This window comes from Durio zibethinus, chromosome 2 (genome assembly GCF_047325235.1).
Source record: "Durio zibethinus cultivar Kanyao isolate XHJ-2024 chromosome 2, ASM4732523v1, whole genome shotgun sequence".
Lineage (NCBI taxonomy): Eukaryota > Viridiplantae > Streptophyta > Magnoliopsida > Malvales > Malvaceae > Durio > Durio zibethinus.
The window spans coordinates 1,129,111-1,256,619 of NC_143163.1; the positions used below are offsets into that span (position 1 = coordinate 1,129,111).

Genomic DNA, 127,509 nt, shown 5'->3' on the forward strand with positions numbered 1-127,509 from the left:
TAAAAAGAAAAAAAATTATGAAGCCTCATTCCTCTGCATATAATGTTTTATGACCCATAAACAATTTTCTTTTTTTTTGCTATATCAAAAAATTTAATTAGAAACAAGGCCGGTACATAAGATTAAGCCAACAGCAGGTTTAAATACAAACCATCTGCTTTGTATCTCACTTTTTTTTTTAGAAAATGCTTTTGTTTGTTTTTTAAATATTAGTATACTGTTTAATTAGTATTGTTTAAGAGTTACATCTATCAGATGCGCCTTTGAAGAAAGTACTAAATTCTTGTCTGTTGACCTTTACCTCTTGTCTCGAACAGCAGTAATTAAGCTTTCATAATAAAACGGTACTGCTCTATTCACACATGCCCCACTTTGCTTTGATTGCAAGCCTGATTGCAAGCCTGATGTTGCGGGTTCAAAATTTAGTATAATACAAATACTTAATAATAAAAATTGAAGAATTTGAGTCATAAAATATTGTCAAGCGAGTTCGGTGCTGCTTGCAATGAAAGTTCAATAATTTCTTCCTATTACATAATTATGTTAGAAAATATCAAGTGTCAAGAAATGTGTAGTTGCCAATACATATTACCGACCTTTTATTAAATGAAGTGGGTCATGATCGAATTGTTTATTTTCAACTAACAAAATTAATTGTTTAGTTAATTAATTAAAAGATTTGCTGAAATGACAGTTACGGTAATGACATTAATATTCTATGTAGCCCCCCCCCCGCCCCCCCCCCCCCCCCCCCCCCCTTAGCGCTTTGACCATTATGCGGTTTCCTAGGGAAACCGCTGGCTTTACTCGCTCTTTCACTCAATCGCTTTGAGTGAGTGAGTTTGAACATAGCCACAAAAGAATTTTATCTCAATTGATTTTTTGTTTAAATCCATAGCTAGCTAATATGGATTGTATTAGTTTTATTGTTTTATTGACTATATTATTTCTATATGATTTTAGGACTGAGTTTAGAGAATATATTACATTTAAAATCAATACAAATATTTGATCAATCATTTTTTTTTATTAAACAAGATTTTCTATGAACAATATTATTTATATTGGATTATTCTAAAAAAAATGACAGTGATGATTTTTATTTTTTCTCAATAACTATATTAATGGACCATGCATGACATTTAAATGAATGTCATAAAATAATACATTAAAAATTGTAATATTCCAAACTTTTTTTTTTTTTTTTGTGATTCAATATTTCATGGGATCAGTCGAAAATTTTATCTCAATGAATTACAAAATGATATGAATAAACAAGCTTTATGATTTACTCTAGCTCGGTGATTTTCTTCATTTGATATACAAATTTATCTCATGAATTGATTTATAAACTGTAAATAATTTGCAAAAAGTAGTCAATTGAGTTGCCAATAAATTACTAGAACGAATTATAAAATTGACACCGAATTACACTCACTCTTGTTGATGTTTCAAATTATATGTCATCTTATTTTAGTCTATGATTGGAACAAGATGAAGCTGTTGTTATTTTGAGTTCACAATAATGTGATGATGATTGACTATTTCACCTTTTTTTTGGAACACATAACTTCATTCAAAGTATATACTAAGATTTATTTCTTAGCCTTTGTTCCAAAGTAATTAATATTTCAATTATGATAACAAATCAAACTTTTGTCACATAATACATTTTTATTAGTCTAACGATGCAGGAAAGGTACTTTATATATAGTGGACATGACTGCATGCGTGAATTCGGATTAAAGGAACAAATGGAGTGAAAGAAAATATTACTCAATCATTAATTGGCTGGAAAATTAATTTAAAAAAAAAAAAGAAAACCCCTGACAGCAAAGCTACTTTATCATAAACTCGCAAGTAAAATATATTATAATAAAAATACAAAAACATTTTCACAAAGCAGATAGAAACTTAATTCCATGAATATATACTCGATCTTGCGGCTTTATTTATAATTTCTGGAGTTTTATGAGGCTCACTGCCTCACTCTAATTCTGTAGAAACTCTCACCCTCTTCTTTCTAAAGAGTGACCCTAGCATTAATCCTGGATTTAACAAAACCCTTCCACTCAAAACCGCTGATGGAGAACCAGTTGCCTCCTTCACTCTTGCAGTTAAACTTCCAAGATCCTCCCGATCCATCTCTAACTCTCAATTTGCTTAAATCATCTGCAGGGAGTTCGTTGCCATTACAATAAAACAACAACCTTTTTTTTTTGTGGGTGCTTTTTGTTAGAAAAAATAAATAAGAGAAGAAAATTAATATAAAATAATTTTGGTTTTAGGGTATGAAAAACACTTTCTTAAAAGCAATTATATTTTTAGGATACAACAAAATCTCAAACTCTCCAATCAGAAGTAGTGAAAATGATTATATTGAAAGATTTATTTATAATGAATGAATCGACATAAATTTATATTCAAATTATTATGACCTTCTGTATAATCATGACTTTTATGAATAATAATCGATTGATATTCAAATAGTTATGATAATTGTTTCTTTTCAAATATAATTATTTAAAATATGTATAAAATTAATACAAAAATTAATTTTATTCATCAATTATTAAATCTTTTTATCTAATGTGAGATACACTATATTTTAAACCACCAACAATCCCCCACTAGTTTAGAATGTTGGTGTTTAATTTTTAACTTTTCACACAAATAAATATTATGAATATAATAAGATATCTCTTAATTTGAACCTTTAATTAGCATATATATCTTAGAATTCTAACAAAGTTGATTGTATCCGCAAATTAGACTTTAACTCCTAGTATTAGAATTAAAGATATAACATATATAATAATTATTTATTTTTCTATCAGAAGTTTATAATTGCTTTTAGCACTATTATGGTTATGTGCTTATCCTATTCATAAACATTTATAAGAGATCTCAATTTTTCGTGTTAAAATAGCACCACTTCTATATTTATGTGGGTATAGTTTCTATTATTTCTCTATTGCTTTAGACATTTGAAACTCCATTAAGCGTATAAAAACTCATCATTTCCATACAATGGATCAAATTAGTTTCTAAAATTTAAATGGATTTTACTAATGCTTAACAGACACATAACAATAATTTATTTTTACCTAATAAACTTTGTATTTAGAGGTTACTAGTTCAAAGTTGGGTTTCCATTATTGGTGTCTAATAGTCAAGGTTTAAATCCATTCTACTTGTAGTACTACTAACCAAATATCTTGAAATTCAATTTTCTTTTATGGTAATTACCCCTATTTTAGATTGGATCTCTAATAGAAATCACTTTAGGCTAATATATCCAAACCTTTTTATTTTATATATCATTTATATGGTCTAGATATTATTGCCTCATTCTTATCATTTTAAGAAATAGTTGGTTTTAGTTGTAGCCACAACTCTATAATCGTAAATTTCAACCATTCTATTTTCATACTTTTATACATATTTAATACAATTATAATTCTAATGCAATTGCATAAAATCAATGAATAAACCAAACCATTTTTGTCCTTTTAAGATTTTTAAGGACCTTTTTATAATTTTACTTTAATAAGTGTACTAAACCTATTAGTTTATATAATTTGCTCATAAAATTATACTAAAATCTTATAATATTATTGTGGTAATTTTTATTTCTTTCAATTCTTATCACCGCCATCATATGCAAGTATGTATTCTTTTATTAAAGAATATCTCATTCAATTATCAAGATATCATATATAATTAATCAAGTTGCCATTTTCATTTATCCTTTTACTAATTGGTTTTTTTTTTTTTTAGTAAGAGGCCTCTAAATCCTCCATTAGTGAAAAATAACTAGCAAATATTCTATATCTTAATATTTATTTTTTCATAAAAGTTTCAAAACTTTTATATTTTAACTCCATATAAGAATTTACATCAATAAGCATATTTCAAATATAATCATGCTTTTATAGTATTTTTTAAGACTTTTTATGTCAATTCATAAATACTTATATGAATCTATTTCATCATGGACACTATTTTTTTTTTACCATGAACAAAACCATTTCCATCACCCAAATGGATTAAATAGCATTCCTTTTGCTATTATAAAAGTTTTCATATTCACAATATCTTTGAATCACTCAGTTTCAAAAGTAAATATACTTTAAAATTTTCACTATATTTCAAAACTTTTAATAAAACCATAAATGATAAATCATCTGTACAATCTATGAATCAAACCATATACATAATAACAAATTACTACATTGCTATCAAGATTTTAGCATCAATTTTAGCTTATGACTATTCTAAGCCAACCATAAGAATCCATATCATACCTATAAATTATGTAGATTTAGCTATTGAAATTATCTCATTTATAGTGATGGCTTTCAGTAAAACCCAACTATCACCAATGTTATCATAAGTTTCCAATGCATATATTAATTGTCCAACAGCCAATTTCAAGTTCATGACTAGTGAAACCTCTAAACTTGATTTTAAAGTTTTATAAGAATTTTATTTCTCCACCATTGTGCAACCTATAGATATCTCTATTATTTACCACTTTTAATTAGTCATAACATTTTTGAATATACAATAAATTCTAACTTTATTCATAGGATCAATATGTCTATGTATAATAAGAGTTTATAGTATATTTAACTCAAATTTAAAATACTTTCATAATCATTTTGTGATCAATATGTTCATATCTAGATTATCTAATCAACATAAGTCATGAAACATGAATCCAGAGAATCATTTTCATAAAATAGTATAAACAATAATTACAATATGAGTTTCACTAATATTTCAAGCAAAAACTCATAATGGTTAAATCATTGATTGGCTAACTCCAAAGCTTATGACTTTCACAAACCAATATTATTATCTAAGCTTATATGTTAATATGGTGTATAACCAGCCATATTCTTGCCATTGTTATAAAACTATTGAAAACCTCATAAACTTGTGCACTTTTCATTTTAATAGCTTGTAAAAGGTCATTTTTCTAGGTACAAGAAGTAAAAATATCTTCATTGTCTTTAACCAATAATGTATTAATTAAATGATGACATTCTATTACCATAATCCATATCTTTCTTACATGTATAAGAAAAAAATTTCATCCCATTCATTTCATTGTTGTAATATATGACAAACTATATCAATGTTCTCCATGCCATCATAAAATAGAATTAAATATATACATGTACTAGTACTTTTGGAACATTTAATTTGCATGTTCTTTTCTAATTTATAAATATGGCTAATTATGTTGGAAGATTTACCATACTTGGGCCCCACGAAAACATATCAAAGAACTCATACATACATATTGGATACCACTTAAGTCCAAAAGTTTAAGCTATTGGATTTTTGGGTCCTTTATGTATATGTAGGACATCTTATTCAGATTTTTTTATTGATGTGAGATTCTTTACTCACATATGAACTATCCCAACAATCTCTTCAATTCACTTTTGAGTTTTTATCAAGTCCTACCTTGGCTTCCTTGTGTGAATAAATTTTATCAACACTTCTGTTGGAATAAGCAACCTCATATTTCTAGTGTGCTTTTAGGCTAGGCCATTGCACTCAACCTTGCCACCTAGGTTGTCTTAAGCCCCCTTAAACTTGTACTTCAAGTTGACTCAATACATCACCCACTTAGTTATTTCGCTTTTGCACACTTGTTGTATCGAAGTCAAACATTTTTTACTCTGATACTAGTGTTTAAACACAATATAGTTGATGGATGTAGCCAACCTTCTATCTATCAACAATCTCCCTTCCAACAACACTATTGGGATTTGAACCCGTAACCTTAGCTCTAATACCACTTATTGGGAGATTTATTATACTTAAGTTTTTTAGCTCAAATGGTGTCCAATATGTATATATGAGCTTTCTGGTGTGCTCCCGTGAGCTCCAAGTATGACAAATCTCTCAATAAAGTAGACATTGATGAGTATTCTTCAAAATGCTAGTAACCAACAAATGCTTCAATATTTTTTAATGACATGCCTTTTATTTTAATCAATATCCCATATGTGCAAAGCAACAATGCTTTTGTGACACCATTAATTAACTATTTTATAGCTATTTATGATTTTTTACTTTGTGATTGTTCATAAGAAAATTTTATTTTATAAAATCACTTCTAGTATAATACACCTAATAGGCAAAATACATGTCATATTGCCCATATTTCTAATAATAACAATTATTTGATTTATTATTTACCAATTAATCCATGAAACACTATATCTTAATAATTTTTTTACATACATCAATTTTATTTTAATTGGTTTTCATGAAAATTGAACACTAGTCAAAATTTGAACCAATAATAAATTTTAAAAAAATATATATCAACCTTTGATTTATAAACAACCAATAAAAATAAAATCATACAAATAGCTTGACTCAACTTATTATCTCGATTTTGGTGCCATGACTTAAATATAAAATTAATTTTGTAGCCAAATCTTATTCTCTAGATTTATTCTCCACTTATATCTAATTTTTCATGGTAAATTTCTTTACCCATTTTCGATTGTTTTTATAGAAACTATCGGATAATTTACATATTCTATATATAACCAAGACATGATAATTAAACAATTGACTATTCCATTAGAATCAAATTTAATCCATTACTTGATAATAAGTGATAATTCTTTTGGTTGTAGATTAATTCATGTCTTTCTCTTTTATGTTTTTATGTTATTTTCCATCCCAGTCTTTATAAGTATCGATTTTTCAAATAGATATAATACAATTTATTAAACCCAATTGTGGAGCGAATTTTAGTACATGCATAAACTTATGCTATGTAATCAATATTTTGTATATTGTGTTTTAACTTTACACACTAATTAAATTAATTGTTAACATGATTATCTCTTTCAATCAATCTTTTTACCAGCAATTATACAAAAATAAAATATGTACCTCTAATGAAGATCTTTTGAAAATTAACATTTTGGTCCATGAAAACACTAATATTTTGACACCTTAAGCCTATTTTAATATTGATCTCTAAATCATGTCAATTTTTTTCTTTGTATCTTCTTTATGCGAAATATAAATTTCTCATAGTTGCTTTTAAATTGTTAAAAAGAATAAATAAGAGAAGAAAAATAATAAAAAAAAATTTTGGCTGAGGCTTCAAAAATATTTTATTAAAGATAATTATACCTTTAGAATATAACAAAGCCATAAACTCTCCAATCAAAATTAGTGAAAATTATTTTACAAAAAGATTATTTATAATGAATAAACTGACATAAAATTTTATTTAAATGTTATAATTTTTTGTATAATCATGACATTTATAAATAATAATTTATTTATATTCAAATAGTTATAACCATTTATCATATGATAATTATTTCTGTTCAAATATAATTGTTTAAAATATATATAAAATTAATGCAAAAGTTAATTTTATTCATCAATAATTAATTCTTTTTATTCAATATAAGATACACCACATTCTAAACTACCAACACTTTCAAGATTCTCTTCAAAGATCTTCCCCATTTCAGCTCTACCAAAGAGAATATATAGGAACGCTTCACAAACTTGTTAGCTAGTCCTTTTGGAGATTGTAATTTGACTGCACTTATCAAGCTCTATATCTGTCCGTGAAGTTTTTCTCTCAATCAGTGGGGTTTATATAGATGAAGCAGCAGCTTTTATTACTCGAGCAAACCAAGAAAAAGATATATTTAAAAATATAATATTATCGCGAGCCAAGGCTTATATCTTCCGACATTTTTCGAAGTCGAATGTTTTCCAACATGTTTCGCAAGTTATCGGAAGAAAACTTGATTCACAGCCTTAAAAGTTTCCATGCATATCTGGCATGATCGTAAACTAGGTCAAATTAACAACAAGAGAGTTCATCAAATTTGGTTGACGATTTCGCAACTTATAGTTGTTTTGCCTCAATTAAAGTTGCGCATGCAGCTTTTAGTTTTAAACTGACAAGCACATGAAAAAGAAAAATCCCAGACATAAGTTCAATTTTGTTATTAAAAATAAGGAGATTTTTAAACGTGTTTTATAAGACTATAATACATGCATGTGCTAATATTAACCATAAATGGCTTGTTGTTTTCTTCTAAACTGATTAGCTAGCCCACAACCACGTGCTTTGCTTGATCTTTCACTCAATCGCAATTGGAATGAGTGAGAGTGATAGTGAGTTTGACTATAGTCACAATAGCATTATATTTCTTAAATTTTGTTCTAATTGATGGATCCACGATTTCATTTCTTAATCTTAATGAAACATAAATGTGGAAGAATGGCTACAATTTCTTTTGCTCGTGTGTGCCTTGCACGTGAGCATACGCACGATTGCTTCTCGTTATCTTGAGAGAGAGAGAGAGAGAGTTTGAGCTTGAGCTTGAGCGTTTGACTATATACAGCCTTTACAAATTAAAATTTGCTAGCCAACCAAGTAACCCACATGTTTTTGTTTTGCGCCACCACATAACAACTTGTTTTATACAAGTTAAAATTTCACTATTTTTTGGGGTCGGAGACGAGTCAGCTAACCAGTTTGAATATCAATGAACAAATATATATTTGTGTCTCAATGGAGCAATTTATTACAGACATTAACTTACAAAATTTTGCTCGAGTTATAAGACTTCAAGCTTTAAAATTAAACATTAATTTTTAGATATGGCTTAACCATTCATTTTTTTCTAAATATGTTAATAATCACACAAAACGAAAAGAAAAAAAAATTATGAAACCTCATTCCTATGCACATGATGTTTTATGACCCATAAACATTTTTTTTTTTTTACGACGTCAAAGAATTTAATTAGAAACAAGGTCAGTACTTAAGATTAAGCCACAACAGGCTTACACAGACCTAAGAAACAAAGAAAAAAAGGAGAGCCCTGCTTTGGTCATAACAAAACATAAAAAATGCCATCTATACAAATATCAGTAAAGATCCAAACCCCCCAAAAAACATCAACTCAACTAACCCAAATGCACACATGGTAAGACATAGAAACCTACCTTAAAATACTTTAACCAAACCAAACACTGTATTGGATTTTTTTTTTCTGTTTTTAACCAAAGAAATCTTGAATTTTTTTCTTTTTATTTTCCTAACTTATTGATCTCGTACTTTGAGATGATTAGCATCAACTAGACCTGAATATTTGTGCAATAGCTTCCTCAAAAATAAAATTACTTGATACTTTCAATTTTGAAGCCTGAATTAGTTGAAAATATATAGCATAAGAGTATAATATATAAACTCTTGATTCAAATTTTTGTTTTTAATTATGAGCTCAATGATATAAATTATAAAGCACAAAAATATAATCTTAATACATTTTGATCTTGGCCAAACAATAAATTATCATACAAGCAACATATCTGATAACAAATTTATAAAAAAAAAACTAAAAGAATTCACAAATAATAATAATATTATTAATATTAAATGCTATAATAGTCTAGTACATAGAGAATGAGTTAAGAAAATACAAATAGCAACAAATAACAACACCCAATTAGACACATCTTTGCTAACAAATTATTCAAGCAATAGCTTATCTAAGATAGAGCAATTATGCTGACAATTATGACAATTATGAAAAAAGATATCAGTAACTCTAAAATGGTGATGACAATCTTGCAATTGATCTAATTTGTTGAAGAACCTCATCTCACTTCAATTTTGTAGTATGTTCCGTCAATTTTGTGAATATTGACTGTATCACCCACATTAACCCTATTGCTTTCAAGGAATTTCACCCAGTCAGGACCTGAAAAGACCCGTTTGGTATTTGATTTAACCTTGTAGTTGAAATTCCATGACGAACCGTGATCATCTTTCACCTGCATTCTACCAGCAACTGCAGCGGAGGGGAATGGCTCTTATGTCACAGTAAATGTCTGTCCCTTAAGATAACCTGCTTCAAGTCTGAAAGTAGCCATAGCTCTAGCTTTGATAATTAAGGTGGTAAATTTGAGAATTTTTGTGTGGGAGATAAGTAGATAACTGAACGCCGAGAACTCCATTTTTATAGACACAAACTGATACACTTACTGGAATAAAAAATTACGAAGGTTATTTTCTCAAGCAACATTCTCTCTATTTGTCAGGCAATATCGGTTTTGTTCGAAAGGTTTCGTGCTAGTATTTTGTTTGTAGACACCCAATTGGGTCCAGGCCCAGACCAATTGGGCCTGGCCCAAAGGGGTAAGCCCGATGCAATTTTTTCTTGTATTATTATTATTTTTTTTTCTTTTCTTCTTTTGTGTTTTATTTATTTTATTATTATCATTATTATGTACTAACATATGTATATATTGATTTATTTAGTTATTTATTTTTTTTGTTAATATTTATATGTAATTTATTTATATAGTTATATATGTATTATTATTATTATTATTTTTAATATATTTTTAGGTTTATCTTATTTTATTTTTTAAATTATCTATTAATTTTATCTGATCCTTTTTTATTATCTGATTTTTTTTTCCTATCTTTTCTAATTATCTATCTTTTTATTTTATTTGATTTTGGAGGGCTGGGATTGAAAGTTGAAGAGTCCCACTGAGAGTGAGAATTCAATCAGAAGAATCCAGACTGGATTCAAAGATTGAATTTCCGTCCAAAGGAGAATTGGGATTGATCAGAAACTCCTGATCAATCCCTATATAAAGCACCTCCTGGAACAGAATGAAACACACAGAAAACAGTAAGCAAAGCTACTGATTTGAGAGAAAAGGAGGCGTATAGGAAGCTAAGAAAAGTTTATGAGTGTTCTGGGAGGGAGAAAAATTTTTTAGAAATTTTTGGCGAAAAATTTTTCTGGAAATTTCTGGGAAATTTCCAGATCCGGCGAAAATTCTGGCGAGAGTTGAATTTTCCGGCAGAATTTCAGGCAAATTTGAAGTTTCCGGCGAGATACCCAGTTTTCGGCAAGGAATCCAGAAACCGACCAACTTTTCGGCCAACTTCCGACGAAATTTCCAGATTTCGGCGATATTTTCCAGAATTCGGCACCGGTGTTCTTCAGCGTTTAGAGAGAAGGGAGAGGAAAAGGGAAGAAGAGAGAGAGAGGGGAGGAGCGTTCTGTCGAAAAACGAAGGGGATTGCCTTTTATACCCGCCCAAAACGACGTCGTTTTGGCCTTAAGTAACCAGAGGATCCGCGCGTTTTGCCGAACCCGACCCGACCCGAGCGTCGACCCGCTTTCCTGACCCGCACATGCTGCCCCTCCTCCAAGCCGAGCCGAGCCGAGCTTCCAAGCAGCTCCCCCGAGCCGTTTCTCTTCCTTGAGCCGAGCCGAGCCGAGCCGCGATCCGAGCCGATCCAAGTTTTTTTTTTTTTTGAATTTTTTATTTATTTGTTTTATCTTTATTTATTTTTATGTATTAGATTAGATTTATTTAATATTTTTTTTCTTTCTCTTATTTTTATTTTTTTTTTACTTTTCTTTATTTTTTATTATTTATTTATATTTTTTATTATTCTATTTTCTTTAAATAAAAATCAAATTTTCCAAAAAAAAAATATTTTTAAGGAAAAGTTGAAAGTATCAATTTTCCTTAGAAATACATTTTCAAAAAAGAGATTTTTGAGGAAAAGTTGAAAGTATCAATTTTCCTTAAGATCAAAGTTTCAAAAAAAAAATATTTTTGAGGAAAAGTTGAAAGTATCAATTTTCCTCAGAAATAAATTTCAAAAAAAAAATATTTTTAGGGAAAAGTTGAAAGTATCAATTTTCCTTATAAATAAATTTCCAAAAAATATTTTTGGGGAAAAGTTGAAAGTATCAATTTTCCCTACACAAAAATAATCATTCTTTTCTTCCTTTCTATTTTGATTTTTCTTTAACTAATCCGACGACGGAGTCTCTGTAAGTGAAACAGTAGTTTTTCTTGCATACTCTTGAGGTGAGGGAATTTTTTCAATTTTTTGCTAAAAGTATTAGAGTCAATTGAGAATAATTTTCAATAATTAACTACTTGGTAAAATTTTAAGGTTTTTTGGATAACATAAATTTAAGCTGGTACCATCTTTTGATGGGCGTTGTGAGGGTGCTATAACCTTCCTCACACGTAACCGAACTCCCGAATCCTGTTCTGGTTAGTAGACCTGAACCTATTCTTTTAGGGCCCTTAAACTTAGGTGTTCCCTAAAAGGACAGATTCCATAGGTGGCCAATAACACCTAAACAAAAAAGATTGGTGGCGACTCCCTAAAGTCAATGTCTAACGATAGATCCTCGGATCTAGACGTTATGACACTGTTGTTATCGTTTCTTCTTATAAACCAAATGCACGTCTACATTCAATTTTATAGTTTAGCAATTGGACAGTCATTTTCATCTTTTAGGTTTAAATTGCGCGAGATTGTTTTATAGTGTTTGAAAGTGGTAAGTGGATAAGCGAAAGAAAATCATAGAAAAACGTGCTTCTTTAAAAACAAAACATGTTTGAAGTTATGTTTAAGACGAATCTAGTTGTTCACGTGTTTTTTTATTCAATTTCACTTTTTATTTGGAAATTAAAATGTTGATTAGAGTCTTAGACCCGAGCAACTATCCTCGTGTGAATTAGAAAACAATGAACTTTAAAACAGCTGGAACAACATTTTCAATAGTAAGATGGTTATGATTAATTTAATTTAGTTTCTTGTTGTCGTACGAATTAAGATTTAAACTTTTAATACATTAAAATGTTTTCTTTGACGAATTCAACACATGTATATTCCTTAAAATTATGGATGAATGAAATTTATTTCATTTTATTAGATTTTTATGTGTATTAAAAGTTTTATTATATTTAAATTAGAATTTATAATAATATTTATATAAAAAAAAAGGTTAATAGCTACTCTGACTATTCGTTCATAGACCTATTATTGTATCATTAAGGGTGAATTCCCTCGGTTTACAAACTATAAAGTTTACCGTCAGAATTTTATGAGAACATTGGTAGTAAAAAAGATTATGAATTATGATTAACAATGCTGAGCGAAGAATCTGACGTTTGTTGGTTGTGACAATGGGGTGATGTTATGAGTCGCACGTCATAACTTTTTGTCGTAGCCAAATATTTTAAGAGGTAGATAAAATATTTTATTCCCACGTTGGATAAAAAAAAATTGAATATATAAATTTTGAGGTAGAATCTTCGATTATCCAGCTGGCGATTTCATTTGTTGTAGAGAGAATATTGAAAAGTCAACCGAAGGCCTTGCAAGTACTTTCTTAGTAGTTCTTTATTTTCTTCTCTCTCTCTCTCTCTTTTTTTTTTTAAAGAAAAATAAATAAAGGGTAAACAAGTTCTTATTACTTCACCACCGACATTTATTAGGAAAATATTCATAAGTTCTTTACCTTTTAGTAAATAATCATTTTGATGCCTAACTTTTTAATTGTTTCACTTATAGTTTAAAAGTATTTAAATTGTTTTAATAATGTCTAACAATGAAATAATTCCAGTACTTAGAAACTATCCACATCTCAAAGTAAGTGAAGTGGTTGCTAATATGAGCACTTTTTTCACCCATTTAACCAAACAATCTAATGGAAAAAAAAAAAGATTGAATTCTAACTGGATAAAAGGATTGGAATTGAAATAAAATAATTAAAAGGTTAAGGGGTCAAACCACGTCTAGGTTGTTTATATGCTCTACATTTCTCCATGACATAATACCATTAATTTTATGTAAAGAAAATCATAAAATCAATTAGTCAATTTATAAAAGTTAGTAAGTATATTCATTAAATGTGACTCCAAAGTTTCACTCATAACAATTGTTAAGTTGAGACTCTTAATTTATTCAATCTCAAACTTTAATTTGAAATTACTAGTAGCTAAATGAAATTTCATACCACCATATATATATATATATATAAATAGTATTTAATAATAAGTACAGAGTGTTTTTTTCAATTGAAGATGACTAATTTTCTTCGTATATTATGAAACAAATAGTAATTTATAACTTTTATTTGTTTAGAAGGCAACTTCATCAGAACAAATAAATAAACCAAGCAAATGTAGTTGTAGTACTTGTCCTTAAGATTTTAATTTATGCTTTGTTTATATAGTTGAAGAATCTTAATACAATCCAAGATCTTTAGCTTTTTGCATAAGAAGTACATCGTTAAAATTGTTTCAAAACAAAATTAAATTTATGGAATAAATTTTGAAAATAACAATGAATGGATAATATAAACTCTTGATTCAAAATTTTGTCAGTTAATTATGTGGTCAATGATATAAATTATGAAGCACAACAACATAATCTTAATACATTTTGATCTTGGCTGAAAAATAAATATATCATACAAGCAACATATATGATAAAAATTTTTAAAAAAAAAACTAAAAGCCAATTCACTAATAATAATAATATTAAATGCTACAATAGTCTAGTACATAGAGAATAATTTAACAAAATACAAATAGCAGCAAATAACAACACCCTATTACATACAACTTTCATAACAAATTATACATGCTATATAGTTTAACTAAGACAGAGTAATTCTACCAACAATGGTGTAATCTGTCCGTAGAATATTAGATTTTAAAATTTAATAATTAAAATTTAATTTATAACAATTTCAACTTCAAATATTAAAAAAATCAACCCATTCTAAAAGACTGATGATAATCTTGCAATTGATCTGAATTGTTTAAAAGCCTCGTTTGATCACTTCAATTTTGTAGTCAGCTTCAGAGCACCAGCTGTCATTGAAGTGAATAGCGACCATATCACCAACTTGAACGCCATTGTTTTCAAGGAATTGCTTCCAATGATGACCTGACAAGACCCGTTTGTTTCTTGACTTAACCTTGTAGTTGAACTTCCATAATGACCCCTGCTCGTCTTTGACCTGCATTGCACCACCACCTGCGGCGGACGAGAATGGTTCGGAATTGAATGTCTCAGTAATTGTCAATTGCTTCAAATCATCTCCGTCAAGTGTCTTAGACAAAATAGCCATAGCTCTTGCTTTGATAAATAAGGTTGTAAATTCGACAAGTTTTTGGTACAAATGATACAGAAGAGCAAGTCCTCAATTTATACAAGCGGAATTGATACATTTTTTAGTCGAATAAAAATATACTAACATTATTTTCTCAAGCAACATTAATCTTTCGGTCGACAATCTCGGTCTAGTACGAAAGGTTTCGTGCTAGTCTTCTGTTGTTATCGTTTCTTCTGATAAATCAGACGCACATGCTTTCAACATTTAATACTATAGTTTCTTAATTGGACTGTCATTTTCATCATTTAAGTTTAAATTGCGCGAGGTTGTTTTATAATGTTTGAAAGTGGTTCTATGAAAAAAATGTTTTGAGAATGGCACGTGGCCAATTTGCCAAAGAAAATCACACAAAAATTTGTTTCCATAAAAATAAAACATATTTGAAGTTATGTTTAAGATGAATCAATTTCACTTTTTTTATTTCAAAATTAAAATGTCGAATAGTGTTGGACGCAAACGATTATCCTCATTTGAATTAGAATTATTCTTCAGACATTAAAAAGATAAAAGAACAAATTCAATTGAATTTATCATGTGAACTTTAAAACAGTTGTAGCCTAGAGTAGCATCATCGGTCTTGATAAAAACTTGAAATATTCTAAGAAAGATTTATTTCATTCGTTATGATTCTTATGAATATTTATTTGACCACTTCTTTCACGTTTCAACTTTTTCTTGAAATTGGAAGTGTTTCCATTGTTATAATTAATTTAAATTCCATTTCGTAAAACGACAATATTAGTAATTAAACAATTAGTACTTTTAGGACTTCTAAAATTATTATGATTAATTTAATTTGGTTTCTTTATTTTTGTCACTGTTTGTTTCTCCTTTTAGTTAAAATATTAAGAAACTGATCTATGAGTACAAATTATGGTTTAAACTATTAATATATTAAAATATTTTCCTTGACCAATTCAATTCATTTATCAAAATAAGAGTGTAAATAATATATTAATATTCACAAGTTACTTAGATTCTACTCGAATAAAATTCGAATTCGACTCAGTTATTATCGAGTCAAGTTTAAGCTAGAATAACTTGATTTATCGATCAAGTCGAGTTTAAATATTCTTATATTTAATCCAAGTAACTTACATACTTAATTAAGTTTTTAAATTTTAAAATATTATAATTATTTTAATTAATAAATTATCTTGAACTCAAGCTCGAGTTCGAATACAAATAATCGAGTTTTTATTGAATATAAGAATCGAACTTATTTTTACATGTTATTTGAGCATAATTGAGTTTGCTCAAATAACTTGAATTTTTATCTTGAGTCGAGTTCAAGCTAAAAAAATAAAACTTGATCGAGTTCAAAACTTGTGTTGCAATATGTTGGGAAAGCATTTAGAGATTTTAAAAGCATATTGACAACCCAATATATTTTATCATTTATTGATCAATGTGATGTATTGACTATTCTACTAACGTCATATGCATATGTTATAAGTGTTGAAAAATGGAGAAATTTTGTTCGAGATTGACTATAAAAAGATTTTTCAGTACATAAACCCATTACCAAATAATTGTTTATAAGATTTTATGTAATATATTCGATGTCTTCATATGTGATTTATGTAATTTCTTTCTTTAGTAGAAAATCAAAGAAAACCAAAAGAACATTTGAGCCAAACAAATATATCATTATCAGACAGCGAGAAAGGGATATGCAAATGTCAAGTATAAGCTTGTAAGTATTTACACACTTATTTTATACTCATAAATGAATATTTATGAACATTCATTTCATAGATTCTGATTCTTATATTACAGTAATTTATTAAAAATCAGTGAGATCTGGCACTGAAGTTTTCATATGGGATGTTTGAAAATAAGAACATCTGCGAAAGGATGGATCTTTTATAGATAAAGAAACTAAAGAATTGGCTAAAAAGATTGTATGTATAACTGCTCATTAAATCATGTATTATGGTTATATGTATGACTTTATACTAGCTTATATAGATTTGTTGTTACAGCCCATCTTATTATTATCTTTCAGGATGATTGTGCTGCCAAAGTTAAATCCGGTGAACTGGCAACCCAGTACAGCGAAAATCCATTGTCTTTAGCATTAAAAGCTAAAGAAAGGCATGATCGAGTTCATAGGGTTGGTAAATTTATGTTGTCATCAAAGTTTTTTAGTAATCAACCAAAAACCCCTCGAATGACAAATACATAATATGAAGCAATCATTGAGCAACAACAGCAATGACTTGATGACCAAGAGCAACGCCTTAATGAGCAATAACAAAGACTCACTACTTTGGAGTCCATGTTGGCAGCATAGCATGCTTGTAGAACAGTCAGATAATATCATCCACCTAGGATAAGCTTTTGTTATAAGTCAAGCAGGGAACCCCACCTCCACTACCAGCCATGAAGTATGATTTTATTTATAAGTTTAATATTTATTTGTTTATTATATTTATTAATTTGGTTTTAATACTTATATTTCATTATATATTGTAGCAAGATGCCGAAACTCCGAGTATAACCCTTGTTCAAGCTATCATGGATGAGTTATCTAATTATTCATTTGATCATTTATCTGAAAGAAATTGCATAACTATTAAGTCTGAAGATGGGTTATTTGATAAACCACATTGGTGTGGATGAGGTTAAAGAAATTTATGAATTGGATGAAATATCAATTGTTGATATTGTTGCTTATATGAAGTTAGCTTATAAATACAAATATGCAAACTCAATATATATTAATCTATATTATGGTGTATTACTAACTAGTATTATTGATTGTTATCATGTAACTTCCTATATAGAGAGATCAAGGTGAGACAAATGACTTATAGATTTAAATTCGTTGACCCCAATTTCATTAGTAAATAGAGTGGCACAATTGCTTTTCATGCTTGTCATAACGTCTAGATCCGGGGATCTATCGCTAGACATTGACTTTTTTGGAGTCGCCACCAATCTTTTTTATCTAGGTGCGATTGGCCACCTAAAGAATCTGTCCCTTCAGGGAACACCTAAGTTTAAGGGTCCCTAAAAGAATAGGTTCAGGTCTATAAACCAGAACAGGGTTCGGGAGTTCGGTTACGTGTGAGGAAGGTTATAGCACCCTCACAACGCCCATCAAAAGATGGTACCAGCTTAAATTTGTATTATCCAAAAAGCCTTAAAATTTTATCAAGTAATTAATTATTGAAAATTATTCTCAATTGACTCTAATACTTTTAGCAAAAAATTGAGAAAATTCTCTCACCTCAAGAGTATGCAAGAAAAACTACTGTTTCACTTGCAGAGGCTCCGTCGTCGAATTAGTTAAAGAAAAATCAAAATCAAAATCAAAATAGGAAGGAAGGAAAGAATGATTGTTCTTGTGTAGGAAAAATTGATACTTTCAACTTTTCCCTAAAAATATTTTTTTTTAAATTTATTTTTAAGGAAAATTGATACTTTCAACTTTTTCCCAAAAATATTTTTTTGAAAATTTATTTCTAAGGAAAATTGATACTTTCAACTTTTCCTCAAAAATCTCTTTTTGAAAATTTATTTCTAAGGAAAATTGATACTTTCAACTTTTCCCTAAAAATATTTTTTTGGAAATTTATTTTTAAGGAAAATTGATACTTTCAACTTTTCCCCAAAAATATTTTTTGAAATTTTTTATTTTTATTTAAAGAAAATAGAATAAAGAAAAAATAAAGAAAAATGAAATAAAAAAATAAAAAAAAATAAAAAATAAAATAAAGATAAAAAGAATATTAAATAAACCTAATCTAATAAATAAATAAATAAATAAATAAATTTTAAAAAAAAAAACCTGGAGCGGCTCGGCTATCGGCTCGGCTAAAGGCAGGGAAACGGCTCGGGGGAAGCGGCTTGGCTGCTTGGCTCGGCTCGGCTCAGCTCGACTCGGAGGGGGGCTGGCACGCGCGAGTCAGGAAGCGGGTCGACGCTCGGGTCGGATCGGGTTTCGACAAAACGCGCGGATCCTCGGATTAACTTAAAGCCAAAACGACGTCGTTTTGGGAGGGTATAAAAGACACTGACCTCTTTTTTTCGATAAAACGCTCCCCTCCTCTCTCTCTCTCTGCTTCCTTTTTCCTCTTCCTTCTCTCTAAAAGCTGAAGAACACCGGTGGAATTTTCACCGGATTCTGGAAATTTTCGTCGAAATGTGGTCGAAAAGTTGGTCGGTTTCTAGATCCCTGTCGAAAACTAGGCACCACGCCGGAAACTTCAAATTTGGCCAGAATTTTGGTCGAAAAATTCAACCCTCATCGGAAAAGTCACCGGAATCTGGAAATTTCTCAGAAATTTCCAGAAAATTTTTTCGTCAAAAATTTCTAAAAATTTTTTCTCACTCCTGTCATAACGTCTAGATCCGGGGATCTATCGCTAGACATTGACTTTAGGGAGTCGCCACCAATCTTTTTTATCTAGGTGTGATTGGCCACCTAAGGAATCTGTCCTTTCAGGGAACACCTAAGCTTAAGGGTCCCTAAAAGAATAGGTTCAGGTCTACTAACCAGAACAGGGTTCGGGAGTTCGGTTACGTGTGAGGAAGGTTATAGCACCCTCACAACGCCCATCAAAAGATGGTACCAGCTTAAATTTGTGTTATCCAAAAGCTTTAAAATTTTACCAAGTAATTAGTTATTGGAAATTATTCTCAATTGACTCTAATACTTTTAGCAGAAAATTGAGAAAATTCCCTCACCTCAGGAGTATGCAAGAAAACTACTGTTTCACTTACAGAGGCTCCGTCGTCGGATTATTTAAAGAAAAAAACAAAATCAAAATTAAGATAGAAAGGAAGGAAAGAATTTTTTTTTTTTGTAGGGAAAATTGATACTTTCAACTTTTCCCTAAAAATATTTTTTGGAAATTTCGATTTTCAAGGAAAATTGATACTTACAACTTTTCCTCAAAAACCCTTTTTTTGAAAATTTATTTCTAAGGAAAATTGATACTTTCAACTTTTCCCCAAAAATATTTTTTTTTGAAATTTTGATTTTTAAGGAAAATTGATACTTTCAACTTTTCCCTAAAAATATTTTTTTTCGAAATTTATGTCTGAGGAAAATTGATACTTTCAACTTTTCCCCAAAAATATTTTTTTTTGAAATTTATTTCTGAGGAAAATTGATACTTTCAACTTTTTCCTAAAAATATATTTTTTTTTGGAATTTTTTATTTTTATTTAAAGAAAATAAAATAATAAAAAATAAATAAAAAGAATATTACATAAACCTAATCTAATAAATAAAAATTAAAATAAACAAAGAAATAAATAAAATAAAAAAATTCAAAGAAAAAAAAAAAAAAAAAAACCTGGAGCGGCTCGGATCGCGGCTCGGCTCGGCTCGGCTCAAGGCAGGAAAACGGCTCGGGGGGAGCGGCTTGGCGGCTTGGCTCGGCTCGGCTCGGCTCGACTCGGAGGGGGCTGGCACGCGCGGGTCAGAAAGCGGGTCGACGCCCGGGTCGGGTCGGGTTGCGGCAAAACGCGCGGATCCTCTGGGTTACTTAAGGCCAAAACGACGTCGTTTTGGGAGGGTATAAAAGGCACCTTCGTCCGTTTTTCGGCAGAACGCTCCTCCCCCTCTCTCTCTCTTCTTCCTTTTTCTCTCCCTTCTCTCTAGAAACCGAAGAACACCGGTGCCGGATTCTGAAAAATTTCGCCGGAATCTGGAAATTTCACCGGAAGTTGGCCGGAAAGTAGCCGGTTTCTGGGATTCTTCGTCGAAAACTGGGCAGGTCGCCGGAAACTTCAATGTTGGCCGGAATTTTCGCCGGAAAATTCAAACTTCGCCGGAATTTTCGTCGGAATCTGGAAATTTCCAGAAAAAATTTTCGCCAAAAATTTCTAAAAACTTTTTTCTCACTCCCAGAACACTCCTAAACTTTTCCTAGCTTCCTATACGCCTCCTTTTCTCTTAAATCAGTAGCTTTGCTTACTGTTTTCTGTGTGTTTCTGAACTGTTCCAGGAGGTGCTTTATATAGGGATTGATCAGGAGTTTCTGATCAATCCCAATTCCTCCTTGGACGGGAATTCAATCTTTGAATCCCACTGGACTCTTCTGATTGAATTCCCACTTCCAATGGGATTCTTCAGCCTTCAATCTCAGCCCTCCAAAATCAAAATAAAAAAAAAACTAGATAATTAGAAAAGAAAATCAAAAATTAAAAATTAAAAATAATATCAGATAATTCGGGAAAAAGAAGATAGAATTAACAGATGATTAAAAAAAAATAATAACAAATAAAATAAGATAAACCCAAAAATATATTACACAAAAAAAAATAATAATAATATATAACTGTATAAATAAAATACATATAAATCTAATCTGAATAAAAATAAATAAATAAATAAAGATATACATAATAATAATAATAATAATAATAGAATACATAAAATACAAAAGAAGAAAAAAAATATACAGGATTGAAATGGGCCTTACCCATTTGGGTCAGGCCCAATTGATCTGGGCCCGGACCCAATTGGGTGTCTACAACTCCCAGAACACTCTTAAACTTTTCTTAGCTTCCTATACGCCTCCTTTTCTCTCAAATCAGTAGCTTTGCTTACTGTTTTCTCTGTGTCCTTCATCTATTCCAGGAGGTGCTTTTTATAGGGGTTGATTAGGAGTTTCTGATCAATCCCAATTCATCCTTGGACGGGGATTCAATCTTTGAATCCAATTGGACTCTTCTGATTGAATTCCCCTCCACAGTGGGATTCTTCAACTTTTAATCTTAGCCCTCCAAAATAAAAATCAAAATAAAAAAAATACTAGATAATTAGAAAAGATAAATCAAAAGATATTATATATAAAAAAATAAAAAATAATATCTGATAATCGAGAAAAAATCAGATAAAATTGACAGATAATTTAAAAAATAATAATAACAAATAAAATAAGATAAACCCAAAAATATATTACAAAAAATATATATATATATAATATAATAATAAATATATAACTATATAAATAAAATACATATAAATCTAATCTAATGAATAAATAAATAAATAAATATATACATATATTAATACATAATAATAATAAATAATAATAAAATACATAAAATACAAAAGAAAAAAAATAATAATACATGATAAAATTGAATTGGGCCTTACCCATTTGGGCCAGGCCCAATTGATCTGGGCTTGGACTCAATTGGGTGTCTACAGCTGCCCCTCTTTGCACATTTTCTGTGAAACAGAAATTGCGCAAAGACGTAGACACCCAATTAAGACTCAACCCAACATTGTCATTTTTTGTTTTTTTGTTTTGTTTTATTTTTTTTTGTTTTTGACCAAAGCTCCTCTAAACAGAGGCTCAACGACTTTAACAAAGGTACCACGACTTTGGAAAGTAAATTGCTCCTCTAAATAGAGGCACCACGACTTTGGAAAGTAAATTGCTCTTCTAAACAGAGGCAACGGAACTTTGGAAAAGTAAATTGCTCCTTTAAACAAAGGCACCACGACTTTGAAAAGTAAATTGCTCTTCTAAATAGAGGCACCACGACTTTTGAAAATAAATTGCTTCTCTAAACAGAGGCACCACGACTTTGAAAAAGTAAATTGCTCCTTGACAATCATGTCCAAAGGAGTTTGAAAGTTGTGTTTGAAGGAATTTCAGGAGATTATGCCCAAAGGTCTTATAAATCAACCCTGATACCAGAAGACATTCTATTTCAAGGACTTACCTGACAAGCTTTTTCTTTTTCAATTTTGTAAAATATCTTCATATCTATCTTCTTCATATGGGATGTTGGAATACCCTTACTTCTTGAATTTGTACATTATATTTTCCTGAAAATAGTGTATGCTATGCAATGTGCATGAATTTCAATGCATGCTATGCAAATGTTGGCCAATTAATTCCTGTTCAATGTATGGTACTCAAGTTTCTCAAGCTCTTTTCTTAGGCATCAAGCCCTTTGATTCTTCAGAGATCTAATTACACTGCTCTTCTAAGATCGAACCAGTGTAGCTCTCAATTGTCTTTTCCACTCACATTCTTCTTTGTTCAGTTTCTCGATACTTTAGAATAAGCTTTATCAATCGATCATCACTTGACCATCATTCAATGAATTTCTCAGCACTAACAAATTTCAAAACAAGTTTCATCCATCATCACTGGGTCATTACTCATAGATGTCCCAGCATTAACCATTCCAAAATAAACTCTGTCTACTGATTGTCTTCATCATTCAATCATAACTTGCAAGTCATATCGATCAATTCATCACTTTTCAAGATTTGCCCCATTATATTCTTTATTTGGTCACATCATATATCCTTCCAAATCGTCTCTTTTAGGTCTCTATCATTTCTTCATTTTGTCTCCACCATCATCTTAGATTCCTTTTCAAATGAATACAAGACTCTTTTAAACACATATTCATTCATTCATTATCATTTCAAATCCTGACAAATACAATGCAATCAAGCATTTTCTCAATTCATTCTAGGGGTGAAACAATAAGAGAACACAAGGTGAATGAAGATCTATTTTGGTACAAAATAAATGAGAGAGGAAATAAATTGGATACATGTCAGTGGGATGAATGGTATGTCCAAATGATGAATATTAAAACAATTTTCAACATTAATCTAGGATTCTTTTTCAAAAACTCATTCCATTTACTGTTGAAGTCATCTTGAGCTTGACGAACTTTGCCCCAGTCTTTGAGGGATTTTCAAATGTTTTCGATCTTCTATTTCATGTGAGCCATTTGACCTGGATCTTTTTCTACCAAAATCACATTTTCAGGTTTTCAATTTGAAACTCTTTTTTCATTTTTTTTCATTTTTTTTCATTTTTTCTTCTTTCTTTCTTTTTTTTCATCATCTTCTTTTTTTTCTCATTATTCACCTATTGTTGACATCCTTCATACATCAAACTTTTAGAGTAATGTAGCATAATTCCATTGCTTCATCATGAGCATGCCTTCGCTCAACATATGATCATTCAAGTTGAGTATTCACACTTGATCCAAATAGACTTTTCAAGGTTGTAATGTAGGTCAAGGTGAAGGGTCATAAAAAAAATAGATATAATAGGCTCAAAACATATATTAAAAAGGTTCAAGACCGAAGGATCATTTGATGCAGCTTGGCATTTTGTCCCACATTGTTTCACTACTTTTTCTTTCCTCACACAAAAGATTCTCATTACTTTGCCCCAAGTCATGTGTGACATTTATTTTTTCTTTTTCTTTTCTTTTTTTCATTTTTGAGACCTTTTGTGAAAATTTTTTCAAAAATTACCCCCCAGTATAGAGGGTGATCCTTGGTTGGGATTCTTCAAGAGAAAAAAAAATCATGATTGGCTCAAAGGGGTAGCAAATAAATGATTTTTCCAATGGTAAAAGAAAGATGACCACTTTTCATCTCAATTGTGAACACTTTTCTTGAACATCATCTATTGAACAAAGCTCATGATCCTGTATAAAAGATTATGTATCTTCAATAGATATCTCTTTCACCTCCAGTAACAGCTTACTTTTTGCTCGAATCATCTTCTCATATTAAATGTGGATGAGTTCTCAAAATTGAATCCCAGAATTACTGTTATCATTGTCTAAATATTCATCATCCAAAATTTGAGAATGTGAGTATAAAGTTATGAAAGGTAACAGAGCATGGAGTAATGGTCAAGTGAAAGAGAAAAATGTAATGAAATGCATTGACTTGCCTTTATTAAAATGATAACAAGTGAAGTCATATTGCAAAAAGAAATCTAACATTATTTGAAAAGAAATCCTAAAATGATAGAAGAAACCTTCAACCAGCCTTATCTCCATTTTTTAAAATTGTCCCCCTATGCGATCAGGTGAAGAATCTCTATTGACATCTTGCCCCTCAATTCATTGTGACTCTTCAGCCCCTTTCTGTTCTTGACTTTCACTCAGAGTGCTAACATTAGGTGTTGTTGCTTTTCCCTGATCAAAACTTACCATTCCATCATTGATCAACCGTTGCACCTTATACTTTAAAGCAGTGCAATTTTCAGTAGAATGGCCAGTAATTCTATAGTAGTAGTCGCAGTGGGCTATAGGATCATACCACTTTGGATAAAGTGGCTTAAACGGCTCCACATAGATGGGGGTAATCAAATGGCTATTATAGAGTTCTCGATATAACTCTGTATAAGTCATAGGAATTGGATCAAATACAGGTTTTTCTCGAGTAGTTCGTTGTTCTCGTGAGCCACTTGTTGGGTTAGTAGGGCGAATTTGGGTTCTTACAGGAGCTTGAATGTTAAAGCTATATGTAAGATCTTGAGGGCTAAAATAAGGTGGTTGTGGAGCTAGCTGGTATGGGTAGGATGAGGCATTATTCACAGCAGGATAGTATGGGGAGTAACCTTGGGATAGATAGGGTTGATAACCCCTGAATTGTTATTTATCAAAGCTCACAGCTTGAGCTTTAGCTTTTTTTTTTTCTGATGTCTTTTTGGTTTCTTCTCCTCTCAACTTGCCATTTTTTATGGCACTTTCAATAATTTCTCCAGAGATTACCATGTCAGCAAAATTCTTTGTTGCATTTCCTATCATCTTTTCATAATAGGGAGGTTTTAAAGTGCTAACAAATAACACTGTGATCTCTTTTTCTGTCAGTAAAGGTTGTACCTATGAAGCTATATCTTTCCATCTCTGGGCATACTCTTTGAAAGACTCGTTTGACTTTTTCTTCAGATTCTGCAAAGACAAACGATCTGGGGCCAAATCGATAATATGTCGATACTGACCGATGAAGTTATGTGCCATATCGCTCCAAGAGCGAATGCGAGTCCTATCCAGCTGAACATACCATTTGGTTGCAGAGCCAGTAAGACTGTCTTGAAAAACATGCATCAAGAGTTTTTCATCATGTGCATGAGCTGCCATCTTTCTGCAATACATGGTGATGTGGGTTTTGGGGTACTTTGTACCATCATATTTTTTAAATTTCGGTACATTGAACTTATGAGGGATAACCATATCAGGAACCAAGCAGAGCCCAGCAGCATCAACTGACCCATAAAAACTAAATCCTTCCACAGCCCTTAACCTTTGCTCTAGCATGCTAATCTTGGAACTTTCTTCAGCTTCCACTTTCATCTTTTCCTTCTCCTTTTCTTTTAAATCATCTAGATCAAGAATCGGTTCTGCTGTCTTTTCAGTGAAGACAAGATTTATATAGCTATTATACTGCCCTAGGTTGAAAGCTGATGGCATTCCAGGACATGTTGGATATGCAAAATGTTGTGGTAGGACCTCTTGGGTAGACTGGGCCTGAGGTGGGCCAAAACCTGGAGGGTATAAAGGGTCAATCACTTCTTACTGGCTTGTACTTCCTTCAACTCTTTTTTCTTTTTTCATGTTATTAAGGGCCTCCAGAATCTTGCTTAGTTCACTTTCAATCTTCTCCTGAGCTTTTTCTAGCTTTTCAAATCTATGAGAACTTTTTTCTTCCATTTGCCTTGCTCTGGATCTTGTGTTGTATGGATGAGCAGGGTTTTCGCTAGATGGAGTTATCCTCGGACCTTGAGTACCATACTTATGATTAGAAATGTTATGCTGTGCCTTATGTATGATGCTTTGATACACAGATGAAATGTACATTTTTTTGAAGAAAATCTAGTATGAAATGAATGCAAATGATTGTGTTAAAACATGATCATGAAAATAATACAGATGCATACAATCAGACAAACAACATAGTTAGTTCCATGGATGAGATGAAAGTGATGCTGGTGCATAATGTTACATATGATAAAAATAATACACAAAGTTAAACAATCAAAATGATTAGACAAACACCCTTTTTGTGTCCTAATTTCAGGGTATATCTATCATTGGGTAGAAATGGCTCTATCTTAGGTGTAGGCACTCTTAAGGTTCACTACATGCGGTTTTAAGGTCAGAGTCTAAAGGTCCTCAAATTGCTCCTTACATCCCTGTCCATCACAGACTAGTAAGGCACCATAATCCTCACCCATTATAGGCTACAAGTGGAAAAAGTTCAATTTGAGTGGGAGTATTTCGCTAGCCACTGCGGAGGTATTAGACCTCACGAAAGCAATTGGTACTTTACTCCCTCCTAGAGGGACGGAGCTCGGGTGTAGAGCTCATGTTATGCACATGCATATGAATGACATAACTAACAAGATACATAAACATGAATGAATAATAACACATATATACAAAAAGGTTCAATTTTATTAGGCTTTTTGGATAACACAAATTATTTGCTGGCCTGACTCTCAAAGTCCCCAGTGGAGTCCCCAAGCTGTCATAACGTCTAGATCCGGGGATCTATCGCTAGACATTGACTTTTTCGGAGTCGCCACCAATCTTTTTTATCTAAGTGCGATTGGCCACCTAAAGAATCTATCCCTTCAAGGAACACCTAAGTTTAAGGGTCCCTAAAAGAATAGGTTCAGGTCTACAAACCAGAACAGGGTTCGGGAGTTCGATTACGTGTGAGGAAGGTTATAACACCTTCACAACGCCCATCAAAAGATGGTACCAGCTTAAATTTGTGTTATCCAAAAGCCTTAAAATTTTACCAAGTAATTAATTATTGAAAATTTTCTCAATTGACTCTAATACTTTTAGCAGAAAATTGAGAAAATTCCCTCACCTCAAGAGTATACAAGAAAAACTACTGTTTCACTTGCAGAGGCTCCGTCGTCGGATTAGTTAAAGAAAAATCAAAATCAAAATCAAAATAGGAAAGAAGGAAAGAATGATTGTTCTTGTGTAGGAAAAATTGATACTTTCAACTTTTCTCCAAAAATATTTTTTTGGAAATTTATTTTTAAAGAAAATTGATACTTTCAACTTTTCCCTAAAAATATTTTTTTTTAATTTATTTTTAAGGAAAATTGATACTTTCAACTTTTCCTCAAAAATATTTTTTTTGAAATTTTGATTTTCAAGAAAAATTGATACTTTCAACTTTTCCCTAAAAATATTTTTTTTTAATTTATTTTTAAGGAAAATTGATACTTTCAACTTTTCCCCAAAAATATTTTTTGAAATTTTTTATTTTTATTTAAAGAAAATAGAATAAATAAAAAATAAAAAAATAAAGAAAAGTATAAAAAATAAAAAATAAAATAAAGATAAAAAGAATATTAAATAAACCTAATCTAATAAATAAATAAATAAATAAATAAATTTAAAAAAAAAAAAACCTGGAGCGGCTCGGCTAAAGGCAGGGAAACGGCTCGGGGGGAGTGGCTTGGCTGCTTGGCTTGGCTCAGCTCGGCTCGGAGGGGGGCTGGCACGCGCAGGTCAGAAAGCGGGTCAACGTTCGGGTCGGGTCGAATTTCGACAAAACGTGCGGATCCTCGGATTAACTTAAAGCCAGAATGACGTCGTTTTGGGAGGGTATAAAAGACACTGACCTCTTCTTTTCGATAGAACGCTCCCCTCCTCTCTCTCTTTTCTTCCTTTTTCCTCTCCCTTCTCTCTAAAAGTTGAAGAACACTGGTGGAATTTTCGTCGGATTCTGGAAATTTTTGTCGAAATCTGGGTTTTTTCGTCAGATTCTGGAAATTTTCGCTGGAATGTGGTCGGAAAGTTGGTCAGTTTCTAGATCCCTGTCGGAAACTGGGCACCACGCCGGAAACTTCAAATTTGGTCGAAATTTTGGCCGAAAAATTCAACCCTCGCCGGAAAAGTCACCGGAATCTGGAAATTTCCCAGAAATTTCCAGAAAATTTTTTCGCCAAAAATTTTTAAAAATTTTTTCTTACTCCCAGAACACTCCTAAACTTCTTAGTTTCCTATACGCCTCCTTTTCTCTCAAATCAGTAGCTTTGCTTACTGTTTTCTCTGTGTCCTTCATCTGTTCTAGGAGGTGCTTTTTATAGGGGTTGATCAAGAGTTTCTGATCAATCCCAATTCCTCCTTGGACAGGGATTCAATCTTTGAATCCAATTGGACTTTTCTGATTGAATTCCCCTCCACAGTGGGATTCTTCAACTTTTAATCTTAGCCCTCCAAAATAAAAATCAAAATAAAAAAAAATACTAGATAATTAGAAAAGATAAATCAAAAGATATTATATATAAAAAAATAAAAAATAATATCTGATAATCGAGAAAAAATTAGATAAAATTGACAGATAATTTAAAAAATAATAATAACAAATAAAATAAGATAAACTCAAAAATATATTACAAAAAATATATATATAATATAATAATAAATATATAACTATATAAATAAAATACATATAAATCTAATCTAATGAATAAATAAATAAATAAATATATACATATATTAATACATAATAATAATAAATAATAAAATACATAAAATACAAAAGAAAGAAAAAAAATAATAATACATGATAAAATTGAATTGGGCCTTACCCATTTTGGCCAAGCCCAATTGATCTGGGCCTGGACCCAATTGGGTGTCTACAATGCTAATCATATGATTGAATGCATGAAAAAATAGATTGATTATTATTTGTTCCCGTATAATGTGCAGTAAGTTATATTTATACAAATAATTATTCAAACCTTATTCGAATCCGATATGATGCCTAATCTGAGTATATCATTCTTATTATTTTGTAATCATCATTGGCAGCTTATTATAATTTATACCAATTCCTTAATGCCATACTTACTTAATTTCACTCAACCAATGATGATGCCTAACCCCAAAATTAAAATTTTTATAAAAAGGTATTACATGTTATTATATTATATATCTTCTATTTCTTCATAAGTAATTTTATTTATGTATTAAGTAATTTTTTTTCTTTTTAATTTAGGATAATATCTACATTTGATAGAAAGGCAAAGATAAAATAGGTGTCATTATAGGTAAATATAAAATTTATTCTTTTGTGCTAAGTTTGTGTAGATAAATATTTCATAAACCCACTAAATTTAATTTTTAGGTACTTTATCAACCTGGATATACTGAATGTGGATATTATGTCCTTTGTTTTATACGAGAGATAGTTTTATATGATTTTATGACCACACCATTCAAGGTTAGTGTAAATTTCATAAAATCGTTATATTTTAAAAAAAGAAAAACTAAATTATGTTTCATTTATTAACATTTACTTTTGTTTTTTTTAAGTGGAAGAGTAAAGAAAACTTCACAGTAGATGAACTTGATGAAGTCCGTCAAAAATGGTGTGAGTATGTATCATCATTTATTGCTAAACCTTGAGGTTGGATATTGTTGGTTGAGTGTAAATATATAAGGATCATTTGTTATAATGTTTTTAATATGCTATGTTGAATGGATAATTTAAGTTTGTAGATTGGGATATTGGTTTAATATTATTGGTATATATTTATTTTATATGAATACATATATATTAAGTATGATTATTTGAAAAAAAAATTTATATGGCAACGTTATCAGTTTTAAATTTGGATGTGTAGTTAATTTATTGAAACACAACAATGTTTATAATATAAATTTCAAAATGTAATTCGTAGTATCATATATATAAACCAAATATTTTTTAGTAAAACCTACAATTGACTTTAAATGTTTTCTGGGCTTAAACCTACAACTAACTTCATATATAATTAAACCAAAATTTTTTAATGGGATTACTAAAGGCGTTTTCAGCTAAAACTTGAATAATCTCTAACAAAATGTTAATGAATGTGTTTTTTACCAAAACTTCCTTTAATAATCCCTCATAAAAATTTACTAAATTGATTATTAAAGGCGTTTTGGGCAAAAAATGTCTTTAAGAATCCATTTCAATTTTTTTGTATGGATTATTGAATGTGTTTTTTTGACTAAAATCGTCTTTAATAATCCTATATAAAATTTCATTGAGTGGATTATTGAAAGCGTTTTCAACCAAAAATGCTTTTAAGAATCTGTTTTAAATTTTTTCTATAGATTATTAAAGGCGTTTTTTTGCTAAAAATGCCTTCAATATTCTCACCCTAAAATCTTATAAATGGATTATTAAAGGCGTTTTTTACCAAAAAAGCGTCTTGAATAATCTTCTCAAAAACTCAAAAAATGCTAAAGGGAGGGATCTATTCTAGATCTTATGGTTAACAATGGTACGATATTTAAATTTTGATAGGATATTTATTGAAGGCATTTTTTTATAAAAAAACGCCTTCAATATTCCTCTCCAAAATTTTAGTGAAACTATTGAAGGCGTTTCTTGTAGAAAATGCCTTCAATAATCGCCTATATTTTTTTATGAATAGATTATTTAAGGTGTTGTCTGCAAAAAAAAAAAAAAAACCTTCAATAATTCCCTAATCCATTTATATAACGGGATTATTTAATGCAATTTATGCGTAAACGTCTTTAGTAATCACTCCAATTTTTTAAAGAAGATTATTGTAATTTTTGTCTTGGGTGACATTTATAAGTAAAAACGTCGCTATTTAAATATTTAGTGGCGTTTTGATAAAAAATACCTTAAATTTTATAAAAACATGAAAGCTAACAGCGTTTGTAAATAAAATACTACTACAAAATTGACACTAATCTTCCATTTTCTTGTAGTGATTGTTGAGTTGAGATTCTCTTAATTTGTTCAATCCCAAACTTTAATTTGAAACGATTAGTAGCTAAATGAAATTTCATACCACCAATATATAAATAGTACTTAATAATAAATACAGAGTATTTTATCAATTGAAGATGACTAATTTTCTTCGTATATATTATGAAACAAATAGTAATATATACCTTTTATTTATTTAGAAGGCATTGATCATGACCTCATCAAAACAAAAAAATAAACCAAGCAAATGTAATAGTAATACTTATCCTTAGGATTTTAACTTAGGCTTTGTTTATATAGTTGAAAAATCCTAATCCAATCCAAGATGTTTAGCTTTTTTAGCTTTTTGCATAGAAAATGCATCGTTAAAAGTCGTTTCAAAATGAGATTAAATTCATCAAATAAATTTTGAAAAAAAACATTAACTGTAATGTTTGAAAAAAAAATCAAATAAAAAACGTTTCTTGCACACATTTATTGTCAAACAATATAACCGACAATCCATTAATTAATTTGAATTGCTAGATCGCACAAAGTTTGCTCCAAATATTTGGTGTTGAACGGACAAAAATACTACTAGATAAATCTATAATAACAAGACAAAAACGAAATTGAAAACTTGAATTTGTTTTGAATCGAGCGTAGGTAAATGGCCAATCCAGTTAAGTCTTTGCAAAAAAAGAGGCGTTGCCTAAATGAATTTAAGCTTTCAACTCGTTTTAATTACGTGAAAAATTGTTGATAGTGTCCATGATTGTCTTCCGACAACAAAGTATAGCCGACCTTTCTAATTAAGGAAGTGGATGACGATTGAATTGTTAATTTTCCAACGAACAAAACTATAATTGTTTAACAGAAGGATTTTGTGACAAGCCGACAACGACGGTTATGAGAATCTAAAGTGGCCCATGTCCGATTATGAGTTGCTGCTGCCTCAAAGCAGGTGTGATTTGCTGGCCATTGAGTAAGCGAGTGAGTTTGACCATAATCGCAAGAGACTTTTATTCCTTTAATTTTTTTTTTTTTTTTTTTTTTTTACGGTTTAAATAGACAAGTCGATCGATAATTTTGTTTCTTAATTTTAATTAAAATTATGTTGAAGAGTAAGCATAAGGTATAAAAAGTTTGAATTAGCCATGCTGAAGAAATTAATTAAAGAAAATTTTTGTCTACTTAGTTTTAAAAAAACTCAAAGTATGATACACCACCTAAAACGATTTTCTTTCTTTTGTGCTTGTGTGTTTTTTAGTGATTTATCCTTTTGAGAGAAATATAGTGGTGATAAAGGCCTTCTCTAAAATTTGGAAATTTGAGAGAAATTGTTAAGTATTTACGATTTTCATTTTGTAAGGCCAGATCATTAAGCAAGATCAAGTTCAGAAAGCAATCTTGCACACCAAGAAAAAGGATAAACAAACACAATGCATGCCTCAATTAATTTGGATATTGGATTAAAAATAACTCCATATAGATTATCTTTCTTTATGTTTTTAAATAGTACTACAACCGAAGGTATTCCTAAACTTTGTCTTAACCAAATATGAAATATCTCTTTAATTAAATAACCCTTAACACTTGCACTAAACTTATCATTGTTTGCCTCAATTAAAGTTGCGCATGCTGCTTTTAGTTTTGAACTGACAAGCACATGACAAAAGAAATCCCAGACATAAGTACTTCAATTTTGTTATTAAAAATAAGGGATTTTTATAACGTGTTTTACAAGACTATAACACATGCATTTGCTAAAATTAATCATAAATGGCTTGTCCTTTTCTCCTAAACTGATTAGTTAGGATCATTATCTTCATTTTGTACGCGATATGCAGAGACCATTTTCTTTCTAAACGTGATCACTCGTTCGCTCGCTTGCTTGATTGAGAGATCATTAGTTTGACAAAAGCCATTGAATTTTCATTTTTGGTTAAGAGGTGGAACGTTGGGTGATACGTTCGACTACTAAGTCTAGAAACCTGATTCATGTGTCTCATGCTAAAATTTCTTTTGCTTGTCTCTAGAAGCCTTGCGGGTGATCATAGGCACGATTGCTTCTCGCTTTCTTGAGATAGAGTTTGAGGTTGACTGTTTGACAACACACAGCCTTTAGGAATTAAAATTTGCTTGCCAACCAAGTAATCCACAACAAGTTTATTTTTGGCCTTCAGCCAGAGATCACTAGCCTGCACGTGCGATTTAAAATTTCACTACTTTTTTTTTTTGGGCCAGAGTCCTAGAGACCAATTGAATCAGCTAATCAATTCGATTGCCTTAGGTGTGTCGTGTTGATATTGGATTGAATATCAATGAACTAGAAATATTGGATCGAACAAATATTTTTCACTCAATGGAAGAATTAATTAAACAAGCTTACAATTTTCGCTTAAGCAATCCTTTTCTAAATATGTTAATAATTACACAAAACAAAAAAAAGAAAAAACTTATGAAACCTCATTCCTTAGCATGAAGTTTTATGACCAACAATTGTTTTTTTTTTTGCTAAGTCAAAGAATTTAATTAGAGACAAGGTTATTACATAAGTTTAGGCCAACATCAGGCTTACACAGACCCAACAAACAGAGAAAAACAGGGAAGCCCTGCTTTAGTCATAACAAAACATAATAAAATTTTATTAGTCTAACAATTCAGGGTAGGTACATGACTGCATGCATGAATTCAGATTAAAAGAACAAAGGGCATGAAAGAGAATATTGCTCAGTCTTTAACTTGCTGGAAAATTAATAAAAAAATGAAAAATAGAAAGCCCCTGACAGCAAAGCTACTTTATCATAAACTCGCAGTTAAAATATAATAAAAATACAAAAACATTTACACAAAGCAGATAGAAAATTAATTCCATACATATATACTTGATCTTGCGGCTTTATTCATAATTTCTAGAGTTTTATGAAGCTCACTGCCTCACTCTAATTCTGTAGAAACTCTCATCCTCTTCTTTGGAGAGAGTGACCATAGCATGAATCCTGGATTTAACAAAACCCTTCCACTCAGAACCGCTGATATAGAACCAGTTGCCTCCTTCACTCTTGCAGTTAAACTTCCACGATCCTCCCGATCCATCCGTAACCCTCAAAACGCTTGAACCACCAGGAAGTGCGCCGCCACCGTAATAAAACCTCAACTTTGCTTCATGGTTTCTTGCCAGAGTGATCCGGAAGATCTCCGCCATTTCTGCTCCCTCGATAGAATAGAACGCTTTCTCAAAACTTAGCCCTTTGAAGATTGTAATTTGATTGCACTTATCAAGTTCTCTGTCTGTGAAGTTTGACTCTCCATATGAGGGATTATATATAGAGTGAAGCAGCAGCTTTACCGAGCTAACAAAGAAAATATACTATATATTTAAAAAATGATATTATCGCGAGCAAAGGTTTACATCTTTCGACATTCTTCGAAGTCGAATGTTTTCCCAAATGTTTCGTGCAGATATAGATATTAGTCATTGTTAGTTTTTGAGTTTTGCAAGAAACTTGGTGCACAACCTTGAAGCTTTCATGCATATCTGGCATGCTAAACCAAGTCAAGCAAAAGAGGCGTCATCAAGATCGCCCAACTTATCGTTTAATGAGCGAATTGTTGCACAGCTTTTTCACTCCAAAAAATAAAAGTTTTCAACTGGACAAAGACACAAAGAAAACCACAGATATAATAAGTTCAATTTTTTTAAAAAAAAATGGGATTCTACTAAAATGATTAGGATCATAATGTTCATTTTGTGCGCGAGATATCAAGATAAATTCTTTCTAAACGTGACCACTCGACAGCTTGCTTTGAGATATCATGAGTTTGACTTTTGATTTTTTTTTTTTTTTAGAACATTCGATATATATTGTCCAGCTGGCTATTTCGTTTGTTATCGAGCGCAAGTTGAAAAGTCAACAGAAAGCCATGCAACTACTCTCTTATATTAATTCTTTTTCATTCTTCTCTCTCTCTCTCTCTCTCTCTCTCTCTTAAGAAAAATAAAAGGTAAACAAGTTTTTATTAAATCAACACCTACATTTATGAGTAAAATACTCATAATTCCTTTACCTTTTAGTAAAACTTCAATTTGATGCCTAACTTTTTTATTGTTTCACTTAGAGTTTAATATCTTTAAATTGTTTCAATAATGCCTGATTATTAAACAATTCCAGTACTTTGAAAATATCCACATCTCAAAATAAATGAAGTGGTTGCAATATGAGCAATTTTTTCACCCATTTAACCAAACAATCTAGTCGAAAAATATTTAATTCTAACAGTATAAAAGGATTGGGATTAAAATGAAATAATTAAAAGTTTAAGGGGTCAAACCACCTCTGCATTGTTTATATACTCTACTTTTCTCCATGATATAATACCATTACCTTTATGTAAAGAAAATCATAAAATCAAGTAGTTAATTTATAAAAATTAGCGAGTATGTTCACTAAATGTGACTTGAAAGTATCACTTAAAGTAATTGTTGAGTTGAGACTCTCTTAATTTATTTAATCACAAACTTTATTTTGAAAATATTAGTAGTTAAATAAAATTTCATACAACAACATAACCTTAATACATTTTGATCTTGGCCGAAATATAAATTATCATACAAGCAACATATATGATAAAAAAATTAAAAAAAAAAAGCAATAAGAACAATAATAATATTAAATGATATAATAGTCTAGTACATAAAGAATGACTTAAGAAAATACTAACAACAACAAATAACAACACCCTATTACACACATCTTTGCAAACAAATTATTCAAGCTATAGCTTAACTAAGATAGAGCAATTATGCTGACAATTATGATTATTATGAAAAAAAGATATGAGTAACTCTAAAATACTGACGATAATGTTGCAATTGATCTAACTTGTTGAAGAGCCTCATCTAACTTCAATTTTGTAGTATGCTCTGTCATATTTGTGAATAGCGACTGTATCACCAGCTTGAACGCTATTGCTTATAAGGAATCTCACCCAGTCAGGACCTGACAAGACCCGTTCGTTTCGGTTAACCCTGTAGTGGAACTCCCCTGTGAACTCCCGATCATCTTTCACCTTCATTTTACCAGCCTCTGCAGCGGAGGGGAATGGCTCGGATGTCACAGTAAATGTCAGTCCCTTAGAAAAATCCCCTTCAAGTGTCTTTGAGAAAGGAGCCATAGCTCTAGCTTTGATAACTAAGGTCGTAAATTTGAGAATGTTTGAGTGAGTATTAACTGAAAAACAAGTGCTCCATTTTATAGACCGAAACTTATACACTTTCTAGAATAAAAAAATGCTAAGGTTATTTTCTTAAGCAACATTCTCTCTATTTGTCAGACAATATCGGTTTTGTTCGAAAGGTTTCGTGCTAGTATTCTGTTGTTATCGTTTCTTCTTATAAACCAAATGCACGTCTACATTCAATTCTATAGTATTAATTGGACAGTCATTTTCATCTTTTAGGTTTAAATTGCGCGAGATTGTTTTATAGTGTTGGAAAATGGTAAGTGGATAAGCGGAAGAAAATCACAGAAAATTGTGCTTCCATAAAAACAAAACATGTTTGTAGTTATGTTTAAGATGAATTTAGCTATTCACTTGTTTTTTATTCAATTTCACTTTTTATTTGAAAATTACAATGTTGATTAGAGTCTTAGACGCGAGCAACTATCCTCGTGTGAATTAAAAAACAATGAACTTTAAAACGGCTGGAACAATATCTTCAATACTAAAATTATTATGATTAATTTAATTTAGTTTCTTTTTGTTGTACGAGTTAAGGTTACTTCATAATAAGTGCAGGATATTTTATCAATTGAAGATGACTAATTTTCTTTGTATATATTATGAAACAAATAGTAATATATACCTTTTATTTATTTAGAACGCATTGATCACTACTTCATCAAAACAAATAAATAAACCAAGCAAAAGTAATAGTAGTACTTATCCTTAAGATTTTAACTTAAGCTTTGTTTATATAGTTGAAGAATCCTAATACAATCCAAGATTTTTACCTTTTTTAGCTTTTTACACTGGAAGTGCATCATTAAAATCATTTCAAAATGAAATTAAATTCATGGAATAAATTTTGGAAATAACATTGACTATAATGTTTAAAAAAATCAAATAAAAGAAGTTTCTTGCACGCATTTGTCGTCAAACAATATAACCAACAATCCATTAATTAATTTGGATTGTTAGATCGCGCGAGGTTTGCTCCAAGTATTTGGTGAACTGACGAATAAAAAAGTTGAATACTGGAATTTGTTTTAAATTGAACGTAAATGGCCAATCCTATTAAGCCTTTGCAAAAATGATTTTCTTTTTTATAGGGTCAAATCATTTAGCAAGATCAAGTTGGAAAAGCAATCTTGCGCACCAAGAAAAAGAATAAACAAATACAATGCATGCCTCAATTAATTTGGATATTGGGTTAAAAAGAACTCCATATATGCAGTATCTCTTTAATTAAATAACACTTAACACGTGCATTAATTACCTATAATTCAATTATTATTCCCGAATTCGTTAACTTATAAGACATTTGGATATTTTTAAGCTGACTAATTGAGCAGCTGATGAAAATAAGAAAACGTTGGAATTTACAAATGGAGCATTGACAAAGATTGTACTCTTTTTTTCATGTTTTTGTTACAGATTTTGATAAAATTGGATCTAAGTGTGAGAAATTGAGGAAAGAATCTAAGCTCAAAATAAAAAACAATACTAATTAAACGGTATGCTAACATTTAAAAAACAAACAAAAGCATTTTATAAAAAAAAAAAGTAAGACTCAAAGCAGATGGTTTCTTAATTCCTAGCGTAAGACTCAAAGCAGATGGTTTCTTAATTCCTAACACACAAACAAATGCCACTTGATCTTGTGGCTTTATTCATAAATATTAATAAGGTAATGAAAGAAAATAATGACAAACAATTACTAGGACAGTCTATAACTGAAGGGTTTCTGATCAAGCTCACTAATTCACTCCAATTATGTAGCCCGTACTATCTTTGGATAGGGTGACCGTACAATTATTGTATCTATCGAAAAAACTCCGCCACCCAGAACCTTTGATGGAGAACATGTTATCACTTTCTCTCTTGCAACTAAATGTCCACGATCCTCCCGATCTATCTAACTGTCAGATTACCTGTAGAGAGTTCGTTGCCATTATAATAAAACAATAACTTTTCTTTGTTGGCGCTTTTAAGATTCTCTTCGAAGATCTTCCCCATTTCTGCTCTCCCAAAGAGAATATATAGAAACGCTTCACAAACTTGTTAGCCCTTTTGAAGATTGTTATTTGACTGCACTTATCAAGCTCTATATCTGTCTGTGAAGTGTGTCGTTCAAGCGGTGGGCGGGCTTTATATAGGTGAAGCAGCAGCTTTTCTTACTCGAGCAAATAAAGCAAAAGATATATTTAAAAAAATGATATTATCGCGAGCCAGGGCTTATATCTTCCGACATTTTTTGAAGTCGAACGTTTCCAACATGTTTCGCAAGTTATTAGAAGAAAACTTGATTCATAGACTTAAAAGTTTCCATGCATATCTAGCATGATCATAATAAACTACGTCAAATTAACAACAGATTGGTCATCGAATTTGGTTGACCATTTCGCAACTTATCGTTGTTTTGCCTCAATTAAAGTTGCGCATGCAGCTTTTAGTTTGAACTGACAAGCACATGACAAAAGAAAATCCCAGACATAAGTTCAATTTTGTTATTAAAAATAAGGGATTTTTATAACGTGTTTTACAAGACTATAGCACATGCATGTGCTAAAATTAATCATAAATGGCTTGTCCTTTTCTTCTAAACTGATTAGTTAGGATCATTATCTTCATTTTGTACGCGAGAGACGGAGACCATTTTCTTTCTAAACGTGATCACTTGCTCGCCCGCTTGCTTGCTTGAGAGATCATTAGTTTGACAAAAGCCATTGATTTTTCCTTCTTGGTTAAGAGGTGGAACGTTTCGATTGTCCTAGTTGGCAATTTCATTTGTTATCAGGAACCTGTCTAAAATTTAACAAAGCCCGCGCGTGTGCAACAGAGGCCGACGCACCAATGACGAAGGCTTAGGACCAATGACGAAGGTTTAGGCCCTAGGTTCACAACAAAGGCGCAAAATGCATGCACAAGCACCAGAACTGTCTGAACCGTCCGCGCAGGCTCCTCAAGCCATGCTTAACACTTTTATAAGGGCCCTAGATGGACCAGACATTGGTGCAGGTAGACTAGGCCCTGGTGTGGGCACATCAGGCCCCAGCAGACCCAATAGATAGAGCTTTTTAGAATAATCTGGAGACTCCCAAGGATTCCCTACACAATTCAAACTCTTAATGTATATCTCATGTAATCTCTTTGTAATCTTGGATTATTAAATAGCCATTGGATTAAGTTAGTCCTAACCATTGATTCATGGGAGCTTCAAGTATAAATAAAAGGACTCCTCACTCTCATTGGATGTACAAAAACACTTGAGTGAATACAAGTTACAGCATTTTTAAGCATCTCTTACTTTTTACCCTTTTCTAGCTTTAGAGTGCCTTTCAGTGTTCTTTTGAGTGTTCATTTTTAGATAGTGGTTTTAGGTTGACTTAGCCATACAAGGAGGGAGTCTAACCTAAGCTCGCATGAAGCATTGGCATAAAGTCTCAAGCCCACGATAGTTGACATTAGAGCAGGTTCTAGTTCAAAGTCGTATTCAGTTCATACTCAAGGTGTTCAAGGAAATGGCATCTCAAAGTGATGTTGGTAGCCAATAGCCAGAGGTTCAAGAGTTGGCCCATGCAAGGGGAAAGAAAGTTACCTCAAGGGACATGATATTCACCCTAATGTCTATTTAGCCAAGGCGAAGGTGATAGTGTTAGACCTTAAGGATAGGTTTGAGGAGATTGAAAAGAAGATCAAGGAAGGATTCCATGGTGCCCTCAACGAGACCATCAATATATTCACCTAAAAGAATGAAGCTTTGGAGGCCATGGTTGAAGCGATGCGCAAAGAGATGAAAGAGCTTAAAAGGAAGCTCACGGCATTAAGGTAGCCATTGGGAATGATATGTTAGCTATAACAACTAAGGCTCAAGTGGAAATTCCCAAGCCAAAGGAGTACAAAGGAGCTAGGTTTGCAAAGGATGTGTATAACTTTCTGTAGAGAATGGAGCAATACTTCCAAGCCATGGGCATCGATGAGGATGCCACTAAGGTAAGCATAGCCTCCATGTATTTGGTTGACATTGCACTATTGTAGTGAAAAGACAAGTGTAATGATGTGAGCCATAGTGATGCTATTGTCTGGATTTTGGAAAAGTTCAAGACAAAGTTTAAGCAGCAGTTATACCCTAAGTATGCTAATAATGAGGTAAGGGTGAAAATCCACAAACTCAATTAAAGAGGCAAAGTACGAGAGTATATTTGAGAGTTTTTAGAATTGATACTCCAAATTTCAAACCTTAGAGAGGAAAAATGTCTCTTTTGTTTCATGGATGCACTCAAACCATGGGCCAAAAATGAGTTAGAATGAAATGATGTCAAAGATTTGGCCAAAGCTATGACAACTGCTAAGTCTTTGGTGGAGATCTGGCCATAAAAAAAGTTTAAGTCATACAAGCCAAAAAGTAATAGCAAACACTGACAGTCCAAAGAGGTAGACAAAGATTGACAATCCAAGGATAGGGACAAAAGTTAACAGACAGCATTGTCAAAGCAAGCCATCATTTAGGAAATGAAAGCCAAGGCAGTGGAACAACAAGGATCGTGAGCCACTGACTTGTTTCTTTTGTGAAGCTCTGTACATGTTGAAAGATTGCCCTAAGAAAACCAAGCTATTTACCTTCAACAAAGAAGATGGTGAGGGGTCAGAAAAGGAAACCATAAAGCTTGGCTTGACTGTGCTAAATTCAAAGGGTGCCGTAGGCAGAAAGGACTGATGTTTGTAGACATGATGATTGTGGGCAAGAAACTAAATGCACTTATGGACATAAGAACGTCTCACTTATTTATATCTGGAGATGCAGCCTAAAAGCATAACCTAAAGGTATAAAAAATGGTTAATATGATCAAAATAGTTAACTTTAAGGAGGTCTTAACATTTGGCATAGCATATGGAATGGAGCTACAACTTGGTAAATGGAAATGCAAGGAATTAGTCAAAGTAATTCCTTTAAATGATTATGATCTTGTTGTTAGTTTAAAATTCCTTGACCATATCAGTGCACTTATGGTGTCTTTTTTCAATTGTATTGCATACTAGATTGTCGATACCCATGCATTATGCCGATGAGATAAGAATTAGGGTTAGAAAGTAAGATGCTGTCTGCCATACATTTAGGCAAGAGAATGAACAAGAATGAAGACACTTTCTTTATAGCCTTAAAGATGGAAAAATCTTGGTAAAACAGTGTTGACACTCTTTTGAAAGTACTAGAAATGCTAGAGTCATTTAGAGACATGATACTCGCTGAGTTACCTAAGAGGTTGCCACCAAAGAGAGGTGGATCATAAAATTGATTAGTGTCGAACGTTGTTTCACCAACTAGAGCCCTATATTGAATATCACCTATGGAGTTAGAGGAGTTATGAAAATAACTTAAGGAGCTTATTGATACAGGCTACATCAGACCATCAAAAGCCTTATTTGGTGCCCCAATGTTGTTCCAGTAGAAGCATGATGGGTTTTTACAACTATGTATAGATTACAGGGCACTGAACAAGTTGACAGTGAAGAATAAGTACCCAATCCCACTCATTGTAGATTTGTTTGACCAGTTTAGAGATGTTAGGTGGTTTACCAAGCTAGGCTTACAATCAAGGCACTACCAAGTCAAAATTGCTGAGGGAGATGAGTGAAAGATAGTTTGTGTTATTTGTTATAGATCTTATGAGTCCTTAGTGATGCCTTTTGGCTTGACTAATGTGCGAGCAGCATTTTGCACCCTAATGAACAAGGTACTGTGACCAATTTTAGATCATTTTATTATGGTTTATTTTGACGATATTATGATTTACAGTAGGTCATTGAAAGAGCATATGGAGCATTTTAGACAAGTGTTTCAGGTATTGTGAAAAAATGAGTTGTTCATGAAGAAGAAGAAATGTTCTTTTACTTAAAGAAAAATGTCATTCTTAAGCCATATTGTTAGAGGTAGCAAGTGCCAAATGGATGGAAACAAAGTCCAAGCCATATTAGATTAAGAGTCACTAACTAAGGTCATAGAGCGAAGATCATTTTTTAAATTGGTGAACTACTATAGGCACTTCATCAAAAGCCATTTTATTATCACCACACCATTGTTAGACATGCTTAAGAAGGGAAAAAAGTGGGATTAGAATCAAGAGTGCTAGCAAGCCTTTGATTGACTAAAGCATATAGCGACTGAAAAGCATATTCTTACTTTGTTGGATCATACTAAGTTGTATGATGTGCATACAAATGTATTAGACTTTACCATTGGAGAGGTGCTAATGTAAGAAAACCATTCGGTTGCCTTTAAGAGTAGAAAACTTAATAAGATCGAGCGTAGGTAATTAATCCAAAAAAAAGATATGACAATGGTGGTGCACTATTTACGCACATGGAGACATTACTTGATAGGATCCAGATTTATGTTTAAAACCAATAATGTTACGACATGCTACTTTTAGACACAAAAAATGTTGTCTCTTAAGCAAGCTAGATGGTAGGATTTCCTTACAAAATTTTATTTTAACATAGGGTACAAGTCTGGAAAGCCAAACTTAATGGTTAATGCACTCAGTAAGAAAGAGATGCTTGCTACCATCAACTGACCTAATAGTTCTCTAATGTCATACATTAAAGAGGGACTGGCCCATGATCTTACAGCCAAGGTGCTTATAGAGTATGCCTAATAAGGTTAAACCAGATGTTTTTAATTGTAGGATAACTTACTTTTCGTCAAAAGGAACAGGATATTTATGCCACAGCATGGGAAAATCCACAAAAAAGTTATGCAGAAATGCCATGACTCAAGGTAGGATGACCACCATAGAGTACACCGCACCTTAACACTGGTGCAAGATCGATACACCTAGCCTCACATACCATATGACATTAAGGCCTATGTCAAAACTTATCTTATCTGTCAACAAGACAAGGTGAAGCAAAAGTTATTAGCCAGTCTATTAGAGCCATTGCCTATATTAAAGTGCTCATGGGAAAGCCTTTCGTTGGATTTTATAGCCGGACTACCCAAGTCAGATGGGTTTAAGAGCATCACGGTAGTGGTGGATATATTTTCCAAGTATGAAACATTCATTCTAGCAACCATAAAGTGTCTAGCAGAAGAGGCACCTTACTTATTATTGAAAAATGTAGTGAAGTATTAGGGTATACCATAGACCCTCATTAGAGATCGGGATAGGTGTTTTACTAGGCAGTTTTGGACAAAGTTATTCAAGCTGTTGGGGTCAGACTTAAACTTTTTAACTAGCATGTAGCCACAAACTAATGGGCAGACCAAATGAGTTAATAGTTTATTAAAGGTCTACCTCAGGTATTATGTTAGTGGGACACAACAAGATTAGCCCAAGTTATTGAATGTTGCCCAGTTTTTTTATAACTTACAGCAAAGTGAGGCGAAAAACCATAGTCCATTTAAGTTAATGGTAGGCTAGTAGCCACTTACTTTAGGAACTGTTGTGGCAGGTTACACTAGACCTAATTCAGTAGTTTACAAGTTTGCCAAGGCTTAGCAGGATCAAGTAAACCTTACAAGAATCTATCTACACAAAGTAGCCAAGAAAAGCAAGAAGTGGGCAAATCACAAGTGACGAGATATGCAATACTAGGTTGGGGACTTGGTGATGGTGAAGCTGCACTCAATCTTGCACCACAAAGGTGGGTATAAAAAACTAGTCTAAAGATATGAAAGATCTTTTAGAGTTTTAAAGAGAATAGATAAGGTAGCCTACAAGCTAGAAATGCCACCGAAACCTAAGGTACATCCAATTTTTCATGTCAGCATGTTAAAGCCATTTCATGAAGATCAAGTGGATCCAGCGTGGGCAGAGTCACAATGTGCATCCATAGGGATGAAGGCTTCATATGACAAAAAGTTCTAGTGCCTTTTAGCTGACAAGGTTCTGAGCCAATAGAATTACAGGCCAAGATATAAATATTTAGTGCAGTGGAAAGGATTTCCCATTAGTGAGGCAAATTGGGAACTAGCTGAAGATCTTTGGTAGTTTGTGGACCAGATTAGCCAGTTTCATTCAGAACACATGATAAAGGTGTTGTGAAATTAGGTAGGGGATAATGTCACAACTCGTGCATGCAAAATTGAGGTCGGGGCACCAGTAACAAGGGCTTAGGCCGTGGGCTCATAATAGGGGGTAGAATGCACGCGCAAGCACCAGAACCACCCAAACCATCCGTGCCAGACTAAACTTAACACTTTTAAAAAGGCCTTAGATAGACCAAGCCTTGGTGCAGGTAGACCAAGCTCAGGTGTGGGCACACTAGGCCCCAGCAGACCCAATAGTCAAAACTTTCTAAAAGGATTTAGAGGCTCTCAAGGATAGGAAAGTTCCCTACACAATTCAAATTCTTAATGTATATCTCATGTAATCTCTTTATAATCTTGGACTTTGTAATAGCCATTGGATTGAGTCAATCTTGGCCATTGATTCATGGGAGCTTCAACTATAAATAGAGGGCCTCTCCACCCTCATTGGATGTACAAAAATAGTTGAGTGAATCCAAGTTACAATATTTTCAAGCATCTCTTGCTTTTAGCCTTTTCTATTTTTAGAGTGCCTTTCAATGTTATTTTGAGTACTTACTCTTCGAAAGTGTTTTCAGACCGACTTAGGCATACAAGAAGGGAGTCCAGCTTAAGGCTGCAGGCCCACGGCACAATCACTTTCCTTTATTATTATATTTTTTTCTTGTTTGCAATTTATTTGATTTATTTTCGGATGAATTTGTTTATTCTACTTCTTCTCTGTATTAATTTAAATGTTTATAATTTTCAACCAACAAAACCAGTTGTCTAATTCATGGTATCAGTTACGAGAATCTAAGTGGCCCTTTGCTGCTGGCCCGCAACCATTGGCTTTGCTGGCTCTTTCACTGGATCGTAATTGGAGTGAGTGAGATCGTAATTGGAGTGAGTGAGTTTGACCATATATAGCCGCAATATATTTTGTTTTAATTGATGGATCCACAATGTCATTTCTTAATCTTAATGAAACATAAATGTGAAAGAATGAAGATAATGTTACAAAAAAATGTTTCCATTTAGCGAAATAAATGTCTACCAACTTAACTAATTTTCATTTTTGCATTTTGTCTTCTTGAAAAATGGTGGTCAATAAGCAAATAAAGATCTCTAAAATTTACGAAATTAAGCGAAATTGTCTAAAATCCATCTTTTACTGGTATGTTATTGATGATTTTTATTTTTGTATGACCGGATGATATCATAAAAATTGAGTTGGAAAAGCAATCTTGCACACCAAGAAAAAAAAAGTCTCAATTAATTTGGACATTGGGTTAATAATTAAGAATTCCGTGTCCATATGTAGTCTCTCTTCATGGAAATAATCAAGGACAGGAAAGAGCTTTGGGATGTTGAAAACGGAATTAATATATATGGAGGTGATTATACGGGAAGAAAATGGGTATATTGGGAAAAGGCTCATCAGACAAATTATAAAGCAATTGGATCTGAGTGCGAGCAATTGAAGAACTAAAGTAAGTTCATAACCTGCACCCAATTAAAAAAAAAAAAAATTTGCATGGCTCTCATGTTCTGAATATTGATGCAGAGGAATTGTAGCCTTCCTCTTTAAAATTATTGCTGATCATCTTCAGTTTTTGAATTACCAATTTAATTTATTGAAGAACAATATACACGTAAATGATGCATAAAAATAGCCAACATACATATTCTGAAAAGCTATAAGTTTACAGAAATACACTAAAAATACAAAAAAAAAAAAAAAAGAGAGAGAGATAAGTAGGATAGATATAGGGGTGGTTAACAAATCTATTTAAGCAGAATTGAAATCACTAATCCTGCGTATTATTCTTATAATTACTTAAACATGCATATATGTAAAGGACAGTATTCTTTAATCACTCTCTCTTAGATTTTTTACCTGGTTTCAGGCCCTTAATATGTGTAAAGGGTAATGGTAGCACCCTTCTTACAGCGGCCAAAATATTTTCGCCATTCATCCCCTTCACTAATCGGTATTGGTCTATCCGAAACCTTGTACTCGAAATTCACCACTTTACCTGTGCTTTCATCCTTAACGTCCAAAACAGCATCACGTTGGGGAAGCAGATTTGCCCCTTCGCTAATCATCAACCCACTCTTATCCTTGCTCGTAAGGTTCGTCCGAAATACGCGTTCCATGGCTGCAATCTAAAATGTTTAGACAAAAAGAAAGAGTTTGATAGCTTTGAGCACTATTTTTTTTTTTTTTTTGTGGAGAAGGTATACGAATAATGAGCAAGGCCTTGTGTCTATATTTATAGCAATAGCAGAGATAGTCATAGAGCTCTGAGCACGAGCGATTATCATCGTCAGATTTCCCTTGTCGAATTGATTCACGCAACGTCACTCTTTTTTGTTGTTTGTTAGTTATTAAAGATATTAACTTACAAATTTTGGCTTTAGTTATAAGACTTCAAGCTCTTAAATTAAACATTTTTAGATATGGCTTAACCATACCTTTTTCTAAATATGTAAATAATCACACAAAACAAAAGGAAAAAAAATTATGAAACCTCTGCATTTGATGGTTTATGACACAAACAATTTTTTTTTTTTTTGCTTTATCAAAAACTTTAATTAGAGACAAGGCTACGTACATAAGATTAGGCCAACAGCAGGCTTACACAGACACAAGAAACAAAGAAAAACAAGGGAGCCCTGCTTTGGTCATTAACAAAACATAAAAAAAGCTATAAATACAAATATCAGAAAAGGAAAAAAAATCCAGTCAACTAACCCAAATGCACACATGCTAAGACATAGAACGCTACCCTTAATTACTAGTCTTGAACGCAATTAATTATGCTGACAATTATGTGATCTGTAATTAGAGTACTGAACTTTTAGTTCTAATAATTAAGCTCTAAATATTGAAAAAAGATACGAGTAATTCTAAAATACTGATGATAACCTTGTGATTGATCTAATTTGTTTAAAAGCCTGATTTGATCACTTCAATTTTGTAGTCTGATTTGTCATTGTTGTGAATAGCGACCGTATCACCAACTTGAACGTTATTGCTTAGAAGGAATTTCACCCAGTCAGTACCTGACAAGACCCGTTTGTTTCTTGATTTAACCTTGTATTCGAAGTTCCATGCCGACCCCTGATCATCTTTCACCTTCATTGCACCAGCATCTGCAGCGGAGGGGAATGGCTCGAATGTCTTAGTAATTGTCAGTTGCTTAAAATCATCTCTGTCGAGTCTCTTTGATAAAGTAGCCATAGGTCTAGCTTTGATAATTAAGATTGTAAGTTTAACAATTTTTGTGTGGGAGATAAGTAGTTAACTGAACGGCAAGTACTCCATTGGAGGCTACATCGTGGACGGGTGTGAGAAGTTTGTCAAGGGAGCAGGCCAAGACGAAACCAAGGAAGCCTTGTCTTGCGCAACGTCTGGGTGCCACCGCAGCTTTCACCGGAAAGTACTGCTTCCACCTTATCTCCGAAACACCATATACTACAATATTACGAGCTACCTTTGTTACCTACGGTTTCTAACAGTCCTTCAACATCGACCCCCGACACCATGGCTGATGCGATCACCAACACTCGCCAATTATTATGATCTGATTGAAGGTCAAGGCTCATCCTTAAGCCCAGATGAAGGTGAAGAAAAGTTTGAATCTGACAGCGAGGATGCAAGTAATCAGCCCTCAGACATTGACAAGGCCATCTAGAAAGTGGAGAACTAACATACAATAGCTTTAAACGCTCAAAGAAACTAAAAGCCGCCAAAAGCAACACATGACACATACTCAGCCACATTACAAAAGAGAACAACAAAAGACGACCCTGCAACAAACAGACAAGACAGTGAAACAGAAAACCCTAATTTGAAACAAGATCTCATATTATTTTCAACCACCTGCATGCTCGAGCTCAAGCTCATTCTGATCTCATAGAATCAAATCATTATCAAATTTTCATAATTAATCACTCATCATTTGCCTTCATACTGAATTCTGACTTACGGTGCCCCAAGGCCAGTCTGGGTTAATTTAATTGAGACGAAAATCCTAATACATGCCCAGAATCATTGAAGCCACCATTTTTTACTTTATGAAAACAAATACTAGGACAATCTCTTGCATACGAATTTTTAATTTCTTTCTTCTTTATAACTTGATCTTGAATCTAGATGTTGAGGGTGCATTTTTAATTTGAGAATTTCCATGGGGGTCCATTCCCATTGAAATATTGGTGTGGGTTTTACGTGGGTTGTGGGAAATGAGAACATGTATGGCTGCTGCCTTTGAGTTTGCCTACACACTCTATTAGCCCATAAAGTTAACGCTTAACGAAAATTTTTAAATGTTAAAAATATTTACAATGGTGGCTTTTTAAAATGCATCATTTTAAAATGTTAGTATTTTTAATTATTTTATTTGAATAAATACTTTTTTTTAAATTAGTCTATTAAAATTTGATAAAATAAAAAATAATAAAAGAATAATAATATTAAAGAAACAAATACATATATGTATAGAAATATACAATATGTGTATCATTAGATTTGTAAAAATATATAAATTTTATTCACAATATAAAAAATATATATATTAGAGTTAAATAAAATGATTTTTTTTCTTTTTATTGTGCACCATGTGAGTAAAAAGATGAAACGTTTGGAAAATTTTGAAAAACCACATATTTATGTGGAATTTCAAAAGAAAATTTAAGCATCTCAAATTTTTTTTTTAATTTGAAATTCTTACTTTTTTTTTATCTTAAATTCAAATTTAAAATTTTGAAAGCTTTATTTTATTTTGAAAATTAAATTTTATTAAGAAAGAAACGAATTACAGCAATATTATAGCCAAACCACTAAGTGTGAAGTACAATTGACACCCATTTTGACAAGTTAATCGGTAAAGTGATTTACTTCCCTAAGAATATAGACAATAAAGATTTTTTTTTTAACACCCGCATGCAAATTGTTAAAAATGTAATTAAATTTCAATGGATTATCACACACCCTATTTAATTAAAATAAAATTTCTCAACTAAATATTTTATCCAAACATACCCTTAAAACTTAGCAACATTATATATGTCAAATGCAAATTTAACTGCGGGAATTCACGTCACGAGCTAGGCTAGCATAGCTATCAAATGGGGAGATATATATATATATATATTAATTTCTTTTGTGAATTTAGAGTCATAATTGAATCCATAGTAAGATTCAAAAGGTGATTACATTTCATAGAAAAAGAAAGATTTGCCTGTCGATTCACTTCACATAGCCAATTTTCTTAACTAAAAGGGATGTATAGTTCATTGGAAATATGATTCTCCTTAGAAAAATAGAAAACTCACAATTAAGATGTTGTGTTTATTGCTTATACTTTTTATATGTTAAATATATAAGAAAATTTTGTGGAGACTTGAGAGTCCCGGCAGAGATTTGAGAAACTTAATTGAAAAATACGGTTGAAGTTTGGTGGGTTGATTAATTTTACATAATCAAATCCAATACGTTTTTCACAATTTCATGATGATTAGATGCATGTATTGAGGGCAAGAAACAGACGGACAACTTTTAAATTAAATTAAAAAGATTGGCGGAGATTGCCTTTTCATAAAAAGATATGAAGACTAGCAATAACAAGTATATTGATTTTAAACCTCAATTGAAATGACAGAAATACCCTATGATGATTGATTAATGGGTTTGACCCAACACTTTATTATTCAATCTTTACAACTGCTGTTGAAATATTGGAAATGGCTACGGATTTCTACCCAAAAAAAAAATTGTTGGGAGGATGCATGATTCTATTAAAACAAGCTAATCAACTGCAATCACGCCACTATCATCAAAACTTGGTCGTTTAGTTTTTAAAATTTTAGTCGGCACCAACTATATATAAATATATATTGCTTCATTGAATCTTCTACAACGTTCCGTTCTTAATTATTTTCTCATTTCTTTTTACAAGTTTATGAAAAAGACGTACGTAATCGTCTTAACTCTTAATCCCAAAGGAGATGGTTTTGTCACATTTGCATGTTCATTGAACATCAATTTAATTTCTATAAGGGGTGGCTTGGCTTCAAACCTTAATTATCAAAGACTGCACTTGGCAAGTTGAGAACATTGGGCTACCCACAAGATCATTCTCAATATAAATGCCACCAACTCTCTTTATTTCTCATATTTTCTTGTTGCTGTGAATTTCTTGCGTATATAATGTTAAGGATAGAGCACATCAGCCCAAAAATCCTTACCAAATAATGTGATTTTCCTCTGCACTTCAATTTTGTATTGAACTCCATTAACAATATCCCTTTGTTCCTTGCGAACAATGATTTTGTCTCCAATTCTGAGATTTTTATGGCGATTGAATTCGAGCCTGCCTGAAGAAAATACCGGTTTAAGATAGCTTCTCTTTCGGATGGAGCAGCGAAAAGTCCATAGACGATGGCTTTTGTCCTTAACCTTCAAATCAAACGAATGTTTTCCTCTGAAACCTGGAAAATGTATCAAAGTGTTAGTTGGGATAGCTAATCTTTTGTCTATATCGGTTTGAGTTAGTCTTTTGTTAAAGAGTTCCATTGTTTAAATGTTAAACCAAAGTTAGTATTACTAGGTATAGTCTTGCAAATTTATAATGGCTAGCTGACTCATGAACCCGGTCTGAAGAAATTGACGAGGAACCGGTTTCTGTGTAGAAAATTCAACGTAGGGTCCTAACGCAACGGTAGAAAATCCGGAAATTTTCATTTAATTACTATAGCTAGTAGTTTTTTTCTTTCTTAATTCCATAGAAACAAATCTATCGCATAACTTAAAATTCAACATACATGCATACATATACATATATATATATATATAAGAAGGTTATTATCAGGTAACAAATCAAAAGACGAGATTTCTAAGCTTATTATGGGTTGATTATACCATGGCCAATGGATATAATAATTAGTTGAAGGTTCCAACTTCCGAGTCATGTACCTCTCATTAGTTGCTTATATAAATGAAAGATAATATACATGTATTTGCACATTCTTTAAAAAGAAACAAAAATTAAAATGTGATATTTGAATCAAGTTTTCTAAATTAAAAGTATATTTATGTGGAATTAAATATTCAAATATCAATAATTTGTTGTTATTATATAAATTTTCATCTATTTAGGTATGTTCGGATCTTTGCTGCTACTATCCTAGAATAGATATATCTTTGATTGAACTGATAGTTGTTAATTGAGAATTTCCATGTCTTTGTGGGTCCAGTCCATTGAAATATTTGGAGTGAGTTTTTGTTTTTTTTAGCATTATTATGTGGGTTGCGGGAAATGGGAAGGAGAATGGCTGCTGCCTTTAAATTTGCCTACAACCTTTATCCACTTAGAAACTTATAATTAGCGGCCATATATTAGTCAAATACAATTTTGATTCTGGCAAATCACTAAATTCACGTATTCTTTTTTATAAAAAAGATCGTAGCCGAGGAATAGAAAGATTAATTTGGCTGTTGATTCACTTCACAAGTTCACATAGCCAGTTTTCTTAACTAAAAAGGATGTATTAGAAAAACAAGGAAAGATACAAGTAAAAGAGATGTTGTGACATAGGTTATAAATTTGACCCTTACAGTTATGAATTAGAAAGCTCCATTTACATTATTCAATCCCCTTGAAGATGCAAGTTTGTAAAGGGTGCATGCATGAATGTCCTTTTTTTCTTGGCAAAAATGTTCTGATATGAATAAGTTTTCAAATCTCCATCATATGAACCCATTACATCGCAAGATATAGACAGACACCTTAGAGTCTAATTAAATGGCTTAGTTTAAATAAAAGTAAATATCTTTTTTTTTTATTTCTAACCCTAATTGGACGAACACCATTATTTTGACATACATAGGCACATAGCATAACTTAGCCATGGATAAATCTTTTAATCTCATGTTACAACAGAAAAAAAGTATCCAAATATTTAACTACTAAGTGATTGGTGCATATATCTTTGAGCATGTTTGAATTCTTCTCCTTCCAAATCAATGATGAGAAAATAGAAAAGAAACTTCATTTATCTATTCATTTTCATTCTTTTAATTATTCTTTTTACTTAGGACTTTTTTAATTAGAAAATTATAAGAATCTAATTAGTTTTGAAATTATCTTTAATTAGTTTTAAGATTCTCTTCGAAGATCATCCCCACTTCAGCTCTCCCAAAGAGAATATATAGAAACGCTTCACAAACTTATTAGCCCTTTTGAAGATTGTAACATGACTGCACTTATCAAGCTCTATATCTGTCTGTGAAGTTTTCCCTCAATCGGTGGGGTTTTTATAGGTGAAGCAGCAGCTTTTCTTACTCGAGCAAACAAAGAAAAAGATATATTTTAAAATATGATATTATCGTGAGCCGAGGCTTATATCTGCCGACATTTTTCGAAGTCTAATGTTTTCCAACATGTTTCGCAAGTTATTGGAAGAAAACTTGATTCACAGCCTTAAAAGTTTCCATGCATATCTGGCATGATCATGAATTAGGTCAAATTAACAACAGAGAGGTCATTAAAATTGGTTGACAATTTCGCAACTTATCGTTGTTTGCCTTAATTAAAGTTGCGCCTGCAGCTTTAGTTTTGAACTGACAAGCACAAAAGAAATCCCAGACATAAGTACTTCAATTTTGTTATTAAAAATAACGGATTTTTATAACGTGTTTTACAAGACTATAACACATGCATGTGCTAAAATTAATAATAAATGGCTTGTCCCTTTCTCCTAAACTGATTAGTTAGGATCAGTATCTTCATTTTATACGCGAGATGCAGAGACCATTTTCTTTCTAAACGTGAATTACTCGCTCGCTCGCTTGCTTGAGAGATCATTAGATTGACAAAAGCCATTGAATTGTTTTTTTTTTTTTTTTTGGTTAAGAGGTGGAACGTTTCGATTGTCCCAGCTGGCAATTTCATTTGTTATCCAGAACCTGTCTAAAATTTAACAAAGGCTATGAAAGTGCAACCACTTTCCTTTATTATTATTTTTTTTTCTTGTTTGCAATTTGTTTGATTTCGTTTCAGATGAATTTGTTCATTCTTGTTCTTCTGTGTTTTAGTTGAATGTTTATAATTTTAAACCAACAAAATTAGTTGTCTAATTCACGGTATGCGAGAATCCGAGTGGCCATTTGCTGCTGGCCCGCAACCACTGGTTTTGCTGGCTCTTTCACACGATCGCAATTGGAATGAGTATATAGCCACAATATATTTTGGTTTTTCTTTAATTTTATTTTAATTGATGGATCCACAATTTCATTTCTTAATCTTAATTCAGATATAGCTGCCAAAGAAAAAGAAATATTTTACTTTTGAAAATTAACAGTCAAAATAACACATATATGACTTGTGAGAAAATGACTATTTAGAAAGGAAGATTGAATTAAATTTCGAGTAGTATTTTGATTCAAGTATAGTTATTAAAGAAAAAGATATATTTTACTTTTGAAAATTAATAGTCAAATTAACACACATACACTCGTGAGAAAATGACTGTTTATGGAGGGGAGATTGCATTAAATTTAGAGTTCAATTTATATGTATCTTAATTCACATATAGTTAAAAAAAAAAAAGGATATATTTTACTTTTGAAAATTAAGAGTGAGAATAACGCATATATATACTTGTGAGAAAATGACGATTTATGGAAGGGAGCATATTAATTTGTTGATAAGGTGGTTAATTAATTTATGGAGGGGAGCATATTTAGTTTATATATTAGACTTTCTAAGTCAGCATATTCAGAAAACATAGAAGAATCTCATATTTATATTCAGCAAACATATATTTTAATAAGCCTTCAACCCCTATATATTGTAACCATAATAATAAAAAAAAAAAAAGAAAAAAACCCTATCGCTATCACAACATAAAACAAAGATTAATTTAGCCCTTGATTCACTTCACAAGTTCAAATAGCCAAATTTCTTAACTGAAAAGGATGTATTAGAAAGAAATGAAAACATACAAGTTGAAGTGATGCCATAGATTATAAATTTGACCCTTACAATTGTGAATTAGAAGGATCCATTTGCATTATTCAATCCCTTAAAAGGGTGCATGTATGAATGCCCCCATTTTTCTTGCAAAAAAAGTTCTGGCATGAATTAAGTCTCAAATCTCCATCAAATGAACCCATCACATCCCATGATAGAGGCAGTTAGGCACTTTGAATCTAATTAAATTGGTTATTAAATCCCAGACATAAGTACTTCAATTTTGTTATTAAAAAATAAGGGATTTTTATAACGTGTTTTACAAGGCTATAATACATGCATGGGGTAAAATTAATCATAAATGGCGTGTCCTTTTCTCCTAAACTGATGAGTTAGGATCGTTATCTTCATTTTGTACGCGAGATGCGGAGACCATTTTCTTTCTAAACGTGATCACTCGCTCGCTCGCTTGAGAGATCATTAGTTTGACAAAAGCCATTGATTTTTCTCTTTTGGTTGAGAGGTGGAACGTTTCAATTGCCCCAGCTGGCAATTTCATTTGTTTATTCTTCTTCTTCTCTGTTTCAATTGAAACGCATGTTTATAATTTTCAACCAACAAGGCATGCTGTTACGAGAATCTAAGTGGCCCTTCGTCGCTGGCCCTTAACCACTTGCTTTGCTTGATCTTTCACTCGATCGCAAATGGAGTGAGTGATCGTGAGTTTGACCATAGTCGCAATAGCATTTTATTTCTTAAATTTTGTTCTAATTGATAATTGCGGCGCTACCGACCATATCTCATTTTAAAAAACGTATGTATGTAAGTACGGTTCCTACTTTTATTTTTATTTTTATTACTTATAAACAAACAAATTCTTAAAATTAATACAAATACTTAATAATAAAAATTAAAGAATTTGAGTCATAAAATATTGTAAAGCGAGTTCGGTGCTGCTAGCAATGAAAGTTCAATAATGTCTTACTATTACATAATTATGTTAGAAAATATCAAGTGTCAAGAAATGTGTAGTTGCCAATACACTACTTTTCATCCCATTTTAACCAAAGATTCTATTACAAAAGATTGAATTATAGCGATTTAAAAGGCTTATTTGGGATTAAAATCAAATAATTAAAAGATCCTTGAATGTATATTATTTTTGTTTCATCATGTTTTAATTTATTAATGCATATACATACCTTTTTTTGGGAACACATAACTTCATTAAAAGTATGTACTAAGATTTATTTCTTAGCCTTTATTCCAAAGTAATTAATATCTCGATTATGATAACAAATCAAACTTTTGTCACATAATACATTTTAATTAGTCTAACGATGCAGGACAGGTACTTTATATATAGTGGACATGACTGCATGCGTGAATTCGGATTAAAGGAACAAATGGAGTGAAAGAAAATATTACTCAATCATTAATTGGCTGGAAAATTAATTAAAAAAAAAAAAAGAAAACCCCTGACAGCAAAGCTACTTTATCACAAACTCGCAAGTAAAATATATTATAATAAAAATACAAAAACATTTTCACAAAGCAGATAGAAACTTAATTCCATGAATATATACTCGATCTTGCGGCTTTATTTATAATTTCTGGAGTTTTATGAAGCTCACTGCCTCACTCTAATTCTGTAGAAACTCTCACCCTCTTCTTTCGAAAGAGTGACCCTAGCATTAATCCTGGATTTAACAAAACCCTTCCACTCAAAACCGCTGATGGAGAACCAGTTGCCTCCTTCACTCTTGCAGTTAAACTTCCAAGATCCTCCCGATCCATCTCTAACTCTCGATTCGCTTAAATCATCTGCAGGAGTTCGTTGCCATTACAATAAAACAACAACCTTTTTTTGTGGGTGCTTTTTGTTAGAAAAAATAAATAAGAGAAGAAAATTAATATAAAATTTTTTGGTTTTAAGATATGAAAAACATTTTCTTAAAAGCAATTATATTTTTAGAATACAACAAAATCTCAAACTTTCCAATCAGAAGTAGTGAAAATTATTATATTAAAAGATTTATTTATAATGAATGAATAGACATAAATTTATATTCAAATGATTATGACCTTCTGTATAATCATGACCTTTATGAATAATAATCGATTTACATTCAAATAGTTATGATAATTGTTTTCTTTTCAAATATAATTATTTAAAATATGTATAAAATTAATACAAAAATTAATTTTATTCATCAATTATTAAATCTTTTTATTTAATGTGAGATACACTATTTTAAACCACCAACAATTTCCCACTAGTTTAGAATGTTGGTACTTAGTTTTTAACTTTTCACACAAATAAATATTATGAATACAATAAGATATCTCTTAATTTAAACCTTTATTAGCATATATATCGTAGAATTCTAACAAAGTTGATTGTATCCGCAAATTAGACTTTAACTCCTAGTGTCAGAATTAAAGATATAACATATATAATAATCATTTATTTTTCTATAAGAAGTTTATAATGGCTTTTAGCACTATTATGGTTATGTGCTTATCCTATTCATAAACATTTATAAGAGAAATCTCAATTTTTCATGTTAAAATAGCACCACTTCTATATTTATGTGGGTAGAGTTTCTATTATTTTTCTATTGCTTTAGACATTTAAAACTCCATTAAGAGTATAAAAACTCATCATTCCGACACAATAGATCAAATTAGTTTCTAAAATTTAAATGAATTTTACTAATACTTAAAAGACACATAACAATAATTTATTTTTACCTAATACACTTTGTATTTAGAGGTTACTAATTCAAAGTTGGGTTTCCATTATTGGTGTCTAATAATCAAGGTTTAAATCCATTCTACTTGTAGTACTACTAACCAAATATATTGAAATTCAATTTTCTTTTATAGTAATTACCCCTACTTGAGATTGGATCTCTAATAGAAATTACTTCATGCTAATATATCCAAACTTTTTACTTTGTATATCATTTATATGCTCGAGACATTATTGCCTCATTCTTATCATTTTAAGAAATAGTTGGTTTTAGTTGTAGCCACAACTCTATACTCATAAATTTCAACCATTCTATTTTCATACTTTTATACATCTTTAATACAATTATAATTCTAATGCAATTGCATAAAATCAATGAATAAACCAAACCATTTTTGTCCTTTTTAAGATTTTTAAGGACCTTTTTATAATTTTACTTTAATAAGTGTACTAAACCTATTAGTTTATATAATTTGCTCATAAAATTATACTAAAATCTTATAACATTATTGTGGTAATTTTTATTTCTTTCGATTCTTATCACCCCTATCATATGCAAGTATGTATTCTTTTATTAAAGAATGTCTTAATCAATTATCAAGATATCATATATAATTAATCAAGTTGTCATTTTCATTTATCTTTTTATTATTTCAATTTTTTTTTTTTAGTAAGAGGCCTCCAAATCCTCCCTTAGTGAAAAATAACTAATAAATATTCTATATCTTAATATTTATTTTTTCATAAAAGTTTCAAAACTTTTATATTTTAACTCAATATAAGAATTTACATCAATAAGTATATTTCAAATATAATCATGCTTTTATAGTATTTTTTAAGACTTTTTCTGTCAATTCTAAATACTTATATGAATCTATTTCATCATGGACACTATTTTTTTTTACTATGAACAAAACCATTTCCATCACCCAAATGGATTAAATAGCATTCCTTTTGCTATTATAAAAGTTTTCATATTCACAATATCTTTGAATCACCCATAGTTTCAAAAGTAAATATACTTTAAAATTTTCACTATATTTCAAAACTTTTAATAAAACCATTGATGATAAATCATCTGTACAATCTATGAATTAAACCATATACATAATAACAAATTACTACATTGTTATCAAGATTGTAGGATCAATTTTAGCTTATGACTATTCTAAGCCAACCATAAGAATCCATATCATACCTACAAATTATGTAGATTTAGCTATAGAAATTATCTCATTTATAGTGATGGCTTTTAGTAAAAACCAACTATCACCAATGTTATCATAAGTTTCCAATGCATATATTAATTGTCCAATAGCCAATTTCAAGTTCATGACTAGTGAAACCTCTAAACTTGATTTTAAAGTTTTATAAGAATTTTATTTCTCCACCATTGTGTAGCCTATAGATATCTCTATTATTTACCACTTTTAATTAGTCATAACATATTTGAATATATAATAAATTCTAACTTTATTCATAGGATCAATATGTCTATGTACAATAAGAGTTTATAGTATACTTAACTTAAATTTAAAATACTTTCACAATCATTTTGTGATCAATATGTTCATATCTAGATTATCTAATCAACATAAGTCATGAAACATGAATCCAAAGAATCATTTTCATAAAATAGTATAAACAATAATTACAATATGAGTTTCACTAATATTTCAAGCAAAAACTCATAATGGTTAAATCATTGATTGGCTAACTCCAAAGCTTATGACTTTCACAAACCAATATTATTATCTAAGCTTATATGTTAATATGGTGTATAACCAGCCATATTCTTGCCATTGTTATAAAACTATTGAAAACCTCATAAACTTGTGCACTTTTCATTTTAACAGCTTGTAAAAGGTCATTTTTCTAGGTACAAGAAGCAAAAAATATCTTCATTGTCTTTAACCGATAATGTATTAATTAAATGATGACATTCTATTACCATAATCCATATCTTTCTTACATGTACAAGAAAAAAATTTCATCCCATTCATTTCATTGTTGTAATATATGACAAACTATATCAATGTTCTCCATGCCATCACAAAATAGAATTAAATACATACATGTACTAGTACTTTTGAAACATTTAATTTGCATGTTCTTTTCTAATTTATAAATATGGCTAATTATGTTGGAAGATTTACCATACTTGGGGCCCACGAAAACATATCAAAGAACTCATACATATATATTGGATACCACTTAAGTCCAAAAGTTTAAGCTATTGGATTTTTTGGTCCTCTATGTATATGTAGGACATCTTATTCAGATTTTTTAGTGATGTGAGATTCTTTACTCACATGTGAACTATCCCAACAATCTCTTCAATTCACTTTTGAGTTTTTATCAAGTCCTACCTTGGCTTCCCTGTGTAAATAAATCTTATCAACACCTCTTTTGGAATAAGCAACCTCATATTTTTAGTGTGCTTTTAGGCCAGGCCATTACACTCAACCTTGCCACCTAGTTTGTCTTAATGCCCCTTTAAGCTTGTACTTCAAGTTGAGTCAATACATCACCCACTTAGTTATTTCGTTTTTGCACACTTACTGCATCGAAGTCAAACCTTTTTTACTCTGATACTAGTGTTTAACCACAATAGAGTTGATGGATGTAGCCAACCTTCTATCTACCAATAATCTCCCTTCCAACAACACTAATGGGATTCGAACCCGTAACCTTAGCTCTAATATCACTTATTGGGAGATTTATTATACTTAAGTTTTTTAGCTCAAATGGTGTCCAATATGTATGTATGAGCTTTCTGGTGTGCTCCCGTGAGCTCCAAGTATGACAAATCTCTCAATAAATTAGACATTGATGAGTATTCTTCAAAATGCTAGTAACCAACAAATGCTTCAATATTTTTTAATGACATGCCTTTTATTTTAATCAATATCACATATGTGCAAAGAAACAATGCTTTTGTGACACCATTAATTAACTTTTTTATAGCTATTTATGATTTTTTACTTTGTGATTGTTCATAAGAAAATTTTATTTTATAAAATCACTTCTAGTATAATACACCTAATAGGCAAAATACATGTCATATTGCCCATATTTCTAATAATAACAATTATTTGATTTATTATTTACCAATTAATCCATGAAACACTATATCTTAATAATTTTTTTACATACATCAATTTATTTTAATTGATTTTCATGAAAATTGAACACTAGTCAAAATTTGAACCAATAATAAATTTTAAAAATATATATCAATCTTTGATTTATAAACAACCAATAAAAAAAACCATACAAATAGCTTGACTCAACTTATTATCTCAATTTTGGTGCCATAGCTTAAATATAAAATTAATTTTATAGCCAAATCTTATTCTCTAGATTTATTCTCCACTTATATCTAATTTTTCATGGTAAATTTCTTTACCCATTTTTGATTGTTTTTATAGAAAACCATGGGATAATTTACATATTCTATATATAACCAAGACATGATAATTAAATAATTGACCATTCCATTAGAATCAAATTTAATTCATTACTTTATAATAAGTGATAATTCTTTTGGTTGTAGATTAATTCATGTCTTTCTCTTTTATGTTTTTATGTAATTTTTCATCCCAATCTTTATAAGTATCGATTTTTCAAATAGATATAATATAATTTATTAAACCCAATTGTGGAGTCAATTTCAATATATGCATAAATTTATGCTATGTAATAAATATTTTGTATATTGTGTTTTAACTTTACACACTAATTAAATTAATTGTTAACATGATTATCTTTTTCAATCAATCTTTTTACCAGCAATTATACAAAAATAAAATATGTACCTCTAATGAAGATCTTTTGAAAATTAACATTTTGGTCCATGGAACACTAATATTTTGACACCTTAAGCCTATTTTAATATTGATCTCTAAATCATGTCAATTTCTTTTCTTTGTATCTTCTTTATGCGAAATATAAATTTCTAATAATTGCCTTTAAATTGTTAGAAAGAATAAATAAGAGAAGAAAAATAATAAAAAAGAATTTTGGCTTTGAGGCTTGAAAAATATTTTCTTAAAGATAATTATACCTTTAGAATATAACAAAGCTTTAAACTCTCCAATCAAAATTAGTGAAAATTATTTTACAAAAAGATTATTCATAATGAATACACATACATAAAATTTTATTTAAATAGTTATGATTTTTTATATAATCATGACCTTTATAAATAATAATTTATTTATATTCAAATAGTTATAACCGTTTGTTATATGATAATTATTTTTGTTCAAATATAATTATTTAAAATATGTATAAAATTAATGCAAAAATTAATTTTATTCATCAATAATTAATTCTTTTTATTCAATATAAGATACACCACATTCTAAACTACCAACACTTTCAAGATTCTCTTCAAAGATCTTCCCCATTTCAGCTCTACCAAAGAGAATATATAGAAACGCTTCACAAACTTGTTAGCTAGTCATTTTGGAGATTGTAATTTGACTGCACTTATCAAGCTCTATATCTGTCCGTGAGGTTTTTCTCTCAATCAGTGGGGTTTATATAGGTGAAGCAGCAGCTTTTATTACTCGAGCAAACAAAGAAAAAGATATATTTAAAAATATAATATTATCGCGAGCCAAGGCTTATATCTTCCGACTTTTTCCGAAGTCGAATGTTTTCCAACATGTTTCACAAGTTATCGGAAGAAAACTTGATTCACAGCCTTAAAAGTTTCCATGCATATCTGGCATGATCGTAAACTAGGTCAATTAACAACAAGAGAGTTCATCAAATTTGGTTGACGATTTCACAACTTATAGTTGTTTTGCCTCAATTAAAGTTGCGCATGCAGCTTTTAGTTTTAAACTGACAAGCACATGAAAAAGAAAAATCACAGACATAAGTTCAATTTTGTTATTAAAAATAAGGAGATTTTTCAACGTGTTTTATAAGACTATAATACATGCATGTGCTAATATTAACCATAAATGGCTTGTTGTTTTCTTCTAAACTGATTAGCTAGCCCGCAACCACGTGCTTTGCTTGATCTTTCACTCAATCGCAATTGGAGTGAGTGAGAGTGATAGTGAGTTTGACTATAGTCACAATAGCATTATATTTCTTAAATTTTGTTCTAATTGATGGATCCACGATTTCATTTCTTAATCTTAATGAAACATAAATGTGGAAGAATGGCTACAATTTCTTTTGCTCGTGTGTGCCTTGCACATGAGCATACGCACGATTGCTTCTCGCTATCTTGAGAGAGAGAGAGAGAGAGAGAGAGAGTTTGAGCTTGAGCGTTTGACTATATACAGCCTATACGAATTAAAATTTGCTAGCCAACCAAGTAACCCACATGTTTTTGTTTTGTGCCACCTCATAACAACTTGTTTTATATGAGTTAAAATTTCACTACTTTTTGGGGTCAGAGACGGGTCAGCTAATCAGTTTGGATTCAATGAACAAACATATATTTGTGTTTCAATGGAACAATTTATTAGATGTTAACTTAACAAAATTTTGCTGGAATTATAAGACTTCAAGCTCTTAAATTAAACACTAATTTTTAGATATGGCAACCGTTCATTTTTCTAAATATGTTAATAATCACACAAAACAAAATGAAAAAAAAAAATTATGAAACATCATTCCTATAGACACGATGTTTTACGATCCATAAACTTTATTTTTTTTTTTGCTAAGTCAAAGAATTTAATTAGAAACAAGGCCAGTACATAAGATTAGGCCAACAGCAGATTTACACAGAACAGACCCAAGAAATAAAGAAAAACAGGGGAGTCCTTCTTTGGTCATAACAAAACATAAAAATGCCATTTATACAAATATCAGAAAAGATCCAACCCCCCAAAAAACATCAACTCAACTAACCCTAATGCACACATGGTAAGACATAGAAACCTCCCTTAAAATACTTTAACCACACCAATGTCTGTATTAGATTTTTTTTTCCTGTTTTTAACCAAAGAAATCTTGATTTTTTTTTTATTTTCCTAATTTATTGGTCTCGTACTTTGAGATGATTAGCACCAACTTGACTTGAATTTTTGTCCAATAGCTTCCTCAAAATTAAAATTACTTGATACTTTCATTTTTGAAGCCTGAATTAGTTGAAAATATATAGTATAAGAGGATAATATATAAACTCTTTATTAAAATTTTTGTTGTTAATTATGAGCTCAATGATATAAAGTATGAAGCTCAACAACACAATCTTAATACATTTTGATCTTGGCCGAAATATAAATTATCATACAAGCAACATATATGATAAAAAATTAAAAAAAAAAAAAAACTAAAGGAATTCACAAAAAAAAAAACTAATAATAATAAATGCTATAATAGTCTAGTACATAGAGAATGACTTAAGAAAATACAAACAGCAACAAATAACAACACCTTATTACACACATCTTTGCTAACAAATTATTCAAGCTATAGCTTAACTAAGAGCAATTATGCCGACAATTAGGACAATTATGAAAAAAAAAAAAATGAGTAACTCTAAAATAGTGATGATAATCTTGCAATTGATCTAATTTGCTGAAGAGCCTGATCTCACTTCAATTTTGTAGTATTTTCTGTCAAATTTGTGGATATTGACTGTATCACCCTCATTAAAGCTATTGCTTTTAAGGCATTTCAACCAGTCAGGACCTGACAAGACCCGTTGGTTTCCGTTAACGTCGTATTTGAACTCCCATGACCACCCCTGATCATCTTTCACCTGCATTCCACCGGCAGCTGCAGCGGAGGGGAACGGCTCAGATGTCACAGTAAATATCTGTTCCCTAAGATAATCTCCTTCAAGTTTGAAAGTAGCCATAGCTCTAGCTTTGATAATTAAGGTTGTAAATTTGAGAATGTTTGAGTGGGTGATAACTGAAAAACAAGTGCTCCATTTTATAGACCGAAACTGATACACTTTCTAGAAGAAAAAAATGCTAAGGTTATTTTCTCAAGCAACATTCTCTCTAGTTGTCAGACAATATCGGTTTTGTTCGAAAGGTTTCGTGCTAGTATTCTGTTGGTATCGTTTCTTCTTATAAACCAAATGCACGTCTACATTCAATTCTATAGTTTATTAATTGGACAGTCATTTTCATCATTTCGGTTTCAATTGCACGAGCTTGTATAAACCAAATGCACGGCTACATTCAATTCTATAGTTTATTTATCGGACAGTCATTTTCATCATTTCGCTTTCAATTGCACGAGCTTGTTTTATAAAGTTTGAAAATGGTAAGTGGATAAGCCTAAGAAACATGTGTTTTCTTAAAAATAAAACATGTTTGAAGTTACGCTTAAGATTAATCAATTTCACTTTTTATTTGAAAATTAAAATGTCGAATAGATTGCTGGACGCAAGCAATTATTCTCATGTGAACTTTAAAACAGCTCGAGCAACATCATCAATAGTGAGAAAAAATTGAAAAATCTTAAGAAAGATTTTGTTAGTTCATTGATGATGAATTCTTATTTAATCACTTCTTTCAACTTTTAACTTTCTCTTTGAATTTGTAAATGTTTTTATTGATAAAATTAAATTAAATTCTTTTTCGTAACGACAATAGTAGTAATTAAACAATTAACAGCTTTAGGACTTCTAAGATGATTATGATTAATTTAATTTAGTTTCTTTTGTCGTTGCTTGTATTGAAACTGATACATATATACGTATAAATTAAGGTTTAAACTTTTAATATTTTAAAATATTGTCTTTGACCAATTCAACACATTTGTCAAAGGTCTTTGACTGACGCTAGTGCATATGTATCTATATACAAAATTAAAACTGATTGTCTAAATTTAAATTAGAATTATGACCTTTTAAATTTCAATTATATTATGTGTAAATTTGATTATTTAGTTATATATTTTTTAATTTATTTTAATTTATTGATTAATTAATTTTTTTAATAATATATTATATATAAATGTAATAATTAATTACAACTGCAATTTTTTTGTATTTTTAATTTTAAAAAATAAAAAAAAATAAATATTAGAAAAAAATTATGGATGAAAGAAAATTATTTTAATTTTTAATAGATTTTCATATGTATATTAAAAAGGTTTTATTATATTTATATTAGTGTTTATTACATTCATACACCTATTATATTATAAAAGTGTTAATTTCCTTGGTTTACAAATGAAAAAGTGAATTGTCGGAATGTTATGAGAATGTTGAGATTATGATTCATGATTTTATGTCTGAATTTTATGAGAAACTGAGGTTGTCGGTTGTGACAATGGCGTGATGTTGTGAGTCGCGCGTCAAAACTCTTGTCGTAGCCAAAGGGACTATCGACGTCGAAAACGATTTGGCCCCACCCTCACATCTAAACTCTATTGCGGGTCTACCGCTACCAACTAAATCTCACTTTTTACAAAAGTAAGTTGGCACGGTTGCTTTTTTATTGTTATTATTTTTAAAACGCCATAAACCAACAATCGAAGAATAAAATATTGTAAATCGAGCATCACGATATTTATCTTACATCAGATGAAGTTCCGAGTTTTGAACAAAAACAGTAGTGATTTGACTATTGCAAGGCAAGCCATGCATAATCTTTATGAAAAGGGTCAAGCCCAATGGATACCATCTAAATTTGCTTTTGAGTGTTGGGATTAATGTCCGGCCCAAGACTAATGATTTTTAATAGTACCTCGTTTCAACCCCATTCTCTTAACAAATTTTCTTATGGATACCCGGTGTCACCTATTGGGTCCGTATTTGCCTGTTTGGGTTTGGTCCTCAGCAACCTTTTTTTTTATTCCTTCACAGTCGGCCACGTCCGCCGCTGCCTCCAGGCTAACCCAGAAAACTGCCGTTATTTCCTCTCAATTTATTCCTTCTATCTATCAGTTTAGATTTTTTGTTTTTTACAAACCTCTCATTTTTCAAAAAAAAAATCTAAAAACCCATATCCAGAATCTAATTTAGCTCCCTCAGCCGCCGATCTCCGCCAGAAGCACAGTTTTCCTCTTCCTTTCCGCCGTTTGATCTGCTCCAACTGTACCCATTCCACCTTGAGCAGCCACTGTCACCAGTGCCTCTGGTGGCACTTTTTTTTTTCTTCTTGCTCGTATGGACCTAGTAACTTGAGTACTTGGAGATCCTTTTATACATTCGCATATTCCCGAAGTATTGTCATTTTCCCAGCGAACCAGTAATAGGAATTTCGAGCCTATATTGTCTCTTCCTGCGGAGAAAAAATGTCCCACTTTAAAGCGAAGCACTTCTTCAAGGTTTATCTCACAAGGCACAGCTTTCAGTCAATGGTAATTCCCTCGAAGACTCAGTTTTTTTTTTTTTTTTTATCTGGGTTTTCTCTTTTTTCAAGCTTTAACTTGCTTAGTTTCTTGATTTCTTTGAACATTTTGTCTTTTGGCTGTTTCATTAAGCACTTGGATTGTACATCTCAAAAAGGTTGAGGCTTTGCCTTTTTTTGGTTCATGGGTCAAATTTATAGTAACTATTATCAATTTGATTTTTCTTTCCTTTGTTGTATTTAATCTTTAGGTGAATCTAAATGCAATTTTGGCTGGTAGGATTGTGTTAAAGGGCATCAATTTTTTCAGTTCTCTTGTTTATAGAGAATGTGCTTTGCTTGGTTTGGAGTTGCTGCTTTATGTTACTCCTGTGTTAAATCGTAAGGCTAAGAATACACTGGTAATGTTGAATGTGTAAAAAACGTAGGGGTTCAATAATGTGATGGAATATAGTGGATATGTGTTACAATTGTCTATTGGACTCTATTTTGTAGGTGATATCAGAAGATAATAGTAGTGGTTCAGTGGTTTTTTACAATTGTTGCACGTTTACTTTAACCTTTTAGCATTCGGATTGATGATGTTGCTTCTAGGAATGTATAAACTATTTACATTATCATTTTTAGTTTCCTTTTAAAATTGTATACGTGTTGATTAAATGCTTGGCTCTTAGTGTCCAATTGCCAAGAATGCTAATTTCCTTGTCTGAAATATTTTCTACTACCTTCTGGCTATATGTACTGTGTGTGGGTTTCAGTATGTTCCGTTTGATATAGTAAGAGATTATGGTCTGGCTCTAGAGCACAAGGAGAAAATTACCTTTCTTGACCCATACAAACGGAAAAGTATTGGGAAGGTCGTTAAATGGAACGATAAACGAACATGCATAAAGGGATGGAGAAGCTTCTGCAATCGAAACAAATTGGATCAGCAGCGTGACTCTTGCATTTGTGAATTTCTGCTTGAAAAGGTACAGAAAACTAAGTTCATGCAAGTTCACATTATCCGTTCCAGAAAACATTCCGGGTCCCAGAAGCCTAGCATGAAGCAAAACCAAAAGAAAACATAATCAGACACGGCCAGATTTCCCAGGACTTAAAACTTAGTTTGTATTTAAGGTGTTAAGGTTTGCTCAAACAGTTTGACTCTAAGCAGTTTAATTCTCAGTCGTGGATTAAACGGGCCTACATTTAGAGTTTGGTCTCTAAGCTTCCATGCCCATGAGTAGCTGCGTAACTTTTTACTTTCGGCCTTTTGTAGTTTGGACTGTCACATAATGCCACACCCGATAGCTAGGTGGCCTGAATTTTTCTTTTTGAAGGCCATGGGTTGGGTGGGCTGATATATTATTTCTCATCAAACCCATATTTTGTGCATTTAATATGTACGTACTCAAATTGGCCGGAAATGGTTCAACTTATTGGCCAATCTTCATTGGCATCACCTGCGTTTCACATTTCTTCTGGCCAGCATTTAAACCTGCTCATGTAATCTGCTTGCCTACCATCCATCCTTACCGCACCTTATCCATTATCTGTCTCCCATACAAGTTAAACCCATTTTTATTCTCTTCAACATTTGGTTCATAAGTTTTGAACCTTACCTTGTACAACAATATAGCAATGGCAATAGCCTCAGCTACAGTATCTCCACCCATATTGGCTGCCGCTGCTGTCACTGTTGGCAATCCCAGGAGGAGAACTAGCATTAAGGTAAATTACATAACAGGACTGAATTCTTTTGATGGGCTAAAAGCTCACAACAATTTAGTCTCACTAGGCCAACCAGTGTGCATTGAGCAATCTTTTGCAAAGATTGTAAGCTCACTCGAGCTCCATCAAAGGGGGAAGGTAGAGGTGGTGGTGCCCTCTCTTCTATTTGCAGTGCAGTTGGTGAAATATTCAGGATTGCAGCAATCATGAATGGGCTTGTTCTCATTGGAGTTGCTGTGGGATTTGTTCTTCTTCGAATTGAAGCATCTTTGGAAGAGGCTGAGTGAGAATTTAAGAAACTTTAGTTGTTTCATATATATCTACTTTTTCTTTGGCGAATTTTCACTTTAATTTCTTTCATGCTTCATTGATGTGGAACTTGATTGTGTCTTGGGTTGCTATTTTAAACTGTTTCAGATAAAATATCAAAGACAGTTTTATTATATCCTTGTCAATTTTAATTAGGTCGGAGACAAGTAGTTGCCAATAGCGATGCTATGGATGATTAATTTCGCGTATAACTAGGACTAATTGCAACCAATTTTTTCTCTCAACATAGCAAGTCAGCAACATGTGCTATATGATGACTTGAAAACTTAACGAGTATTTTCTCAGGGAAATGACATCAGCTAAAAGAAAGCATTGATCCAAAAAAATGGTCCCGTTGGTAAAGCACCTTGATATAAATGATTCAATTAAACTTTAATAAAAAATTTAAATAGATAGATTAATAGAGTTTAATAAAAAGATTAATATTATATAAAAAATTATTTAAAATGTTATTTATAATTTAAATTTAATCAATATTTATTTAACAGTAAAAATTTTATCAAAATTTTTATTAAAAATAATTATCTAAAAATATATCAATTTTTTTTAAAATTTTTTCAAATTTCATGCACTTGATTTATAAAACTTTTTAATCTATTGGTTTTGATTTTTAATTTTAACTTTTATTAAATTATTTTTAATTAAAAACTTTACGAGTAAAAAAATTTTGATCTAAATTTTTTCCATGAATAGGTAACCATCAAAAGAATTTTTCAACTTGAACTGTCTTATCCTGATATTTTCTAGTTCCCCAGTTAAATTTGTCCATCTTTTCAACTTTAAGAAAATTGCACATTGAATCTTGTATTGGTCCTTCCCACAAATTATAGTAATCAATTGTTCTTTTAAATCTGGTTACCAAGCTATCAAAGGCATAGCAGATTAGTCACATAGTCTTGTAAAAATATAGTGAGAGATTCTTCTTCATCTCACTTCATTGACAGCAACTTTTGAAAAGAGATTTTGGGATTGAAAGTTCCCAAAAAAAAAAAAGAATAATTCATTAATTAGTTACTATTAACAAATAGCAATATGCAGAGGAAAAGGCTATATATGGGCTCATGCTCATTTCCAAAATATTAGCTGTAATGAAGACAGTGAAATGAAATGGTAGATTGAGCATATGAACATTGTCTCTGACGCGACAAAAGGATCAAAGAAAAAAGTTATTTTATGGTCGGCTGTTAGAAATACTGCTTCAGGAAAATAATGTTAAGGTGACGAAGATTGTTAGAACAAGGACCATGGTAGGTGAGTTAGCTTAAATTATGTTCAAATAGGAGAAATCTTGTGTATTTGAGAAATAAACTGTGGCGATGCCTATGATTCAAAGTCGGTTGTGAAAAGTTAATAAAGGAAAGTTATTAGAAAGAAAAGTCGTTAAAGAAAAAGAAAAGATGTATGTATTTCTTTATTTAGATAATTAAAATTAATAAAAAATAAATAAATTCTAACAATCATTATATGATTAAAGAATAGAAAGAAAAGGAAATTATTTATTATAAATTTTTTCAATTATATCTTGAAATATTTTATTTACCGTGTGGATAATTTAAAATTTATTTATTTTAAGTACAAAAAGTTTAATAAAAGAGATTAATGTTCATTAATTTATAAAATAATGTAGGTTTGAAATTACATTACTTTTATATAATTATATTTTTTCAGAATTAATTTTAATGAGAAAATTTAAAAATATAAATTTTTATTACTAAGAATTGAAGGCAATAATTAAGAAGTTGATGAAAGTTATAAGAAAACAATACAAGTAAAGATACAGATTTAGGTTTGATAAAAAAGTAAATATTAACATTCCTTTTCAAGCCTGTAATGTATTTTTAAAAATTAAAAAAATAATAAAAAATATAAATATTATTTTATATTTAAAAAGTTTTTACTCATTCTTTTTTTAGCTTTTTCTTCAATTTAAATAATTAAAAAATGGAATTTTAAAGGAAAAGAGAGGGGTGTTGAACCCCTTTCTTTTTATTTATTTTAATTTAAAATGAAAATCAAGAAAAATATTTTTGTTTCCCTTTGCTTTCTTTTTTTTTTCCTCACTTCCCCTCAATTCAAACATAGTAGGCTATATAGGCCTAAGAAAAGTAGACAGGTAGGAAATGAGAAATTAATAAATGCAGCTGAAGTTAGAAATTGGTATCAGCTTTGAAAAAAAGGTACACTGCTAAATTACCTATTAATTAAGAAATGCTTGAAAAAGTAATCCTTAAATATATAGATGCCGAACTAAAAATTGCAGCATTGGAAAGATTGCTTCCTCTTTTGAGACGTTTAAACTAGCTTAGAGACCAAATTAGCGGTCAAATGTGAATGCATTTGGAAAGGTGGAAATTGAATTTGCATAGCGGTCCAAAAGGGCGTGTGACCTCAAGGGTTAGTCGATAGACCCAATCCCCATCTGGTCAATCCTCTGCGCTGGGCATTTTGATCAGAGATTGACTGGTCATCCTCTTTGATGTTCATTTATATCAGAGATTGGGTTTCATTTTAGTTATTACCATCCCTAAATAATTTCAGCAGTGAATCTCTTGTTCTGGGTTTTTGTTCACTGACTGTAATTTTTGTATGCTCTGAGTCAGCCGCGGTGGAACAAATATAAATGCCTTAACTCATTATATCATCATCTAAACCATCAAAATGCCTTCAACTCCACACTAGGCTCATGGCTTATCCATAGTCAATAAATCATTTAGTAAGACAAGATGCGCCACTTTTCTTTCCAAATTTCCTAGCAGGAACAGATATTAGGTGGGTGATTTCATAGGAAAAATTTTTGAATGTTCGAACCATGGATGCATTTTCACAAATACCAAAACTTTATTGATTAAATAAATGTATTAAAAACTAATGATAATGATATGGAGGCTATAGAAATTGACTATATCAGTAGACTGTTCATTGTTCAACCCTAACAAAAAAGAACTGAAAAATATAGCACTATATATAAATAAAAGAACAACTATACAAATGATCAATGAATTAAGAGCCATATTGCAGTCAAACTTTCATGCAATTTCGTAGATTTTAGTTAATTCTATGCAAATGACGTATGGATTTTTAGGAATTGATCATCATAAAAATTAATATCCATCTTTGGTAGTTTTGTTTTGTAGTGCAGAAAGCAGCCGCCATTCAAAGAACAAATAGCTAAAATGAGAAAATTTCCAACCTATTCAAACTATTATGATATTAAGGTATACTATTCTACAGCCACAATCCCACGTCGTTCGAAAAAGAAACTTCAACCAATGGGATTTCATGATTAGATTCATGTTTTGATCATATCCATATTCAAAGAAAAAAATGTTGAACTAGCTTTTCGCCCCAAATACTGAAAGAGAAAATACTTTTACTTTGTTACATTTATTAGCTTTTTTAATCTGTTATTTTTTATAATTTTAAAAAACGAATTTTGAAATAAATTTTATTTACTTTAAATTGATAAATATATTTCAAATTTCAAAAATAATAAGTGATATTATGTTCAAATTTTAAAGAAGTTTAAAAAATAAAAGATCATGAGGAAATTTATTAAGATAAAAATAGTTTTTGAGATTTCAAAGTCTGAATTTTTTATTTTGTGATTTAATCTTGAATTTGATTCTTCACTTTCTTTAAATTTAAAATATCATCTTTTTAATTTCTTTAATTTATGAATTATAAAATTAGATCAACAGTTGATTTAAAATATAATAGAAATTTAAATAACTAATAATTATTTTAAATATATTTATTAAATTTAATTGATAAATAACATAAAAATAAAAATTATCTTATGTGTCAAATAAATAGGCTGATTAAAATGATATTTTAAAAAATATAAAATAATATTTATATCTTTTATTATTTTTAAAAAATAATTAAATAAATATTGTTTTCAAAATTTAGTAAACTGCAGTGAATTAAATATAAAAAACTATTTATAAAATAATAGTTAAATAATTTTTAATCTTTGCTTACAGATATCTGGAATTTTAAAAAAAAAATTACCGGACAATTTCCCAAATAATTACAAGATTTGCCACTACTTTTCACGGAAAAATATCTCAAGATAAAGCTCAAGATAAAGCATTCTAAATATGCTTTTCCAAGTTTCTTTCTTTTTTTATCTTTTTTTGAAAGCTCAACCCATATAAGGTATATTATTTAAAAATAAAATGATCAAATATCATTCGACTTATCTCAAGGTAAAATATAATAAAAATATATAAATATTTTTAAGAAATAAATAGAAAAAATGATAAAAAAGAAAAAAGAAATTAAAAAATATATATATTTTGACACATAACATATTTTTGATATCATCGAAACAAAAAGATTTTAAAATTTTAAAAGATATTTATCAAATATAAAAATAATAAAATAATAAAATAAAAACAAAAAAATAATGTACTTTTAATACCAAATGAATCTCATAAAAATATATTTTAAATTTAAAAAAATATATAAAAAATTTAAAATTTTGGTATAAAGTAACTCTCACTTTAAAAAATAAGATTTTAAAAAATATAGTTATTAAATATTAAAAAATTTGACAAAAAAATGAAAAAATTGAAAACAAAGAAATAAAAAAAGAACACTTAACTGTATGACCAAAATTTAAATAATGAATTTCGGTCAAGGTAATAAAAAACGACGAAAAACCACCGAGATTGACAACCAATAATTTCCCTCATTTCTTGATTATCCAAAAAAAAAAGTTTGCGCCGTAGCCGTCTTTTTGGAAGCAAGGGAAATATTAACCAATTAAACATAGAAAAACGAGGCGTGACTGTGGCTGACAGATAAGCATCATCGTTATTTTGTCAGTGAAATAAGATAATTTGTGTATTTATATAATATAAAATATTTAAATTTAAATTATATATTATAATTTATATTGATATAAAAATATAAAAAATATTTTTTATTTTATTAAATTTATATATAGTAATTATTAAAATTTTAAATTATGTTAATTTTTATATTTTTTTAATGTTATATTTTTATCATATTAACGTCTGCCATTGGTCAAAGAATGACTTTGAATCTGAATTTGCTAACTGATTTTTTTTTCTTTTACCGACGGGCACAGCTGACGTATTAAGTGTTGAATCATGCGACAATTTACTTTTGACTTTTCGAATTTATAAAAGTTCTCTATTGATTTCTACTTCCATGGTAGAATATTTTTTTCCATTCATTTCAATCAGTCGAGATATTTTTGCTATAAATTAAAGTAGTCACTTTGAATCTTGCAATTGGGTTTTGTCTCAGTAGATTAGCAGCCATGGAATTCTCAGTACAAATAGTTTTTGCACTTCTTGTTGCTTTAATCATCTTCATCATTGGGGCTGTAGCCAGAGTTCAAGGCAACAATAAACAACATAAAAGACCACCGCCCGAGCCAGCGGGAGCTCGGCTGCTGCTTGGTCACCTTCATCTTTTTGGCAAAAACCAGCTAATACATAGAAAACTTGGGTCTTTGGCTGACGAGTATGGACCTGCCTTCTTGATCCGCCTTGGAATCCATCCAACACTTGTTGTGAGTAGCTGGGATGTCATAAAAGAATGTTTCACTACGAATGACAAAATTTTCCCTACACGCCCAAGAACCTTAGCCGCAAAGCTTATGGGCTATGACCATGCCTTGATGGGGTCAGCTCCTTATGGACCCTATTGGCGCCATACAAGGAAACTAGCAACGGTTGAGCTACTCTCTAATCGTCGACTCGATTTACTCAGGGACGTTCGGGAAATTGAAATCAACAATCTCCTGAAAGGGTTGTACAACGAATCAGTGGAAAATGGAGGCGTTGCCGTTGTGCAAATGAAGGACAAGATTTCAGATTTAACAATGAATGTTATAGTGAAGATGATGACTGGAAAAGGATATAGTGGCCCTGATGGGAGAAATGACGAGGAATCCAAACGATGCCAAAAGGCCTTGAATGAATTCTTTTACCTGGCGGGGTTGTTAACGATTTCGGATGCAGTTCCTTTTCTTGGTTGGATTGATCTTCTGACAGGAACGATAAGCAAATTTAAGAACACTGCAAAGGAGTTGGATTATGTGCTTGGAAGCTGGGTGAAGGAACATCGTGAAAGGAAGCTCGCAGGAGATATCAAAGGCGAAACAGATTTCATTGATGTCATGCTGTCTAACTTGGATGATGGCAAGACTTCACAACAAGAGGTAGATAAAACTATCAAGGCTACTTGCCAGGTACGTGTTGATGCTTGGATTCTAATAAATTCTCATTATTGTTTCCATAAATATAATTGACAATCAGGCAATTTTGATTGCAGAGTCTTCTCTTAGGTGGTAATGACACAACTGTGCTTACACTTACATGGGCACTCTCCTTGCTATTGAACAACCGCCATGCGATAAAGAAAGCTCAGGATGAACTTGAAGCCCAGGTAGGAAAGGGCCGGCAAGTGGAGGAGTCAGACATGAAGAACCTCCCATACTTGCAAGCCATTGTCAAGGAAGCATTGCGATTATACCCAGCTGCCCCACTCTCAGCACCAAGAGAAGCCATGGAAGATTGTACAGTAGCGGGTTTCCATGTTCCAAAAGGCACTCGCCTTCTTGTTAACCTGTGGAAGTTAATGCGAGACCCCAATGTTTGGGAACAGCCTTCAGAATTTAGGCCTGAGCGGTTCCTTAATGAACATGTCGAGTTTGATGTAAGGGGTCAAAATTTTGAGTTTATACCATTTGGTTCTGGCAGAAGGATGTGCCCAGGTGTCACTTTTGCTCTTCAAGTCCTTCATTTATCTCTGGCTCGGCTGCTTCATGGATTCGATTTAGGGACTGTGTCAGATCAACCAGTGGACATGACTGAAAGCCCTGCATTAACTCTCCCTAAAGAGACACCATTGGTGGTTACCGTTTCCCCAAGGCTATCTCCCAAGCTCTATGGCTGTTAATCAACATCGGAGAGAGAAAACGCCTGCTTCTCAGTCGCCGCCTTCTTCATCCTTTTGGTGCATTTACGTGGATCAATAAGCACATATTTATGTTTCTTCTGCCAAAAATAATATATTGCAAACTTTGTTTTTTATCTTATTTAGACCAAAAATACATGTCATGTTCGTCGGGGAAGTTTTTGTTACTGCATAATGCAAACTGGCAATAACATTATTAAGTCATTTTCCATAAAAACTGTGCTTGTCAATAGATATAGGATAATATTTCATTGTCAACTAATTATATATAATTATATTTTTTTTTATTTCTTAGGTTTGAGGGCAGAAAGGCTAATTAGATAATTTGGATCTTTTTTATTTTATTTTATCTTATAGTTTTCTTGCAAATGAGATCATAACTTGAAAGTTTTTCATATATTTAATTTACAGTGTAATATGAATTAAAGATAACATACTTGTGCCTTTAACATAGCTATGAAAGGTAAATACATAATTGTGTTTGTGCTTAGAAATTATGCATATAAATCAAGGATGGACTAAAGAATTAATGCATTCTTCAATGGCGAGCTATAGTTAATTAATAAATTGAGTTTGGAAGGCTAGGGAAAGAAATGATGTATGGAGAAAAATTATTCATACATAAATAAATGGTATATATGAGAAAAAAAATCAATTATGAATAAAAATTTTAACAATTTTAGCATTAGTACATTACTAATTAATGGTTTTTCTATATCTTCGTATGCATGCTTTTTCTCCCCTCTAATTTCAAAAAATCGTTCTCACGTGCGCCAAAAATATTTGATAAATTTGTGCTCACAATTTTCTTGTCTTGTGACTTACAAATATGCTTTTTTTTGTCTTTTTATGATTAAGATTACAAAGAATTCAACTTTGATCGCCGATATATTTGACTTCCACAAAAAACAGATATATATAAGTCTTTTTTTATCATTTTAATTTTTATATTATATTTTTTAACTTTTTATATATATTATTTTTAAAAACTTTTTTGTGGGACTATTTTTTAGTTCTTCTATTTTCTATTTTTATATATTTTATATTTTTTCGATGGTGGCTATAATTTTTTTTATAGGCTATTTTTTGCTTTGAATTCTTTTTTGATCATTGTTTATAGACCTATTTTTTGTTTTTTTTTTACAATTGTGTTATAATTTATATTTTTTTAAAATTTAAGACCTATTTTTTATTATATTTTTTACACTCATTTTTATATTTGTTATTCTCAATTTTTTTTGTTTGGTGTTACATATTTTTAATTTTTTGCTTATTTAATATTTAATAAAATTTTAAATTCAATATAAAGTGTCAATGTAGTACCTTTTATAAACTCTTTTTTTTTTATTTTTTAATTTTCTCTTTTAATTTTTTCAGTTTTTTATTTTTAATTAAAATATATTTTATAAGTAAATAAAATCAATTAAGATATTCACGTTTTTTTTTATTTAATTTTTTTAAATTTTTTTAATTAAATAATTTTTTTAAAATATGATAAATGTAAATCATAAAACAAAAAAAATTTAACCCGCAATAACATTCGGATATAATTGTAGATCTAGTAGCAATGAATAATGTTATAGTGGAAATGTTTGCTGAAAAAAGAGATGGTGACCCTGAAGTAATGAATCGAGACAATGTTAGGAACTTGGCATCGAGCAATGAAAGTTGGATACTGTGCCTGGAAGGTGAGTACCATCAAAGGAGGATCACTGGCCATACCGAAGGCGACAGAGATGTCATTGATGTCCATCATGGATGATAGCAAGACAATATTGCATTAAAACTACTTGTCTGCTGGCTTCTTTCATCTGCACGATGCATCCCAGCAGAACAAACTTAGGAGTGCACACAATTAATGTTCATAAAGATTTTAATCATTTTAATTAAGTGCTTTGATTGAAATGGTAAAAGGAGTGATGGAAAAGAATCGTCCCACGTGGTGGGTCCACTTAAATTAATAAGTGGTATTGAATTTGAACTTGCCGACCTTGAATTATTAACTCCAATTTTGTTTTTATTGGAAATTTTTTAGTCAAGGGGTTTATTTATAATTAGCAAAGGAGACTAAACTTTTTCAACCCAAAAAAAAAAAAAAAAAAGGAGACTAGAATTTCGTTTTGAAATCACTCTATTTAGCTATTTATCTATTTATATTATTAATTTTACAAGCTTTGACTAAGGTCACATGCCCTATTTTCCTTTTTTTTTCTTTTTTTATTTTAATTTTAATTTTTTTCTTTTTTACATATTTTAATAAATTTTTATTTTTCAAAAGAGTAAAATCCATTTAATATTATTGAATAAAATTTTTTTAATTAGATAATTTTATAAAAAAAAAGATATAGTTAAAGATATTGACATAACACTCACATTTTTTTGCTTTTTTTAAGTTTTAATTATTTTAATTTATATATTAAATTTTGTAAGAAAATAAAGTCAATTGAAATATCACGTGACAGACTTATTTGACTGACTTTTTTTCTCTTACTTTTTTTTTATTTTTTAAAATTAAATAAATTTTGTAAAAATAAATCGATAAAAGTAAAAATAAAAAATTAATCCATTTTTAGAGGTTTGGACTGTCATAATCTATATGAATTTTTTTTTTTTATAATCAATAGTTGGTAGTTAAAGATATTGACATAACACTCACATTTTTTTGCTTTTTTTAAGTTTTAATTATTTTAATTTATATATTAAATTCTGTAAGAAAATAAAGTCAATTGAAATATCACGTGACAGACTTATTTGACTGACTTTTTTTCTCTTACTTTTTTTTTATTTTTTAAAATTAAATAAATTTTGTAAAAATAAATCGATAAAAGTAAAAATAAAAAATTAATCCATTTTTAGAGGTTTGGACTGTCATAATCTAATATGAATTTTTTTTTTTATAATCAATAGTCGGTTGAGATATGTTTTTTTTTTTTTAAGTCATGCTCGAATCGAAGACTCTAGAGTGCTTCGTCTAGGATATATATAAAAATATATTTTTTATTATTTGAAGCCATGTTTAATAAAATTGTGAATTGAAATTTTTGACTCCAAGCCAACGTCGGGTTTAAGCAAGTCTCAGTTTTTAAAGATAAATAGCATAGGTTAGAAGTAAATTTAGGATATTTTGCACTGATCATGTGGTATGTATAAAAATTATATTTTTTATTATTTATTTAAATTTAAATTTATATATTATATTAATAAAATAATTATTTAATATTTTGATTTAATAAATTAATATTTTAAATTGAGATCTCTATACCATATCACACCCCCCAACGAGCTTCACTTGTTCTTATTTTTATTTTTATTTTTTCTTTTTTTTTTTTGATATTTTGTATTTTAATTACATAAATTTTATGAGAAACGAATGCCAAGTAGGTGTTAGCGTAACATCCCTATTTGATTTTTTTATTCACTTTTTTAATGTTATTTAATAAGATAAATTTTACAAACAAATTAATTAAAAGATAAAAATAATAAAAATATTTGATTAATTTTGATTTATCTAATAAAATATTTTTTTAATCATTATATTAGGTTAAATCATATTTTTTAAAAATAAATGAAATCATATTTTATATTTAACCACCTTATATATATATAAGTATATATTTTATTAATATATTTAATTTTATATTTATATATATTATATTAATAAAATTATTATTTTATATCTTAAGATAAATATCTTGAGATAGATGGAATGTCCACGTATCATCCTCGTGAGCTCCTTTTTTTTTGCTCGTTTTCCCTTCTTTTCAAATTTTCCTTGTCACCGTGAATTTTGCATATTGGTTCATTTCATTGAAGCACACAATGGAATTCTCCACACAGATGCAAGAAGAAATCTTTTTTGCAATCCTTTTCACCATAATTATCAGTATATTTGTGGTTTCCATTCATGTTAAAGGCAAGAAGAAACATCAGAGGAGACCACCACCGGAGCCAGCAGGGGCATTACCTTTTCTTGGTCACTTCCATCTTTTTGGTACAAAGCAACTGCTACATAGAGTATTCGGAGACATGGTTGACAAGTATGGACCTGCCTTCTTGGTCCGTCTTGGCATTCATCAAGCACTTGTGGTGAGTGACTGGGAAGTTGCAAAAGAATGTTTGACAACCAACGATAAGTTATTTTCTACACGTCCAAGATCCTTAGCCATAAAGCTTATGGGCTATGACCATAGAATGTTTGGCTTTGCTCCTTATGGACCATATTGGCGCAATATAAGGAAACTAGCAACGATTGAGCTCCTTTCTAGTCGCCGGATCGAGTTACTCAAGCATGTCCGGGACACAGAAGTCAATTGTTTTATAAAGGAATTATATGAGCAATCAGTGAAAAGCAGAGGCATGGCTGTAGTGGAAATGAAGGAAAGAATTGGCGACTTGGCAACGAACGTCATAGTGAGGATGGTCGCTGGAAAAAGATACTATTCTGGTACTGAAGGAAGCTATGACGATGAATCAAGGCAATGCCAAAATGCCATGGCTGATTTCTTTCATCTGGCGGGGCTATTCTTGGTTTCAGATGCGGTTCCTTTTCTTGGTTGGCTGGATGTTGTCATGGGACATATAAGCAAAATAAAAAGGACAGCAAAAGAGTTGGATTTTGTATTCGGAAGCTGGGTAAATGAGCACAGGAAAAGGAGGCTCCGGGAAAGCAACAAAGGAGAGCAAGATTTCATTGATGTCATGTTGTCTATCATGGATGAAAACAATATCCCAATTCAAGAGGCAGATACTACCATTAAGGCTACTTGCCTGGTATGCTATTGCTAATTCAACTACAATAAGAACACTAAAAATCTGGACTTAATGAAAGTCCTAATCATTTATGTTCAGTTAAATACTCTTCCAATGAGGGATGTAACATAATTACTTAACTAAATATCTATAACAAGTGTAAATTAATTAACATTACACTTACCATCAATTTCATCTTCCTACAGTCAAATTTTGTAGCATCATCAGAAAACAAATAATATTTTATTGGGCAATGCTGATTGCAGAGTATGATCTTGGGTGGCATTGATACCAATGTGATCACATTAACATGGGCAGTCTCCTTGCTGTTGAACAACCGCCATGACATAAAAAAGGCCCAAGATGAACTTGACATCCATGTTGGAAAGCATAGGCAAGTGGAAGAGTCAGATATAAACAACTTGGTATACTTGCAAGCCATTATCAAGGAAACATTGAGGTTACACCCAGCGTTGCCTCTATCAGTACCAAGGGAAGCCATGGAGGACTGCACAATAGCTGGTTTCCATGTTCCTGCGGGCACTCGCCTTTTGGTTAACCTATGGAAGTTGCAGCGCGACCCCAGCATTTGGCAAAAGCCTTCAGATTTCCTGCCTGAGAGGTTCCTTAATGACCATGCTAACTTAGATGTAAGGGGTCAAAATTTTGAGCTTATACCATTTGGTTCTGGTAGAAGGGTTTGTCCGGGTATCACTTTTGCGCTTCAATTCCTGCACTTAGCGTTGGCTCGGCTTCTTCATGGATTCGAATGGGGAACACTCTCGGACAAAGCAATCGACATGAGTGAAAGCCCTGGAATAACTGTTCCTAAAGCTACACCATTAGAGGTTACTCTTATTCCACGATTACCTTCCATCCTCTATGGGTAAACACTGGAAAAATATATGCCATATGCTTTATATTGGTGCATACAGTACTTGATTTGCAATTCATTTTCTTTTTTTTTTTTTTGACTGCATATTTCTCTGCCCAAATAGACAGTCAAATTAGTTTTTAGTATATTTATTTACATTATTTCATTATCAGTTAATTTAATATTCGAGGTAAAATTTTACTTGGTGTAGTAACAAACATATATAGGAGTGATGGAAGTAAGAGCCGTCTAATGTAAACCAGGCTTCGGCTAACATAGGATGCTTTTGATACTCGTATATGTTGGAATTTACTCCTATCAAATTCATAAAGACATATTCTGTTTTGACTTAAAAACAAGTTTCTAATTTTTAAACTTCCACAACTATAAACCAGATGCAACGAGCCGACCTCAGTGCTTAATTAGGAAAAATCACATACTGATACTGCTCATCAGTCTGAGATGATTTAAAATTCTTATTGATCTCAAACACTTAAACATGCTGCAAATATTTAGAACAGAACATCTTATATTTAATCACAAGTGTAGAAGTTCAAGATCAGCCATTGTGATCCAATTTCTTTGTTGGCGGATTACATACTTATAAAAAGTAACACCTAAGGATTAGTTCGCTTGAAGCTATCAATAGTTACAGGGACATCGCTGCCTTTGATGTGAAGTTGCTCATATTCAGTTGATTGTGCCCTTGGGGTGCATTTTCCAGCAAATTTCAGGCAGGTGAATCCTGTAAATATCAAAATTCCAGAGAGTATCCAACTAAATTGCAAGTTGGCCAATGCTCTTGCCCTCACATCTGCTTCCTGTGAGCTACAGGTCACTGCTCCATGCATGCTGTCACTGCTGCTTTCAGCCAACTGCATAACACATCCTCGTGGAACAAACTGGGGAGTCCATAGCATAAATCCCATGTTCATAAACCAACAACCTTGGAATACAACAGAAATGGAAAGAACAAGAACCGTAGAAAAACTAGTTGGTAGAAATATTGCTGCTAAAGCAGCCAGGAGAGAGACAAATACTATGAGCTGCAAGAGCCAGTGGTAATGACCTTCTAGTCCAACATGATCAGCTGAGTGGAAATGGAGCAAGAAAAGCTCCTGACCAAGAACAAAGGTCACAAGAATTCCCGGAACAGCAGATAGAATCTCAGAGGATTGAGTTAATTCAGCAGAAAGAGTGAAACCTGCAAATATGGCAAGATGGAGAAATATGCTTGCATGCTCGAAGCTATCAAGTTCAAAAGGAAAGTGAAGAAAAGGGAGGTCTAAAACTTGCATAAAAATTGCAACCAGGGAAAAAGATAAGATAAAAATAAGCTCCAAATTTCTGAATCTAGAAAGAGGGCCATTGAATGGGTACCAAAACCTTACTGAAAATTTCGAAGAGCCTTTGAGACAATAAGCTCTGATATTGTTGATGGTGTGCCATAGGCCAAGAAGGGTGAGTGCCAGGCCCGGTACCAAGTGTCCTACAAATGTTCCCATGGAAGCTTCTGTTTTCAGGTATGGAGGTTTTGTATATCTGTTTTAATCCCGACCAAAACTTATATACCAGAAGTGATTGTAGATATATGTGTCAGAAGTTCATATGGTGATAACATATTCAAATGTTTGGTGCACAATGCATGCGTTTCCACTTTCCACAAACAAAAATGAAAGAATAGACAGCCATTTATTTGAAGCCTTTCAAAAGTTGAAGAGAAAGATGATATACCCGATTAGAAAAGGTAAATGCGTGATGAAGAAACTAACTGCTTCACTTCAAACTAACCAAAATTGACATGAGCAGAAAATCGGGGTAGCCTACCGGAGGATCATAGTCCAGATCAACTTTGGAATACGTCAAAGTCATATGATCTGAGTCATCAGACGAGCACAGATTCATTTTTGCTGTAGGTTGCTGTAGTTGGCTGTCTGTAAAACCACCAAAGAAACCAACTCTTAATTTCATTCAATGTATAAAAGGTAAGGCCAGAACTTTATCCCAGTCACCAGCTAGTGGAGAATGAGATGTCTCCAATATAATAACCACAACTGAAAAAAGATGTTTCCACTCAACCAAGAAATGCATTTCCCCATGGGACTTCATTTACTAAAAACTTTATTAACAAAAAAGAAAAAGAAAAAAGTTGATAATATTCTAGGTATATTACCTTCACATTCTAGTGACATGGAGGAGATGTGTGTTTTCTTCTTTTGGTCCAGCTCCGAAAAAAATAACTAGCAATCGTACCTCCTGGAATAAAGTCCACCACTTATTGAAACTTTTATGGTGCAAGTTCCGTTTAAAACTCATGCAGGTTTCATGTCGAATTGATATGAATATGAATTGTCTCACTGCATATTATGCAATATGCAGCTGAGCATAACTCAAGCAACAAATGCCATAACAAAGTCGTTTACCAATTTGTGCATGAGAAAATGACAGCTCCCATTATGCAGTTTTAGTTAGCAGTAATAATATTCAAAGTTACCAACTTGCAGCAAATATGAGGCAAAAAAACAAATATTGTTCCTATATGTGTACCAAATACTATTCAACTATGTTTAGAAGGTGATCTAGGCTCTTCACCGCTTGCTTAGGTACACAACAAGGGTGGATAGTTGCAGTTCTATATCCAAATTGTCCTCACCTCCTTCGGAACTAATGCAAAATCCCCAACTAGCATTAAAGCACGCATGCATCTAAGGAAGACCATGAAAGTTCAACTATAAAATAAAATGACCTATTATATGTATCAACCGAAACAATCCTTCACAATCTCACATTTTGCATAACAATCTAATTTACAATTCACTTCAAACAGCTATTACAAGTCAAATATTGAGTCAGGTTTTCCAGGTTTTGAATGATACACCCTTACTATACACATTTAACTCTTTCTATTCTTGGCTAGAGAAGGGCATCAGTAACTGGTAAATATATCAATATTGCAGAAACAAAAATCAAGAATTACAAGAATTAATTAACTCAACATCCGTTTCCAGTGTGGTCAAACATAATCAGTAAATGACATCTAGATGCTGGCTCTTTATTTAACTTAAGAAGGCAAGCAACTTTGGAGAATTATGGTGCCTAGGCAAGAATCTGTCTTCACTTCTGGTTTCATCTCCAGCTCCAAAAGTTTTGGCATCAATAAAGCCCATTGCATTATCCATGTCACAGAAGGCCTATGTAACGTAGAGATCTGCATTGATTTTATGCTCCAACAACAGAGTACCAGTCTTAATAAGCCAAAAATGGAATCTAAGCATATAATTATCAATGACGGTATATGAGAAGTAACTTGGCTAGCAGTAGAATTAGCAGGAAAGTTTTTCCAAATTCAAGCATTTGAAACGTGAAAACCCTTTCGAAAAGGTTGTTGCAGCCGTCTTATTTTACCATCAGTGGCAGAACCGCATACTGAAATAACTGGTCAAAAGATGCATCTATCTCATTGGACACTTTGTGTTAGATCTAGGATATTGATTAATGGACAGATTGGAAGTCAGTCACATTAAAATAGAAGGTATATTCCTAAGCTAAAAGAAATTATGAATCATGCACTTGTCTGAAGTAAAATGTGTTTGGACTTTTTTGGGGCTACATATGAGAGGTATAATGGGGAGTCAGGATTCAAATTTTGGACCTCAATAACATGTGTTTGGACTTTGTACATGGACAGGTTTGAATACAGGGAAAATTCACATGTTTCCACATCCCTGCCATCATTCACATGCAAAGGAATTTGAGAACTGACCTTACATATATCTTCATCTTCATTCATCCTGACGGTACAGGTTGTTCCAATTTGTTAAACACAGTTCACCATAGAATTGCATACTTTAGGACAAACAACCATGTAAACAGATTACAACCATTCCCACATACCTTTCCTTGTTCCCCTAATCAACAAGAGTTGCAACTTTCTACAGAGTGATCAATTTTCCCCATCCCCTCAATCAAAGACAAGTAAGTGCTGTCATCAGGGGCAATTCCTTCACTAATCATCTCCTTTAGGAGGTCTTCAGCAAGATCTCCTTCCTGGTTTTTGCAAAAACCTTGTATAAGGGCATTATAAGTGAGAAGGGTGGGATTGAAACCTGCACTCAACATCTCATTACGGACTCTCAATGCATCCTTCATATCACCTCTCCTGCAATGCCCACTAATTAGAGTGTTGTAACTAACGTGATCAGGTTTAATTCCCCTTCTTTTCATCTCATCAAGAAGTTCACGAGCTTCTTCAACTCTCCTCTCCTTACAATGGCCTTGCATCAAAGTATTATAAGTCATGTCATCAGGAGGAACATTCAATTTATCCATTTCCTTCAATAACAAAAATGCACGCTCCATATTGCCATTGGCACAGCGACCATCAATCAATGCATTAAACATTACAACAGCTACTGCAACGACCTTACTCATTACCTTTTCAAACAGGTTTTCTGCTGCCGTCATTCAATTCCATCTACTTAAAACATAAATAAGTGATGTATAAGTTACCTGTGTAGGTTGAATCCCCTTGGTTAACATCTCATCATGAAAACTGAATGCTCTCTTCACATTTCCACAGCTGGAGTATCCATTAATTAAGATGTTATACATAATCTGATCACGAACCAACCCCTTTTAACCAAATCATCAGCCTCGATCATTTTATATTCCATAAACAGAACATGAACTAACAAATTGTAAGTTGAGACAGTTGGTAATATTCCGTTCTCTACCATTTCATCCCGATAACCAAATGCCTTTTTCAAATCACCTTTATTGCAATAAAGGTCAATTAAGGTATTATAAGTCACAGCACTTGGAACCAACCCCATTTCTTTCATCTTCTCAAACATCTCAGATGCCTCCTCAAGTCTTTTATCCTTACACATACCACTAATAATCGAACTATATGTGTAAGAATCCGGCTCAATACCTTTACTTCTCATTGCATTCAAAACCAAACGAGCTCTTTCAACTCTTCCTCTTGAACAATAAGCATGAATTATCGTATTATAAGTAATCACATTCGGCTTAACCCCTAAGTTCTCCACAAACCCAATAAAATCTTTTGCTTTCTTTAGCTTCCCTTCCTTGCACAACAAATTTATCATTATATTAAAAGTGTAAATGCTGGACTTAATCTTCATTTTAAACATCTCAGCAAACAAAACCCAAGCACCCTCATTTCTATTCAACTTCAATAATACTTAACATAGCATTACAAGTCTCAATCTTTGGAATTAAACCCTTTTCTTTCATCATATAAAAACACTCTAATCCTTCATCCACCCTCTTCGTTTCACAAAAAGCTCTTATTAAAAAATAAAAAAGAATAGTTGTTGAAGTACCTAACCTTTCACGAGCAAGTGCCAGCTGATCGAAAATGACTGAAACACTGGCAATCTGACTAGAAATGGTTTGCTTTAAGAGTTGTAAAATGGGTTTGGGAGATGGGAGACGAGAGGCAATGGCAATGGCAAAGCAACGGGTTTTAATATCGAGTCGGTGAAATTCAACTTGGGAAGTGAATTGGAGGGCTAATTCAGGGGTTTGTGGAGATTAAAAAGGACAGTTGATACAAGAGATGGGTCCAGGTTTGGTGCGTGGTGTTCGATGAAATGCCACTGAGATGAGCGGACTGATTTAACGAGAAGCTCAGGGCATATTTCAAATGATGGAGATTGGGATCGGTCAGAGGTGGTTGGTTGAGAGGTTGAAGAGAAAAGTGCAGAGAAGAGAGAGTGATGATGGGGGACAAGAATAAATGATTTTGGCTTCTGTTGTTTGAGGATTTGAGAGCTGAGGACCTTGTATGCTTTCATGTTATGGAAAGACAAAATAGGGTTTTGAAGGCTTTCCGCCTTGTAGCTAAATTTAAGGCGTGTTTGCTTCGCTCGATAAAATATTGTTACAAATCCAATTGAAACGGTCCCTCAGCGATTTTTTTTTTGGGTGAAAATAAAAAATAATAATAATAATTTTGCCTTAAATAAGAGGTTAATGAGTAATCTAATGAAAATATATAATTCAAAATTTATCCATGACTTATATTATTGACATGCAAAAAATAATATAGTTTTGAGAATTTTGTATACCATCATTCAAGAAAAGGGCTGTTTCTTAAGCTCGATTATGAAACAATCATTGGAAAATGTCCTTTGAACGATCAGCATCGCGCACACAGCCTAAAAAAATACGTCAAAGACGATGATGCACAAGATAATAAACAAGATAAAATAATAATTTTATAATATATTTAATTTATATTTAAAAAACAAAATACTTAATCATTTTCTAAATAAAAAATAATTCAATATTTTCAAAATATAAAAATTATTTTTAATTCATAAATTAAATTTATATATTTTATTATACTTTTAAAAATTATATCAATAATTTAAATTATATAAACTTTAAAAAATTATAATTTTAATCAATAAATAAAATATGTGATTTCAATTCTTACATCTAAAAATTATAAAATAAAATTATTTTATTTTATTTTATTTTATTTATAAATAATTTTATCTCACCATATCACAATAATATTATGTACCAAACACATCTTAAAAACTCATAACCATCCTCTGCATCGTCCTCCGCATTGAGTATGGTGCAACAAGTCAAGCAACCACCATGTCGCATGGTTCGATGACAATCAGCTATAATACCATTTTGTATGGTTTGCTATTTGCCATCTGCAATGACAGAAAACAGCAATAACAATATTAAAATTTTGGACTATTTTTGCTTCAGCCAGCTATGGTTGATCAAATCGATTAAAGGTATGACCATCGCATCAACATATGGCAAACTTCAGAAGCTGGAAAAAAACCTTTTAAAAACAAAGGAAATTACTACAATGACCTGAAAGGTCTCAAGCAACGGCTATGGCTTGCCGTTTTGGAGGCTCCAGGTTGTTCTTGGATTTGTTGTCGGCGAAATCCTCGGCGTTGTAGATGACGGTGATGTAGAGAGAACAGCTTGGGCAACGAGCGATTTCCTCGCCGAGCTTTAGCTCTTCTTTTGTGATCTGGAAAAGATCGCCGCATGGGCATGGATATGTGTACGCCCGCAACTCCTCGTTCCACTGCATGTCCTCTATCTCCACGTCGTCGTACGACATCGTTTTGGTAGATCAAAGTTGCAGATTTCTTTTGGGTGCGAAGTTGCGTTGAGTTTGGGAAGACAGAATATTTTGATTTTTTGATCGATTGGGTTTTAGGGTTTGTTTATATTTATACCTTTTTATGTCGGTTTATATGGCATAGTAATGGTTTCTGGGAAAATTTCGATTTGATCCTTTAAGTTTTATATATTGATGATTACTTCCACTTACATTTTACACATTTTATGTTTTTCCTACTTGATCCCCTGTTGTTTGTAAATTTAACCTTAGAACAGGTAAGTTTTTTGGGAAACTTCAATTCAGCTCCTCATATTTTAAGTATTTCCTAAACCTCTTGATTTTGAGACTAAATTGATTTTAGATCATGTTTTAAAAGCTTTAAGAACAAACAATTCACATATTGTCATATTGGCAGACTAGGCTTCAATCTTGAGCATTTTTTCCTTCAATAGAAGGGAGCCAGCTGTCAGAACTTTTTCTTCGGCTACGAAGAATCTCTGGGCTCAGAAAACGTCTGGTCAGTCCATTCAGATTGAGCCCATTGCCGCTACTTGAGATGAAAGGCTTGCTCCAACCCACTTCAAGGCCTGATAAGAATCCCTAGGCTTGAAAAAGGTCTGGTCCGACCTTTCATAATGAGCCCATTTCCATTTCTTGAGATGAAAGGCTTGGCCCAACCCTGCTTCAGGGCCTGATTGATCTTTATATGTAAACATTACAGTTACTGATAATTATTGTATTCTTTGCAGCAATTACTCCCCTTTATTTTTAGTTCATGTATTTATATTTATACCCTTTTGTTTTTTGGCTTTAATAATGGCCAATAGCTGGGCAAAACAGAACCGAAAAAGGAAGAAAAAAATAATAAATGAAAAGAGCTGGAGAAGCGTTTTATTAAACAAACATAAAATAAGTAAATGAAACGAGCTAGATGCGACCAAAAATTGGTGACTTTAACCGACCAAAATCTCTCGTTGTCTGTCTATGTCTCAAAGCACACAGATACCATCACCAAAAATAATAATAATAATAATAATAATAATAATAATAAAGCACATGGATTCAAAACGATGCATAGGAAATACACTTTCTCACTTGTTTCTCCAGCCCCAAGAATGTGGGCGCCGCTGACAAACAACCGAAAAACCATCCATCAATGTCCTTATATAAACCCAACTAACACTGACCCACTTCATAATCCCAAACTATCAACCCCAGAAAATCTTCAGATATCTCAAAAACCCTTTCAAATATCTTTCATTGCTTTACCCTTTTGTTGCCTGTTTTTGTCCAGGAAGAATTTTTTTTTTTATATTTTGTAGCTATGTCTGCGCTTGTGGATATCTGGACTAATGAGCTTGCCAAGCTGCGAGAAAAGGGTTTGACCCTTTTCTCTAGTAGTTCAAGCCCTATTGCTACTGAGTCCAGCCCGGTGGTTCAATCGCAAGAAAATAGCTCAACTGAGATCGCACGAGCTTTTGTTAGTAAAGTCATGCGAGTCAACTCTCCTGTGGTGATGTGCTCTGAGGGTTCTGTTTCCATGCTTGTTCAATGCTTTAGCCCTTGAATAAGAAGAAGAAGAAAGACAGTAACAAAATTGGATTTTGTTCTTTATATCCGCTTTCTTTTTACTGATGTTTGTGGATTTCAAATATCAATGTGTAAAGCTATGGTTTACGAAAATCTTACTGCTATAAGATTCTACGGTTTTGATTGAAACAAAGAAGTGGACTTAGTTGATCGGGATTCTGACAATGTCAGAAACAATGTTGATATATCTTTGCCGATATGTTACGATGAAGTGCTATTGTCTTCTCACAAACTCTGAAACTGACCAAACATGATTAACATAGGCAGAGCCAGAGCATGCCATGTTGAGAACTGAAAAAACAGTACCCTTGCTCCCCTAAATCCTGACATAAGATGCTGCAGTTTTAAGACGCTGCCTTTGCACTGAAAATATATATGTGTATATATATATATATATATATATATATATATATATATATATATATATATATATATATAAAGATGCTTGGTTTTGATTAATGGATAGTCTTTCAAAAATAGCAAGCGAAATTATTGTTTTTTTTTCCCAAGCCAAATTACCGTTAGGAAACAAAATCAAAGCCATGCTCTGTGTTCATGGAGTTAGGCTGTTTGATTCTGATTTGTGGAGGGGGAAAATCTACACGAATCAAACCTTGGGCATATTTTTTAATCTACATTTAATCCTTAAACGGTTATGAGACAGATGAAGTATGAAACTTTTAGAAAGATGCGGAGCTGCAGACCAAGTGAAGTGGGGGGAACTGGGGATTTGCATTTGAAATTCAATAAATCACTTCGTGAAATTACATGATGAAATCTATGACTATGCAGCAGACAGTAAACTTGAAAGTCAATTTATTCTGCTCTAAAAACCCATAGACTTAATTTAAAGCAAAACAATAGTTTATTCAAACCAAAAAAATAAAAAAAGAAGAAAGAATAGTTTAATATTGGTCATCTATATCTTAAAGCACACAGATATGTTCATACAGTGAATATGTATCTTCCATTAAAGAAGGTGTGCGCCGTGGACTAACAACAAAACCATCCATCAGGCACCTTTTATAAAATCCAACCCAATAACACTTAATTACATCACATCTCAATTTCTGAACGGTACTATCAAAGATCTGTTAACGATCTTGTATTGTTTATTTTCACCTTACATCCTTTGCTGTCAGTTTGTTGTTAACGAAGATTCCTAGTTATGTCTGGGTTGGTAGATAAGTGGACGACTGAGCTCACCAAGCTACTTGAAAAGGGTCAATCCCTTTTCTCTAGTGGTTCAAGCCCTGCTAGTGTCAGTAGTGCTAAGTCCGGACAGGTGGTTCAAGCACAAGAAAGAAGTTCAAATACCCGAGTCATGCCAGTTAAATCACCTTTGGTGCCCTGCTCTGAGGACTCTGTTTTCATGCTTGTACATTGGTTTAGCCCATAAGGAAGAAGTTGTTCCTTTATTTCCCTTTCTTCCATGGTGGTTTTTGTTTTCTTCCTTTTTTTTGATCCGCTTGTATAAATACATGGCTCTTGAAGTTGAAAAATGTGCTGAAATATGATGTTCTGCTACAAATTAAACTGTTTTGAACCCATAATTTAGCTTTAATAAACAACCATGGAATTGTATCTTTTGATTCCTACATCTTTGAATATCATGGGGAGAATCCGAATATAATCATAAGACTTTGAAGTGGTCAAGTTTCAAAGTCAATCAGTATAACAAAATTATAATTAATTTAACTAGATTTTATTGTACCCCATATAGAACTCAGAAGACAGAGAAAATAATGTAAAATGGTGTAAGACAAGACAACAAAGTAGAGTTCATGGTTGATTTGGTCAGAGATAAGCTGCCCAAAATTGTAGTCATGTAAATTTCCATATGTGGTTGAAAGAATTAATCGCCTTACTGTATTATTTGGTGAATAGAATTCAAACTTCTGATAAAGTTCCAAATTTTGTGAATATTGAAAAGGAAGAGTATACGTACATTGTTACCCAAAAAAAAAAAAAAAAAAAAAAAGAAGAATATCACATGGCTGGACACAATTTTCTATTCCAGGATGAAACATAATTTCTAACAAGTTTTTGAATTCACCGATCTTTGAAACATGATTGGATTTGTAAATGTTTAACAAGTGTAAGAAAGATACGATATTTATTAAAAAAAAATCTGAAGGGTTTGGACGATTTTCCCATTTCATTATCACTTTTTCAGTTCAATAGAACAGCAAATTTTCCCAAGGTGATTTTCTTTCCCTGGGAAGACTCAATTAGAAATGCAAAATTGAAGGCAATAGAGCACGATAGAAAACAAGAACAAGTCCAATTCAAATTAGGGGCCCTGGTGTTGTTGCGCCTGAAACAATAATCACAACAATACAGAAGCAATAGACAACAATCAATAATCAAATGCGCAGGAAAAATAAAGCACACCAAGATTTACGTGGAAAACCCTCCAGTGTAGAGGGAAAAACCACGGGCCACCAGAAAAATCTTCACTATCAAATAATAGTTATACAAAGTTCTTCTCTAGTTAAAACTAGAGCTAATCAACAACTAGAGAAACAATTGGAGAAATCTCACCAAATAAGTGACTCAACAAACACACCCTGGATTTGTTCCTAGAGAGCTTCAAACCCGATCTTCACCGTTCAGAATGTATAACTCTGAATCATAAACCTCCTGACAAGGTTCCAACTCAATCAGACCACGGATCGACTTCCGTTTAACCAACTCTCCCTTCTCTTTTTTCTCTCTCTGCTTTTCCTCGCTTTTCTTCTTTCTCTGCTTGGTTGTCGACACACACCTTAAACAACCCCACCTCTTTTTTATTAAGTAACTAGGGCTCTGTTTAAAATAAAAGATCAAGGCCCATGGCCTTTACTTGGTCCAAAACCACTTACATGGGACTGGACCCCATTTTCCTAACAATCTCCCCCTCCAGTCCCATTAGAAGGAGATTCATCACCATAGCAATTTCATTTGGAACTTACCTTGGCCAGGGAACTCATTCCGGCCAAGTTACTGCAAAGCTCAAGCTTTTTCCTGGGAAGTATCTTAGTCAACATATCTGCCACATTTTTATCAGTATGGACTTTCTTCAATAGCATCTGTTGTTCTTCAATCACTGAACGTAACCAATGATATCTAACATCAATGTGCTTTGTTCTAGCATGGTACATGGTATTCTTACTCAAATCTAAAGCACTCTGGCTATCACAAAATACCACATACTCTTTCTGATTCAACCCCAATTCAAAAAGAAAACGTTTCATCCAAAGCATTTCTTTACATGCTTCAGTTGCTGTAATATACTCAGCTTCTGTAGTTGACAAAGCAACACACTTTTGCAACTTAGACTGCCAAGATACAGCTCCTCCTGCAAAAGTGAACAAATACCCTGAAGTAGATTTCCTACCATCAAGATCGCCTGCCATGTCAGCATCAGTAAACCCTTCTAGAATTGGTTGTGAAACTCCATAAGTCAAACACATTTTTGAGGTACCCCTCAAATATCTAAAAATCCATTTTACTGCTTCCCAGTGAACCTTCCCTGGATTAGAAAGAAATCTGCTCACTACACCAACTGCATGAGCAATGTCGAGCCTTGTACAAACCATAAGATACATTAAAGAAACGACTGCAGAAGAATAAGGAATACTAGACATAGCTAGTTGCTCTTCCTTAGACACTGGACAAGATTTCTTACTTAGATGAAAATGGTTGGCAAGTGAACTGCTAACTGATTTAGCATGTTGCATGTTGAATCTACCAAGCACTCGTTCAACATACTTTTCCTGTGACAACCACAGCTTTCCGGCTCTCCTATCTCGGATAATGTCCATACCAAGAATCTGCTTTGCTGGACCTAAATCCTTCATATCAAAGGACTTAGACAATTGTTCTTTCAACCTGTAAACCATACTAGCATCTTGTCCTACAATCAACATATCATCAACATATAATAATAGGATAATGAAGTTACCATTAGGAAATTGTTTAATATACACACAAGAATCCGCTGTTGTTCTTTTATAGCTATGACTCACCATAAAAGAATCAAACTTTTTGTACCACTGTCGCGGAGCTTGTTTCAAGCCATACAAGCTTTTCTTCAATTTGCAAACTAAGTGCTCTTTCCCTTTCACTTCAAAACCCTCAGGCTGATTCATATAAATGTCCTCCTGCAAATCACCATGTAAAAATACAGTTTTAACATCAAGTTGCTCAAGCTCAAGATTCAAACTAGCTGCCAATCCCAGTACCACTCGAATAGAACTCATTTTTACAACTGGAGCAAAAATCTCATCAAAATCGATGCCTGGTTTCTGAGAAAAACCTTTTACTACCAATCGAGCTTTGTACCTCACTAGTTTGTCACCATTCTTTTTCAACTTGAACACCCATTTATTCTTTAATAGCCTCTTTCCTGTTGGAAGTTTAACAAGATCATAAGTACTATTCTTTCGTAATGACTCCATCTCTTCTTTCATTGCTTTTAACCAGTGCTCTCTATCCGGAGTAGCCTGCACATCTTGAAAGCTTTCTGGCTCCCTTTCACTGGTAACTAAAATAAAATCTAAACTTGGATACTTGGTAGATGGCCTGCGCTCTCTAGTAGATCTCCTAGGCTGAGACTCTACATCACTTGATGCCGAAGGTAGCTCCCCCTGCTCAACACTCTCAGGTAGAGAGGATTGCTCCCCCTGCTCAAAACTAATAGCATCTGGCTCATCACCAACTGTAGCTGGCTCATCCATATCCCCAAGTTCTGTTTCTGGCTCATTTTCACCATCTGTGGCTCTTTTCTGTGAAATCCCTATCGGTGTTGAAACATCACACTCAACAGTAACTCATGTAGTCTTCTCATTTTTTTCAAGGTCTGCTATGGTTTCTTTTTCATGAAAGACCACATCTCTACTTCTGACTGTCTTTCTCTTTACTGGATCCCATACCCTGTAGCCAAATTCCTCATCACCATATCCTACAAACACACACTGTGTAGCTTTACTGTCAAGCTTTGATCTCTGCTCTTTCGGCATATGCATGAATGCTTTACACCCAAAAATTTTCAAGTGAGAGTATGAAGCATCTTTTTCTGTCCACACTTTTTCTGGAATGTCAAAGCCCAAAGGAACTGATGGTGACCTGTTAAGTAAATAACAAGTTGTGTTGACTGCTTCACCCCAGAATGGCTTTGGTAATTTTGCCATCCTCAACATACATCTGACTTTTTCCACAATGGTGCGATTCATTCTTTCAGCTATACCATTATGCTGCGGTGTTCCAGGTTCTGTCCTCTCATGCCTGATCCCATGCTTTGAGCAATACTCTTCAAAGCTTTTAGATGTGTATTCCCCACCATTATCAGTTCGAATACACTTCAAGGGTAATCCTGTCATCCTTTCAACCATGGCATGAAATTTTTGAAAATACTGCAGTACCTGACTTTTGTATTTCAACATATACACCCAAGTCTTACGTGAAGCATCATCAATAAAAGTAACAAAATATCTGCTACCACCTAATGACTCAACCTCAATGGGACCACTTACGTCAGAATAAATTAATTCCAATCTATTTTCTTTTCTCTGAGAACTTTTACGAAAAGAAACTCTATGATGCTTACCAAACAAACAATAATCACATGAATCGAGAGACATACCTTTGGTCAAGGGAATGAGAGAGTGCCTTGCCAAAACCTGTAACCCTTTTTCACTCATGTGTGCCAGCCTCCTGTGCCACAAGTTTGCTGAAGCATTATTTTCAACGGTATTTACCTGGTTACCGTTCAATTGCATCCATGTCTTATACATTGTGCAGCATAGTTTTCCCCTTGTAACTACCATAGATCCTTTGAGAAGCTTCCACTGTCCATTCTTTTATCGACTTTCATATCCTTCATTATCAAGGACATTAATAGCAAGCAAGTTCATTCTCATATCTGGAATGTGTCTGACATCCCTTAAAGTCAACATGTAGCCTGTACTAGTTTGTACAACAATATCACCAATCCCAACAATCTGCGACACACTCTTGTTTCTCATCTTGGTACAACCAAAGTCTCCTACTTTGTAAGTTGTAAACAACTCTCTCTTAGGAACACAATGATATGCCGCTCCTGTGTCAACTATCCACTCAATGTCGGGATCACTAATATGATTACAATCACCATGTGTACAAATCAAAGTAACTAAATCACTATCTGAATTCACTGCTGCAACATTACTATTATCTGAACTTTTGCTTTTCTCATCTTTTCGCTCTTGCTTCAAGATTTTACAGTTTCGTTTTATATGACCCGCCTTACCACAATGGAAACACTTCACTTTACCTCTAGAATTGGATCTATGTTTAGACTTACACGTTGCAATCTTTTTAACAAGCATAACTTTATTCATACCTGTTTTTCTCTCATACAATGCTGCCAATTTTTTCCAAACAATGTGAGCATCTAATTCCTGCGCTACATGATGGAACACGCTGATATCAACCCATTTTCTGATTGTAGCCAGCATTTTTCTACCTAGCTTCTTCCAGCTTTCATCTTTCATATCCGCTGGTTTAGTCGAATCACCCAATATTGGCTCATACAAATCTTTGCAGTATTGATGATCCTCCATCATAGGCTTCCAAATTGAATAATTTGATGCTGTCAATTTTATCATGAAACCTGTATCACTCTCCATGATCTCAAACAGAATTTACTTCTATCCTGGGTTGCTTCTGTATCGATGTCTCAAAATAACTCTTGCTCTGATACCACTTGTCACCGGTCGAGACTTAAGCTCCGAACCCGCGCAGCTCTGAGACCCGGGCATTCACCCTTCCGGCGTCCCAGATCAGCCTTCCGCCACGGTTCACACCCTTGTGAGGTATTGTCCGCTCTGGCCCCCCTGACCTCACGGTTTTATCCTACAAAAAGCGCCTCACAAGGCGGAGATGGTGTGAACCCTTTATACCCCAGGGACCCTCCTATTATGTTCGATGTGGGATTCAGGACTCCCCCTTAGGTCCGTGACATTCTCCCGCACCCAACCTCGTGACGCCCTCGTCACGGAGGCTAGCCACCATGCCTGCCTCCCTCGAGGTGCTTGGCGTAGATCGAACGATTTAGGGTTGGCTCTGATACCACTTGTTGCGCCTGAAGCAATAATCACAACAATACAGAAGCAATAGACAATAATCAATAATCAAATGCGCAGGAAAAATAAAGCACACCAAGATTTACGTGGAAAACCCTCCAGTGTAGAGGGAAAAACCACGGGCCACCAGAAAAATCTTCACTATCAAATAATAGTTATACAAAGTTCTTCTCTAGTTAAAACTAGAGCTAATCAACAACTAGAGAAACAATTGGAGAAATCTCACCAAATAAGTGACTCAACAAATACACTCTGGATTTATTCCTAGAGAGCTTCAAACCCGATCTTCACCGTTCAGAATGTATAACTCTGAATCATAAACCTCCTGACAAGGTTCCAACTCAATCGGACCACGAATCGACTTCCGTTTAACCAACTCTCCCTTCTTTTTTTTCTCTCTCTGCTTTTCTTGGCTTTTCTTCTTTCTCTGCTTGGTTGTCGACACACACCTTAAACAACCCCACCTCTTTTTTATTAAGTAACTAGGGCTCTGTTTAAAATAAAAGATCAAGGCCCATGGCCTTTACTTGGTCCAAAACCACTTACATGGGACTGGACCCCATTTTTCCCAAACAATTGGAGAAATCTCACCAAATAAGTGACTCAACAAATACACCCTGGATTTGTTCCTAGAGAGCTTCAAACCCGATCTTCACCGTTCAGAATGTATAACTCTGATCATAAACCTCCTGACAAGGTTCCAACTCAATCGGACCACGGATTGACTTCCGTTTAACCAACTCTCCCTTCTCTTTTTTCTCTCTCTGCTTTTCCTGGCTTTTCTTTTTTTTTTTGCTTGGTTTTCGACACACACATTAAACAACCCCACCTCTTTTTTATTAAGTAGCTAGGGCTCTGTGTAAAATAAAAGATCAAGGCCCATGGCCTTTACTTGGTCCAAAACCACTTACATGGGACTGGACCCCATTTTCCTAACAATCTCTCCCTCCAGTCCCATTAGAAAGAGATTCATCACCATAGCAATTTCATTTGGAACTTACCTTGGCCAGGGAACTCATTCCGGCTAAGTTACTGCAAAGCTCAAGCTTTTCCCTGGGAAGTATCTTAGTCAACATATCTGCCACATTTTTATCAGTATGGACTTTCTTCAATAGCATCTGCTGTTCTTCAATCACTGAACGTAACCAATGATATCTAACATCAATGTGTTTTGTTCTAGCATGGTACATGGTATTCTTAATCAAATCTAAAGCACTCTGGCTATCACAAAATATCACATACTCTTTCTGATTCAACCCCAATTCAAAAAGAAAATGTTTCATCCAAAGCATTTCTTTACATGCTTCAGTTGCTATAATATACTCAGCTTCTGTAGTTGACAAAGCAACACACTTTTGCAACTTAGACTGCCAAGATACAGCTCCTCCTGCAAAAGTGAACAAATACCCTGAAGTAGATTTCCTACCATCAAGATCGCCTGTCATGTCAACATCAGTAAACCCTTCTAGAATTGGTTGTGAAACTCCATAAGTCAAACACATTTTTGAGGTACCCCTCAAATATCTAAAAATCCATTTTACTGCTTCCCAGTGAACCTTCCCTGGATTAGAAAGAAATCTGCTCACTACACCAACTGCATGAGCAATGTCAGGCCTTGTACAAACCATAAGATACATTAAAGAACCGACTGCAAAAGAATAAGGAATACTAGACATAGCTAGTTGCTCTTCCTTAGACACTGGACAAGATTTCTTACTTAGATGAAAATGGTTAGCAAGTGAACTGCTAACTGATTTAGCATGTTGCATGTTGAATCTACCAAGCACTCGTTCAACATACTTTTCCTGTGACAACCACAGCTTTTCGGCTCTCCTATCTCGGATAATGTCCATACCAAGAATCTGCTTTGCTGGACCTAAATCCTTCATATCAAATGACTTAGACAATTGTTCTTTCAACCTGCAAACCATACTAGCATCTTGTCCTACAATCAACATATCATCAACATATAATAATAGGATAATGAAGTTACCATTAAGAAATTGTTTAATATACACACAAGAATCCGCTGCTGTTCTTTTATAGCTATGACTCACCATAAAAGAATCAAACTTCTTGTACCACTGTCGCGGAGCTTGTTTCAAGCCATACAAGCTTTTCTTCAATTTGCAAACTAAGTGCTCTTTCCCTTTCACTTCAAAACCCTCAGGCTGATTCATATAAATGTCCTCCTGCAAATCACCATGCAAAAATGCAGTTTTAACATCAAGTTGCTCAAGCTCAAGATTCAAACTAGCTGCCAATCCCAGTACCACTCGAATAGAACTCATTTTTACAACTGGAGCAAAAATCTCATCAAAATCGATGCCTGGTTTCTGAGAAAAACCTTTTACTACCAATCGAGCTTTATACCTCACTAGTTTGTCACCATCCTTTTTCAACTTGAACACCCATTTATTCTTTAATGGCCTCTTCCCTCTTGGAAGTTTAGCAAGATCATAAGTACTATTCTTTCGCAATGACTCCATCTCTTCTTTCATTGCTTTTAACCAGTGCTCTCTATCCGGAGTAGCCTGCACATCTTGAAAACTTTCTGGCTCCCCTTCACTGGTAACTAAAATAAAATCTGAACTTGGATACCTAGTAGATGGCCTGCGCTCTCTAGTAGATCTCCTAGGCTGAGACTCTACATCACTTGATGCCGAAGGTAGCTCCCTCTGCTCAACACCAATAGCATCTGGCTCATCACCAACTGTAGCTAGCTCATCCATATCCCCAAGTTCTATTTCTGGCTCATTTTCACCATATGTGGCTCTTTCTTGTGAAATCCCTGTCGGTGTTGAAACATCACACTCAACAGTAACTCGTGTAGTCTTCTCATTTTTTTCAAGGTCTGCTATGGTTTCTTTTTCATGAAAGACCACATCTCTGCTTCTGACTATCTTTCTCTTTACTGGATCCCATACCCTGTAGCCAAATTCCTCATCACCATATCCTACAAACACACACTGTGTAACTTTACTGTCAAGCTTTGATCTTTGCTCTTTCGGCACATGCATGAATGCTTTACACCCAAAAATTTTCAAGTGAGAATATGAAGCATCTTTTCCTGTCCACACTCTTTCTGGAATGTCAAAGCCCAAAGGAACTGATGGTGACCTGTTAAGTAAATAACAAGTTGTGTTGACTGCTTCACCCCAGAATGGCTTTGGTAATTTTGCCATCCTCAACATACATCTGACTTTTTCCACAATGGTGCGATTCATTCTTTCAGCTATACCATTATGCTGCGGTGTTCCAGGTTCTGTCCTCTCATGCCTGATCTCATGCTTTAAGCAATACTCTTCAAAGCTTTTAGATGTGTATTCCCCACCATTATCAGTTCGAATACACTTCAAGGGTAACCCTGTCATCCTTTCAACCATGGCATGAAATTTTTGAAAATACTGCAGTACCTGACTTTTATATTTCAACATATACACCCAAGTCTTACGTGAAGCATCATCAATAAAAGTAACAAAATATCTGCTACCACCTAATGACTCAACCTCAATGGGACCACATACGTCAGAATAAATTAATTCCAATTTATTTTCTTTTCTCTGAGAACTTTTACGAAAAGAAACTCTATGATGCTTACCAAACAAATAATAATCACATGAATCGAGAGACATACCTTTGGTCAAGGGAATGAGAGAGTGCCTTGCCAAAACCTGTAACCCTTTTTCACTCATGTGTGCCAGCCTCCTGTGCCACAAGTTTGCTGAAGCATTATTTTCAACGGTATTTACCTGGTTACCGTTCAATTGCATCCATGTCTTATACATTGTGCAGCATAGTTTTTCCCTTGCAACTATCATAGATCCTTTGAGAAGCTTCCACTGTCCATTCTTTTGTCGACTTTCATATCCCTCCTTATCAAAGACATTAATAGCAAGCAAGTTTATTCTCATATCTGGAATATGTCTGACATCCCTCAAAGTCAACATGCAGCCTGTACTAGTTTGTACAATAATATCACCAATCCCAACAATCTGCGACACACTCTTGTTTCCCATCTTGGTACAACCAAAGTCTCCTGCTTTGTAAGTTGTAAACAACTCTCTCTTAGGAACACAATGATATGCCGCTCCTGTGTCAACTATCCACTCAATGCCGGGATCACTAACATGATTACAATCACCATGTGTACAAATCAAAGTAACTGAATCACTATCTGAATTCACTGCTGTAACATTGCCATCATCTGAACTCTTGCCTTTCTCATCTTTTCGCTCTTGCTTTAAGATTCTACAGTTTCGTTTTATATGACCCGCCTTACCACAATGGAAATACTTCACTTTACCTCTAGACTTGGATCTATATTTAGATTTACCACGACCTTTTGAGTCCTGACCTCTGTCGATGTTTCTATCCCTGTTCTCTGTGACCAGAGCTTGATTCCCAGGGTCTACATCTTTTCGCCTCGCTTCTTCATTAAGCGTACTGTCTTTTACCATCTCCAATGTCACCTTATAATCAGGAGCTGAATTAAGAACAGTCACAACTAGAGTATTCCAGCTGTCTGGCAATGAACCCAAAAGAAATAATGCCTTCATTTCATCATCCATCTTAAGTTTCATAGTAGTCATCCGATTAAATATATCTTGAAAATCACTCAAGTGCTCTGTAACAGATCGTCCATCCCTGTACTGTAAAGTTGCAATCTTCTTAACAATCATAATTTTATTCATACCTGTTTTTCTCTCATACAATGCTGCCAATTTTTCCCAAACAATGTGAGCATCAGCCTGAGGGTTTTGAAGTGAAAGGGAAAGAGCACTTAGTTTGCAAATTGAAGAAAAGCTTGTATGGCTTGAAACAAGCTCCGCGACAGTGGTACAAAAAGTTTAATTCTTTTATGGTGAGTCATAGCTATAAAAGAACAGCAGCGGATTCTTGTGTGTATATTAAACAATTCCCTAATGGTAACTTCATTATCCTATTATTATATGTTGATGATATGTTGATTATAGGACAAGATGCTAGTATGGTTTGCAGGTTGAAAGAACAATTGTCTAAGTCCTTTGATATGAAGGATTTAGGTCCAGCAAAGCAGATTCTTGGTATGGAAATTATCCGAGATAGGAGAGCTGAAAAGCTGTGGTTGTCACAGGAAAAGTATGTTGAACGAGTGCTTGGTAGATTCAACATGCAACATGCTAAATCAGTTAGCAGTTCACTTGCCAATCATTTTCATCTAAGTAAGAAATCTTGTCCAGTGTCTAAGGAAGAGCAACTAGCTATGTCTAGTATTCCTTATTCTTTTGCAGTCGGTTCTTTAATGTATCTTATGGTTTGTACAAGGCCTGACATTGCTCATGCAGTTGGTGTAGTGAGCAGATTTCTTTCTAATCCAGGGAAGGTTCACTGGGAAGCAGTAAAATGGATTTTTAGATATTTGAGGGGTACCTCAAAAATGTGTTTGACTTATGGAGTTTCACAACCAATTCTAGAAGGGTTTACTGATGTTGACATGACAGGCGATCTTGATGGTAGGAAATCTACTTCAGGGTATTTGTTCACTTTTGCAGGAGGAGCTGTATCTTGGCAGTCTAAGTTGCAAAAGTGTGTTGCTTTGTCAACTACAGAAGCTGAGTATATTACAGCAACTGAAGCATGTAAAGAAATGCTTTGGATGAAACATTTTCTTTTTGAATTGGGGTTGAATCAGAAAGAGTATGTGATATTTTGTGATAGCCAGAGTGCTTTAGATTTGAGTAAGAATACCATGTACCATGCTAGAACAAAGCACATTGATGTTAGATATCATTGGTTACGTTCAGTGATTGAAGAACAGCAGATGCTATTGAAGAAAGTCCATACTGATAAAAATATGACAGATATGTTGACTAAGATACTTCCCAGGGAAAAGCTTGAGCTTTGCAGTAACTTGGCCGGAATGAGTTCCCTGGCCAAGGTAAGTTCCAAATGAAATTGCTATGGTGATGAATCTCCTTCTAATGGGACTGGAGGGGGAGATTGTTAGGAAAATGGGGTCCAGTCCCATGTAAGTGGTTTTGGACCAAGTAAAGGCCATGGGCCTTGATCTTTTATTTTACACAGAGCCCTAGCTACTTAATAAAAAAGAGGTGGGGTTGTTTAAGGTGTGTGTCGACAACCAAGCAGAGAAAGAAGAAAAGCCAGGAAAAGCAGAGAGAGAAAAAAGAGAAGGGAGAGTTGGTTAAACGGAAGTCGATCCGTGGTCCGATTGAGTTGGAACCTTGTCAGGAGGTTTATGATTCAGAGTTATACATTCTGAACGGTGAAGATCGGGTTTGAAGCTCTCTAGGAACAAATCCAGGGTGTATTTGTTGAGTCACTTATTTGGTGAGATTTCTCCAATTGTTTCTCTAGTTGTTGATTAGCTCTAGTTTTAGCTAGAGAAGAACTTTGTATAACTATTATTTGATAGTGAAGATTTTTCTGGTGGCCCGTGGTTTTTCCCTCTACACTGGAGGGTTTTCCACGTAAATCTTGGTGTGCTTTATTTTTCCTACGCATTTGATTATTGATTGTTGTCTATTGCTTCTGTATTGTTGTGATTATTGCTTCAGGTGCCTTTTGTAGGACAAAACCGTGAGGCCAGGGGGCCAGAGCGGACAATACCTCACAAGGGTGTGAACCGTGGCAGGAAGGCTGATCCGGGACGCCGGAAGGGTGAATGCCCGGGTCCCGGAGCCGCGCGGGTTCGGAGCTTAAGTCTCGACCCGTGACAAGTGGTATCAGAGCCAACCCTAAACCGTTCGATCCACGCCAAGCACCTCGAAGGAGGCAGGCAGGGTGGCTAGCCTCCGTGACGAGGGCGTCACGAGGTTGGGTGCGGGAGAATGTCACGGACCTAAGGGGGAGTCCTGAATCCCACATCGAACATAATAGGAGGGTCCCTGGGGTATAAAAGGGTTCACACCATCTCCGCCTTGTGAGGCGCCTTTTGTAGGACAAAACCGTGAGGCCAGAGGGGCCAGAGCGGACAATACCTCACAAGGGTGTGAACCGTAGCGGAAGACTGATCTGGGACGCCGGAAAGGTGAATGCCCGGGTCCCGAAGCCGCACGGGTTCGGAGCTTAAGTCTCGACCCGTGACAGGTGTTCCATTGAACTTTCCAACCTTGAGAATTATTTTTTTGCTTAGCTTCCTGGTCACGTGAACAACTTTAAGAGCGAAGACTGTCTTTTGGACTTTTCTAGAGAAAAAAACATATGGGTTCCAATACCAAACAAAATACACCATACCAGCAGCGCACACCACTATACAATAATTTCTTGCGTGTATTTTGCTTGCACTCAATCATGTTCTTGATCAACAGATCGGAACGTATGATATCAAAATCAAGCTGTCGATAGAAGATATCATACATCAGATAGAATGGTAGAAAGTGTTGACAATCTTTTCTATACTCTGATATTGAAGATGATATGAGCAAATACATGGCAGAACTTTCCCATAGGAGATACTCGTATCCAGTATTCGAGAATATCCAGAACCATATCCTTTTCTTCCAATTTAACCGTATCTAGGGGCCGACCACACACGGATTTTTGTTTCCAATGAGTCAAAACCGACACCCTTTACACCACTAATACATACTACTGTGGTTGTGTAAAAACCACGACTCCTCTCATTTATTCTCTTCTATATAAACCCTTTTAGTTCCCCTCTTTTTTTCCTTAAACGAAAAGGAAAAAACAAAAGCATATAAACAGATATCAAAGAAGGGAAAAAGGGTTTCTTCTTCAAGTTTTGGTGATAAAAAATGTCTGCAATAGTAGAGGAGTGGATGGATGAGCTAGCAAAGCTCAAAGAGAAAGTCCAAGCAAGAAGGCCATTCTTGTCAATTATGGCTAAAAAAGAGCAGCAGTTTGCCAAGGAAGGACATGTTGAAAAGAAGGAAGCTGCTAAAGATGATACTAAAGAAACTGCAATGTCAGAAGCTACTGTCTGTTTGCTCATGGAACGGTTTGTACCTTGGTGATTGAAAAATGTAAAGTTTCGTTATAGTAGTAATTTGTTCGAGCTTTTATGTAAAAACAGGGTTTCTGATCGTGCCCTGTGTAATCAGAGGTGTTTTAATGTGGATATGTTTTCATCATTAAGTTTATGGCCGTTTTGCTTTGAATGTTCATTCGTTTTGTACATGATTAGCTGTTCTTTAAAAATCTCCAGCAATGGTCAAATGGGCTTCGTATTTCTTGTTACCTTATTCTCGAGGAAGTAAAATTGGAGATTTAAAAGTGATTAAAGCAATGTTTTTTATCTGATTTTCAACCTGTACGTATTTTAAGGGAATCCAGTAATTATTGATTAAAGAAAATTTACTTGAGGATCTTTGTCAAAAAACAAGATATATACACTGGGTCATGATTGAGTTCTATGACTTGGAACTAAAAAACAAAGGGGATCTGCAGTGGCAGAAAAAACAACATTGTTTCAGCTCTATGAATCTGATTTTCCTACATCTATTTACAAGTGGGGTTTTACCTTGTTTAATGTTAAAGAAAAAAAAAAGTGGGTTATGGTTCATGAAGTTGAGCTTGCCTCAATATCTGTAGACGACTCGTTGTTGTTAACGAAGCTATTTTCAATGTCGTCCCACTTAAGAATATCTCTGGTGTATCTTAGCGCTTCATCAACAGAATCATTCTCCAAGCCGGTAACCATGGAAACGTACAACTTACGATCAGTAAGACAATGGAATAATCTCTTGAACTTCACAGCGATATAATGGAAGGCACGCTGTGGTAGTGAAGAGTGATTATTTCTATTATTGCAGTGGTTGTTATGGTGATTATGGCTCATAACTGGATTGAAGTCATGAAACCATTCACATCGAGTGAGAGGAACCTGCTCAATCTTTTCTTCGAGCAGATCAGCTTTGTTGAGTATTAGAAGGAAGTCCTTTTGCTCAAAGGTTGGATGGGTGACTATACTTTCAAACAGTTGCTTGCTTGCCACCATTTTGTTTATGAGAACTCCATTACTGTCTAACGAAAACTCATCATAGTCGGTCAAGGAGACGCAAAACAGGACAATATCGATGTCTTCAAACATTTCCACCCACTTACAGTTCGCCCCAAGGCTACTGGGATGCAATCTAATAAGTTGGTACCTGCAGATTCAGAGCAAGGAATGCTGCGCAAGATAAATATATGTAATTTAACTTCAAAGTGATACTAACACATGGTCAAATCTACTTATTATTGTGACTAAAAATGAGCATTCTTTTGATTTCCATTTTTTTTCTAAATAAAAGAAAAGCCCCTAATCTCTATGGAAGATTCCTACTTTTGGCTGCATGAGAGATAATTTATATTTGAACAATGGAAAAAAGGACTGCTTAAATTCATTGAAGAAGAATATGAAATCTTCCATGCAGCCTTCAGCCCCAAGGAAAGAAACAAAATTTCTTGCTATTTTTGACCAAGTGTAAGGCTCCACTTGTTTGGCCAAAATTCATAAATATGAGCTTTAAGGATGTGTGTAGATGCAATGAACTGTAATTTGGTTGGAGGTGGTTGAAGTGCAGCTTATCAGTCATCAGTATCACCTACGACTCGATCTTTCTATTCCAAGATGAGATTTACTTGAGACGTAAGTGATCAGAAGACATCTAAACAAGTTTTAAGGCATTTGCAGAATATAAAAGTAAACAATTTATCATGGAATAGAATACAACTAACCTCGCTGATGGATCATGCTGATAACCATCAATAGGGTTTTCTCGTTCTTTAGTAGGAAAAGAGAACTCCATGCAAGAAAGTCCATTGGATGATGTAATTCCCTCAGCATACAAGATATCCATTTCAGAGGGCTCATAATCTGTCATTGAGATCTCAACAGCCTGAGAAGAAAATAACTTTAAACTATTAGAATTGCTAAGAAACCTGAACGCTATGAAGTGAAGAGATATTAGTCATAGAAGTGAAAATGTTGCCAGATCTTGCACTTCTTTTCTTCAAACTTCAATGAATTAATTAAGATACTAGAAATTTCATCTGCCCGCTTTTAGTTTTATTGTCAAATTGTTTTAGTTGGCAGGATAAAGAAAATGTTAAGTGGCAGTGAAAGCAAACTTGGAAATATACTGCAAACTATGCATGTTATAAAATCAATAAACAATGTATAGAATAGCAAAGCAGGAAAACATCAGTAACCAAATTAGACGAACAGATTTTAATAACCAAAAAGCACACAAAAAATAAAAGGCCGGAACTTGAATAACCCAACATAACCTCAAGGACATATATTGCTATCAAACTAAAATCCATAGAACAGGCTTACCTGTTCTAGGAAATAAGTAGCAACTCTGGGTAGCATTTCTAGTTCATGCCTCCGGTTATATGTGGCCTGAAAGGCTGCATCATTCCACAGCTCCCTAATAAATGGAGCATATTCACGAGTAGCAGCAGGGAAGATGACTTCCAAATTACCAGACACCATCACCTGGACAAGCCAATCCGAAAAAGCTTTCAGTCTTGGGGATATGGAATATTTTGTTTTACTATCAATCTGGCTTGCACTGCCTGTTGTCAACAATGAAGCTCACATTAAGATAATTATTCTATGCAAAATGCAAGTTTCTTCTAGCCAAATATATTACAGGAAATCTAAACACAATTCATGAAAGATAAAAACCTATCAGCATGGGAAATTAAATCAGTTAATGACTCGCAAAACTGTGAGAATATATCTCAAGTGCAAGAACAAAACTACTACAACACTTTTAAAGGAAAAAAGAAAAATAATAGTAACAGTGATATAATTAAGGCCATTGAGATACAACAGATTGCCATGAAAAACTTCCCTTTCAGTGGTGAATTTGTCTATTAAGCTTGTGCTTTATATATAGTAATATTGGGAAAACCTAAAAGTAAGTACTTAAAGCCCTGTCAGCCAGGGCTTTTACAGATCATCTTGCTATCTTAGAGGTTTATCACAACTGTTAGAAGTATTACAGGGGGGAAAGTTTAAAAGGTTTTGTGGGAAAACACTTATTTACAGCTGGTTGTAATATTGTAATCTGTATATTTATATTTGTATCTCTAGAATTAAGTATTTGTATCCCTAGAATTAAGGAAGATTTAGTTTCCTAGTTTAACCCCTAGTTAATTGTATATAAACCTAAGACTCTTGTATAATTCAAGAAAAGCAGTTTTTTCAATATACATTCAGTTTCCACATGGTATCAGAGCTTTAGGCTCTTCTTGGGAAGCAAAATTTTCAGCCTTCATTGCTGACTTTTTTAGGCCTTCATTGCCAAATCTTGTTTAGGCCTTTATTGCCTAACCCTTTCAATGAAAGATATCACTATCACCCAATTTGAGAAAATGTTAACTGGGAAAATCACTGGAGTACTACAAATGTCTCAGAAACAAGGAGAGTTAAACAGGGAAGAGATTGAAAAGCTGAGAAACTTATTGAAAATCCTTGAAAAGCCTACTATGGTATGTTCTTTGGGTAAAGTTTCTAGTTCAGGTAAAGCTTCTGGTTCTCATGGATTAAATGTCTCGGCTAAGCCTATTACGAGTTCTTGGGTCATTGACTCAGGAGCCACAAACCACATGACACATTACTCACAAAAGTTTAGTACATATAACCTGTGTCCTAGTAATAAGAAAATTGTTGTTGCTGATGGTTCACTTACCATAGTGGCAGGATTAGGAGATGTTCAAGTTAATCCCTCGTTTGTTCTAAAAAATGTTTTTCATGTTTCTGGATTGTCTACTAATCTGATATCCATACAAAAACTTACCAGAGATATGAATTGCAAAGTAACTTTTTATCCCTCTTATTGTGAATTTCAGGACCAGAGTTCGGGGAAGATGATTGGACTTGCTAAGGAGAATGATGGACTATACTATCTTGAGACATCAAATAACACAAGTAGTATCAAAAATAGTTTACCTTTGTCATTTCTTTCTGAAAAATCTTCCAATAAAGACAAAATCTGGCTTTATCATTTTCGTTTTGGACATCCTTCTTTTGGAACCTTGAGAAACATGTTTCCTTCTTTGTTCAAAGGATTAAATGTTGAAAATTTTCATTGTGATATTTGTGAATTTGCAAAACATAGACGTGTGTCTTTTCCAATCAGTAACAAAAGAAGTTCTACTCCCTTTTACTTGATTCATAGTGACATTTGGGGGTCCCCCTACAATTTCTAATATTTCTGGTGCGAGATGGTTTGTTTCATTCATAGATGATTGTACTAGGGTCTCTTGGGTTTTTTTACTTAAATCCAAATCAGATGTGAATAGTGTGTTTTTAAGCTTCCAAAACATGATCCAAAATCAATTTGGAGTGAGAATCAAGAAATTTAGGTCTGATAATGCAAGAGACTACTTTAATCAGAGTTTATCCACCTATTTTCAAAAAGAGGGGATTATCTATGAGTCATCTCGTGTTAATACTCCACAGCAAAATGGAATGGCAGAGAGAAAAAACAGTCATTTACTAGCCACAACCCGAGCCTTTCTTTTTCAAGCAAATGTACCTAAATCTTATTGGGGGGAAGCTGTTCTCACTACCACACACATTATAAATAGGTCACCTTCAAGAGTTTTGAGATTTAAAACTCCTATGGAACTACTCTCACAATTTTATCTCAACCTCAATACCACAAACAATCTCACACCTAGGATATTTGGTTGTACATCATTTGTTCATGTTCACAGTCATAACAAGGGAAAGTTGGATCCAAGAGCGATTAAGTGTATTTTTATGGGGTATTCTTCAACTCAAAAAGGATATAAGTGCTATCATCCTCCTACCAAAAAATTTTATGTGTCTGCAGATGTCACTTTTGAAGAAAATAAACCATTTTTTACTCAACCTTATCTTCAGGGGGAGACTTCATTCATGGAAGATAAGGATAAAGACTTCTTTTTGCTTGATTTGCCCCCTTCTTCAACATTTACACCCATTAATTCTTCTGAGTCGAAACCTGTTTCTACTGAGCCCAAGTCAAACACTGAATTTGAGTCTAAACCCATTCCAAATACGGAAGATGTGACAAAAGATAATATTGTTCTTGATTCTATGAAGGAATTACAGGTGTACTCAAGAAGAAAAGTTCCAGATCCTGAACCAATGCCAGTCCAAGAACCTGATCCTAACTCTGGAAATGAGGTAACTATAGTTTTTGACTCTGTTTCTCAAAATGAGCATGAATCTCCTAAAACTATAACTAGTGATTATGATTTGCCTATTGCCATTAGGAAAGGAACCAGAGAATGTACCAAGCATCCACTTTACCCAATATCTAATTTTATGTCATTTGAAAAATTCTCACCATCCCACAAAAATTTTCTTGTGAGCCTAAACACTATTTCTGTTCCAACTACATTATCCGAGGCATTATCCAGTGAGAAATGGAGGCAAGCCATGAAAATAGAAATGGAGGCCTTAGAATCAGACATGGGAACTGGTAGAGTTGCCTAAAGGAAAAAATCCAGTGGGGTGTAAATAGGTTTTCACTGTAAAATACAAGGCAGATGGTACTGTTGAAAGGTATAAAGCCAGGTTAGTGGCTAAGGGCTACACTCAAACCTATGGAGTGGATTACCAGGAAACCTTTGCTCCAGTTGCCAAGATGAATACAGTTAGAATTTTGTTATCATTGGCTGCAAATTACAATTGGCAGCTTCAACAATTTGATGTAAAGAATGCTTTTTTACATGGTGATTTGGAAGAAGAAATATATATGAAGGTTCCACCGGGATTTGGAGGTCCTCTAGAAGCAAACAAAGTATGCAGGCTAAAAAAGGCTTTATATGGCCTTAAACAGTCTCCTAGAGCTTGGTTCGGGAGATTTGCCAAAGTGATGCTAGCAATGGGATATAAACAGAGTCAAGGAGATCACACATTGTTTATCAAGGGAGAGTCACAGTTCTATTAGTGTATGTTGATGATATAATTGTAACTGGAGATGATGAAAAAGAGAGAGAATCTCTAAAACAGTGTTTGGCTAGAGAATTTGAGATAAAAGAGCTAGGGAGATTGAAGTACTTCCTAGGAATTGAAGTAGCTCACTCACGGCATGGTATTTTTATTTCACAACAGAAATATGTGATGGATCTTCTGAAGGAAACTGGGAAGCTTGCATGTAAACCTGCAAATACTCCTATAGATCCTAATCATAAAATTGGAAAAGCTAATGAAAATGTTGCTGTAAATAGAGAGATGTACCAAAAATTAGTTGGAAGACTCATTTATCTCTCACATACTAGACCTGATATAGCATCTGCTGTGAGTGTGGTAAGTCAATTTATGCATAGTCCTAAAGAAGTGCACCTACAGGCTGTATACCGTATATTGCACTATTTGAAGGCCAATCCCGGGAGAGGTATCTTATTCAAAAGAAATTCGGGGTTAGTTCTAGAAGCATATACAGATTCTGATTATGCAGGTTCAGTAACTGATAGAAGATCCACCTCAGGCTACTGCACTTTCTTAGGTGGTAATCTTGTGACTTGGAGGAGTAAAAAATAGAATGTGGTGGCAAGATCAAGTGCTGAAGCAGAGTTCAGAGCAATGGCTCAAGGAATTTGTGAACTACTATGGTTAAAAATTATCCTAGAAGACTTGAAGATCAAGTGGGATGGACCAATGAGACTCTACTGTGATAACAAGTCTGCAATAAGCATTGCATACAATCTTGTGCAACATGACAGAACAAAACGCATTGAAGTAGACCGGCATTTCATAAAGGAGAAACTAGACAGTGGGTTGATTTGTACACCTTATGTATCAACTAAGGGTCAACTTGCAGATGTGTTAACTAAAGGTCTCAGCAGTGCAACATTTCAAGAAATTATTTCCAAACTGGGAATGGAAAACACCTATTCACCAGCTTGAGGGGGAGTGTGGGAAAACACTTATTTACAGCTGGTTGTAATATTGTAATCTGTATATTTATATTTGTATCTCTAGAATTAAGTATTTGTATCCCTAGAATTAAGGAAGATTTAGTTTCCTAGTTTAACCCCTAGTTAATTGTATATAAACCTAAGACTCTTGTATAATTCAAGAAAAGCAGTTTTTTCAATATACATTCAGTTTCCACAGGTTTACTTGAAAATGTATCTATAAAGAATAAACTGTAATGTCAAAAAGGGTTAAAATTATAATTTTAATCAGTAAGAAAATACACGGAAAATAAGAAAAAAACATTGGTGAAAATGCATACTGAATAAATCACTATTAATGTACCTGAAGAACCAGATCCATCAGCAATTTCCCTTTTTCTACTCTCTAGTAAGATTTCTTCTTCAAACCGTTCTCGCCCCTCGAGCAATATAGCAAGATAGCCATAAAAATTGCTTTGGATCATCACTTTCATATTTTGGCGCTCATTTTCAGAGAAAGAAATATTATACAGAATCCTGGCCTGAAATAAGCAAGTAACTAATTTAACGTTTCATTTAGACAGCCTATTCTCCATTTCCAGTGTCACAAAACCAAAGTTTAGCAGTCATAAATATCAAGAAATTTTTAAATCATAATTGAAGGTATTTGTGCACCTAGAAGCATCAATAAGGATTCATATTACAATCTTGATCACCAGTTGCATATTATGTATTTGTAGTGGCTTAAGAAATAGAAAGAATTCAAAAGGTTATTGTAACAATTCCATCACTCTTGTTCAAGCTCCTCAGTCTTTCAAAAATTGTAGATTGTATGTCAAAGGCCTCCGTTCATGGCTGAACTGATGAGCCATAGCAATTTTTGTGGACAAAGCTCAATGTTAAGTCAGCTTAAGATCCAAGATCTCCATCTATGCTGATGGAAGGTAAATAGAAGGTTACGATGAAAAAGTAAATAGATTCTATGTACAGCCACCAAAAAAGGCGGAAAAGGTTAATTGAAGTGAGTTGCTTCCATTGATATATTACCTGCTTATATATTGTAGTTGTGCCAGATTTTTGATAGCCAACTAGAAGAAGCTTATGAATTGCTTGCTGCTCTAGGGTTCTCTGGCTGACATCTTCTCCAGCTGGATTCACAGTATCAGGGGGAACCGGCAAAGACAACAGAGCACAAAAAAGCTTAATTCCGATCTGAAAATAAGGTACATCCATGTTATTACTAGTACATGGCATAAAGGAAAATAATTATGCCTATGCAAATATACCCTGTCCCATATAGGCCCCTTCACATGCTTCTGACCCTCTTCCTGGTAGGATCCATCTGCACTTAGCCAAAAGCTAGGTTTTCCTTCACAATGAACTCCTGCCAACTGCAAATATTTAACAGAATGTCATTGAGCTTAAATGTCTAAAAATTCATAATTTAAACGAACTCAATCATGTACAGCACAACAACCTGCAGCATCCATAGCTCTTTTTTAGTAATCTCTCTATTGTTTATGACTATTTTTGCCTTTCCATTGCTAGCATTAGCCTTGATGTTACCTCCAACATTTAGCTGGGCAGTAATAATTTGGCAAGGCCCATGTGCTTCCTGATTGTTTGACGGAGCAGTAGTTCAAGTTTAATGGAACAGAATGGAAGCTAGATTACTTCTATTAAAAAGAAAATGGAAAGACGAGCAAAGTTTGGTTATTACCTTTCCCCAAAATCCAGATGTTTTATCATACCAATAGTATCCTGGATTTAGCTTGTTTGGTGGGTTTTGGCAGGTCTGCAAAACATGCAACTCATCTTGACTCAGTGGCTCTCCATTCACAAGAACCAGCTCAGATGGTAGATGGTTTGCCTTGCACGTCTTCTCAGAACTCATTGCCTGTTGAACTGCAACCTCATTGAGCAGCCGCTTGAGCAGCCGAGAACATCTTCCAAGACTTCCTCGCCTTGACTCATTTATCTTCTTACCTATGCAAGTAACACATTTTCTTCCCTCTGGCATCGACCCCATTGCTCTCAGTATACACTTATAACAATACTTAGCATTACAGACAATACAAATCTCCTTTTCTATAAACCAGTTTCCCTTTAAGCAGCTATAACATGACCCCCTTTTCCCCTTCCTTGCAATAGGTTGTGCAGCATGGATGCTTTCTGTCTCAGAATAGTTGGACTCTTCCTGAAGCATGTCACATGATTCAGGATCACGGAAAGTTACAACAGATGGTCTTTTGACATGGCAAGGAGTCTCATTGTTACCATCCTCCCCTTTTTGAGAAAATACCTCAGATGATGAAATTGCGGGTGAGCTTAAAACTGACTCTGTTGTATCAGAATCAGGAGGATCCATATACTTCTGCAACCCTAAACCTTCCTCAGGATCATCGGTTAGCTCTAAGTCTGGCAACCCTCCTGATGCTTTACCCAAACTACCATGAACATCAGAAATTTCCAGAATGCCAGAACTTCCTATTCCATCACGTAATGTCGTCGTGCACCCACCAGCAATTCTCTGACCTGATGAATCCAAGGCATCGACTAGAATTGATGATTCATTAGACACACCAGGACGATCATTGGATTTTTTAGCCGAGCCAGGTTCAGAAACAAATCTTTTATCTTTGGACAGTTTTTGGTTCACTGGATTAGTCTTTACAATTGGTTGGATAACTGGCAATGAAATATCTTTCAAAACAAAGGAAGATGAGACAGTGGCAGCAGTTGGGAGTTCGTCAACGTCCACCGGAACTGCTTTGGGGACATCAAAAGCGACTGGAGGACCATGGTACTCAATAGCAAATGAGTATTCAATGTTATTATCATCATCACCATCATCATCTTTACGAGATGATTTCCCAACAGGAATAATTTTTCTTAAAAGGCCGGCCATCGCTTCTTTTAAGTCTGAATTCCAAAAGTTAAACAACCAATACCAAATCCCACAAACCAGAGAAAAATAACCAATTATCTCAACAACCCATGAAGCAAACCAAAAAACCTCAAAAACCCATAGAGCAAAACAACCAACATAAAAAAAAAAAAAAATCACGAAGTATAACCACCAACAACCAAAAGAATCAAACTTTAAAACCCATTAGCCACAAGAACAACAATTTGCTAATAACCCATTCAAACAATCAAATAAATCCACATTTCTTTCCTTTCATCACCTAAACCATGCTGAAAAAGACTCTCTTATGTTCTCTTTCCTTCTTTGAGGTCTAAAAGAGAAAGAAAACTAAAAAGAAAGATGGGAAATCTACAAAGGTTGAGACCGAGCAGTGATGAGAATGGAAATGGTGTTGCTGAGTCTTCTTCTATTACCAGTAAACGATGGAGACTGGAGAGATGACTGAGTAAGACATATTTGTCTCAAATTTATTCCTTCTTTGTCCACGTCACCACGCTAGAGAAGAAGCTGTTGGGAAACACGGGGGGTAAAGGAAAGACGAAAATCGGAGAGCTCTTTGTTGCTTGAAAGTTGAAATGTGTGGATTTTCAAAGGACAATTAAAAGCATGTTCACTGCACGTTTCGTTCAATAGACAGAGTCTTCAGTGGAAAACGGCCGAAACTGGAGGCTAATTTGTGTTTGACTTAATTTTGCGATTACGTCATCTAACGTTTTGATTGGACCGCAATTTGCAAGTAAATCGAGTAAATGCGAAGGAAATCACAAGAAATTTTTAAATGAAAGGGTTAAAATTTTTTGTTTAAACTTGGGTTCGCCAGAAAAGTTTAATCATATGTATTAAATTTTAAAATATTATTTTAATTAATTAAAATTATTTTTTTGATAAAAAAATTTTAAGTTTGAATTTTATTAATGATCATTTGTTGAAGTCATATCGAATACACGATTTATAATTATTTATTTTAAATTATCAGATACGATACATCTTATCTTAATTTAAGTGATTGAACAACTTATTTATCTTGAATCTTTTTTATCAAAAAAATTAAAAAATTAATATTTTAATATTTTAAATAAATATGTAAAATTAAATTAAAACTATTTTCATTAAAAATATTCTTATCGGGCTTCAAAAATTTTATTATGAATTTAGTTCGAATTCAATTTTATTTACAAATAATTATGGTATAAAAAAACATTTTAAATTACTTATAATTATTTTTTTATGATAATAACTTAGAATACTAAGAAAATTCCCACCAACAAAATTATAAAACATGGATGATAAGTTTTAATTTCAAAGTCAAAACATATTTACAAATTTATAAATTTAGAATAGGAATATCATATACTTTTTCACAAATTTATGTACATAGTTTAAGTTGAATTCAAATTAAATTATTTAAATAGAAAAAATGTGTATCGAATTCAAAAAAAAAAAAAAAAAACCAAATAATTCTAAATGAAAGTATTGAATGGGTTAATGTATGGCTTTTCTTTTTCTAAAAATAAAAGAAATCAAGTTTTGACATAGCTTAAGTAAATAAAAAGACAAATGACCAAAAAAAAAAAAGTAAATAAAACGACAAAACTCAAGCAATGAATAAAAAAAAAAAATTGTAAGTTTTTAATTGTGACATGACATCACCCACTGCTTGAGGTCTGACTTTGACTTGGTAAATAACGAAATCAAAAGGGAACATTATAATTCTATGCATATTATTAAAGTTATCACTTCTGTCAATTTTTAAAGTCAATAACATGAAATATAACTTAACGGTTAATTTTGAAAAAAATAATTATTTATTATCAGAGATAGACTAAAAATGAAATGGACTAAGTAAAATCAGACTTAACGATTTTATTTGTGCTAAAAACTAAAATCCAATTGACATTTTATTTCATTACTTTTTGGAAAAAAAATATATTGTCCTAAAAAATTAAAATCTTTATATATTATAATAAATTAATAAATTTAATTATAATAATAATGGATTAATTTTTGAAAATAATCTATGCATATATATATATATTTGAATTTGAGAATTAAATTCAAGTAACTGTAAAAAAATTAGAGTGAATAAAAATCATATATACATACTATTAAGCATATTTGATTATATTTTTATTTTATATAAAATTATTATGATTTAAAATAATTAAATATTTCAAATATTTTACTAATAAATTATTACTTTATTTGAAAATGTGTGAATTTAAATTTTTATATAATTATTAAGTTAAAAAAATTAAATTTAAATTTTATAAAAAAAATAAAAGAAATTTGTGATCCGAGTAAAGCAAGAAAAATTTTCTAACTTAACATTGAAGCAGCCGAAGTAGTTAATTTATGATTTTCTTACTCAAAATTGTGATTCAAATTCCCCTTTTTTCAAATAAAAAAAAGTGTGAAAAGTATTTATTAAATTGTTGTGAAATTATTAGGGTTTGAGAAATTTGTAAGAAGAAAAAAGAAAAACAAAATTATAGGAGTTATTTTGTTGGTTTGGATCCACACATTTGTGGCTTTATGAACAAGTAAAATCTAGTCCCTGAGGCCCAGTAATCTTGGGGGTAAGCTCAAGCCCATAATTTGGTCCTTCCATAGCCCAAGAAAATCCAATCCATCTAATTTTCATATTTTTTTCCTCTCAATCCAACCAAACAAAGGATCAAATTCAAGGATCCATAAACACAAAAACTAATGAAGAAAATAACCATTTTTTATATACAAATTGAAAGTTGAAACTCTCCAGAGGGCAAAGGCTTGTCAATTTATATTGATATTAACAAATGGTTGGATCGAGGCCATTAAAATTCATACAAAATTTCTTTTCTTTCTATTTGCTGGTGAATATCCCTGCTAGAGATTCAAGGGTATCGGATGTATAAGCTTCCAGAGGGCAAGCCATATGTCTTGTAATAAAGAGAGGTGCTGACATCTTGATTTGTCATTATCTCCGAGATCTCATGACCAGTTGGTCAATGCATGGTTTTAATTTCGTGAATTAAAAGCTTGGAAAATTATGTGGTTTTACTCAAAATTATAAAGCATACGGTATTTAGCCATAATATGACACATATGCATATATGATAAGCTATTAAGCTTCTCTAATTTATTGTCCAAAAAGAAAAATAAAGTCAACTACTCAATAAATTTACCTAATTATAAAGATTGACTGTAGAATTTACATAAATTGTTTGGCTAAACTTCAATTTGTGTTCATTCCATATGCATATATCCCAAGTTCCCAACTAATGAACCTGAAATATATTTGCTATACGTATCACACACGTTGCAGCATAAGATTGATAATGGAGGGAAATTGTATAGTAAAAAAGAAAAACCCAAAACAGCAAACTATTGGGATCAATAATTTTGGACTCAAAATTGCAGTTAAAACTGGAGATTCGACAAGAACATGTTCATCTTAGTATTTACAAACTTAAACCGGTAAAGCTTGAATTTAAAATTTGCACAAATGGGACAGTAAATTTGTTCACACGAACCTCTTGGTCCTGGCCATGGCAGCCGGCCACATTAAAATTTGTAAAAAGGAACCAAAAAGTCATTTGCCAAACCAAAAACTTTGTCAACCTTGTGCTATCAGTAACATGCCGAACTGTACTTTTCAACAGGGAGGCGCCTCCCACTCCCCTTAAAAAGACATTTACAAAAGACAGTTTTTATGTGCTTCTAATACATTACATATACAAAAGACAGCAATCACTAATTAATCATATCTTTTCATTGCAAACTTCGAAAATTTGAAATACCCTCTTTTACTCTTTCATAGGTGGCACTTTGACATTGGCTGAAATCATTCAATTTCTACACGTTACGCCGTCCACACCCACCAAAAGTGCCTTCGAGGGTAAGACTCGAATCAAGATGGTCCAAGAGCCAATTGGAAATGGATCGGACCACGAAATAACAACGCCTGCGCCATGCAACTTTCTAATATGCCGTGAGTCCGCGTGCTACGTTCCTTCGCTTTCTCTGTTTTAACTTTGACTATGCCTGTCTCTTGGCTCTTGCTGTCAGGGAAAAACCGCATCACTCTTACCTCTTTTCCTTCACTGTGTCACCATTAACCGTGTAGCTGTTAAGGTAAGCCTGCTTAACCTCCTTCAATTCGGGCGCGTATTGGGACACGCGCCACACCTTGACGGACTTGTCCAGGCTACCACTATAAACAATAAACTTCCGATTAGCCTTGCTTGATGTTTGATGATCTTCTTCAACGGCTAGGCATTTTATGGGACCGGTGTGACCTGTTAAGACAGAAAGGCAGGTGTGAATCCCACCTTCTTCTCGTCTCCAAACGCATATGCTCTTATCAGCTGACCCGCTGAACACCAAATTCCCAGATGTAGCCAAGCACAGCACAGCCATTTTATGGCCCCTTAGGACCCCGCCATGTGAAAGGTGCTTTTCACATTCCCAGAAGTTAACAAGCCCATCAGACGATCCACAATACAGCACAGCTGATTCTTTGTTCACAGCCAACGATGTCACGGCGTTTCCTTGCTTCAACAACAACTGAACCAGGAAATGTTTTGTTCCTTTCCCCTGTAACTCTCTCTTCCAAACCTTGACTGTCCCATCTGCCGACCCCGTAAACACCAAGCCATCTAATCCAGCCACAACAGAATTTATTGCATCATCATGAGCATCAATGGATTCCAAGCATTTCGAGTTCGCTAGTCGCCAAACTTTCATGGTTTTATCCCAAGACCCTGAATATAACAACCCAAGTTCTTCATTCAAGCTCAAGCAAGAAACCGCGTCAAAGTGTTTGATTCGAAGAACGCTACGGTTTCTCCGAATTTCGACGTAGTTGTTAGGTTTAACAGAGCTTTTAATCAAATCTTTGAAAGTTGGCAAACTACTAAATCTTTTGTGGACGCTAGGGTCTGTTGATGAAACCTTCCAGACACGGATTTTACCATCTTGGTGACCAGTAAATATCCTATCACCTAATATAACAATGGCTTTAACCAAGCCACTTTTAGCTTTAAAACCTGATAACTCCTTCAAGTTCTTCCATGCGCGGATGTTCTTGCTGTCAGAACCCGTATATAACAAATCTCCAAAAGCAGCTAACGAATAAATATGACCTTCTTTTCGTACAATTGACCCGATAAGCCCGTTTTGGCCAAAATCAGTTTCGATCGTAGATGGGGTAATCCATGGGGATTTGTTGCATGGAGAAGCCTCGTTAAATGGTGACATGACGTAAGGAGAACCCTCGCCGCTTGTTGTCGTGCTGTTGGAATGCATCGGGCTGGCCAAAGAGGCACTGCTTTTACGATAAGGGGACTCGTCTTCGACACCAACGTCAACGTTATTGTTTAAAGCAAACAAAGAAGGCTCAGATTGGAAGAGAGTACCCAGATTTGGTCTGCTACGTAGCCTGGTTTGCTCCATAACCATCGTCCCACCCTTATCCTTTCTCATTATATTTCTGGTAGAACTGAAAATATTTGGATAAGAAGATTGAAATTTGTTGTGCCCAACCTGAAGAAAAATTTGGAGAAAATTTTCTAGAGATCTTTTGACGGTAAAATGAAGATTAAGATAGAAATTTTGACTGTTGCTTTTGATTTTTGTTTTTGAAAGGATTTGAAAGACAGAAGGAACAGTTGGGCAGAAGGAATATATATATAGATGGGATTGAATAATGGTAGGTAATGTGAGGCTCCGGGTTTTCGACACATGGTGGGTGAGACGTAATCATTAAGAACCGGCGAACCGGATATGCCGGTAACAAGGAAACTACGATAGCGTTGCTTTTTTTTTTTTCTTTCGTCCTCTTTCTTCATTTCTTTATTTTTTTTAATGAATTAATATTTTATTAGGAGTAATAATCTATTTAAATTAATGTAATTTTTATTTTTTTCCATTTTTAAATTTATAAATCTAATTTTGATTTAAAAATTTAAAAAAAAAATTATTTCGTTTATTTATTGCTTTATAGTAATCGTTAATGCTTGGTGTTAGGGGGCATTTAATCATCACACGTTAGATTAAGTTGGATAATATCTGAAAAGGGTAATTTTGAAGGATTTGCGGAAGAAGAAAATTGTTTTCTGTATGTGAAAGCGTTTGGAGACTAGATGTTTGACCACAGGTTTCCATAGTTAGGAAGATATTGACCATTGAAAGTTGAAATTGTCAAAAGCATGCAAAAACTTTTTACATTGTGAAACCTTTAGTAAAAGAGAAAATGGTTTGTAAAATGGCCTCGACCTTCTCCTGCAAGCTAGCTAGCTCCAATTCTATAAATGTTACTGAATATTTTTTTTCTTTGGAATTTTTCTATATTTGATAATTATTTTAAATATGAATTAATTTAAAATTGAACTGAATTGAATTTCATAAAAAGATAATTTTTTTTTAATTTTTTTATTCATAAAATTCAAAATCAATATCTTACTTAAAAAAATAAAATCTTTGTTACTCAAACTAATAGACATTAATATATTATTAAATTTTAATCACTGAAATTAGAATTTAGCCTTTTATGAGTCTCTATTAATAGTAATTACGTGTTGAATGAATCTATCTTATGCAAAATAGTTAAAGTGTTGTTATTAGATTTTCAAGAATAACCGTAAAGAAATTGGATATGGAAAGGTAGTAGTTCAACTCAAGCAACATTGCCACCCAAAAAGCTTAGTGTAGCAAATAATGATTCCTTAATATATATATAGGATTTAAAGTAAGATGTCAGAAAAAGCTTTGTTTTCCTTTTTTTCTCCTTTTTATTTTGGTTACTCTTGTGTCTTTTTCTAAGACTTTAGTTATTAGATCCATTCATTACATATTTAAGTATCTAATCAAGATTATGATAGTATTAAATTAAATAATATTATCTTATTTTATATTTGATATATGAAAATATAAGATAATATAATTTATTTATTTGTCAAAATTATTTTTTTAAAAATTTATATAATTTAAATTATTGATATAATTTTTAAGCCTATAATTGAATATATAAAGTTAATCTCATAAATTAAAAATAATATTTTTTATTTAAAGATGATTGAATAATTTTATGCTAAAAAAATATTAATCTTTTTTACAATTTTTATTTTTCTATTTAAATATAAATCAAATATCGTATAAAATGATTAATATTCTATTCTATTAATAATTCTATGCATCAAACATGACTAAGTATATAACATGTCGTGACTTGTTCATATTCTAACCTAATTTACCAGTAAGGTGATTAAGAGGTTATTTTCACTATTATTAGCTTGCTGATCGAAACATCATACTGGCATGCAATTGCGTTTCATAGAAGTAGTGCACCTTTTACAAATAGTGTCAAACAAGACATCAACCGAAAAGAACCCCAAAGATTTGCTTTAGTACTGACTTTGGAAGTAGGCACTCTCACCTTACCACCAATTAAGGATGCATATGGTGTCAATATTTTGGTGCCAATATTGTTGTGAATATTGACTCAAATCTCATAAGAGATTTGTTTGAGATTTGTTAGAGATTTATTTGAGATTTGTTAGATATTGCTTGATGGATAAAAAAAGCAAAAGAAAAATTTTAAGAAAAAGAAGATTCTTAATAAGTAAGTTTGACTTGCAAGAAAAGAATTTTAAAAGGAAAGAGATTCTTAATAGGTAAGTTTAACTTACAAGAGAAAAATTATAAGAAGAGAAGGATTCTTAACGGGCAAGTTTATATGGTTATAAATATGTGAAGTCTCTACAGGGTTAGGTATGAGAAAAAGATGTAAGAAAGTTGTAAGATTTTATGGGATAGATACCCTATAAGAGTATTAGAGCTCTACATCTTATGGGTGTGTATGTTTGTTTGTAAGTGAACTAGAGGAGACTGAGAGGGTCCACATAGGTATGATGTAGGGGATCATATGGGTATGTATTTGGTTATGTTGAAAGGGTGCACAAGGGTTTGAATTTGTATTTGTTTGGGTTGAGAATACTACATAGGATTAGAGGAGATTGAGAGTATCTTATAAATATTGATTGTTGAGTGAGGTTGATGATTTGATGTATGTTTGTAATTTTTTACAACTAGTGGATCTTGTTTCTCATCCGTAGATGTAAGTCAGTTGAACTGAATCACGTTAAATTATTATCTTTTGTGTGTTTGATTTATTGTTTGATTTTACTTCTGTTGATATGATTGGATTAAAAGTTTTTAACCCAACAAATATTCCGATTGATTTTTTAACATTATATCCAAGGTGATGATCATCTTCATATAAAGTCTCTAAAATGAAAGAGAATTGTTTATTTGAATATGTGTAGAACCAGTAAAATATGGTACATTCAACCATGACAATGAATCTAGATTCATTTAAAAGTGTATCTAATTGTTCTTAATGTTGTATAAGCAAAGCCAATATATCATTCATTGCCGATTTAATTATTGGCTTTTTTTTTATTAATTAACCCTTGTAAATAATATTATTACACCATTTTTTTCTTTATGGCATGACTCAACTAGTTACAGTAAGTAGTATGCAAATATATCTACACTAATAATAAAATTTCTAACTGAAATTGGTGCCACAAATCAAGTGACACCAATCGAGTTGCAAAAGTTACTTAAAAGCCACATAATAAAATAGTAGATGTATATTTTTAGTGGCATTTTGGTCTTTTAATTTTCTTTTAAAATAGAAGTTTTATTATTTTCTTTCATATTTAAATAATAGTAAAATTTTAAAATTTTCTTTTAAATTTTTAATAATAAATTATTTATTATTTCACCTATACAGTGGGTGTGCATAAAACTAGTTTCTATTTATCTCAATGGTTAAACATGTATCTATCCATCCTGATATTAAAACTCTTGATTGAGTTGGTGTCACACTCAGTTGAGAAAAATATAAAAAATAAATAAATAAATTATAATATCAAATAGTACAACAAAAGCATTGACCGTAAAGAAGTTTGCTTCCATTTCAAGCTTCAATATATATTCGTAGCAGGTCTGGCAAGGCTTTTTTTTATTATTATTTTGAAAGTGGAAAAATTTCTAATTTAACCTTTAAATTAGGCATGTTTTTAATATGTATGAATTTGGTAAACTGCCATATATAATAGTAGTATTAATAAACACAGTATAGCTTCCGGGAAAAACTTAAATTTCAATTTTCATACGACAAAAATGGAAAACTTTGAACTCAAAGTCTCGAGTGGTCGTAAAGTTTGGTGAACCACACGCTTTTGGTTGCCTCTGTTGAAACGAAGTCCGGTCGTAAGAACCATGCCGCGGCGGCCCATTTCCTGATCGGTAGAGAAAACGACCTTCATCATCCCACAGACGCCAACGGCCACGAAACTGCTTCATATTATATTATATATTTTCCCAATTTATAAACTTTTTTAATTGTGGGTATGCTTCTCATTGCCACGTAATCCACGTAGGAGCCCTTTGCCAATTGCATGTATACACGTGTCCTGACATGTCACATCACGTTTGCATGATGGCGGTTTCTGCCAAAATGGAAAGTAGGACAAACTACATATCAGTTTCTTAATCAACCGGAGACAAAGATACTTGTCTGGGGCAACCAAACATGTGAACTGTGAAGCTATTGTACTATGGAGGGTCTGGGATTTAGTAATTCATCAATTATTGGACCAACATTTTTTTCATAGATTGGGAACAACTAATATTTGAATTCAATTCCAAGGCAAATATATGAAAATATTTAATTCATAAAATTATTTTTAAAAAAATGATATTTAATAATTTTAAAATTTAAATTTCAGATTACAATTGTAATTTTTTTTTTAAATTAGACTTAATATATTGATATTAGCATGTAGGAGATTAATAAATAATTTATAGTAATAAAAAAAATTTTGATATGAATTCAGTAGGAAAAGAGAAGATGATTTGGGTATATGCATAGTCAAGAATATAAAGGAGCTGGTCGGCATAGCCATTTATGGTCTATCAATTTTATACATGTATAAATTCAACGTATATCCTTATTATTGCTGGTAGTTGTGGAATATTAATATCTTTAATTATAAAAGCTTTTCTTGAAATTTTGGGTCACTGTTTCAAAAAAAAAAAAAAGGCAGTTGACTTTGATTGCAATGAGCCAATTTGAGTTAACGACATTCATGGCCAACAATGTCAACCTGATTTCAATTATTGAGAGAAACAGTACTATTTGATTTTAATCACTTGAAATTTTATCATTTCATTTCCTTTTCTCTCTTTTGATTATATATAAATTTATGTATTTTTTCTATGGTTTGGAAATTGGAGCAGAAAAAACAAGAAGAGATGATAGATCACTACGTGTCCATTGAAACATTTATATTAATAAATTTTGTTCGTAGTGTGGGGGACTATATGTCATATTCTTCAAGGGAAATTAGCATATAACTTAATTTTATTTTGGACACTTGGCTCCTGTTTAAATGTCTAGAGCCCTTGCAAATTGTATAAAGTGAAAATTTCTCTGCTTTATAGTAAAAGAAATGAACTTTAGAAGTCAAATTACTAAAAATAATACTTTATTGAAAGCTTAGCTTGCAGTTGTCTGCTAATCATCGAACAAATGCAATTTCAGTCTGCTAAATCCAGTTATCCAGGATGATTTCCACTGGAAAATATTGTAACAATGGATCCAAAAGATGGCAAGTGTAAAAAAAAATTATGTCATTTTATTTTATTTTATTTTATATTTAAGATAGTAAAAAATTGAATCATATCATCAAAATTAAGAATACAACATTCCATCGTAAAACAATTCTCAATAAAAATCTATTTCATTTTACTTTAGTGATATTAGTATAATGTAAAATTGTCATTTCGTTTTGAATCAGCCTGTCCGCTAATTAACAAACGCCTAATAATATTATAGCAAGTTTACTTTAAGTCAGAGAGAGCATATGTGGTAAACATGATTAAGGCAAGTGTGGATGATCCCCTAAAAAAGTAATTAGCAAAATGAAGATGTTCATTTTTTATTGGAAAGCACTTACTTTAATTAGTTTACCAGATTATTTAAATCTGTCTGTTAATCATCAAACACGTTATCTCAATGTTGAAAGTAAACATGAAGAATTAGTCACAAAAAAAAAAGCAGCATTTATCAACTCAATTAAAGAAAATGTGGATATGGGCATGTGGCAGTCACCTACTGATGAATCATCTTTCCATTTAAACATGTTATATAGATGCTTTACACACTATATGTTGAAGATCACTTTTGGATTCTATGATTACATAAACAAGAAGAATTGGTAAGAACAAACAGCATCAAGGATAAGATATATTAGAATTTGATGTTTTTTTTAATCGAATTTATCATTTCTATAACTTGTCAGGAGGTGACTGAACATGTTTCCATACCCTGAACAAAATTGTCATACCCTGAACAAAATTGTAGGGATTTGATTGCATAAGCAAAGATACGAGATATATATATAGCAGTGTGAGGCAAAGTGTCAAAATATGCCCTTGGCTGATATTAAGAAAATGGTGGCATGTGAAACTTGTCATTACTTGAGGATTTGTTGATGTAATCATATGCAAAATTTATCAAACACGTTTCACTGCTGATGAAATTTGGGTGCTAAAGATTAAAAAAATGGTATTCGTCATACAAAAGTTTCAGTATTTTAGTCAGCTACGGCTGCTTATCTCAGTATCTACCAATCCAATCTATTCACACCAAACTGAATCAACAAAGTGAAACGCAATACGATAATGGATAACTGACTGTGTGACAATGCCTGTTCGGATTATATCAGGAAACTAACTACTGATCCAAAACATTAATGCTTGTTCATGACTGTACTAAAATACTGAAATTCTCACAAACTCAAACTATAGGAATGAAAGTGATCAGAGCAGAGAAAAAACTAATAGTCATGATGATTTTAGAGGGTGACCTTTTCTTTTTGGTGACTTAACATCTGTTCTTTTCCTTGAGAGAGTAATGATCCCTAATTAATCTTTTCAAACCTTAAAAATGATATTCATTATGGGTGACTTCTAGCCACTGGTTGGCAATCATGCCCTTTTTGAAGTGATGGCTTCAAATCAAGGAAGAACTACACTTCAATGATTTTAACATTATGCTAACTTTGAAGACGCCACTCGATGGCTGCCAGCGTCAGCCTCTTTTCCCGTTTCCGAACAAGGAAAGAGGTGCAAATTTGTTTGAAGGTCAGCCCATCACAATTATTCGCTTTGGAATATAGACAAACCCCTTTTTTATCCATGTCTTGTTTCCTAATTTTCTTTCTATATATATATATATATATATATATATATACTATATTCGTATTTAAAATAGAAAGCAATCAAAGCATTATGGTTCATGTTTCAGAAATTGCTTTTCCTAGTTCTAGAAATGGACATTAATGCATGTTCTGGTAATGGTTACATGAAAGAACCAAATGAACATTAAACAACACAAAGCTCGCCCCATAATTCGTCCTTCTTCAGTAGTGAACTGAGTGAGGTCCCATCCCTAATAATGTCA

General features: G+C 32.7%; 5 protein-coding genes and 4 pseudogenes across 14 annotated transcripts; 4 read left to right on the forward strand and 5 right to left on the reverse strand.

Moving 5' to 3' along the window:
- The first annotated feature begins 66,038 nt into the window (after positions 1 to 66,038).
- On the forward strand, positions 66,039 to 67,844 carry LOC149519854 (B3 domain-containing protein REM20-like). The gene is made up of 2 exons (XM_089744408.1): positions 66,039 to 66,784; positions 67,533 to 67,844. The coding sequence occupies exons 1-2, from the start codon at positions 66,719 to 66,721 to the stop codon at positions 67,842 to 67,844; spliced, it is 378 nt and encodes a 125-aa protein (XP_089600534.1). The 5' UTR covers positions 66,039 to 66,718.
- Positions 67,845 to 68,386: 542 nt separating this feature from the next.
- On the forward strand, positions 68,387 to 68,930 carry LOC111308170 (uncharacterized; annotated as a pseudogene).
- Positions 68,931 to 74,063: 5,133 nt separating this feature from the next.
- Positions 74,064 to 75,887, forward strand: LOC111308603 (xanthotoxin 5-hydroxylase CYP82C4-like). Its single transcript, XM_022907061.2, has 2 exons — positions 74,064 to 75,043; positions 75,127 to 75,887. The coding sequence occupies exons 1-2, from the start codon at positions 74,108 to 74,110 to the stop codon at positions 75,751 to 75,753; spliced, it is 1,563 nt and encodes a 520-aa protein (XP_022762796.2). The 5' UTR covers positions 74,064 to 74,107; the 3' UTR covers positions 75,754 to 75,887.
- A 3,613-nt stretch (positions 75,888 to 79,500) lies between these two features.
- LOC111308606 (cytochrome P450 CYP82D47-like) lies at positions 79,501 to 81,560 on the forward strand. Its single transcript, XM_022907064.2, has 2 exons — positions 79,501 to 80,541; positions 80,787 to 81,560. The coding sequence occupies exons 1-2, from the start codon at positions 79,591 to 79,593 to the stop codon at positions 81,408 to 81,410; spliced, it is 1,575 nt and encodes a 524-aa protein (XP_022762799.2). The 5' UTR covers positions 79,501 to 79,590; the 3' UTR covers positions 81,411 to 81,560.
- A 256-nt stretch (positions 81,561 to 81,816) lies between these two features.
- LOC111308611 (transmembrane epididymal protein (DUF716)) lies at positions 81,817 to 87,283 on the reverse strand. Of its 5 annotated transcripts, XM_022907073.2 has the most exons (5): positions 85,158 to 87,283; positions 83,568 to 83,650; positions 83,222 to 83,328; positions 82,786 to 82,936; positions 81,817 to 82,598 (listed from the first exon to the last, which is right to left on the reverse strand). In XM_022907073.2, exons 2-5 carry the CDS (start codon positions 83,584 to 83,586, stop codon positions 82,012 to 82,014), a joined length of 864 nt encoding a protein of 287 aa, XP_022762808.2. In that variant the 5' UTR covers positions 83,587 to 83,650; positions 85,158 to 87,283; the 3' UTR covers positions 81,817 to 82,011. The 5 variants fall into 5 exon arrangements, with proteins under 5 accessions (XP_022762808.2, XP_022762810.2, XP_022762806.1 ...); XM_022907075.2 differs by having other exon boundaries at positions 83,568 to 87,281; XM_022907071.2 differs by lacking the exon at positions 85,158 to 87,283 and having other exon boundaries at positions 81,817 to 82,936; positions 83,129 to 83,328; positions 83,568 to 84,046.
- Positions 84,183 to 87,216, reverse strand: LOC111308605 (uncharacterized; annotated as a pseudogene). The gene is made up of 2 exons (XR_016328074.1): positions 85,289 to 87,216; positions 84,183 to 85,185 (listed from the first exon to the last, which is right to left on the reverse strand). The product of XR_016328074.1 is annotated as an uncharacterized LOC111308605 (transcript).
- Positions 87,284 to 87,863: 580 nt separating the features above from the next.
- On the reverse strand, positions 87,864 to 88,618 carry LOC111308613 (diphthamide biosynthesis protein 3 pseudogene; annotated as a pseudogene). Its single transcript, XR_016328112.1, has 2 exons — positions 88,262 to 88,618; positions 87,864 to 88,092 (listed from the first exon to the last, which is right to left on the reverse strand). The product of XR_016328112.1 is annotated as a diphthamide biosynthesis protein 3 pseudogene (transcript).
- A 16,932-nt stretch (positions 88,619 to 105,550) lies between these two features.
- Positions 105,551 to 115,644, reverse strand: LOC111308604 (extra-large guanine nucleotide-binding protein 1-like). Of its 3 annotated transcripts, none has more exons than XM_022907062.2 (8): positions 113,787 to 115,644; positions 113,544 to 113,681; positions 113,353 to 113,457; positions 113,114 to 113,278; positions 112,431 to 112,608; positions 107,502 to 107,743; positions 106,901 to 107,061; positions 105,551 to 106,329 (listed from the first exon to the last, which is right to left on the reverse strand). In XM_022907062.2, the coding sequence occupies exons 1-8, from the start codon at positions 114,972 to 114,974 to the stop codon at positions 105,741 to 105,743; spliced, it is 2,766 nt and encodes a 921-aa protein (XP_022762797.2). In that variant the 5' UTR covers positions 114,975 to 115,644; the 3' UTR covers positions 105,551 to 105,740. The 3 variants fall into 3 exon arrangements, with proteins under 3 accessions (XP_022762797.2, XP_089600552.1, XP_089600553.1); XM_089744427.1 differs by having other exon boundaries at positions 106,085 to 106,352; positions 113,787 to 115,569; XM_089744426.1 differs by lacking the exon at positions 113,544 to 113,681 and having other exon boundaries at positions 113,787 to 115,559.
- Positions 115,645 to 118,569: 2,925 nt separating this feature from the next.
- LOC111308609 (protein JINGUBANG pseudogene) lies at positions 118,570 to 120,657 on the reverse strand (annotated as a pseudogene). Its single transcript, XR_016328082.1, has one exon. The product of XR_016328082.1 is annotated as a protein JINGUBANG pseudogene (transcript).
- Between the last annotated feature and the right edge of the window lie 6,852 nt (positions 120,658 to 127,509).

What these genes read in the sequence shown, in the direction of transcription:
- LOC149519854 (XM_089744408.1), top strand. Translation starts at nt 66,719, where the DNA reads ATGTCCCACTTTAAAGCGAAGCACTTCTTCAAGGTTTATCTCACAAGG. An exon ending in GGCACAGCTTTCAGTCAATG is followed by an intron (nt 66,785 to 67,532) that starts GTAATTCCCTCG and finishes TGTGGGTTTCAG; the next exon opens with TATGTTCCGTTTGATATAGT.
- LOC111308603 (XM_022907061.2), top strand. Translation starts at nt 74,108, where the DNA reads ATGGAATTCTCAGTACAAATAGTTTTTGCACTTCTTGTTGCTTTAATC. An exon ending in CTATCAAGGCTACTTGCCAG is followed by an intron (nt 75,044 to 75,126) that starts GTACGTGTTGAT and finishes TTTTGATTGCAG; the next exon opens with AGTCTTCTCTTAGGTGGTAA.
- LOC111308606 (XM_022907064.2), top strand. Translation starts at nt 79,591, where the DNA reads ATGGAATTCTCCACACAGATGCAAGAAGAAATCTTTTTTGCAATCCTT. An exon ending in CCATTAAGGCTACTTGCCTG is followed by an intron (nt 80,542 to 80,786) that starts GTATGCTATTGC and finishes TGCTGATTGCAG; the next exon opens with AGTATGATCTTGGGTGGCAT.
- LOC111308611 (XM_022907071.2), bottom strand. Translation starts at nt 82,899, where the DNA reads ATGGGAACATTTGTAGGACACTTGGTACCGGGCCTGGCACTCACCCTT.
- LOC111308604 (XM_022907062.2), bottom strand. Translation starts at nt 114,974, where the DNA reads ATGGCCGGCCTTTTAAGAAAAATTATTCCTGTTGGGAAATCATCTCGT. An exon ending in CTACTTATTTCCTAGAACAG is followed by an intron (nt 107,062 to 107,501) that starts GTAAGCCTGTTC and finishes TTTTCTTCTCAG; the next exon opens with GCTGTTGAGATCTCAATGAC. An exon ending in CAGCATGATCCATCAGCGAG is followed by an intron (nt 106,330 to 106,900) that starts GTTAGTTGTATT and finishes CTGAATCTGCAG; the next exon opens with GTACCAACTTATTAGATTGC.